This window comes from Ixodes scapularis, unplaced genomic scaffold (assembly GCF_016920785.2).
Source record: "Ixodes scapularis isolate PalLabHiFi unplaced genomic scaffold, ASM1692078v2 PGA_scaffold1__304_contigs__length_218370807, whole genome shotgun sequence".
Lineage (NCBI taxonomy): Eukaryota > Metazoa > Arthropoda > Arachnida > Ixodida > Ixodidae > Ixodes > Ixodes scapularis.
This window is the reverse complement of record NW_024609846.1, coordinates 154,858,075-155,002,253: the sequence shown is the minus strand read 5'-3', so window position 1 is coordinate 155,002,253 and position 144,179 is coordinate 154,858,075. Positions and strand designations below refer to the sequence as shown.

The following is a 144,179-nucleotide window of genomic DNA, read 5'->3' as shown; positions in this document are numbered from 1 at the left end:
AGCATATTTCAACTCTCAGCAACAGAAATTAAAGGTTTTTTTCCGGCTACATTATGTACTTATTTTGAAAATAAGAAGAATCTAGTCGCATTGTGACGGTCAACATAGGTTCATGGCTCTCTGGTATGGTTCAGGAGATCGCGATTCAGGAAAACCGACAGAACAAGCGTTGGGGAAAAGTCCTTTCAGTTTACGGACGCAAATCACTGCCACTGGAGATTGGGTTCATGTAGAAACAGCCGCACTCACCTTGCCGGATTCCGAGCAAGCTACATAGGTACTCAGACAGTATTCAACGCTTTCTGCCGTTATTCATGTAGCCTAAAACCGAGCAATGGTTTCCCGATGACCAAGGGACTGTCGCCATTGATGCCCGTGGCTCGAATTAAGTTTGGGAGTTTAGTACAGAGAAGAAAGCGCAAACGAAGTTAGGGCAATGCAGATGCCTAACACTGGGACGCAGATAGGGTGTTTGACAAGCTCTTTTGGCTAACCAGAAGCCGAAAAGAATCTCCTAGCCTTGGTAGCGAGAAACAGATTTAATAAGTGCGTAAGGGTTAAATGCAGTACCTTTCATGGTTATGGTGCACGCAATGTTTTGATTATGGTTATGCAAGAAGATGTAAGAAACGATTGTGCCACTTGATTTCTGTCTTGCTCAAATAAAGTCGGACTGCTTCCACGGCAGATTCCCGGCGCTCGGATTATGTCAATCGTTCTGTTGGTCGTGCATGATTTTTATATCTTCCATGTCTTTATGTATCTTCCACCATGATGTTGCATGAACGTGATCGAAACATCATGTGCACCATATTTCCAGTCACCGAGAGTTATCCAGACGCACTTATTAAACTTGTCTTTCGCAACCACCACCAGGGTATTATGCCCAGCTTCTGGTTGGCCACATTTGCGTTTCTAAAATGGCTCTGCAACATGCCCAGCCCTTCTTCGGCCAATGGTGCTTCCTCATTTACCTCGTATACATTCCAATGAATGCTTAAACTCTCTCGATCTACGCCTCTGAAGCAGAGGACACATGAGCGATAAAAACGGGTGCTGCACGGCAGTTTCCACAGCAACTTGCGTGGACGCTGTGATGTGGAGGCGTGGCTTTTTTGTCACAGTGTTCACACAAGTATAATAGGCAACTTTTTTGCTGGTTGAACACAATTTTGTTTTGAGGTGTCATGTGCTATCTAAACAGTCCCCGATAAACAACATTGTTTAGGGTTGAATTAACTTGTGTCATGAATTTCACCAATATTTCATGAGTGGCATGCCTGCTTATGTTTAGTAGGCCTATGTAGAGAAAATCTTCAAATATCTGTTTTGTGTGTGCAGCCATTCATATATCAGATAATAATTTATCTACCAACATATTCAGATGAACTTCTGATAATTCGAGCTTTTCATAATTCATGCGAAATTCGTGGTTTCCTGGAGTTTGAATTAATGAGAGTTTACTGTACGTCACATTCAAATTAATAGCTTAGCTTCTTGGTCTAATGTAAACTGGAACCGACTAGTGCAACTAAGTCAAACTAGCATTAAAAAGAAGCTTAAGCACTTTTTAAGAAATCTGAGTTAAGAGCGGACTTCCATTGCATTTTGTCCTAGGAATTCAGTGATCGCACTAAACTTGGGCGAAAGTCAACGTAAACTGCATTTATTTGGAAAAAAAATATGTGCAGTGATTCCAGCAGGGCATGCAGTGAGCCTTTCCTCCACCTGTAATCTGTCCAAAGCGTCGTGACGTCATTGTTGGCATCTCCAAGTCAGCCTATTGGTGAAAAGGGGTTATCGGACCCTGCCAATAACGTCACTTTTGCTAGTTTTTTTTTTTTTTTTCACCGTTCTCGCGCTCTGCTTTGTTCGGTGTGCCGCAACATGCAGGGCTACGCTGAAATTTTGATGAACGATTACTAACAAGATAACAAGAAAACTTAAGACATCATTTTTAAGGTGTCTACATTATAACTTTTTTTTTGTAAATCAAGGACTTTTTAGTTTTTTTTTTAAACATTTTGCGTACTTCATTAACCTGAAATACTATATACCTTTTCACCTCTAGAACCGTAGTAAAACAAGATTTCCCACACTAGTGTTAAATTAGAACAATGAGAGCAAAGTTGTTTCATTAAGAGGTGCTCACCTGGTATGCAGCTGTGGAATTAGGCATCGACTAGCAATGACTTATTCCTTCCAGAACTGAAGAGCTGGCTCTGTCAAACGAAAGTAATGTTCAACTTCATGCACATATTTTGTACAGTTGGAAGAGACAAAAGATAGTTAAAAATGAGCAACCCTTTTGATGTGCAAACTTTACTGTTCAAGGCTGCTAGGAGCAGTTTATGGCACTAGTGCTCAATCAAAACAATTAGAGAAAAGTTGTTTCTTTAAAGTAGAAACATTATCTAAAATTGGAAGTGACTTTTATTTACAAGGTAGTTTTTTGTTTTGTTCATTTTATTCTAAACTGAATGTGTGTATAGGCCACATGACGTCAGATCACGCGACATCAATTTTTCTGCCAAATTTAGTGGGGAAGCTGAAATGGTGAATTTGTCACGTGACATATATTGTTCTGCTAAATTTAGTGGGAATCTCACTTTGTCTGTAGGTTACATGACGTCAGATCACGCAATATAAATTTTTCTGCCAAATTTGGTGGGGAAACTGAATTGGTGTATAGGTCTCGTGACATCAATTTTTCCGCTAAATCTAGCGGAGAACCTGAATTTGTCTGTAGGTCACATGACGTCAGATCATGTGAAATCGATTTTCCCTTCAAATTTAGCAGGTGAACTGAATTGGTGCATAGGTCAGATGACATTAATTTTTCTGCTAAATTTAGAGGGAAACTGAATTGCTGCATAGGTCACGTGACGTCTATATTTTTCCGCTACATTTATCAGAGAGCTTGAAATTGTCTGTAGGTCCAGTTACATCAATTTTCCTGCTAAATTTAGAGGGGAAACTGCACTTGTGTAGAGCTCACGCAACAACGATGCCCCCACTAAATTTAGTGGCAAAGTACACTGACCGACAACATCTTCAGATTGAAGGGTAAAGTTAAAAAGCACCTCATGTTTTTTAAAGAAAAAAAAAGCTGCTCACCTGATGTGCATCTCTGGAAACAGGCTTTGACTAGCAATGAATTATTGCCCCAGGACTGAAGTGCTGCTTCAGTAATGCTTCTGCACAAACAATTCAAGTGTAAGAACACAAGCCCCAACATTTTCTTGCCATCCTCCTCCCCCTACTTTTCTGTGCATTTAATTTATTTCATCCCTTGGCAAATCCTAAAGATATCGAAGTGCTTATCCTACGTCTTTCTGTTAGAGCCCAGTTCATGATGCAGACACTTGGTTGAGTGGGTAACCTGGAGCATTCACCGTTCATCGAGACACTTTTTATTTCACCCCATCCTGTTCTTGAAAGGAGAACCTCCTCTCCCCTGACCACAGTCATTAAGGACCTTTTACAGATCATACACTGGACGTTGGCATTTCCAACACAAACTCATGTCTTTACTCTGAGCATGGAATAAACATATGTTTGCAATCCGCAATGTTTGTTCTACAGAAAGTTTCTGTTATACCAAAGCTCGTACTATTCCGTTGTCAAAGGAGCAGGCATTGTTTATAAAAACTTAATTTCATTACATTGTTTCAGAGAACAATTGTTCGTTTTTAATTAGGATCAATTGATCATATTAGAATAATTGTCAAATAATGGCAGATTGACGCGATGGATTGAATCGCAATTTTCATCCGTGGATTGTTTGTCACGTTATCATCATGTCGGCTATTCCTCCGGTTTGCACCTCGTCAGCGGACGCCCAGACTGTAAGGGCAAAGTGCCCTTTCATGCCCAGATTTTTAGCGGGTGAGTAACAGTAAAAGCGTTTACGGTAGAGTACCAACAGCACAGCAGTATCTTTGTTTTCGAATGAGCCAAACAAAGATAGTGCACCACTGTATTTTGTCCATTCGCTGTTCCATTTTGTCGAACCATTGTTATTTTCCACTCGTGAAAGAAACTGCAGGAACTTTGCCCAGCTGACAAGCCGCAGGTTCTGGTGCTCCTCCGGGTCGGTGTCAAGAAGCTTGTCAAAACTTGCCTAGCAAGCTGCAAGCTTCCCTGCACGTCCACCCAGTTTTCCACCCAGCCAAGACCTTTTTTACGGCTGTAGTGTGCTGAAGAGTGGTGCACAAGAGGCAGTGCGTGAAGGCATTTCCAAATGCCCCTCCGCAACCCCAGGACTTCATCACTTAGACGCTGAAGCCTCCTGGAGCAGGACGATACTTGTGTCATGTGGTTCGTAAAGCTAGTGGCGCTTCACGCTAAGCCTGTCGTGATGCTTTGTCTCGCTCGGTATGTAACAGTAGCACACAACGATACTTTTTCATAATAGCACAGTAATCGTAGTCGCAAACATCACTTCTAACCTTGGAGAACGGTGCCACAGTGCGATGTTGGCATTTTGCGGAATTGCAGGGCCGCGAATAGGTTCAGTTTGTCCTCGCTGTCATCTGCTTGTCTCCCCCGTATGGATGTGCTTGGGGGACTGATGTTCCGTGGACGTCTTGTCACTTGATCAATTTATCTGCGGATAAGCTCATCGTGTGAATCGGCCATAAGTGTACTGCGGAGACTGCACTGACTTAAAGGGACAATGAAGACCATTTTATTTAATTTTTTTAAATTGTGTTTTTATGCTTCTTGGGAACATAGCATGCTGCCCAATTTTTTGTAGACATTTGTGACGCGTATTTCTGTGCATACGAAAGAAGTAAAGAAACCGAAACTGAACAATCTCCATTTTCGTTTCTGGGCCTCCGAAAACGAAGGCGACATAGGGAGTGACGTCAAGTGTAAATAGTCGCTATCGGTAGTATATAGGATATCGAGACTCTGGTTACCGCGGTGGGTTATAGCAGCGCGGTGGCGCAGTCGTTCCGTCGAATCTGTCAACATGGACGGCAACGCCGCGCTCGCGAGAGAGTTCGAGCTTCCGTTCAGTGACCCAACACAAACGGAACGGGAGTATGTGTGTGGCGGCCTCCGCCGACGGAGACCGCCCAGCCGGTAACGAGTGGCCCGCATGCCGAAGTGCCCACAGTTGCCCGTTGGTCGTTTCGCGTCCAGCGTAGCAATGAAAAAAGCAATTACGCTGCTTTATTTACGGTTTAGTAATCATTTCCTGTTCGATATATACTTTTCATGGTTATTCAAGCGGAAATTAGAACAGTATTCCTAAAAATCGCGAACAAAAACGTGACCGAGGGCACGTCTCTCGTTTCGACCAATCGCTGACGCGTCTCTTGTGACGTCGCGCTTCTTGGCCCCACATCGGTCACGTGAGCTCCGCTTCCCCGCAACTCTCGGAGCGTTGCCCCAGTCGATCCCGGTACGATTATTACCGCGACTGTCTAATTGATTTGCACGGCACACAAGCACCGGTATAGGGTGAAATTTGGGCAACCTGGCCTGAGACGTGCCTGGAACTCAGTTCAATCGCCAAAAAGATGTCCTAAAATTACCTTCATTGTCCCTTTAAAGGGGTTATGACATGAAAATTAAACAGATATATTATTCTTGAAATGGAATGCTCACAAACAACTTAGTATATAAACCAAGTTACGCAATTTTAGAGCTTTGGTAATTGCACTATTCAATTTACGAATGGTTATCATTTTCATCTGGCGACCAGGCAGCACTGCTCAAGTTAGTCACACCATGATGCTCATAAAGCACGTGACCATCAACGCTCTCTCATTCTAGGCGCACCCATGATCGCCCAAGGTCTCCTCGCCGCGGTACGAACAAAACCGCTCACGCAACTCGGTAACCCGAACGCTTTTCTCGCTCTCGCCCCGGGCCCGTTGACCTTCCACCCTGCATCCGCCTGCGAGATATCCTCGGGCGACAGTGACCACAACGACTTCGTCCGTAACTCGCCGTCACTGGAGCTCGTCGCCAGCGGGTCACAGTCAAAATGAACAGCTTCCAACACCTCTTGATAGCAATCACTCTCATCGATGGTGCAATCAATGTCAAAAACTTTGACAAGGCGAGCGATGTCGTAGACGTAATCATCACGAACCGCATGCTCGAAACGTGGAAGGTAAACGAGAGAGCTGAAGCTGGAAACGCCAAGATAGCAAAGTCTGTGAGTGCGTGCAAGGAGACATTGCGCTGGAGGCTGGCTACGTAGCCAGCTTCCAGCTCTGCCTGGATCCACCCCTCCGATGCATCCACATATAAGTGGATTTATCCACGAAACTATCGTGCCATTTTCAAAACAAATTTAGCAGGATTCCAGGAACATACAATGGGTCCTAGCAGTATAGTTTTCTCATATTGTATTTTTGGCGTGTCAATTCACGCCAAACATTTCTGTGGACGTTGCCTGCACGTCATAAAAGTGTGTCTCGTATCCAATTAGACATTCTTGAAGGAACGAAGAAACTGCATAATAATGTCGCACACTGTTTACCTTAACCCCTTAACCGTTTTTTTTCTTCTTCAGTTTTTGATCCCAAGTTTTTCTCTATTTTTATTGCACGTACGGCCCAGGCCGCACTTGTCTCCAGAATCTGTCGCCATCCTTAAAAACGTGCACAATAAAAAAATGCGTGCTGCCATCTCTGAGCAGCACCGCAAACTATGCTCGGAACAAGCCTGGGATGTCCAAAAACAGCTAAGGGGCGAGGTATGGTGCGTGTATGATCTACACTTATCCTAAACGGTTTAGGAACGGCCCTTGGTGGACGAGCTAGGCTCGTCCAAAATGGCTAAGGGGTTAAGATGCACCAGCACCTTCCACGTCGTTGAATCTTATGTAGTAGTATATGATTCTAAATTACCAAACTAGGTTACAGAAAGTAAAGAGTAAGAGGAAGACGGAACGTCATATCTTTTCATATTCTAATTATTCGTCAGTTTTATATTAAAAGGTTTTCATAGTAGAAAGCACGGTTGCATTTTATGAACCCCTCTCTTTCTCACAATCTCCTCCCTACCAACTTAACCAGCAAAGTAAACCCCTCCACCCCCCCCCCCCCCCCCACACACACACACAACCCACAATAGAAATTTTTGGATTCAAGATGCCATGAATGTACTGTGCCTGTGAGCCAAGCTGAAGACAAATTTGTGGTCTGAGGGAATAAAGAGTTACAAAGGTGACAAACATGACAGAAGCAGACTTTTCTCTTTTGCGCATGTACAAGAACCGCTAATTTTTATTAGAAAAGCCCAAGGCTATCAGGTTGCTCACCGACAGCAACTATCAGGAAGAGAAAGGGGGGGGGGGGGTCATAAATGCGAGGGCATCTAATGCTTGTGCTTTCCTGAAAGTTGCAAGTAAGTCTTTTAAAGAAAAAAGAAAAAAAACCCAAACTATTGCAACAAAATATTCTTTCATTTCATTTCTCATGCTGAAAAGGTTGGTATGAAAAACTTTGCCCAACTGACACGACGCAGATTCTGGTACTCATCTGCGTCGAAAGGCTTCTGTAAAAAAAGACGCGTCTACCACGCCGCAATCACTTTGAATCTCCAATCAACCTTTCACCCAGCAAGACCTTTCATGTGGCTGTGGTGTACTGAATGCGCGAGCGCAAAGTGAGTGAAGCTATCTCCAAATGCCCCTTTGCGAGCCCAGGACTTCGCCGCCTCCACACCAAAGCCTCCTCGTGCGGGACCATGCTTGTGTCTCTGCCATAACTTGGTTTAGTAAAGCTAGTGGCCCTTCGCCCTAAGCCTATCATGGTGTAATGTCTCACTCCGCACGTAACAGTGGCGCACAGTTCTTGTTCAAAGCAGCAAATGTCGATTTAGATCTTGGACAACAGTGCCACAGTGTGATCGAGCAATGTTAGAGTTTCGCGGCACAATTGGGTCGCAAACATGTTCGGCTCGTCCTGGCTGTCATTTGCGCGTCTGCTCCTTTGTGTGGATGCGCTTAGGAGACGGACGAACCGCGGACATGATCAATCCGCTGTGGATCAGTTCGTCGTGTGAACCAGCCATCAATGAAGAGTGCTGTTCATTTTGAACTTGATATAAATAGCCCTTTTGCGAAATCCCCCAAGCGCCCCGGCCCGCGCGCGAGGAATTTTGGGAGAGATTGTCTCTCGACTGGCCTCTCTGCCTTGAGATCGCATTGCCTTGTCGCTTGCCTCCTCTTAATCCTCTGTGTTTCCATTCCATTATCTAATTTTATCTATTCCAGTGTATTTTTTAGTGCTTCCAAGTGTTTCTATTCACTTCTGCGCGTAATATTTTTTTGTATATATATATATATAGTATTTGTGTCTTTATTTTGCCCTTGCTGACTCTCAGACTGCTGGGAAAACTTTGGGTTCCAGTGAAATACGACCACGTGATTTCTCACTTTGCTTATGAACTGAGGAGGAAAGCTGAGGAGGAAGTTGTTTAAAACACAATTTTTCTGTTTCTTTTGTCACTAGTGAATGCACGTTTTTGTTTTTTCTCCTAAACTTTACAATGAAGTACTGCCAGTGGTTTAGTAAATAAGTGCCACATATACAGAATTTTTTTATAAGAAGTCAGTGCCCCAATCGAGAAAGAACTCGTTTATACTCTTCGCAAGCGACATCATCAATTCAGGCCCTACTTCTAAAGGCGCATGTCACGCAATGTTTCGAGTAGTTTTCGAGGACGAAAATCGAACTTGAATCCAACCTTCCACAGTGGAAGCGAATACAAGCGCCAGCACGCTAACGGGTACCTTTATCAGTCATGGGTTCCGCAAAACACACCGCCTAGCTATGTGGTACCAGCCGCCACCCGATTTGCAGAAATCAAGCCCTGTCCACTGATCTACTATAAAGCTCCCTGATACACTCACCAAGTGCCTCGCTTGGCCCCCCTTGCCTTCGGTGGGACCTTTGCCTCTGGTTGCGTTCCCGCAATCTGAGTGCTCGTGCAGTGACAGGTCGGTTCCGTGACTTCCTTGCCAAAAGCTCGAGAGTCATCCAATGCGGAAAGCACATGTGCGAAAAGGAACCGCACACGTTCGCTTTCACGCTGACTGCACACACAAGAACACGTCATAAACGCTCCAAACAGAAAGGACTGAAAAAGTAAAACGAGTGAGCGGGCCCTCACCAATTACTCATATCCACAGCTGGTTCCATGGGCACGCCGGCACCCCTAGGACACTTCCTTTTTCCGAAAACGTTCTTCGATGTTTGTTCTTAAAGTCTGACAGCGCCCGAAAGTTTTGAAACTCGCTTCGTTGTTGATAGTTTTTCTGTTTTGTTACAGTGACGATGACGACGCGGCGAAGCTCGTTGGTTCCGAGTTCTGACCAAGTTTATTTGACGCAACGTGAATTTGCTTGTTTAGTCGACTTAAATTAAAACTTTCAGATACAAAAAATTGTTTCAATATTTATACAATTATTTGTAATAAAGCATGTTGAAGCGCATTGTGTACTAAACTGAAGCTTGGCTTCGTTTCATTTTAACATGGCGGCGACCACCATTGTGCCGTGTACCGTGCTCAACCCATTTGCTGTGCATTGGTTGTCCTATTATCCACCTCCTGCGATCCGCATCAGCCACAAGTATGCTGTCTGAGTATTGTGTGCTCGCCGGAAAGAATATCCAGTGTTCTTGAAAGCGTTGCTCGAATGTCGTCGGCACCCACGAACCGACTCAGCAAGCCGCACGTCGTTGCTTGGTTCCTCCGCGTTTCTGGCGATGGATCTCCCAGCCCTGGCCTCAGCCCTACATGACATAGCCGGTGAAAAACAATCTACGACAGCGGTGTCTTTGGAATGCGATTGCTACGATCAGTGGCTCTCAAAACCTCAGTAGCCCCCCTTCAATGGTGAACTGTTCGATGTGAACGCCCTTACCTTCAGTGTCCGGAGACTGCTGCAAACTTCCGACGAGAGCGGACGTCTTCTCGGGGCTCAGCAAACCTCAGAGAACTGTACGTGATCCTGGTATAAACATCGCCTCGCTCCGTCGGCCCGCCGCAGCACGTCCGCCGAGAGATCGGTTCGCTCGAGTCTCGTTCTGTGAGCGGCACGCCCGTTTCTGCTTCGAATATGGCTACAGCCGACATCACCGCTTCGCAGCTCACCAATATCTCTGCGTCCATCCTGAGCCAAGACATGAAAATCCCCCTAGAGTGAGACGACCAAGGTGGGAAATGAATTACCCCTGGAAAGCCCCGCAAATCTCGTCTTCCGGCCGACCCTAACCTCAAATTTCACGTAGTTATAGTGCATCTCACAGTTCTTCCTGCTGGCGCAGCTGTGCAGCCTCTTGACATTTTACCGGCGTTTTTGCAAGCCGCACAGCTCCCTGCTCATACATGTGCCAACGTGTCGCTTCACCTGCGTCAAAATAACTCTCGCCGTCCTCCGCACCCATCAGGAAGCGATCGTCAACCGGCTACTTTGCACCACCAGCATCACCTTACAAAAAACTTCCCCTCTCGCCCACTCCTACCTAGCCGCTCCAAACAACTCCTGCCGAGGTGTTATACGCGCAATTGCCTCGGGGGCCACCCCCGACGAGACCATCAATGATATGTAGTCTTATCAAGCTGACATCCTTCACGTAAGGCGAATGGGCTCAACAGGTTCAGCCATCATCCCCTTCATCGGAACCCATGTCCGTTACACAGCGTACTACCACCGCCTTCAATTTCGCTGCCGTCCCTACAAACCTCGAGCCCATCATTGCAACAGCTTTGTCAAGTACGGGCATCGTACGCTGGCCTGCCCGGGCAACCAGAGCCGCTGCCCCAAGTGTTCCACCACCCTGGCCCGCCCACACGAATCTCATCTCTGCACTCCCTTGTTTGCGTTGCTTCAACTCGCAGTGTGGTTCTCAAACAGGGCACTTGGTCCTGAACAAGCTGCTGCACCTTCACTCACTCCACGAGACGCAACCCTTAACAGTTCTAGTGCTATGTAAAGCGTGGATGCAGGATTCGGTCTATGACAGTCACCTTGTCAATTGCTACAGCGGAGCACACTGCTTACAGAAAAGATCGTGCTAAGAACTGTAGAGGCGTACTGGTCGCTTTTCCATTGCCCTTTTGGCGATGCCATGACCTTGAGCTGGAACCTCCCACAAGAATGGCAAGGGGCTGCTATGTTGTGCGTGCTACCTGGCTTCCGTGAAAGCTGAGCTCTATGACCTGCCCAGCGAGCCACTGGTGCTCATTAACACGAATTAATTAAATGTGTGCATACTAGAAGTCTTCAAGTTGAGTCGCTCAGAGTGCAGTGTATACAATGGAACCATTTCCAGTGGCCCAAACGCTCGACAGTTCGACTGTACAGTGTGCTCTCTCCAATTATTCTCAACATGTTTATTAATCGTGATAATGCCTCCCTGGAATCAACTCCACTGCTGTTACGGACGACCTGATACTGGTGCCGCTTATCAGGTGACCCCAGAAACCACCAGGGCTTGCAGAACAACATCGACAAGGTCTACTATAAAGAGCCATGGAGCTAAGCTTCTTCACACAGTATGACGACAGTTTTGTTCAAAACGCGCAGAACACTGGGTTTTGTACTTAGCGTGTCCAGCAGAACAGGCCATAACACACTTAGGTGCCTTTCACAGCACTGGTCCTATCACACCTAGAGTATCGCAGCTCCATATGAGACTCCTATGAGGTTGATCTTCTAAGACCAGTTGAAAGTGTACATCGAAGGGCAACTTACACTATTCTTCGGCAGTCAAGCTCACTCCGGATCACTCACTGCTTTGACATTGGCTAGAATTCTGCCCCTTCACTGGACGACCAGAGTTGATCTCAAGTGTGGCCTTCCAGCGGGTTGTCTTATTATGCCTCCTAAAGAACGCTGTGGAACTGCAAGTTCACGAAACAGCACTGAAGGGAGTTGTTTGCAAGAATTGTGCCGGTGCCTTTCAACCGTTTCCTACTGTAGAGCAACAGCCTTCCTTTTTGGTGTGGGCTTCACTGTTCTGGCCATCTCTTTATGTGCACTCACGCAGAACCCCCCTAACAATTATAACAAACTCGAAAACATCTGTAGACAGGAAACTCGCCACCTTCACTCCCAGTGAGGTAGAGCAGTGCCTATGTGCTTTAACGTGAATTGCAAACGTTTGCTTAATTTTTATTTTGTGTCTCCACCCACCTTTTTTATTAGTTCCTTTTTCAGGGTACTGCAGGTTTCTTGGTACAGTCTTTGGCCTCTTTACTATAAGGAATTGCTCTTAGCAGGATTGAACGATAAAAGCACCTCTAACGCTTTTATCCTCTACTATGGTACTCTTTGGCACACAACTGTACTATTTTATTCAACCTAACAAAAAACGGGTTTTATATCCGTTAACTAAGAAACGGACACACAGTCCGTCGAAATTACGACAGAGTGTTTGTAAAATTACGGAACTTTTTACAGAGTACCAATAAGCGCTGCTAGTGGCGGAAGCTGGTAGTACGAACGGCCATCCATGGCCTCCGAGACCCGGAGATTTCGGATGCCATGGGCCATACTTTCATAAATTCATCCCGGTTACTTTTGGGTCCCCTTATATGTCCACTGCTTTATGATTAGACCATTATTTTGTCGGGAGAAAAACTGAGCAATTGAAAGGACCGTGATGCCATTTTTCACTCTTACAGGCTTGCGTGGCAAGTGAACTCCTGAAGATTCTCGAAATTCAGTGTTAGGGGTAGCCACCGCTACGGAACACAGGGCCGCAGGACAGATGGTATCTGCAGCCTGGGAAAATGTTCGTTAAAAAGAAAATGGAAATTTGTATTAGTGCCAGAGCCTACTCAAAAAAAGATTTGTGTGTCGTTTGGGCAACTTATAAAATATATTTTTAATGAACTTGCGGATAGATGTGATAGCTGGTTACGCATCAATATGTGTTGCCATCTGTTCAACACAGTTAGAACGCGCTCCGCTAAATCTAAACGGGTTTTACGTAGAGGATTTCCCAAATGTGACGGATGCTCACAAAAAGTTGAGGTACCGATACAGTATATTATTTCGTTGATATGCCGTGTTGCCATCCAGCATAGCAGGTCTTGATTAGCTGAGAATGAGGGGTTCCGCCCACACAGTGAGATCAAGTGAGGCGCCAAAGTAAGGATCGAGTATTTTGGTCCTTCACGCAGTTTCATTAAATAAAATATTTATATGTTTGTTTGACTGGCTGATTGTTTTTTTATTGATTGACTGCTTGGCTGTTATTTTTTTCTTCTTGTTTTAAGAAAAGAAGATATCGATATTTTATATATTTAATTCGCCTTTATTCGGCTATTGTAATGCATAACAGTGGCTAAATGTTTTAAACGTTTATCAGACGTTTATCACTTGCAGCTTGAACGAGTGGCTGGTGCCAACCTCGTGTTGGCACCACGGTGCAATAAGCGTTGCTGTCTTTCTCTGGAGAACCACGGAACGCATTCTGAGCATGCGCATTAGCACTCTTCTGCGGAACATTTGATGCCGTGCATCCGTTCATGTGACTCGGAATTTTTAGACTGGGCGATAATAAATAACAACGTGTATACAAAGCTAAAGAGGTGTTGTACCGCGTAAAAATGCAAAAACACGTCACGAATGATTGTTACGCCCAGGATAATAGCCTACGTAATTCTAACGTAAATTAATTTTTTGTAGCTTTCTTATTATATCTATATATATATATATATATATATATATATATATATATATATATATATATATATATATATATATATATATATTTATGTACATAAACTATTCAGTTTATATAAGTTGTAATTATTTAATTTAATTTGGATTTATTTAACTTGTATGGAGTAACGTTGATTCACACCTAATACTTTTTACTCTATTTACAAATATTTATTTAATATACAAGTGTTGCCTGCGTGCCTGTGTAGGTGAGTGTGTAAATTATTGCACCCACACACGGGTGCAATAATTTACACATTCACCTACACAGGCACGCAGAGAAGGAAAGAGAAAGAGAGAGAGAGAGATCTGGAAATTGTTGATGTTAGGTCATCGTAGTCCAATGTCATACGGCGTTGCTCGTGCAGAGCTAAAGAAAAGAAACTGCTGGAGTTCATGGGTCATACCTGCTCTAAGAGGAGGGGAAAGCTGCTCCTCAAGGATCACAACCGCCCCTGAAGGAGAAACCGAGTCGGTCCTAGAAAGTTGCCTCCCCCCGCCCTCCACCCCCCTCCCCCCTTTCACCCCACGCACACAGACACCCACATTTAGGGGTTCGTTGGCACCCAAGCAGCACAGTTTTCCTGGTCCAAACGTTCTTCGTCTGACTGTGCGAGGGCCTGGATGCCCCTAAAAAAACAAGGTATAACAAAGCTTTATATTTTTTTGCCCAGAGTCTGGATATTTTATAGCTAAATTGCCAAAACAATGCCAGAGTTAGGCTTACCTGAACGAGTGTTTTGTTATTCCCTGGCTTCTTTGGGCCCCGCTCAGTTCCCGAAGAAATGCCAAAATTAGGATTCACTTCTGCCTGTTTGATTTTCACTTGGTAACTTAGAGCCTAAATTGCCAAACAAGTGTCAGAACTAGGCTTCTCTGCCAATTACCAAATCCTACCTTTAAAAAAATTATTTTATTTTAAAAGATTAACAATATCTTCGTCGCACATACTTTTTAATTTGAACCTCTCGACAATATCAATGAGAACGAAAATTTGCTCGAATCGTGTAATCTCCTCGCCCCCGTACTGTTTTTTCCTAGACTATTTTTTTCGGTCTATCTAAAATTATTTTTCTTTTTATTTCTGTTTATGGCAACCACCTGCAATCAGGACCTTTCTAGAAGACGTCACGCCGGTTCTCGCTACGCCCCGAAGTTCTGAGAACTTTACACCCATAGCACCCGAAAGCTAACATAACTTTAACACAATGGGCGGTAAACATTTCATAGGGGGAACGGGGGGGGGGGGGGGGGGGGGGGGGAGGGGGGGAGGAAGCACGACAAACCTTCTGTAAAAACAAGCGCTCCACTCTTGTTTTCAGCCTAAGTTCCGGTCTGGCCAGATCACTTTTCATTCATGCATTCATTTATTTACCATTAAAAGTCCTCTTTCGGGGACATTACATAAAGGGGGGGGGGATCAATTACATAACAGTCAACAAAAGATACAACAAAACAGCACCCTTCTCTTCTACGTTCTTTTAGTATACGTCTAATCTGACGAGGATATTTCTGTCTCTTATCGAAATGAACATGCCAAGGTCACATATATGCTCGATTTCGTGCGGATGACGGCTATCGGTACAACCACAAGCCGTTCAATTAGCGTAGAGAGCAGAAACACTGACGGGAAGTTCACCAACTTTATCTTGTGCCACAAAAAATAAACTGTCTAAGGACCCATTCTCCCTCTGTACCCGTAATCGAATTGCTTATAATTGGCACGACGGAGTCAAACGCTCTTGATGATATCCGTTTAGAAGAAAACGTCGCCTGCCAGCGAAGATAACCACCCTCCCAACTCCCTCTCCACGTGGGATGGCTATAAAAATCCACAGAGCATTTATTTTCAAGTCACTCAACCTCTGTCTTCTGCGAAGTTCTAGTTAACACTATTTATTTGTGTTGTGAACACTTGGTTCATTTGGTCGTCACGATGAGGATCGCTTACGTTTTGATAGGACTCGCGGTCCTGGTCGCCCTTGCCGAATCATCACCTCTCAAACGTCGATCATTGTCACAAGAGGACCAGTTTCGTAATGCAATGGGTGAGTTTCTTCGAGTTTTACATGCCCCGCAACCTTCTGCGAGCTTGAACTGACACATACCCGAATTGCCTAGGGTTCATGATCGAGGCTCGAGTCTAGCCGGTCATTAGCTTTCGTTGTTAATCCTTCCTGGTTCTGGAAAGCACTATATTTCGTTTCACCTTGCAATGAACCGCAGCGGACGTTACGTGCCATTATAGAGCCAACCCAATGCCGCATGAGTTTCACGTGACATTCGAATGGAGAGCATCATTGCGCAGGGCGCGCAGTCACGTGATGTCTTCATAGCGTTGGATTGGCTGGAATGGCTCGTAGCGTCCGCGTTCCATGAAGGTTTAGCAACGTTCTCCCTATTGAATGTCACGAAACTCTGAGTACAATTGGAATCCTCAAGTCCATGTTTAGAGTATGACATCAAAAAGGTAGTCCTATATCATAAAAAATGACGCGCTATAAAGGCTGAGTTGAAGGCGGATTAGGCTTACTAAGAAATAAAATATAAATGTGAACAGAAAGGAAACGGTGATGAGCTTGAAAGCAATTGTTAGGGTTCGCGTACACTTGAACTGGACACTTAATGCGACATCAATGTTTCAATATCAGCATGTGTTTATTTGCACCCTTGTTAACTCAAACTTTTGAAATTCTGGAAGTAAATTATTTGTCTCAAAAGAAGCGGACGTACCTTTGTCAGATAAGGGCCTTGATTGTAGTATTCCAAGAGAAGTCAAACCGCCCTAAAATTTCTCAAGCGAAAAAAAAAAAAAAATTACCCAAACGTTTGGGTGATCATTTCGGCCGGTTCGGGAAGATGAATTTAACAATATTTTCATTGATTTTGACCTTTTAAGTTTTGGGGTTACATTCTTTCTAGAGATATGTGCTCAGGCTTCGTATAGTATTCTAGAGTTTATCATTATCATTCATAAATTAGCATCCTTCTTGAAGGCGTATTTTTTCATTTCAGGAATATCTATTTTTAGTCTTTTGAATTAGGGTAAACATACCTGGTTCTATTTTAGGTGAATGCATGACTCAGAAGTTTCACTCTGGAAAACAATTAGCTTTACATGATTTCCTAGGAGAATGTGAGTCTTTGTACTCACTGATGTGTGTTTCTGTATGTGTTATTGTTGGGGTCTCTATGCTTTCACAGAACAAACCTGCATTCAGGGCCTCAACCTTTCGGCCGAAGAAACTGCCACGGTATTGTTTTAGTAACTTGTTAAAACATTTTCGATTGAAGAGTTAATTTCTAGCAAAATACAGTAATACGAAATTCAAATTTCAGATGGAAAGGGTTGAGGAACTCCAGAGGAGCAGCGGGAGTCGTATCGTAAGTTAAACTCCCGACTATTAGCTCTGAGTGGAGTATAGCAGTACACATTCTGATCCTTACTTTTTTCATATCTGTAGATTTTTTACATGAATTGTTGTACTTTCCAATAGAAAGAAAAAATGCTGTTCAAGACACGGAAAACCGTGGCTCTTGAATACAATTAACTGGTCCGGAATATTTTAATGTTGTAAATACAAAGTAAGGAAGAAATTGTAATCAAAACTAAAGTTTCGAATAAGTTAACCTAAAATCAAACAGTATATATATATATAGATTACATAAAAGAATTGTAAGTTTTCTTCGGTGTGATCGAGCATTGTCCATGAATACTCCCAAAATACAACGCTCGGCATACATAGAGCCTGATTGCTCTATATATGTTGGAAAATTCAGTACCCGGATACTTCGTTCGCGCTAATGACTTGTCTAAACCTATGAATTCTCGAGAAAAAAGAAGCATAAGGAAAGTGAACTACACAGAACAGCATGGGCGTCTTGAAGTTAAGATGCTTACTTTTTATCTTCTTATTTCAGCAAAGCCAAGAGGACGTTAACCGACTTATCGTAAGTCGCGCATATTTTTCATTTTTCATATATCCTCATTAGGTCTCGAAAGCTTCATTTTGAAATTCTAATTAACGCAGCACGCGTTCCCGTAGAATTCGGAGTAGTAAATTTATGGCTCTGAAATTAATGTAGAACTTCTCAAAATATGAGAGCGACAATTAGAAAGATTGTTTACACTATGCGCAATGGATCTATGGCACTTGCCTGTTACAAAACTAAAGGAACCGCTTTTTGCTATAGACTCGCTGTAAACAGTAAAGTGTGCCGTGGCAAAAAGATAAAATTCGAATGCAATTCGTGAGTAAGTGATGCTCAGGGTAGACTTTAATTCCTACTTCTTTTTTTTTTTTTTTTTTGCAACATAGTCTCGATAAAAAGGCGGCAAAAATGACAAGACGCTTTAACCAACTTGAGAGAACCACTCAATAACTTTTCTTTTTAAGTTGGTTGTTGTTTTAATATTTTTTCGGTGACTCTATGAGTTCATGTATGTGCAATGCCCGAATATGCGAAAGACAAACATCAGAGAGTCGCATTTTTTTATTATTTTAACCGAGGGAGATTTAGTACCTAAATCAATCACCACCGCAGACGTTATCTCAAAGAAATCGTCATAGTTGGCTCAAGTTCTTGTATCAACTAATTAATAAGCATTAAAAGTATACACCTCTGAAATATTTGCCTTTTCTTCAAGATATACGTCACTATGTTATAGAAGCATGAACTAACACTAACTCCTTTTCGCTCGCGCAATAACAGTTTTGAAGTATCCTTTTCTTCCAAAAACATTAAGAGACTGCAATACAATACAATACAATACAATACAATATTTATTTTGCGTGCTTACCAACAGCCGGCTGGCCTTTGCGGTGAAGCACAATAGCTTTACTAATCGTGTCGTTTTGTAACCATCATTGTCATTATTCCCATTCTATCTTGATTAATTGATCACTTTTGGTAGAGATTTTTGTATTGTTTTATTCTACAACTTATTGGAAAATTGTTTTTTTATTATTTTGTTTGTAACTGTAACTGTAACCCGCTCTTGTTAAAATCGCACCTAGGAACTGCAGTATTAAATAAATAATTAATTTATAGTTAATTAATTTATCATAAAAGGCACGTTATTCATTCTTTTTTCTAAGATCGTGTCGTCTTTTATTTGTGAACGTGCAGGATCAGGAAGCGCCCAGCCGAGCCGTCGCCAACTCCCTCAAGCCGAAAGTTGCCGCCTTGGCTGTAAGTTACGCATACCCTTGCACAGCCTTGTAGGCGTTACAGGAAAAAAGTTACCAAATACGTTACATGTTACATAAAGATAAATGGAACGCGCTACCAACCTACGATACTTCAAAATAAAGGGAACGCGTCACCGACAAAAAGTAACGCACGTTGGTTTTCCGTTACATTTTCTATGAATAAATTAAAACATCTTACTGTCTTGATATTACAAGTAGGCATAAGCGCCATATTTCAAGAAACATTGTTGTGTTTCTTAAAAGAGAGGCAAATGTTCAAGGTATGTTGGGATGAGTGCAAGAACTCGTACAACTTGGCGCTATAAAAACACGAAAAAGGTTAGTGTCATTTATTGAAGTATATTGGGAAGAAGATGCAAGGAGTAAGGTAAGTACATCACCCGTTACACAAAATAAGTAACGTAAGTACGTAATTTGTTACTAGTGAAAAAAATGCAACGCGTTACGGGTAACGCTGTTACTTGTAACGCGTTCCAACCAAAACTGCTCTTGTACGTGCTTTGATTTCCCATGATCGCTGTTTGTTGCAACATCAGATTTCTTAAACATCGCATGCCGCTTTTCACTGAAAAAATCAATTGAAACTCTATGTCCCAAAATCGTAGACCAAACAATCTTTCTCCCGCTATCCGCTTTCAGGTTTCCAAATACTTGACACAGTAAGTTAATGTGTACAGCGCGAACAAGGCTATATATACGTACATACACGTTTTTTTCCTGTTCTCTTACGTTGACTCCAACCTGATGTCTGTGGGACCGACTGGCACATGCATCGTTGGTGTTTTAAACCACGCGCTTGATATTAGTTCGCGTTTAAACTTCCCTAAATTAACAACAATGTTTGTGGTTTCCCGCTCAAAAAGCGGTGAGAGCAGCCATATTGCAAGGTGACAACGACAACGGAAAGAAAGCACAAACGCAAAAGAACATGAACATTATTCGCTCTGTTGCATTAAAGGGCTTAATTATATTTTTAAGTATGAAATAACTACTAAAACTAAGAAAATTATGAGACATTGGATCTCATATACTAAAAGTTCAAGGATTATTATAAACGCCATTTATTAAAAAGTGTAAGATGTGTCTCCTATATATACGTTTTTACCTTTTCAGGAGTGCATAGCAAATGAATTTAAGAAGATGCTTGGACTGCGCCGCCGTCGTTAACGATCATCACCATCCTGCAACGAGCCGACGACGGCCTTATCACTTCGCAGTTTCACTTGAAATAAACCTATTGGTTTGGCTTACTCGCGCCATTTTGACCTCTTCTTTAATCGTGTGCAAAATATTAAAGCGCTTTTGAAAGCACGCTATAAAAAAAAGTACAAACAACATCAGAAATATTTTTTTGCTCATATGCATTCAAGGAGACATTTATCAATAATAAAAAAAAGAGAAGTTCGCGAAATTGCACGCGCTTTTTTTTTTCTATATAGGACCCTTTCATTACTATAGTCGGTTACGAGTCAAGAAGATAGCGGCAAATGCCCCTCAAAGGGAATCTTTCATTTCTCCGCCACCGATCGCGTCCCGTTGTTTATGTGACGTCACGACCTGCACGAACCAATCTTGTTCTGAGGAATGAATATTTTCAACATGGCTGCCGGGCAGATTTACGACTCCAGTATCTTGCAGATATTATTCTGAATTTTAATACGGTTTTTCACTTACCCGAGCATACGTCGCTAAGTCGTAACCGCGTCCAGATTTTATTCGCAATAGGTTCTGCGCGACAGAGTCAGAATCCAGCGATAGCATTGCCATCGAAAAGTTCGATGCGGGAGTTAGGCCTAGCATCATACGCCGAACGCCGTCTGCTTCTCTGCCTCAGGTTGCGTCTCAACATCGTGAAGGCATCGGCTTTTCTCCGCAGTGGTTTCCGTGGAGCGACGTTAAAATGCAGCGCTCACCAAACTCTTCTTTATAAGTGTAGTGGGCTGTGCGGGAGGGGCATAAGTGAACCGCGAACAGAGTAAGTGTCTTCACCCGGTTTTGACCATATCTTTGCTGGCGTTAATAAATAGTCTGTCTACTGAAATGACGCCTTCGAAGCAGTGCGTATTGATCTGTAAAACGTGGCGTCCTTCTCAAGTTTCCGCGTCGCAATAAGCTGCACGGTAATCTATGACTGCGATTGTACCCGCAGGTGCACCATCGCTCGCAATAATCAGTTGTTACATACACGTGGCATACAAATTGTAAAGCCAGTGATGCGTATGTTACGAACCTTTAATTAGCATTGTTTTGGACGTTAAAAAGCTGATGTCTTCTTTTGGAAAAATATCAGAGAATTTCAGGGAAGCAGATTTGGTTCTCTCAAATGCTTCCGAACATTCTGCTTGCTCTCAGAGGCCCTGTCAGTCGTAAGTTTATGCTTCTTAACCCGGGTACGGTGACGCGTGTACCACCACTCGCGTCGCTTCGCGGCCTAAGGTATTACCGGTAAAGACGCACCAACTTTTCCAACTTAATTTAAAAAGAAAATGTGTCCACAATATTAGATCGCAGCATTGGTTTAATAATTTGTAAAATATGAAAAGTATGTCAATAAAAAAGGATTGCAAGGGCAGCTTTCCACTTCATGAATTGTGGCTTTCTTATACGCAAAATATTTATTTAAATCAAAAATTTAAAACATACCGAATACTCGGATGTCCTGACCTTGGTCCGAATGCAAATGGCAGAATAATTTGTCTTGATAACAATAAAATCAACAATGTTTGAATCAAGCAACAGCTCAAACCGCCTAATTACATTTCTGCAGTATGTTTATTTATTTATTTATTTGGTGATACTGCCAGCATTTTGTAGAACGCCCAGGCAGGAGGTGTACAAAAACAATATTCAAAAACAAGCGGAAGCAGTGGAAACAAACAGACAGAGCCACTACTCAACGAAGTGCGAGAGTAGTGCTTCCCTAAAAGTATCTAACGATCTGAAATTCACAACACACTCATATCTAGATACCCATCTCTGCATTACACCAGGCCGTAGCCGCGAACGAGCTCTTCAGAGTCTGCCATCATCTTTCTGGTCTACCTTGGCAAAGACAGACTCATGTAAAAAACATATTGAGCTTCTTGGAGGCAACCTTGCAGTCCTCATTATCAGAGCCTCCATGGAACCAACGGAAAGAAGGGTTCCTGTCGTTTCATCGACACGTTTCATCAACTTTTTACGATTCTCGTTTCATCGACACTGATTGTTTCATCGATACTGCCACACCGTGCTATGAAATTTCATCGACACACAAATTGCACGCTGTAGGAACCTTTTGTTGGGCGTTTATCACTGGGGCACATGTTAAACTATCCGACCAACCCACCCAGTTCATGACGCTTTGCGGCGACAGTCTCCAGCAGTTCATTACAAAAATGCAAAACCACCCAGCCCACCCGCACATGCCGCTTCGCAGCAGCATGTAAGGGTGGTCCTGCCCCCGTGCATGTACCCGTACCCTTGCTTGCCAAATAACCAGCGCACCCCTAACCAAACAAAAATTTTGTCGACGAAACATATCAAGATATGTCAATGATCGAGTGTCGATGAAACAATCTGTTGATAAAACGTCGCAGCGTTGATGAAACGAACTGTCGGGGAAATGTAATTTGATGAAATGAGTGGCACCGCACAAAAGGCCAGTTTCCGAGCCGCGTTACTTAAACACTATCGCAGGCATCATTTTTAGATACCCATTGCCAGACAAAATACACTCTAAACAAAAAAAGAAAATGAATTTCACGCCCCTCTGCTGTTTAAGTTCACGACCTGGAATTGGATAAGGACCCATCAGGCAAATTTGAAATGGTTCTGGACTGGACAGGATGGACTGGTTATCGGCGTTATTGGGTAAAATTATCACGAGTACAGCGGTCTCGGGCCTAAGAGCTAAGGGTTAACGTGGGGCTCCCCAAGCCGAGGGGTATGGTGATTGCACACCAACAGTGGGAAGTGACCACCTACCTATCTGATCTCGTTGCAAGCCTTAGACCTCAGCCTTCAAAAGGCTCTGCATGATTCGTCGTATGGGATAACTTCTTAGCAGCCCATTAGACTGATCCTACAATTCCGCACCAACAGTACATCCCCAGTCCTTCCAGGAGGCGACCCACTTGACCTGGGTGCGAGAAGGGACCCCAAATCGTGACGTGCACTGCATATTTGACCTCTAGGCCAGCTGATGGGGGCACTACAGCAGCACCAACGGAAAAGGGGATTACGCCTGTTACAGACTATAGCATCACAAAACCAATAAATACCTCCATTCATTCTAAACCAGCTTTAGAAGCCACCCAAGCACTCAAAAACGACCTTTCGGTACTTCACAACTCTGTCCTCGGCAACAAGTCTGGCTGCAATCTGTGCATTGCGGTTCTTATCGACTTTAAAAACGTTTCATTTAATCCTCTACATTGCACTAGTCCGGGAGGCTCGAAACTGGGGTCTCTATGGAAGACCTCTTCACTTCATCACAGCGTTTCTGCAAGCTTGAGTCGAACTGAACTAGGCCCAGTTACTGGCATTAGCATTCCCCAGATCTCCGTCGTCTCACTAATCCTTCATCAATGTTGTAGCCTACTTTTCCTCACGTCAAGCAATCGATGCTGTTTTTACGATATATTTCAAGCGAGCGCAATAGCGGCCCTTAAATTCAGGAAATCTATGCCACACCCCTTCAGACTGTACTCCGGCGCACAGGGCAGCCTGCTCCTCATCCACCACGAGGTGTTAGCCAACTCGCCGAAGTGCGAACCAAGAGTCATAATGGCCATCGACTTCAAGGGAACTTTCGGCGTCTCTATTGTGCTTCGAAACGGAGCACTAGCACTGTCATTTTTCTCTCCACTGTGCTAAAACATGGTATTGTTATTCCCAGGGTGGCCTCAGTCGTGTGAATGGCCCACAGACGTCACGCTTGTTTCGTAACAGATCATTAGCGGTTAGAGTTAGCTGCCCGCAGTGCTGACACAGGTTATTGTTATTTTCAGAGTGGCCTCGGTCGTGTGAATGGCCACCGACGTCCAGTTAATGTTTCGAAACAGATCATTGGCAGTTAGAGTTAGCTGCCCGCAGTGCTGACGCACGTTATTGTTATACCGTCTGCTTCCTTCTCCGGGAGAGGAGGAAGCAGACGGACTGCTAGAGAGGAGAGGGGAAGCTTCCTCCTCTTATCTCCAGCATTTCGTCTACTTCCTCCCCCCCGTCTTCCTTTCCTTCGCCTTACCTTCTTGAGTTGTAACTTACTATAATGAAACAGTATACCGGACATGTTGCTTTTTGAAACAACCACAACTTATGAAAGATTGATAAGACCCTGCTGGTATGTCTGTTTTTAATCTTTAGTGGAAAGACCGATCTTCCCTAGCGTTCGGTGCATGTGTGAGTGTGAAGCCGCCATAACTTTAGTTCACAAGAGGCAGGCGGCAGTGCTTAAGACACCTCGTGCCGTCTCGTGCTTTGCACGCGCAGAGCTGCAGCGATGTCGGGGCACATGCAGAAAGACGCAAGTTTCCTCCATTCATTGCGGCAGCGGTGGCTTAGCCGAACTGGCCCGTGAAATCGGTCTACTACAACTAAAGAAATGGAAATTATTTGTGTAAGTTCGATAATTCCTTGCTCAATATCTGCTAAATATAATTGCTACGTGTACATCCTTTAAAGAAATGCTAAAGCAAATTTTAGAGCGCAACTGTTAGGGGCCTGTTCCCGGCTTGAGCGGCGTCGCCGTCGGCGTCACCAAGGTCACCCCAAGGTCACGTGACCCCCAAGGTCATTCCAAGGTCATGTGACCCCCAAGGTCACCGCACGGGCACGTGACCACCAAGGTCATCACAAGGTCGCGTGACCCCCAAGGTCACCCCAAGGTCACGTGACCCCCAGAAGTCATGTGACCCCCAAGATCACGTGACATCCAAGGTCACGTGACTCCACAAGTCACGTGACTCCCCCGAGGTGACGTGACCCCCCGAGGTCACGTGACCACTCCGAGGTCGCGTGACCCCCTCAGGGTCACGTGAACCCCTCTCACGAGGTCACGTGACCCCCCTCTCCCGAGGTCACGTGACCCCCGATGACATCATCGTCATCCGCATCGTCATCGTCATAATTGCTGATGGCGTTATCAGTGACGTCACTTATGACGTCCCGGCATCCGCATCGTCATCGTCATCATCACTGATGACGTCATCGGTATTCGCATCGTTATCGTCACTGATGACGTCATCGGAATCGTCACGTGACCCCCCAAGGTCACGTGACCTACCCCCCCCCCCCAGTACCCTTCCCTCCTCCTCCTCAAAAGCTGCTCTCGAATTCGGCGTTAAAGGGACTGTAAACGGCCTTCACTTTTTGATTTCAGAAAAGAACGCAGAAGCGCTAGGCGGGGCGCTACAAACCCGAAAGCATCACCCATAAAGCGATATCTCCAACGCATGGTCGTACAATTGGGAAAGAAGAGCGCGCTTGAACAATGGCGAAAAACGCCCATAACGTCGCGATTCTCGTTTCCTCCTCTTCTCGTTTTGACTCCGCGACGACGCGAAAAGGGAGGGGAGCAAGGCAACACCACAGCAAGGCCGTTTCCCCCCTCCTCAACTCTTCTGCAGGAGACACGACGTCGCGATTCTCACTCAATCGCATCCTTATTTTACAAAAATACGGCCATCCATTTTAGATATCGCTTTATGAGTGGTGTTTTGGGGTTTTTGGCACCCCATTAAATACTCCGGCTAACTTATTTTGTGAAATTCAAATTTCGGTTCAGCATCCATTCGAGGCCAGTTCACACATACACTATACCTCTGCTGCAGGGTTCGGAATCTAGTTGAAGCCTTTAAAGTGATCGCATAAGTCGGTTTGGAGATGCATCACGCTACGATTTACGACGGAGGTGCCCGAAGTTAGTAGAATCACTGCATCAAAGGTTCAAAGAACAAACTTACCCGAGTAAAAGGTAAAAATATGATAACTATTTTTTTCTACATACGGCGCCCGTCTGCTAACTGTGCACCGTCTGACCGGCTGAATAACCGACAGATGGCGACGTGTGCCCCTCCGGCTTGTCGCTGCTCAGCAGCCGCCCAGTCGCACCGAAACCAGACAACCTTTCTGTGTCATAAACGGTGCACACTTTTTTATTTTATTTTCACTCCCAACAAAACATTAAATGGACACAAAAATAATCAAACCGATGTTCGTCGAATAATTTCAGCTACATGTGGTGAGCTTTTGGCGTGACCGTGGAGGATATTCGTCGAATAATTTCCGCTACATGCGATGAGCTTTTGGTGTGATCGTGGAGCTACTGAGCTACCATAAGGCGTCGGTGCCGTTGCCGCCATCTGTTGGTTGTTGTGCCAGTCCGAGGGTGCGTATATAGCACACGAGTGCCATTAGTAGAAAAAACCTGTTTTTTTTTTATTTTTTACTCGCATTAGGTTCATTTCTTGAAATTTTTTCTGCGATGCTTTCACCACCTTCAGGCACTTCTGTGGTAAATCGTAGCACGATACATTGTGAAGCCAATTTATCTGGTGATTGGAAATCGTAAGGTCCCAGATTCGGGACCTTACGATAGAGTAGTACTATTAGTAAGTTCCGGGAATAGTGCTGATTTTGTTCTTTGGTAATGATCCGAGACTGATACACTGCTGCAGAAATGGGCAAAATACATGTAAATATGTATCGATATACAATTACAAAATACTTCGTCAAAAATGTATTTAATTACAATTCTAATTACATTTTCAAAAAAAGCATTTAAGTACAAGATACAAATACAACCAAATATATTTGGTCTCATCCAAATACTTTTCCAAATACATTCCTCAAAATTTGCGCCAGCGACTTCAGGGCACCTGCAACGGGATTCTGAGTATCCCATTTTAATTTTGCATCACACACTCGGGAGTTAGTGTGCGAGGCTCTAGTAACGTAATGGAAATATAATCACAAAAAAATGTAATCAGCTTGGACGTAATAGGTGAAAAAAGTACAGAGCTTCAAGCAGATTTTTTTGTCGATTACATTTTGGTATAGACCGACAAAGAACCGAGACGACCAAGACGCGCAGAACTAGCTAGAGAATTTTTTATTGTTGCAAATCGCACCAGTTACGAAAATCTGGGCGACCCGCTCATTTAGAATGTTCCAGGCAAAAAGAGGGATAAAAATCAGGCTGGAAAGCATCACAAGTTGTCACAAGCACCTATTTAGCCAGTCTGCCTATGAACGTCTTTTTCGTCATTATTCTTGCCCTGGACTAGCACCGTAATCACAAAGTCACTAAACGCTTGTGCTTGATTGAGAGACACTGCATTCGGTGCAGAACGTAGTTTTCTTCCTGCTCTGGACAGTGACAGTAAATTTGAGGGATGTATTTTCGCCCACAAACTTGTATTTAATTACAATTGTATGGAAACACCCACGTTTCAGTATTTAAATACGCAAGTCAAATACATTACCCAATTTTTAATTAGATACAAATGCAAAACACACAAAGTATTTGAAATACGTATTCCAAATACTTGTATTTGAAATACTGCCCATCCCTGCACTGCTGTATCAGTGCTAAGGTAAGTTCAAGTCAGCACTGTTTTACTGTTGATTTAGCTCGGTGCCGCATATCTGAACTATCCTTTATAGACATTATTCAAAAAGTTGATGACTCTTGCATGTTTACAGTGCACACGATTATGATAATGGTAAGACTTTTGCTTCGTCCGCCAAGTGATTGTGCGAGAGTGAAGAAAATTATTGTTCGAGTAAATTGCTGGAAATGCATATTAATTTCAATTTCTTAAGCTTACATTTAGCAGTACAGGGATCCTACAGTTTTTGCCATGGGTCGTTTTGTTTGGTCTGACTTTTCAAAAGCATGCAACACGCTGCCAATTTTCAGGCTTTGTACTTTTTTGCGTGCTTGATGACATTTTTGCAGGACTGTCGCTCACTCCTAAAGTTACTGAGGCCATGAAGCGATAAAAAATGAGACTAGCGCAAAAGGGTAGATAGTTATAAACATGTTTGATATGCACTGTTACATGCCTTACATATGCCTTACAAAAAACTTCCCCTCTCGCCCACTCCTACCTAGCCGCTCCAAACAACTCCTGCCGAGGTGTTATACGCGGAGTACCCTCGGGGGCCACCCCCGACGAGACCATCAATGATATGTAGTCTTATCAAGCTGACATCCTTCACGTAAGGCGAATGGGCTCAACAGGTTCAGCCATCATCCCCTTCATCGGAACCCATGGCCGTTACACAGCGTACTACCACCGCCTTCAATTTCGCTGCCGTCCCTACAACCCTCGAGCCCATCATTGCAACAGCTCTGTCAAGTACGGGCATCGTACGCTGGCCTGCCCGGGCAACCAGAGCCGCTGCCCCAAGTGTTCCACCACCCTGGCCCGCCCACACTAATCTCATCTCTGCACTCCCTTGTTAGCGTTGCTTCAACTCGCAGTGTGGTTCTCAAACAGGGCACTTGGTCCTGAATAAGCTCCTGCACCTTCACTCACTCCACGAGACGCAACCCTTAACAGTTCTAGTGCTATGTAAAGCGTGGATGCAGAATTCGGTCTATGACAGTCACTTTGTCAATTGCTACAGCGGAGCACACTGCTTACAGAAAAGATCGTGCTAAGAACTGTAGAGGCGTACTGGTCGCTTTTCTATTGCCCTTTTGGCGATGCCATGACCTGGAGCTGGAACTTCCCACAAGCATGGCAAGGGGCTGCTATGTTGTGCGTGCTACCTGGCTTCCGTGAAAGCTGAGTTCTATGACCTGCCCAGCGAGCCACTGGTGCTCATTAACACGAATTAATTAAATGTGTGCATACTAGAAGTCTTGAAGTTGAGTCGCTCAGAGTGCAGTGTATACAATGGAACCATTTCCAGTGGCCCAAACGCTCGACAGTTCGACTGTACAGTGTGCTCTCTCCAATTATTCTCAACATGTTTATTAATCGTGATAATGCCTCCCTGGAATCAACTCCACTGCTGTTACGGACGACCTGATACTGGTGCCGCTTATCACGTGACCCCAGAAACCACCAGGGCTTGCAGAACAACATCGACAAGGTCTACTATAAAGAGCCATGGAGCTACGCTTCTTCACACAGTATGACGACAGTTTTGTTCAAAACGCGCAGAACACTGGGTTTTGTACTTAGCGTGTCCAGCAGAACAGGCCATAACACACTTAGGTGCCTTTCACAGCCCTGGTCCTGCCACACCTTGAGTATCGCAGCTCCATATGAGACTCCTATGAGGTTGAACTTGTAAGACCAGTTGAAAGTGTTCATCGAAGGGCAACTTACACTATTCTTCGGCACTCAAGCTCACTCCGGATCACTCACTGTTTTGACATTGGCTAGAATTCTGCCCCTTCACTGGACGACCAGAGTTGATCTCAAGTGTGGCCCTCCAGCGGGTTGTCTTATTATGCCTCCTAAAGAAGGCTCTGGAACTGCACGTTCACGAAACAGCACTGAAGGGAGTTGTTTGCAAGAATTGTGCCGGTGCCTTTCAACCGTTTCCTACTGTAGAGCAACAGCCTTCGTTTTTGGTGTGGTCTTCACTGTTCTGGCCATCTCTTTATGTGCACTCACGCAGAACCCCCCTAACAATCATAACAAACTCGAAAACATCTGTAGACAGGAAACTCGCCACCTTCACTCCCAGTGAGGTAGAGCAGTGCCTATGTGCTTTAACGTGAATTGCAAACGTTTGCTTAATTTTAATTTTGTGTCTCCACCCACCTTTTTTATTAGTTCCTTTTTCAAGGTACTGCAGGTTTCTTGGTATAGTCTTTGGCCTCTTTACTATAAGGAATTGCTCTTAGCAGGATTGAACGATAAAAGCACCTCTAACGCTTTTATCCTCTACTATGGTACTCTTTGGCACACAACTGTACTATTTTATTCAACCTAACAAAAAACGGGTTTTATATCCGTTAACTAAGAAACGGACACACAGTCCGTCGAAATTACGACAGAGTGTTTGTAAAATTACGGAACTTTTTACAGAGTACCAATAAGCGCTGCTAGTGGCGGAAGCTGGTAGTACGAACGGCCATCCATGGCCTCCGAGACCCGGAGATTTCGGATGCCATGGGCCATACTTTCATAAATTCATCCCGGTTACTTTTGGGTCCCCTTATATGTCCACTGCTTTATGATTAGACCATTATTTTGTCGGGAGAAAAACTGAGCAATTGAAAGGACCGTGATGCCATTTTTCACTCTTACAGGCTTGCGTGGCAAGTGGACTCCTGAAGATTCTCGGACTTCAGCGTTAGGGGTGGCCACCGCTACGGAACACAGGGCCGCTGGACGGATGGCATCTGCAGCCTGGGAAAATGTTCGTTAAAACGAAAATGGAAATTTGTATTAGTGCCAGATCCTACTCAAAAAAAGATTTGTGTGTCGTTTGGGCAACTTATAAAAGATATTTTGAACGAACTTGCGGATAGATGTGATAGCTGGTTACGCATCAATATGTGTTGCCATCTGTTCAACACAGTTAGAACGCGCTCCGCTAAATCTAAACGGGTTTTACGTAGTGGATTTCCCAAATGTGACGGATGCTCACAAAAAGTTGAGGTACCTATACAGTATATTATTTCGTTGATATGCCGTGTTGCCATCCAGCATAGCAGGTCTTGGTTAGCTGAAAATGAGGGGTTCCGCCCACACAGTGAGATCAAGTGAGGCGCCAAAGTAAGGGTCGAGTATTTTGGTCCTTCAAGCAGTTTCATTAAATAAAATATTTATATGTTTGTTTGACTGGCTGATTGTTTTTTATTGATTGACTGTTGGCTGTTATTTTTTTTTCTTCTTGTTTTAAGAAAAGAAGATATGGATATTTTATATATTTAATTCGCCTTTATACGGCTATTGTAATGCATAACAGTGGCTAAATGTTTTAAACGTTTATCAGACGTTTATCACTTGCAGCTTGAACGAGTGGCTCGTGCCAACCTCGTATTGGCACCACGGTGCAATGAGCGCTGCTGTCTTTCTCTGGAGAACCACGGAACGCATTCTGAGCATGCGCATTAGCACTCTTCTGCGGAACATTTGATGCCGTGCATCCGTCCATGGGACTCGGAATTTTTAGACTGGGCGATAATAAATAACAACGTGTATACAAAGCTAAAAAGGTGTTGTACCGCGTAAAAATGCAAAAACACGTCACGAATGCTTGTTACGCCCAGGATAATAGCCTACGTAATTCTAACGTAAATTAATTTTTTGTAGCTTTCTTATTTTATATATATATATATATATATATATATATATATATATATATATATATATATATATATATATATGAGCTATTTAGTTTATATAAGTTGTAATTATTTAATTTAAGTTGGATTTATTTAACTTGTATGGAGTAACGTTGATTCACACCTAATACGTTTTACTCTATTTACAAATATTTATTTAATATACAAGTGTTGCTTGTGTGAGTGTGTGGGTGCAATAATTTACTCACTCACCTACACAGGTACGCAGAGAAGGAAAGAGAAATAGAGAGAGAGAGATGTGGAAATTGTTGATGTTAGGTCATCGTAGTCCAATGTCATACGGCGTTGCTCGTGCAGAGCTAAAGAAAAGAAACTGCTGGAGTTCATGGGTCATACCTGCTCTAAGAGGAGGGGAAAGCTGCTCCTCAAGGATCACAGCCGCCCCTGAAGGAGAAACCGAGTCGGTCCTAGAAAGTTGCCTCCCCCCGCCCTCCACCCCCCTCCCCCCTTTCACCCCACGCACACAGACACACACATTTAGGGGTTCGTTGGCACCCAAGCAGCACAGTTTTCCTGGTCCAAACGTTCTTCGTCTGACTGTGCGAGGGCCTGGATGCCCCTAAAAAAACAAGGTATAACATAGCTTTATATTTTTTTGCCCAGAGTCTGGATATTTTATAGCTAAATTGCCAAAACAATGCCAGAGTTAGGCTTACCTGAACGAGTGTTTTGTTATTCCCTGGCTTCTTTGGGCCCTGCTCAGTTCCCGAAGAAATGCCAAAATTAGGATTCACCTCTGCCTGTTTGATTTTCACTTGGTAACTTAGAGCCTAAATTGCCAAACAAGTGTCAGAACTAGGCTTCTCTGCCAATTACCAACTCCTACCTTTAAAAAAATTATGTTATTTTAAAAGATTAACAATATCTTCGTCGCACATACTTTTTAATTTGAACCTCTCGACAATATCAATGAGAACGAAAATTTGCTCGAATCGTGTAATCTCCTCGCCCCCGTACTGTTTTTTCCTAGACTATTTTTTTCGGTCTATCTAAAATTATTTTTCTTTTTATTTCTGTTTATGGCAACCTCCTGCAATCAGGACCTTTCTAGAAGACGTCACGCCGGTTCTCGCTACGCCCTGAAGTTCTGAGAACTTTACACCCATAGCACCCGAAAGCTAACATAACTTTAACACAATGGGCGGTAAACATTTCATAGGGGGAACGGGGGGGGAGGGGGGGAGGAAGCACGACAAACCTTCAGTAAAAACTAGCGCTCCACTCTTGTTTTCAGCCTAACTTCCGGTCTGGCCAGATCACTTTTCATTCATGCATTCATTTATTTACCATTAAAAGTCCTCTTTCGGGGACATTACACAAAGGGGGGGGGGGGGATCAATTACATATCAGTCAACAAAAGATACAACAAAACAGCACCCTTCTTTTCTACGTTCTTTTAGTATACGTCTAATCTGACGAGGATATTTCTGTCTCTTATCGAAATGAACATGCCAAGGTCACATATATGCTCGATTTCGTGCGGATGACGGCTATCGGTACAACCACAAGCCGTTCAATTAGCGTAGAGAGCAGAAACACTGACGGGAAGTTCACCAACTTTATCTTGTGCCACAAAAAATAAACTGTCTAAGGACCCATTCTCCCTCTGTACCCGTAATCGAATTGCTTATAATTGGCACGACGGAGTCAAACGCTCTTGATGATATCCGTTTAGAAGAAAACGTCGCCTGCCAGCGAAGATAACCACCCTCCCAACTCCCTCTCCACGTGGGATGGCTATAAAAATCCACAGAGCATTTATTTTCAAGTCACTCAACCTCTGTCTTCTGCGAAGTTCTAGTTAACACTATTTATTTGTGTTGTGAAGACTTGGTTCATTTGGTCGTCACGATGAGGATCGCTTACGTTTTGATAGGACTCGCGGTCCTGGTCGCCCTTGCCGAATCATCACCTCTCAAACGTCGATCATTGTCACAAGAGGACCAGTTTCGTAATGCAATGGGTGAGTTTCTTCGAGTTTTACATGCCCCGCAACCTTCTGCGAGCATGAACTGACACATATCCGAATGGCCCAGGGTTCAAGATCGAGGCTCGAGTCTAGCCGGTCATTAGCTTTCGTTGTTAATCCTTCCTGGTTCTGGAAAGCACTATATTTCGTTTCACCTTGCAATGAACCACAGCGGACGTTACGAGCCATTATAGAGCCAACCCAATGCCGCATGAGTTTCACGTGACATTCGAATGGAGAGCATCATTGCGCAGGGCGCGCAGTCACGTGATGTCTTCATAGCGTTGGATTGGCTGGAATGGCTCGTAGCGTCCGCGTTCCATGAAGGTTTAGCAACGTGCTCCCTATTGACTGTCACAAAACTCTGAGTACAATTGGAATCCTCAAGTCCATGTTTAGAGTATGACATCAAAAAAGTAGTTCTATATCATAAAAAATGACGCGCTATAAAGGCTGAGTTGAAGGCTGATTAGGCTTACTAAAAATGAAATATAAATGTGAACAGAAAGGAAACGGTGATGAGCTTGAAAGCAATTGTTAGCGTTCGCGTGCACTTGATCTGGACGCTTAATGCGACATCAATGTTTCAATATCAGTATGTGTTTGTTTGCACCCTTGTTAACTCAAACTTTTGAAATTCAGGAAGAAAATTATTTGTCTCAAAAGAAGCGGACGTACCTTTGTCAGATAAGGGCCTTGATTGTAGTATTCCAAGAGAAGTCAAACCGCTCTAAAATTTTTTAAGCGAAAAAAAAAAAAAACAAATTACCCAAACGTTTGGGTGATCATTTCGGCCGGTTCGGGAAGATGAACTTAACAATATTTTCATTGATTTTGACCTTTTAAGTTTTGGGGTTACATTCTTTCTAGAGATATGTGCTCAGGCTTCGTATAGTATTCTAGAGTTTATCATTATCATTCATAAATTAGCATGCTTCTTGAAGGCGTATTTTTTCATTTCAGGAATATGTATTTTTAGTCTTTTGAATTAGGGTAAACATACGTGGTTCTATTTTAGGTGAATGCATGACTCAGAAGTTTCACTCTGGAAAACAATTAGCTTTACATGATTTCCTAGGAGAATGTGAGTCGTTGTACTCATTGATGTATGTTTCTGTATATGTTATTGTTGGGGTCTCTATGCTTTCACAGAACACACCTGCATTCAGGGCCTCAACCTATCGGCCGAAGAAACTGCCACGGTATTGTTTTAGTAACTTGTTAAAACAATTTCGATTGAAGAGTTTATTTCTAGGAAAATACAGTAATACGAAATTCAAATTTCAGATGGAAAGAGTTGAGGAACTGCAGAGGAGCAGCGGGAGTCGTATCGTAAGTTAAACTCCCGACTATTAGCTCTGAGTTGAGTATAGCAGTATACATTCTGATCCCAACTTATTTCATATCTGTAGATTTTCGACATGAATTGTTGTACTCTCCAATAGATAGAAAAAATGCTCTTCAAGACACGGAAAACCGTGGCTCTTGAATACAATTAACTGGTCCGGAATATTTTAATGGTGTAAATACAAAGTACGGAAGAAATTGTAATCAAAACTAAAGTTTCGAATAAGTTAACCTAAAATCAAACAGTATATATATATATAGATTACATAAAAGAATTGTAAGTTTTCTTCGGTGTGATCGAGCATTGTCTACGAATACTCCCAAAATACAACGCTCAGCATACATAGAGCCTGATCGCTCTATATATGTTGGAAAATTCAGTACCCGGATACTTCGTTCGCGCTAATGACTTGTCTAAACCTATGAATTCTCGAGAAAAAAGAAGCATAAGGACAGTGAACTACACAGAACAGCATGGGTGTCTTGAAGTTAAGATGCTTACTTTTTATCTTCTTATTTCAGCAAAGCCAAGAGGACGTTAACCGACTTATCGTAAGTCGCGCATTTTTTTCATTTTTCATATATCCTCATTAGATCTCGAAAGCTTCATTTTGAAATTCTAATTAACGCAGCACGCGTTCCCGTAGAATTCGAAGTAGTAAATTTATGGCTCTGAAATTAATGTAGAACTTCTCAAAATATGAGAGAGACAATTAGAAAGATTGTTTACACTATCCGCAATGGATCTATCGCACTTGCCTGTTACAAAACTAAAGGAACCGCTTCTTGCTATAGCCTCGCTGTAAACAGTAAAGTGTGCCGTGGCAAAAAGATAAAATTCGGATGCAATTCGTGAGTAAGTGATGCTCAGGGTAGACTTTAATTCCTACCTCTTTTTTTTGCAACACAGTTTCGATAAAAAGGCGGCAAAAATGACAAGACGCTTTCACCAATTTGAGAAAACCACTCAATAACTTTTCTTTTTAAGTTGGTTGTTGTTTTAATATTTTTTCGGTGACTCTATGAGTTCATGTATGTGCAATGCCGGAATATGCGAAAGGCAAGCATCAAAGAGTCGCATTTTTTTATTATTTTAACCGAGGGAGATTTAGTACCTAAATAAATCACCACCGCAGACGTTATCTCAAAGAAATCGTCATAGTTGGCTCAAGTTCTTGTATCAACTAATTAATAAGCATTAAAAGTATACACCTCTAAAATATTTGCCATTTCTTCAAGATATACGTCACTATATTATAGAAGCATGAACTAATACTAACTCCTTTTCGCTCGCGCAATAACAGTTTTGAAGTATCCTTTTCTTCCAAAAACATTAAGAGACTGCAATACAATACAAAACAATACAATACAATATTTATTTTGCGTGCGTACCAACAGCCGGCTGGCCTTTGCGGTAAAGCACAATAGCCTTACTAATCGTGTCGTTTTGTAACCATCATTGTCATTATTCCCATTCTATCTTGATTAATTGATCACTTTTGGTAGAGATTTTTGTATTGTTTTATTCTACAACTTATTGGAAAATTGTTTTTTTATTATTTTGTTTGTAACTGTAACTGTAACCCGCTCTTGTTAAAATCGCACCTAGGAACTGCAGTATTAAATAAATAATTAATTTATAGTTAATTAATTTATCATAAAAGGCACGTTATTCATTCTTTTTTCTAAGATCGTGTCGTCTTTTATTTGTGAACGTGCAGGATCAGGAAGCGCCCAGCCGAGCCGTCGCCAACTCCCTCAAGCCGAAAGTTGCGGCCTTGGTTGTAAGTTACGCATACCCTTGCACAGCCTTGTAGGCGTTACAGCAAAAAGTTACCAAATACGTTACATGTTACATAAAGATAAATGGAACGCGCTACCAACCTACGATACTTCAAAATAAAGGGAACGCGTCACCGACAAAAAGTAACGCACGTTGGTTTTCCGTTACCTTTTCTATGAATAAATTAAAACATCTTACTGTCTTGATATTACAAGTATGCATAAGCGCCATATTTCAAGAAACATTGTTGTGTTTCTTAAAAGAGAGGCAAATGTTCAAGGTATGTTGGGATGAGTGCAAGAACTCGTACAACTTGGTGCTATAAAAACACGAAAAAGGTTAGTGTCATTTATTGAAGTATATTGGGAAGAAGATGCAAGGAGTAAGGTAAGTACATCACCCGTTACACAAAATAAGTAACGTAAGTACGTAATTTGTTACTAGTGCAAAAAATGCAACGCGTTACCGGTAACGCTGTTACTTGTAACGCGTTCCAACCAAAACTGCTCTTGTACGTGCTTTTATTTCCCATGATCGCTGTTTGTTGCAACATCAGAGTTCTTAAACATCGCATGCCGCTTTTCACTGAAAAAATCAATTGAAACTCTATGTCCCAAAATCGTAGACCAAATAATCTTTCTCCCGCTATCCGCTTTCAGGTTTCCAAATACTTGACACAGTAAGTTAATGTGTACAGCGCGAACAAGGCTATACATACGTACATACACGTTTTTTCCTGTTCTCTTACGTTGACTCCAACCTGATGTCTGTGGGACCGACTGGCACATGCATCGTTGGTGTTTTAAACCACGCGCTTGATATTAGTTCACGTCTAAACCTCCCTAAATTACCAACAATGTTTGTGGTTTCCCTCTCAAAAAGCGGTGAGAGCAGCCATATTGCAAGGTGACCCCGAAAACCGAAAGAAAGCGCAAGCGCAAAACAACATGAACATTATTCGCTCTGTTGCATTAAAGGGCTTAATTATATTTTTAAGTATGAAATAATTACTAAAACTAAGGGAATTATGAGACATTGGATCTCATATACTAAAACTTCAAGGATTATTATAAACTCCATTTATTAAAAAGTGTAAGATGTGTCTCCTATATATACGTTTTTACCTTTTCAGGAGTGCATAGCAAATGAATTTAAGAAGTTGCTTGGACTGCGCCGCCGTCGTTAACGATCATCACCATCCTGCAACGAGCCGACGACGGCCTTATCACTTCGCAGTTTCACTAGAAATAAACCTATTGGTTTGGCTTACTCGCGCCATTTTGACCTCTTCTTTAATCGTGTGCAAAATATTAAAGCGCTTTTGAAAGCACGCTATAAAAAAGAAGTACAAACAACATCAGAAATATTTTTTTGCTCATATGCATTCAAGGAGACATTTATCAATAATAAAAAAAAGAGAAGTTCGCGAACATTGCACGTGCTTTTTCTTTTTTTATATAGGACCCTTTCATTACTATAGTCGGTTACAAGTCAAGAAGATAGCGGCAAATGCCCCTCATGGGAAATCTATTATTCCTCTGCCACCGATCGCGTCCCGTTGTTTATGTGACGTCACGACCTGCACGAACCAATCTTGTTCTGGGGAATGAATATTTTTAACATGGCTGCCGGGCAGATTTTCTACGACTCCAGTATCTTGCAGATATTATTCCGTATTTTAATGCGGTTTTTCACTTACCCGACCATTCGTCGCTAAGTCGTAACCGCGTCCACTTTTATTCGCAATAGGTTCTGCGCGACAGCGTCAGAATCCAGCGACAGCATTGCCATCGAAAAGTTCGATGCGGGAGTTAGGCCTAGCATCATACGTCGAACGCCGTCTGCTTCTCTGCCTCAGGTTGCGCCTCAACATCGTGACGGCATCGGCTTTTCTCCGCAGTGGTTTCCGTGGAGCGACGTTAAAATGCAGCGGTCACCAAACTCTTCTTGATAAGTGTAGTGGGCTGTGCGGGAGGGGCATAAGTGAACCGCGAACACAGTAAGTGTCTTCACCCGATTTCGACCGTATCTTTGCTGGCGTTAATAAATAGTCTGTCTACTGAAATGACGCCTTCGAAGCAGTACGTAATGATCTGTAAAACGTGGCGTCCTTCTCAAGTTTCCGCGTCGCAATCAGCTGCACAGTAATCTATGACTGCGATAGTACCCGCGGGTGCACCATCGCTCGCAATAAGCAGTTGTTACATACACGTGGCATACAAATTATAAAGCCAGTGATGCGTATGTTACGAACCTTTAATTAGTATTGTTTTGGACGTTAAGAAGCTGATGTCTTCTTTCGGAAAAATATCAGAGAATTTCAGGGAAGCAGATTTGGTTCTCTCAAATGCTTCCGAAAGTTCTGCTTGCTCTCAGAGGCCCTGTCAGTCGTAAGTTTATGCTTCTTAACCCGGGTACGGTGACGCGTGTACCTCCACTCGCGTCGCTTCGCGGCCTAAGGTATTACCGGTAAAGACGCACCAACTTTTCCAATTTAATTTAAAAAGAATATGTGTCTACAATATTAGATCGCAGCATTGGTTTAATAATTTGTAATATATGAAAAGTATGTCAATAAAAAATGATTGCAAGGGCAGCTTTCCACTTCATGAATTGTGGCTTTTTTATATGCAAAATATTTATTTAAATCAAAATTGAAAACATACCGAATACTCAGATGTCCTGACCTTGGTCCGAATGCAAGTGGCAGAATAATTTGTCTTGATAACAATAAAATCAACAATGTTTGAATCAAGCAACAGCTCAAACCGCCTAATTACATTTCTGATGTTTAGTTATTTATTTGGTGATACTGCCAGTATTTTGTAGAACGCCCAGGCAGGAGGTGTACAAAAACAATATTCTAAAACAAGCGGAAGCGGTGGAAACAAACAAACAGAGCCACTACTGAACGAAGTGCGAGTGTAAAGCTTCACAAAAAGTATCTAACGATCCGAAATTTACAACACACTCATCTCTAGATACCCACCTCTCCATTACATCAGGCCGTAGCCGCGAACGAGCTCTTCAGAGTCTGCCATTATCTTTCTGGTCTACCTTGGCAAAGACAGACTCATGTAAAAAACAAATTGAGCGTCTTGGAGGCAACCTTGCAGTCCTCATTGTCAGAGCCTCCATGGAACCATCGGAAAGAAGGGTTCCTGTCGTTTCATCGACACGTTTCATCAACTTTTTACGATTCTCGTTTCATCGACACTGATTGTTTCATCGATACTGCCACACCGTGCTGTAAAATTTCATCGACACACAAATTGCACTTTGTAGGAACGTTTTGTTGGGCGTTTATCACTGGGGCACATGTTAAACTATCCGACCAACCCACCCAGTTCATGACGCTTTGCGGCGACAGTCTCCAGCAGTTCATTAGAAAAATGTGAACCCACCCAGCCCACCCGTACATGCCTCGTCACAGCAGCATGTAAGGGTGGTCCTGCCCCCGTGCATGTACCCGTACCCTTGCTTACCAAATAAACAGCGCACCCCTAACCAAACAAAAATTTTGTCGACGAAACATAGCAAGATATGTCGATGATCGAGCGTCGATGAAACAATCTGTTGATAAAACGTCGCAGCGTTGATGAAACGAACTGCCGGGGAAATGTCATTTGATGAAATGAGTGGCACCGCACAAAAGGCCTGTTTCCTAGCCGCGTTACTTAAACACTATCGCAGGCATCATTTTTAGATACCCATTGCCAGACAAAATACACTCTAAACAAAAAAAGAAAATGAATTTCACGCCCCTCTGCTGTTAAAGTTCACGACCTGGAATTGGATAAGGACCCATCAGGCAAATTTGAAATGGTTCTGGACTGGACAGGATGGACTCGTTATCGGCGTTATTGGGTAAAATTATCACGAGTACAGCGGTCTCGGGCCTAAGAGCTAAGGGTTAACGTGGGGCTCCCCAAGCTGAGGGGTATGGCGATTGCACACCAACAGTGGGAAGTGACCACCTACCTATCTGATCTTGTTGCAAGCCTTAGACCTCAGCCTTCAAAGGGCTCTGCATGATTCGTCGTATGGGATAACTTCTTAGCAGCCCATTAGACTGATCCTACAATTCCGCACCAACAGTACATCCCCAATCCTTCCAGGAGGCGACCCACTTGACCTGGGTGCGAGAAGGGACCCCAAATAGTGACGTGCACTATATATTTGAGCTCTAGGCCAGCTGATGGGGGCACTACAGCAGCACCAACGGAAAAGGGGATTACGCCTGTTACAGACTATAGCATCACAACACCAATAAATACCTCCATTCATTCTAAACCAGCTTTAGAAGCCACCCAAGCACTCAAAAACGACCTTTCGGTACTTCACAACTCTGTCCTTGGCAACAAGTCTGGCTGCAATCTGTGCATTGTGGTTCTTATCGACTTTAAAAACGTTTGATTTAATCCTCTACATTGCACTAGTCCGGGAGGCTCAAAACTGGGGTCTCTATGGAAGACCGCTTCACTTCATCACAGCGTTTCTGCAAGCTTGAGTCGAACTGAACTAGGCCCAGTTACTGGCATTAGCATTCCCCAGATCTCCGTCGTCTCACTAATCCTTCATCAATGTTGTAGCCTACTTTTCCTCACGTCAAGCAATCGATGCTGTTTTTACGATATATTTCAAGCGAGTACAATGGCGGCCCTTAAATTCAGGAAATCTATGCCACACCCCTTCAGACAGTACTCCGGCGCACAGGGCAGCCTGCTCCTCATCCACCACGAGGTGTTAGCCAACTTGCTGAAGTGCGAACCAAGTGTCATAATGGCCGTCGACTTCAAGGGAACTTTCGACGTCTCTATTGTGCTTCGAAACGGAGCACTAGCACTGTGATTTTGCTCTCCACTGTGCTAACACATGGTATTGTTATTCCCAGGGTGGCCTCAGTCGTGTGAATGGCCCACAGACGTCACGTTTGTTTCGTAACAGATCATTAGCGGTTAGAGTTAGCTGCCCGCGGTGCTGACACACGTTATTGTTATTTTCAGAGTGGCCTCGGTCGTGTGAATGGCCACCGACGTCCAGTTTATGCTTCGAAACAGATCATTGGCAGTTAGAGTTAGCTGCCCGCAGTGTCGACGCACGTTATTGTTATACCGTCTGCTTCCTTCTCCGGGAGAGGAGGAAGCAGACGGACTGCTAGAGAGGAGAGGGGAAACTTCCTCCTCCTATCTCCAACATTTCGTCTGCTTCCTCCTCCCCGGCCTTCCTTTCCCTCACCTTACCTTCTTGAGTTGTAACTTACTATAATGAAACAGTATACAGGACATGTTGCTTTTTGAAACAATCACGACTTATGAAAGATTGATAAGACCCTGTTGGTATGTTTGTTTTTAATCTTTAGTGGAATAGACCGATCTTCCCTAGCGTTCGGTGCATGTGTGAAGGTAAAGCCGCCATAACATTAGTTCACAAGAGGCAGTCGGCAGTGCTTGAGACACCTCGTGCCGTCTCGTGCTTTGCACGCGCAGAGCTGCAGCGATGTCGGGGCACATGCAGAAAGACGCAAGTTTCCTCGATTCATTGCGGCAGCGGTGGCTTAGCCGAACTGGCCCGTGAAATCGGTCTACTACAACTAAAGAAATGTAAATTATTTGTACAAGTTCGATAATTCCTTGCTCAATATCTGCTAAATATAATTGCTACGTGTACATCCTTTAAAGAAATGCTGAAGCGAATTTTAAAACGCAGATGTTAGGGGCCTGTTCCCGGCTTGAGCGGCGTCGGCGTAACCAAGGTCACCCCAAGGTCACATGATCCCCAAGGTCATCCCAAGGTCATGTGACCCCCAAGGTCACCGCACGGCCACGTGACCACCAAAGTCACCCCAAGGTCACGTGACCCCCAGAGGTCATGTGACCCCCAAGATCACGTGACCCCCCTCAGGGTCACGTGAACCCCTCCCCCGAAATCACGTGACCCCCGATGACGTCATCGTCATCCGCATCGTCATCGTCATCATCACTGATTACGATGCGATGACGTCATCGTCACTTATGACGTCATCAATGACGTCACTGATGACGTCACCGGCATCCGCATCGTCATTGTCATCATTACTGATGACGTCATCGGTATCCGCATCGTTATCGTCATTGATGACGTCATCAGTCACGTCACTGATGACGTCGTCGGAATCGTGACATGACCCCCCAAGGTCACGTGACCCACCCCCCCAGTACCCTTCCCTCCTCCTCAAGAGCTGCTCTCAAATTCGGCGTTACAGGGAGTGTAAACGGCTTTCACTTTTTGATTTCAGAAAAGAACGCAGAAGCGCTAGGCGGGACGCTACAAACCCGAAAGCATCACCCATAAAGCGATATCTCCAACGGATGGTCGTACAATTGTGAAAGAAGAGCGCGCTTGAACAATGGCCAAAGACGCCCATAACGTCGCGATTCTCGTTTCCTCCTGTTCTCGTTTTGACTCCGCGACGACGCGAAAAGGGAGGGGAGCAAGGCAACACCACCTAGACAGAAGGCCTCCGCATGGTCTCCTCTCCCTCTATGAAACATCATCAGAGTCGGATCGCGCTAACTCGGCTATTGGGCCCGAGCCCGACCTTCGACGCGCTGGTTGGCCACGAGTCGCAGCAGAACTCTGACGAAGCACTCGAGCCCAATCTCTCGCCTCGATCGATCTGACTATGATGACGCGTGTGGAGGCCTTCTGTCCAGGTGGTGTTGAGCAAGGCCGTTTCCCCCCCTCCTCAACTCTTCTGCAGGAAACACGACGTCGCGATTCTCACTGAATCGCATCCTTATTTTATAAAAATACGGCCATCCATTCGAGATATCGCTTTATGAGTGGTGTTTTAGGGTTTTTGGCGCCCCATTAAATACTCCGGCTAACTTATTTTGTGAAATTCAAATTTCGGTTCAGCATCCATTCGAGGCCTGTTCACACATACACTATACCTCTGCTGCAGGGTTCTGAATCTAGTTGAAGCCTTTAAAGTGATCGCATAAGTCGGTTTGGAGATGCATCACGCTACGATTTACGACGGAGGTGCCCGAATTTAGTAGAATCACTGCATCAAAGGTTCAAAGAACAAACTTACCCGAGTAAAAGGTAAAAATATTATAACTATTTTTTTCTACATACGGCGCCCGTCTGCTAACTGTGCACCGTCTGACCGGCTGAATAACCGACAGATGGCGACGTCTGCCCCTGCGGCTTGTCGCTGCTCAGCAGCCGCCCAGTCGCACCGAAACCAGGCAACCTTTCTGTGTCATAAACGGTGCGCACTTTTTTTTTATTTTATTTTCACTCCCAACAAAACATTAAATGGACACAAAAATAATCAAACCGATGTTCCTCGAATAATTTCAGCTACATGTGGTGAGCTTTTGGCGTGATCGTGGAGCTACTGAGCTGCCATAAGGCGTCGGTGCCGCGGCCGCCATCTGTTGGTTGTTGTGCCAGTCCGAGGGTGCGCATACAGCACACGGGTGCCATTGGTAGAAAAAAAAAACAGTTTTTTTTTTTTATTTTATACTCGCATTCGGTTCATTTCTTGAAATTTTTTCTGCGATGCTTTCACCACCTTCAGGCACTTCTGTGGTAAATCGTAGCACGATACATTGTGAGGCCAATTTATCTGGTGATTGGAAATCGTAAGGTCCCAGATTCGGGACCTTACGAGAGAGTAGTACTATTAGTAGGTGCTGGGAATAGTGATGATTTTGTTCTTTGTTAATGATCCGACACTGATACACTGCTGCAGGAATGGGCAAAATACATGTAAATATGTATCAAAATACAAATAGGAAATACTTCGTGAAAAATGTATTTAATTACAATTCTACTCACATTTTAAAAAAAAGCATTTAAGTACAAGATACAAATACAAGCAAATGTATTTTTCTCCTCCAAATACTTTTCCAAATACATTCCTCAAAATTTGCGTCAGCGACTTCAGGGCACCTGCAACGGGATTCTGAGTATCTCATTTTAATTTTGCATCGCACACTCGGGAGTTAGTGTGCGAGGCTCTAGTAACGTAATGGAAATATAATCACAAAAAAATGTAATTAGCTTGGACGTAATAGGTGAAAAAATTACAGAGCTTCAAGCAGCCTTTTTTCGTCGATTACATTTTAGTATAGACCGACAAAGAACCCGGACGACCAAGACGCGCAGAACTAGCTAGAGAATTTTTTATTGTTGCAAATCGCACCATTTACGAAAATCTAGACGACCCGCTCATTTAGAATGTTCCAGGCAAAAAGAGGGATGGAAATCAGGCTGGAAAGCATCACAAGTTGTCACAAGCACTTATTTAGTCAGTCTGCCTGTGAACGTCTTTTTCGTCACTATTCTTGCCCTGGACTAGCACCTTAATCACAAAGTCACTAAACGCTTGTGCTTGATTGAGAGACACTGCATTCGGTGCAGAACGTAGTTTTCTTCCTGCTCTGGACAGTGACAGTAAATTTGAGGGATGTATTTTCGCCCACAAACTTGTATTTAATTACAATTGTATTTGAAATACTCACGTTTCAGTATTTAAATACACACGTCAAATACATTACCCAATTTCTAATTAAATACAAATGCAAAAAACACAAAGTATTTGAAATTCGTATTTCAAATACTTGTATTTGAAATACTGCCCATCCCTGCACTGCTGTATCACTGCTAAGGTAAGTTCAAGTCAGCACTGTTTTACTGTTGATTTAGCTCGGTGCCGAAAATCTGAACTATCCTTTATAGACATTATTCAAAAAGTTGATGACTCTTGCATGTTTACAGTGTACACGATTATGATAATGGAAAGACTTTTGCTTCGTCCGCCAAATGATTGTGCGAGAGTGAAGAAAATTATTGTTTGTTCGAGTAAATTGCAAGAAATGCATATTAATTTCAATTTCTTAAGCTTACATTTAGCAATACAGCTATCCTACAGTTTTTGCCAGGGGTCGTTTCGTTTGGTATGACTTTTCAAAAGCATGCAACACGCTGTCGATTTTTCAGGCTTTGAACTTTTTTTGCGTGCTTGATGACATTTTTGCGGGACTGTCACTCACTCCTAAAGTTACTGAGACCATGAAGCGATAAAAAATGAGACTAGCGCAAAAGGGCAGATAGTTATAAACATGTTTGATATGAACTGTTGAAAATAAGGGTGTTCTTTGTTCTTTCTTTTTTTAGGGTTACTGCAACAAAATTGTAGCACTAAATTTATTGTCTAAATGTCAACCATGTTCTACCCACACCATAAAGACACCAATTTTCTTGCTCAAAAAGACGCTGAAAACATTATTTAAATAAACCAAATACCGTCACATCACACCACATAAAAGCAGCACTGCTGCACGGAAACATGGCAACAGGCTATGTGTGCCCGAGCCCTGTCTAACTTGGCTGAACCGAGTTTCTTTTTTCTCCCGTGCCTATTCAACTCCCGCGGAGAGCGGGGAGGGACAACTCGAACGGCCAGCTTGTAGTGCATTGACGCCATCAATTGGCGAAGCTTACAGCCACGCCAGCTCCCATATAGCCCTGACTGAAGGAGAACCAGACGTCGCAAACGCGACGCATATCGGGAGATCTACTGCGACATTAGTGTTGAATAATGTTTTCGTGTCTTTTTCAGCAAAAAATTGGTGTCTACATGGTATGGCCAGAACGTGGTTGACATTTAGGCAATAAAATACGCACTAAAATTTCGTTGCGTTGTGTTGCGCGTTGCCTTTTCGTCAGAACTGGAGATTGAAGCTAACGAAAACACGCTGGGATTCCATTTCCCATGTATTTTTTCAATAAAGGCAACGTGGGCGTTATTTTGCTTACATGCCACTATTTGACGCCCGTTACATGGCACGCAAACAGCGTCTCGGTAAGGATCATGGCCCAGGAACGGAGGGGCTCTGCCCGCCCCCCCCCCCCCCCCCCCGGATCTCACTAGGGGGGCACGAGCCCCGATGCCCCCCCCCCCCCCCCCCCCCCCCCGAAGTCTACGCCTATGGCTGGTTGACTGCACTGCACGATGGTAACCGCACGACTTTGCCGAATTTTTGCCGAACCTTTGCCGAACTTTCCCGCAAAATTTCGGCATTTGCCGAACTTTGCCGAATCTGAAGTTCGGCAGATTCGGTCCATCACTAGCCCAAAGACAACGCACAGCGAGCGGCGTGAACGCTCGCCTACCTCGCTGTCTCGTGCAGCGCCTAGGGATCGCGGGGGATTTTGCGTCAAAAGTTGCGAAGTAGAGCGCGCGCAGGGAAGAGGAAACTTTGCGGCGTTTTTTTGGTCACTCCCCCCGCTACACCAGAAAGCAAAGAATGTTTTGTTCCACGAGTTCAGCGACCCAGGTTTGAAACGTAATGAATAAGATTGGAGCAAACCATTTTGGGTGCAATCCTTGCCCGGTGAAACACGAACGTTGGGCGTTGGCACGACCTGTTTTAGACCTCCATGTATGCCCGAGAGTGGAGACTTGCCGGAGTCGCGAATAGCAATTACTCATAAACACATTATGTTGTCGTTCATATCATCTAAATTAAGCTGATATAATGATGCAATAAAACGTAAAACAAATGTTTCAAAACGTTGAAGGAACAGCGCAAGAAAAAGAAAACGGTACATCCCCCTACAAAAATATGTATGGACGTCCTATGTCCATACTGTTGCTGTTCTATTACCTTTTTGTCCATCCTATGGACTCCTGTAGACAGTTCTTAGACCGTCTACGTACCATTGCTTTGCCACAGAATGGACACAAAAACGCTATAGACATCTTCGCGAAAGAAAAAGTTTTCCATTCCTTCCTATTTCCGTTCTATGGTCCCGGTGAGTCTATGGTCATCCTATTGCCTCTCTATGGTGTGAGCTATATATTGGTGCATTAATAAAGTGATGCCGGGTAGACGTTTTCCTTGGGTGTAGTGAGGTGTCCGAGTTAAAGAGTTGTTAATTAAGTTCCGGGTATCTATTGTTACATTGATGTCTAGAGGCATATCCAACTTCAGGGTATACTCATTGTGGAGATGGAAGTGTTTAGTATGTGCCGGAATAATGTTTTTACTTTCTCAGTGGGAGGTAGGTATATGTGGGTCGCTGCGGCCCCCGTAGATATTCGCAACTTTCACAACCCATGGGGGGCGCACTGGTGCCTGTCAAAATTGCGGTCATCTGGTTGATCGTCGTTAAAAAGCGGTATACTAGGCTGGGTCTGCGCGCGACGCGTAAGTAATTGTAGTTTTGCTATATACGCGCAATATCAGAGACTTACTTTATGTTTTTTTTTTCACGTCAGGAATGTGTAGGCAAGCCATTTTATTATGAGGCCAATCATTTAGGAGCTAGGGAGTGCGATTCTCACACCGCGGTACCACCATCGCTTAAAGTGGCTTCTCTATGGACCCCGTAGGGACTCCGTGCAGACCCTGTATCGCTTCTCTGCAGACTCCATAAAGCGCGATCCAAACCAACGCTTCTTTTTGCGCCTGTAGGTCGTGCGGCTGCGGATGTGACGTATTTTCGTGACGTCGCACCGCTTCTTCGCTCCTTCCGGGCGCGCACAAGAAAGTTGGATGATTTCAACTTCTTCTCAACGCGCACAAAAACGCGCGGTGACGTAGAAGGGCGCTCCTCTGTCCCGGCCAATCGGTGGAGGGCAAGCTAGTTCCGGCTCCGCGTTTCTCGCCGTCTGGCTGCCCTCTCCTCCCCCCCCCCCCCCTTTTATTCTCTTCCAACATGACAAGGCGACCTCTCTCTCTCTCTTTCTCTCGCCGCCTGGCCGGCCAGTCTGTCGCAGTTGCGCCTTGCTTGTGCGCTCGTGCCTGCGTGCGCGCGTGCGCGCTCGCCCGAAGTTTCGCCCGTCCAAACCAAAGCGCACGGTTCTGACTCAGAAAGCGCGCCCGGAAACAGCAAAAACGCCACGAAATGCGTCACATCCGCAGCCGCACGACCTACAGGCGCAAAAAGAAGCGTTGGTTTGGATCGCGCTTAAGGAGCCCGTGTAGACCCTGTATGGCTTCCCTGTGGACCCTGTATGGCTTCCCTGTGTACCCCTTACGTACTCCCTATAGACCTTGTATGTCTTCTTTGCAGACCCCTAAGGACCCTACACTCTTTAAAATTACTTTTACAGAGCACGCTTTTGCGTAAAAACAAATGGGGAAAAGCTCTTTTTGTAGAATCCTTTATTGGAGATCAGTACAAAATGACAAGAGCGTGATGTTTTCATACACTTTTAGCTTACAGGGTTTTCCGGCACAATAATTTTTTTTTACAGCCATGCCTCACCGGCGATTTCAGGTAGCGCGTCCCGACTTGGGTGCGTCCTAACTTCGGTGGCAATTCGCGGCGTGTCCGCCTGGCAGACGGGGTTGGCATCCCTGAAACCCCTCTTCTACCGTATATGTTTCGGCGCCAAAGTGGCCGATTAAAGCCAAAGCAGAACAGTCACATGCTGTCAAATATCGATAGTCCCAAACAAACACACGCAGTGGTTCAGTTATCCAAGTGGCCGCTGCGGGTGGAATGGTGGCGTTGCGATCGCAATTAGTTTGGTTTTAGAGTACAGATCGGGTGCCGCTTTTTCAGAGCAAGCTCTTTAGCAGTTTCCCAACTGACTTAATCTAGAAACGTTGGTCGGTGCGGACCCCATAGCAGACCCCCTGCAGATTGAGTGGCTTCTCTGCGGACCCTGCAGGGACTCCCTGTAGACCTTGTATGGCGTTTTTGCAGACCCCATGAGGACCCTGTGTAGACCTTGTATGGCTTCCCTGTGGACTTCCTAAGGACTCCTTGTAGACTTCGTATGGCTTTTCTGCAGGCACCCTATAGACACCGTAAAGACTCTGTGTAGACACCCTTAGAGTCCCTATGGACACTACATGGCGCAATGCCATAGAGAGGGTATAGGATGACCACACATCAGCCATAGAATAGGACGTCCATAGAACGTCCGTTGGCCAATATTCTATAGGGCAGCCATAGGACGACTTCACGGAGACAACAGAGGTTGTGGCTGCCTATAGATGCCTTTTGTTCTCCCTATGGACGCTGGTGTATAGAACGTCCTAGAAGTGTCCATACATATTTTTGTAAGGGTCTAGAACTCAGGTGTTACAACAGGGCGTTTGGACTATTGTCATCAGGTTTAAGGCCTATAGACGTGACGTGAATTTATTAAGTTCGTGGTCATACAGCAAGACACAACACTGCTAACAGAAAAGCGTAAAATATATGGGGAGCATCAACGGAAGTTAAAACCGTCACTCCGGTATGCGGGGTACGAAGCACAGTCCCTGCGTCAACAGATCTGCTAACTGATCCGAAGCTACGCTGAAGCTGGCGCCATCCTCAGGCAAAACGCGAAATGTCTGCAGCAACGTGGTCACGCAAAGGAAAATCTCGGCTGTTGCCAGGGCCCCTCCGGGACACATTCGTTTTCCTGAAAAGAAACATAAAAAAAAAATTAATTGTTAAGCATACTCAAAAGTCAAATTAAAAAAAAAATATGTTGCAGTATTCATGCGGGTTTAGGTGCCTGACCAGCACCATTTAAAATAAAGATTTGACTATCTCGTTTTAGAGCGCAGCTCTTAGGCGCCCGTTTCCGGCTTGAGCTGCGTCGGCTTCGCCGTCGGCGTAATTGCGGGGTGCATTATGGGACGTTCCCCGTAATGACTTCACACGTGACGTCAGGTGTGACGTCACAAGGTTCACTAATGACGTCATAGATGACGCACCGCGCGTTGCATTATGGATACATTTTTTTACGCGAAAATTTCCCCGCTAAAATTAGGGGGAAATTTTCCCTCTAAATTTAGCGGAATATTTTTCCCGCTAAATTGCGAAAAAAATTCCCCGGTAAATTTAGCGGGAAATTTCCTCCCTAAATTTAGCGGGAAAAACTCTTGGTTAAATTTAGCATAAAATTTTCACCGCTAGATTTCGCGGGATAAATTTCCCCTAAATGGGAGGCGAGCGGGAGAGGAGGCGGGGAGGGTGCTGATGAGGAGGAGGGGCACATTTTCCACTCCGTACCTTCCCCTCCTCCTTCTCAAAAGCTGCGCTCTTATTCGACATTATGTGTTTAATTTTTTATTTCCTGAACGCCCCAAGTTACGCAATATTCGCACTTCTACTAGGTGTCTCAATTAGCGGCCAGGCTCTTTAGATCGACCGCAAAAAAACGTTTTCTTAACCTATCGCTCTACAAAGTTGTGTATCGTTGATGCATTTTCTTATGAAATTTGCAAAGAGCGAGCTTGAATGAGGAAAAATTAAATAAAAGAAAAAGGCTTAACTGCTATTCAAACACAGCAAAGCTAAAGGTATTCAAACAATAGGGCGCCGTTTGGCACTGTAGACAAGAGATGGCGCAAGTGGTCACAACGTCAATTGCCATCAACGAAGGAGGACACGGCGCCGAGAGCCGGCGTCATTAGCAGACGATCTTTGTGACCCAAAAGCGCAGATTGAAGAGAACGCTGGAGTTAAATGAAGGAATGGATAACGCGGTGGTGCGAAATCCCTGGCTACAAATCTTTTCCGCTGTGTCGATCATGTTGAAAATTACCCGAGGCTGTGGTGAAGGACGGTAAACGTAGTAGAAAAAAATGGGCACATGAAAAGGAACATCTCGGTATCTCTTTAGTTGTCTCTTTTATGTTCTCAGTGGCTCCTGCCGCTGAGCAGGCCTTACGTTCCACAAACACAGTCGTTGGCATCCGCATTTCTTTTTCAGGAATATTGTTCTTATTTCCCACACGATAGAAACTTCTCGTTTTTAAACATCTTAAAATTTCTCATGGTAAAACGAACCCCTAAAATACGCGGATCATTTGGGAGATTTTCTAACTAAGTTAGCCTGCTTATAAATGGGGTTCAGTGTTTTAATGTTGTTCTTGTCAAGTCCAGGAGTTGTATTTTCTCTTTATTTATCTTAAATTCGCTGTTCTTCGGTGCCAAACAAAATTCGGCGTTTTTTGGCGCTTGTTTAAGGGAAACACGACATGAATGCGGGACACCTTACATAGAGGGACCATATACGTGACCCGATTACTTAAAAAGCAGTATAATAACAATTGGCGCAAATTAGAAAAAGAAAAGCTCTTTCGTAGTTAACTTAGTGCGGGTTGACTTCCTAGTCAAGAAAAAATAAAGCTGCAGATAAAGACTCATTTTCCTGAGTCTGATTTTTTTTTTTTTTAAGAATGAAAGGCATCTTTAATTCTTGGTTTTTCGTGTTTTTATTTAATTCTGATAAAACCGGCTTGGGAGATACTATGCAGGGTTTCAAGGTATACAGTATATACCAACGAGAGGAAAAACAAAGAGTTATAAAGGGCTAACTTGAGTAGTGAAAATGTTCTGATTTAAATCTAGCGACTTGATTGGCAAAACAAAATTTAGAATTCAGAAAAATAAGAGAACAAAAAAACCGAGTTTCACAACCAGAATCGTGTACCCAAACACAACACCCTTCATCTCGTTCACTAGCTCGACGAAGTTTATCGCTCTTCAAATACACTCTAAATTTTCCTTATGTAATAACGAGTGGAATATCCTAAACTGAGCGCTCTTACTATTATTGTGTTCATGAGCTTTCCCGCTAAATTTAGCAGTGACGTATGACGCAGTGCTTTGTGAGCGTCTTAGTGACTCAAACGATGTCTAAGACAAAACGTATATTAAGTCCCATCACAAATAATGAACTTTGTTTTTCAATGTCACGCAAAATATGAACGCAAGCTTGTTTTCAATATTAATTCTTTTCGTTCAACTCGATCATTTTCTTTTCGCATAAAAAAATGTTTTAGTGGATGAGCGGTGTCTAGTGAGGGTTTGATTTTTGTATCTCGAGTAACCACGGCCCTCATAATTGTTAAGCACCGATTCTGCAACCGTTAAGTGAATGTATAGGCCCGAATAATACACGAAGAAACACCCGATCTGAATTCTTGTTACGGCTGCAGTTCCCACAAGCTTTATTATCTATGAAGTGTAAGAGGATAAAAAATAGCTGAGACATAACCCTTTAATTTCAATGCACGTTTTAACCACAGCTTCTTGAAGAACAGGCAGGTAAGCCTAATAAGCATTAAGGGCTGTTTCAGCTCATAGTGTTTGGGGTAGTACGTCTAATTTCAAGGAAGGTATAGAGGCCCGAACGAGCTGGGGCTTAGACAGTGCCATGAAAATATGTTGCAGCACACACCAATTGAAAAGGGAATGAGGTGTTCTGGTCTCGGAAGGAGTGCGGATTCATCCGGGGTCAGAAACCTGGAGGGGTCGAATTCTTCAGGATTTTTCCAGTACTTCGGATCAAAGTGAACGGCCCAGACGTTGGCCACAACGATGGTACCCTTGGGGATCAGGTATCCGTTTAGAAAGACATCCTCGTTGACCCTGAAAGTGTTCAATAATTATCGTGTAACAAGATGAGGACAATGTTTATCTCCAGAACTAACTGAATTATAACAATAAAAGGCTTCTATCTCAGTACCCCTCGTGCGAGAAATACAATTTGATCGACCATTTTTCATTCGGTATGAACTTCGCTGTATCCTCACGCCTTGCCATAAATCACTTTTTTTTCGTTCACTACTACGTTTAGTCGGTATCGTTCTATTTCGCCAAAGGTTGCGAAACCCAGACCTCCGACGCCTGCCGTGAGGATGCACCACGGTCTGCAAGAACGCAAAGGTAAGATCTTTCAACGTTTATTTCATTCCGGGGTGCAATTAAATGCATATTCTTAAATCGAAGCATAAACGTGAGTTTTGAAGCTAAGACACCAGAGTTTATAAACTTAGTTTTTTTCAAGTTGTGGGTGTGGTCGCCTTCAGAAGCGTGAAATCACTGTTCAGTCCATTTTTTAAAGAGATAACCCAAGAAGCTTAAACACATGAAAGAGAGAGAGAAAAAAAAAGTAAGATTAGTTGAACATCAGTAACATTTTCCACGCCTTATATTATTTTTATGGCTAACTTATTCCGAACAAGTTCTAAATAGAACTCTTTGAAACATTGTGACGTCATCTCATTGAAAAATGTCGGTGTCTCATCCGCAAAAAGTAGCGTCTCTACAATCGCGGTTAATAGAGTTGGAACTTTGATTTCTACACATACCCCCGTCCGAAACTGTAGATTGCATTGGATTTGTGCTAGTATATTGTAACCAGTGACACGTAGTTTCTTTTAATACGTTCCTACGTTTAGATATTAACATATCCTTACTGAAAAAAACCCTATAATGTTCATACGGGTTGACCTGTTTGGGTCATACGATGTTATGGACATACGGGGCCCGTATGCAAACAGGTCGTCCTATATGTGAACGGGTCGCAAACAGGGCCACCCGACCAGATACAGGTCGACTTGTTATGCGGGTCAACCCGTTGTGCGGGCCGACCCGTTATGCAGGTCCATTCGTGATGCAGGTCCACCCGTACAATTACTCTTAAGAAAAAAGTGAGCTGCCAACACCCGGTCTGCCTTTCGTATTCCGAGGCTCTCCACTGAAAAAAAAATCCTGACAACCTTCCTCAAAAAAGCATGCAAAGGAACTAAAACAAGGACTCGAAAGCAGGTACAATTGATGAAACAGATATATTACACGCATGACAAAAGCAAATAACACAGCACCATCATCACATCTACAGGAAAACTGAGTTAGTTTCCAGAAGTATCTTAAAACTGAAGCTTCCTGTCGATATCTTGAAGTTCCTCCGCGATATACTTGTTCATGAGGCCCATCCGTTTACTAGGCGACACATCCAGGGGTACTTGCCCGATTTACATGTCGAAGGCATCTGAAAACGAAAAGAATATGTAAATTATCCATATGCACTGCTGTCAAGCCAAACCCGTTTTTATGGAACTCGGAAAAACCCGTCTACCATTTCGATATAGCGAGTGATTCTTTATAAAATACAATTAATGAATTTTACAACGATCAAGCACGCCACATTTAGAAACGTTGACTCTCAAAGGAGCATCTGTAGGTCATGAGGGACGCTCGATGCGGCTATTCGAGACCTTCCTCGCTTTTCAAGGTCTTACTCTCTCCCTCCGCAAAATAGGTTTTTTTTTCTTCTTCCGGGCGGTTAAACGGATGCTCAAAAAAAAAAAAAAAAAGAAAAGTCAGCTCTCTCTGCAAGGTGGTTTTCCCCCAACGATGTGGCCGATTAGGGGGAAAGCCAGCTTGCAGAACAGTTCGATCTACCAGGAGACGCTGCAATTTTCGTTCAATGTAATCACACATTTTTCACTGTGAATTTTTATTGCAGCAACTAGTCTGCTTACAAATAGTTCGATACAAGGGACAGTTCAAATTAACCGGGTTCAATATAATCGGGTTTCACTGCAGCCCTAGAAAAAACACATCCAAATCACATGTTAATTTGTTGTAATATTGTACTTATTAAGGTGCAACTGAGAGCAATTAGCAAGGATCTTATTGTTTATCAATCAAAAATAGGTCAGCCAAAATATTCGCCACCTTAAGTCTGACCACCTTCTAAATAACAACGTTGTTTCGAAATCGGCACAGCTAGCCTGCTCTGGGCTACACAACGTTCACCCTAAACGGAGTGCCTTTCACCGAACCAAAGTCCTGCCTCTGATTGCTTGACTTCACTCTCTGCACGTGAGTCTGCAGGGGGTGAGGGGGTTGGTCCTGTGGTTTAAAACTGACAGTTGACTCGACCAACGAGCATGCAGCTTCTATGGTCCAGTCTGTGTAGAGGTGAACGGAGTAATGGCGACTTGTGAAATCAACGGCACCTCGTGGTTAGGTCACAAAACTGTCATTGTGGGTACAGAAAACTGTCGGGGTGGGTTCGTTCGACAGTTTACATGAGCTAAGCAAATATTCACAGCATCTGGCAGTCTAAACGGAGAGCCGTGAAAGTAGGTTCGAAAACGCCTCATGGAAATTGCCAATAACTGAGGCCCACCTCCAGGTTTACCGCATAATACGGTGACAAAGCTGATATATCCCAAGAACTCAAGAACACTAGTCCTTACTGAATGTAATGAACTAGGGCCCGTAAGTTTTGGGCATATGCCTATAAATGCTTAAATCTATCACTTCAATGTTTTCTCGCTTTATTCAGAATTTTATTTCGAAATTGCCGTTTGACCTGCATCATGCCAATGTATAGCAATTTGGCACTTTTATTTATTTTCCCAGGATTTCCTCAGCTCTTTTTTTACATTTGTGAATACCTACAGGCACTAAAATATTTTTGTTGTAATGCACAAAAAACCAAAAGCGGATATAAATGATGATCGCCTCTGCCGCTTGACATCTGTAAAGTTTAAACATGATCGGAGAAAAGAGGAGTACACTGCCGCATGGTTGGAGCATTGCTCACAGAAAGACGGGAAACAATTGCCTTATGGAGCCTGTCACAGTACTTGGAAGCTGAGCTAGCCGTGAATTAAGCATTACAAAAGTGAGAAATTATAAGTGTCAAAAATGACAAGTCCTTTTATGCTCCTGCAATGAAGGGCCCAAAAGAACGAAGATTTAAACCTTATTTGATGTCTAAGTCACGCCCATTTTCCCTTGTGCCAACATGACGAAGAAAGCCTCAAAAGCGGCTTGGTGCAGGCGATGGGTTTCAGTCTGAAGATCTGTTCTTAACCAGTGGAAGTGTTTTCTTTTACAAGGCATAAAGCGTCAGTTTACCATGCTTCTTTAAGAACTGCTGCTTTTTGACATCAGGTACTATCGCGGCCGGTATGAGCTGAAAGGGCAAGTGTGGCGCTACCAGCGCCGCCTGGCTCATTGCTCATTAAACACTAACACCAACTGATGCAGAGACAAATCTCCTCGTGTGCTCGTGCCCCAGTGCGCTTCCGGCTGTATGGTAGCAAGACGCCGGGTGCGGTATTGAGTGCGAAGGTGACAAGGTAACACTTGTCATTCTTTTAATAAATATGAACCTAAATCTGAGCGTGAGCTATTTATCGCAAACTGATTGTTGCACAACTTGAGGCTCTGCACGAAAGTACAGCAGAGCTTGCTTTTGATTAAAGTTTGCAAACGGTTTAATGGATAACTCTTTGCATTCAAGAGAACCAAGAATCTCTCTGCAAAACCCAGGGCTACGTTTTCCTCTCGCTCCCTCACCTGCCTGCTGTCATATGGGATGAGCACTACCCGGCAGGCCGTGCGTCACTGCTGTGTGATGCCTGTTAAAGCATTCCCCAGCTAAATTTCTCATTTACAATGCAGAGCAGAAATGCCGGTTCTGGGGACGTGTTGTTTAATGCTCCAGAAAGGCCTAATCGTGCAGCTGTCTGCAGAAGAAAGTTAATTTCACTCAAGTAAAAAGCAAGTTGGTAAATAACAATTTAATTTGTCCTTTCACTGGCAAAGATGAAGAGGCAAATTATCTAAAAATGTGGCTTTCACAAGTGTCTATAGACATTGGGTTGCATGATGCACCCATCGTGACGAGGAATGGAACGGCTTAACGTATCACAGAACGTAATGACAAGCCTCTCGTCTGCCGGAATAACTTGCAGCGGTACATCGTGTCCTTCTTCTTGACCAGCGGTCTTACTTTGTCCAGTCCTCGAACATGGGTGTATGTATCCTGATGCTGGTGCGTAGACCTCGACATCTTGAAGCACCACGTCGCGCAACAAGGTTTCACGAGCAAAACCAGCCACAGCAAATTCCCCTTCGCAACACGACCGCCAGGCACCAGCAAGCAAGCCGCGCCGCCCGCGACCACTACGAGCAATCGAGGGACCGAAACTGAGGAGTGGCCGCCAAGGGCTTCTCTGAAGGTCGAGAGGCGGAGCGAGCCACGGAAGGAAAGGGAGGAAGGGTAGAAGGATGGGAAGGGAGGCAACCGAAGGCACAAGCGGGCGAGGAGGATATGTTTGTCTCCGAGAGATGTTCATCGGTGGGACTGCTTGCTGCGCTTCAATTCAAACGACAGACAAGAACTCGTTCGTGGTCGGTCGTTGGTCGCCGCTTCTCGGCGATTCTCGCGGGTATTGGCCGTCGCAGTGGACAGCATGGGCGACACGGAACTTTGTGGTGTCGTCAGACAATAATCGATGTTTGTCGCTCTAGTGGGACGGGGCTATAAAAAATGGTGCCTTTCTTCACTTGCCCAAGCAACCTTTACGCATATACTTCATTCTGTATTTACTGAATAAAAAGACCAAGCACTCAAAGTGGTCAACATGAAGTCATATTGATTGCTGCAAATAAATGGCAGAGTTTGGCGTGTTCAAAGCAAAGAGAAACAACTTACTGTCCATGGCTACCAGCTTGTCGGGAGTCAGTGCCCTCTTCGGAGGTGCTCGCTTCAGCCGCCTGCAGAGCTGCCCCGTCACGCTTCGGCGCTGCAGGTTTACAGCATCGAAAACCGTCTTCGTCACCCCTTTGCAGGAGATTGAACCTTGAGCTGCATTAAAACTAAAGTAGATTTAATGCTACAAATATCTTTTTGGGGCAGTTGGACCATCATTGATGGGCGAGTAAAAATTTCAATAACAAGTCCCCAGCGAAAAAAACGGAATGAATTTTATCACGGTAACATTGAAACTGGATTATCGAACCACGAATCTTATTGTAAAGTATGCATACCATGGAGGCTTGCCAAAATTAAAGATAGTCTCGTTATTAGCCTAGTGATTATTTTCTGGATACAGGATTGTAGATTCTGAGTGACATCAGAAAACTGCACTTTCTTAGCCAGTTGCAGTCATGTGGTGGACACTGTCCAAGAATTTCAAAGGTATTGTGGGCAGGCCTTCATATTGAAATGAGCCCCGATATTGTCACGAATAACAAATGGTGAGGCGGCAAATAACTGAGGAACTAAACGTTTAATGGGGCGAACTTGCGCACAAAACAAAATAGAAGAAGCTTAGCGTCGCAGGCGTCGATGTCGGTGAAACAGCACGATCAAACGCTGGGGCGAGACTAACTCAGGCTCGCCACGCGAAGCCTCTGATGTAGACGCGTGGGCTTCTGAACCAATCGGCGTAGAACATTCTAACGTCAAATAAGCAAGAGTGTTCTCAAATTAACCAGAATGGGGCATTACAGAAACAACAAAAAGGAGTATCAGCGGCCAGGCATCAAACCTCGGTTTTTCGTGTGGGAGGCAAGCACGGTAACCATTAGGACACGGGAGCAGCCAACTAGGCCAGCTGCGTACACTGCAATAGTTCCCAATTTTCAAAACCCGTATCGGTTTTATGGAACTCAGGTTAATCCCAATTTTCTTTTGAAAGCCAGCCTACCTGAAAAAGAATGGTGCGGTAAACACACCAGATGGCTAACCCCGCCTAGCCCCTTCATGCGTTTATGTTAGTTTCGTAAGTGACGTTAAAGTGCCAGCACTCAAGGCCTGTGCAGCACTTGGAAACAAATGGCAGTGTCGCCTTGAAATCAGAGGCACTTGGAAGTGAGTGGCAGCACAGCACTCACTTGTGGCATGCGCACCTCTCGCGTTCACACAATTAAGGCTGAACCACATGCAAGTGGTTTAGCGAGCGACAAGACGAGCGATGGAGATTTATTACTGTCGCTCGTTACCCCCGCTTGGTTTTTGGATTTCTAGAAAACGTTGCTCATCGCCTTAAGCGCTCGCTCCCGTCGCTCTCTTGTGGTTTGCCTCGTTGTGCGGATGACCGAGTGATAACGAGAAGGGTCGCTATCACTTGTCTCGTCGCTCGCTTTATGGTTGTTGGGGCTTGCGAAAATGTGAAGCGTGAATTTTATCAAGGGCTTTGTCCTTGCCGACTCTCAGACTGCTGGGAGAACTTCGCGTTCCAGCGAATTACGACCATATGATTTCTCACTTTTCTTAGGAACTGAGGAGGAAAGCTGAGGAGGAAGTAGTTGGAAAATCAGTTCATGGTCTCATGAAGAAAGTTGTTCGAAACACTTTGCATTCTTTCTAACTACTCGATGGCGTTTTTTCCGCCTACCTTCACAATCAAGTACTGCCAGAGGGCTAACAAATAAGCGCAACGTAAACAGCATTTTGTATAAAACGTCTGTGTCCAAGTCGAAAAAGAATTCTTTATACACTTCACAAGCAACATATCAATACAGACACCGCTTCTAAAGGCGCACGGCACGGAATATCTCGAGTAGTTTTCAAAAACAGAAATCTAACTTGAATGCGAACATCCGCAGTGGAAGCAAACGGGGTGAAAATACTAGTCCTAGCACGTAACGGGCACCTAGCAGTCACAGGTTCCGCAAAACACATCAGCACCCGATTTGTAGAACTCAAGCCTCGTCCACCGATCCATGAGATAAAGCTCCCTGATACACGCATACCCTAAGCGGGAAGGGGGCCCTCCCCCTTCCCGCGCATTCCGTGGGACGTTTGCCTCTGGGTGCGTTCGTGCAATCCGACTGCTCGCCAGGTCAGTTCCGGGACTTCCTTGGCAAAAGCTCGAGGGTCATCCAATGCGCAAAGCACGTTTGCGACAAGGAGCCGTACACGTTGGCTTTCACGCTGCCTGCACACGCAAGAACACGTCATAAACACTCCGAAAAGAAAGGACTGAAAAAGTAAAACGAATGGACGTGCACTCACCAATTAGACTCAAATCCACAGTTGGCTCCATGGGCACGCCGGCACCTGGGACACTTTTTTTTCCAAGAATGGTCTGCGATGAAGTTTGTCACTCGCTTTGCTATTGAGTTTTGTTACGATAGCGATGGCGATGCGGCGATGTTCATTGCTTCGACCATAGTGGTTCCGACGAAACTCATTTGACGCAACGTGAATGTGCCTGTTATAATCGACTTACATTTAAACTGTCAAATTTAAAAATAAACTGTTTTTACATTTATATAATTATTATGTTGGAGTGCATTGTGTACTAAACTGAAGCTTGGCCAGGTTAGCTTCGTTTTATTTAAACATGGCGGCGACCACGGTTGTCCCATGTGCCGTGCTCGACCTATGGACCTTTGCAAAAAGAGCTCTCTGGCCGCCGTTATTTTGCGAATTGAGCGAACATTATCAGCCGGAAATTTTTGCCACCCGCCTGAGCTGTGGAAACCCGGTCAGCGTTAATCCCCAAGTGCATTGTGCATTCAAAGTTCGCCGGCATTTCTTGAAAGTTTTCACTTTATTTGCCTGTTCCTGATGCTTGCGTGTTTTGTGTTATCTTTCACTGTGAGAACCAGGGAATACCAGGACTCGTAGCCTTTTTGGCCTTCGCAGAAAACGAACGAAGAGAGCGAACGTCAAGCAGCCCGCGACGCAGGCAGTTCGACGTTTTTGGAGGATTATTTCCGTTGAGATAAATTCCAAAAAGCCATTCTGGCTAGCGGGACATGAAGGCACCCATCCTGGCTATGTTCCGGGCGTTCGCAAAAAAATAGCTGATAAGGTCGGGTCCGGGGTGTGGGGACGGAATAGACCCGTTTGTTCATTTGCTTTGAAGCTGTGCAAAGAAACCGCTCTCTTCTGCATGTGCCCCAAAACACGCCGCATTCCGTCCGATCGTCGTGAAACAACTATCGTCGACACTGTATGCTGGGTATGCTGTGTTATATGAGACTTTTCTCAAATCCTGTTCGGAAAACGCGGCACCGTACGGTACGTACAATATATATTGGTGCGATCGATGAGACTCAGTGCATTTCATGTTGTGGGCGGGGGATATTTATGCAGTTCGGATATCCTGTGGGGTCAAATATTTTCGACGGTTCGACCTTTGTAGATTGGCACAGCTGAGTGTATGGTAACGTAAAAAGATCAACATAAAAAAAACAAAAAAACATTCAAGTTGCATTTGTTCTGTCGCGCACAGGCTCACCAGAACAGCTTTCATTTCTTTGTTTTTGTTCCCGAAAAATAGTAAAATGCATTCTTAAAAACCCTGAGAAATTCTTATCGCCATAGAGCACAAAATAAGAAACAAAACACAGCAATTTAGCCTCTACCAGCGTCCGGAATTGCGCCGACGCAGGCTGCCACAGCTCACTGAGGAGAAAACCCACAGTTCAGCGCAGTCAGGCAACACTGACGTATCATCTCAAAATTAGGGACGCGCGCTGTAAATCGCTTCGTTCGAAACTGCCGCTGGAAAGGTCTATTTGCTGTGCATTGGTTGTCTTGTTATCCACCTCCTGCGATTCGCATCACCCACAAGCATGCTGTCTTCGCATCACCCACAAGCATGCTGTCTTCCAAGAAGCAAGGTCCCCTAGTGGGGACCTTGTTTCTTGGAAGCAGGGTCCCCACTAGGGCAGTTTGGACCGTATCTCGGACGTCGTCGACACTCACGAACCGCGTCCGCTAGCCTGACGTCGTTTGCTTGGTTCCTTTACGTTTCCGGCGACGATCCCCCAGCCCTGGCCGCATCCCTACAGGACGTGGCTGAGGAAAAACAATCTACGACAGCGCGGCGTCTTTGGAATGCGAATATTACGAGGAGTGGCTCTTAAAGTAGCGACCTTCGACGTGAATGCGTTTTGGTTCTTGTTTCACACTAACTTTCAAAACGCGACTTCTAAGTTGTACCCAAGCGCAGTGGTAACGGCTCTGACTTATACGCCGAGGCCGCGGGTTCGATCTCCATTGGGGCACTGCTTTTTATTCTTTTTTCTGGAATATTTTGTTTTGTATAGGCATTTAGCGATATTTACATTTCCCTTTTTGATTAACACTGAAAAAAAAAACAAAAAAACGTGTGTTTTTGACGAAAGTTTGATCTACTAAATGGTATGGGACACTCTTTCCGGAGGTGCATGGGAGTTCAGTAGGGCTTGGGTTGTAGGCCGGTTTATGCAACGCGTTTTTTTTTCTGTCCTGGTGTATTTCCCGGTATAGACCCAGGCTGTGAAACCGTTTTTTGAAAATCTGTTACTTTTCCTAGTTTATGCAAACCATTTTTCAGATTCCAGATTAGTTTTTCATTTTTGTTTTGTAGTGTTTTCGGTAAAAATCTGTGAATATTCCCTTTTTTTACCTGTGATATATATCCTTTCCCTTTTGTTTTATGCATAAACTACAGTTGCAAACAATTTTATTGCGTGCTGCACTTTATGGGGGTATTTTTATTTTCTTGTTCCTAATTTGCTTCAAATTCGTCAAAATCAGGTGTAATAAACCATTTCCGTTTTTCGCGAGTCAGCGGCCTTATCGTTTTAGTTATTTGTCTTCGCTGGTACGAGGAACTGATAAATTGCCACAGCTTTCCCGCTTATTGGTAGAGTTACCGGGTGACCGCTGGGACTATCTTGTTCACAGGCTTAGCGCACCGGGCGACCGCTTTGGTTTCTTGGAGTTCCGTTGATGCCCTCTACGACCGGAGCCACAGTCCGGTATAGCAGATAGGGCCACCGCTATCAAGCTATCGGAGCTCCAGACTAAGTAAACCGGTCCCGGTGAAACACTCCGGGCCGCCGGTATGGCGTCACCGGGACCCCGGAATACATATACCGGTCGCGGTATAGCTACTCCGGGCCGCCGGTATGATGCTAATGGGCCTCCGGTCTAAATATACCGGACCGGTATGGACCGGTACGATCAGGTATAACTTCATATGGGTTTTTTTCGGTAGGAAATGGCAAATGTTGTGATAACTGGTAGTTGAAATAATACTTAAAAAACAAGCCAGCTGATGATGATTCATGGTAATAAAACCCGAGATGCATATAACTGGTAGATGTCTTTAAATCTAGAAAATAGCATTTGCATGCCAATCACACATACGAGACGCTCCTGAGGTGCACCTTTTTCTAGAGTAAGGAAATGTAAATGCTTAGGGGTAACAAAAACGAGCCATATACGATGGGCCGTTCACATCAATAATATAATTAAGAATGATACAGGTAAACTCAGCGAGCTAAAAGCAATTAAAAATGACAACCCGGAAACTGATGTGTTAGCTTTTAAAATGCTAATAAGATCCGGTTTAGAATATGACAGGGAAGCGTGGGACCCGTATACTAAGAAGTTGGTATTAACGCTTCAGAGAATTCAGAAACTGGTGCGCCTTTTTGTATTTTCAAAGTATAGATGTCAAGGCTCGCCTACGAAACTACATTCGAAAGTAGGACTTCATCTACTGAAAGAAACGTGGAGGAACAAGTGCATGAAACCTCTTTACATGATTTTAAACGGGACACTTCTTATAGACAAAGATAGATCAATGTGACACCATACTTCTAGAATTACGCGAAATTAACATGCAGGAACACTTGTTACGCCATATATTGTCTAAAAAATTAATATTTCCCCCGAAAAATAAGGGAGTCGTTTGCGCTACCAGAAAGGAAATGTAGCAGCCAACACAGTTTATGAATTTATAAGGTATTCGAGAAAGTGATTCCATATGTCCCCGGAACTGTGGCTCACAGTACTTCGTGTCGTAGTGTGTGTTCGTTTTTTGCTTGATATATAAACATTCAGTGTGCAAGAAATGCTTACACCGTGAACCACGATTTTGCATGTTTTATTCATGTTCACTTGCTTTTTTTTTCCTGACTCCCATCATGGTCCCCGTTGTGGGGACTAACAGTGTTGTCAAATAAAAAAAAAATATATGGTCAAGGTATAATTAATTTGCAATTACGCTTTCTTAATCGCGAATGCAGGTATTGCAGGAAACATGTATTTAATTTCTTAAAATCATCTATATGAAAAGAAAAAAGACACTCATGTAACAAAGAAGTGGGTTTGTGAGAAAGAACTCTTGCTCATGAACAATGCCTCTAGAAACTCATGCGGTGTTCCGCCTATAACCCTGTCGAATCAGATGACAAAGTAGGGTATACCTAATCACACGATATTTTAGAATTTACAGTTAGCGTGTACTCCGTCACAATAGGTATAATGTTTTGCAAGGCCAGTGAAGAATCATTCCGCGTAGTCGACTCGCACACTACCCTACAGTTCGTGCATTGAGAATGGTGGGCACACCGATGTAAAAACATTGGACTTTTCTAAAGCAGTCTAGGTGGTATTTGAACGGAAACTATTGTGTACAGTCTTTATCACCTGTAATGTGAGAGCAATAAAAAAAATTGGAACGTGAATCTAGGGACAAAAATAGGTTGAATAAGGGATAAAACACCGTGAATTCGTGGATTTTGCTTGGGGTCGACTGGTGTGAGGGTCAATACATTTTACCTTCTTCGAGATTCACCATAAGGAAAGATATATCAGATCATTCTTGTCGTGTACCGAGTCGGGTCGAGTCAAGAGGACCAAAGACAGGAGCCGCAAGAGAACACCAACTACGCCGGTGGCCTTTATCGAACAACCCAAAACCTCGAGCCCACACGCGCGCATCGCAGCCTTCCACGCGCATCCGTCCCGCGCTACCCGAGTCACGCTCATCTGTCAGCCAACACAGCCAGCCAGCACTTGTGCCATATAACGCAAGATGCGTTCCCACTTATATGACACCTCCCCCTTTTAAGCATTAATGTCCATAACGAGTTGGAGGACGCGAAATTCGGCCACTCCGGGTTACGGTTGCTGAAAGGTCGTTGTCCTGTTGACCGGCTGCTTCCATCTCGGAGCTCGCGGGCTGAAGATGGTGCCGAGTGCGTCGTACTGTCCCTTGGTCCGTTTCCACGAGGTAAGACCTAGGCTGTCCTGCTTGGCCTTGTATCCTTGCGAAGCCGCACCCGCGTGGATCCAGACCGCTGAGTGGGGGGGTAGCACCTGGCAGACTCTCGTCCTATGGCGTCTGTTATAGTCAGACGCCTCTCTCGTCTTACGAAACCGGTACCGTTGTCGATATTTCTTCGAGTGGCGCCAGTGAGGTCTCAGTGTAGTTGGCGCACTCGGAAGTGTTGAACGGAGCTTCCGTCCCATCAGCAGCTCTGCAGGGGAGAAACCTTCAGGCCCTGGGGTAGTCCGGTGTGCCAGAAGAGCTTGCGCCACATCCGATGATTTCGTCAGCAGGTTCTTTGCAGTTTGTACCGCTCTTTCGGCCTCCCCGTTGCTCTGGGGGTAATATGAACTAGAAGTCACCAGTTGGGCTCCCCAATGGTTCACGAATCGCCGGAACTCGCTCGATCCAAACTGGGGACCGTTGTTGGGTGAACATCATCTTCGAGCGAGCCAAATTCAACTCGAGAAAGCAAGAACCGGACGAGCCAGTGGAGGTCTTGATCACGGCCCTACATAAACTGGCGGATACTTGCGAGTATGGCTCTCTGCGGGACGAGCTCATCCAAGATCGCATCGTGGTAGGACTGCTCGACACAAAACTCAGTGACAAACTCCAGCTGGACGCTCAACTTACATTGGAAAAAGCGACCACGACAGCACGTTCGTCGGAGACAGTTAAGCGGCAACAGTCAGAGCTGCGCAGCGCAAAGACTGGAAGCGACGTCCTCGAAGAACTTAAAAGACATCCGCGAGGAAAAAGCGTGAAGAAAGATACCAAACGTCAGAGCACGTCGCAAGACCAAGGACGTCCTAACAGTTTAACGTGGACATGCCGATGGTGTGGCAGCTCGCAAAAGCACGCCCAACTTCAATGCGCTGCGAGAGGCAAGAAGTGTAACGCCTGCAAAAAGCTAGGCCACTTCGAAACCGTCTGTTTTTCGAAGCATGCGATAGAAAATCGAAAATCACGAGCACTTGGGCAGAGACTAAACGAAGTCTTCCTTGGCGAGCTGGTACACTCAAGAAACGGGAGCCCCTGGTTCATCACAGCTAAGCTGAACGACCGGGAAGTAAAGTTCAAGGTGGATACGGGAGCGGACGTCACGGCTGTACCTCCTAGCGCGTGCGACGAGACAACCTTGGCAGCGCTGGAGCCAACAGAGACGCAACTTTTTGGAGCCGGACACTCTCCACTCAGCACACTCGGCAAGTTCAAGGCAGCTATAACCTGGAGTGGGCGAACAACCAGAGAGACGATCTACGTAACCGACCGGCTGAGATACCCTCTGCTTGGACGAGCGGCTATTCAAGCCCTTGAGGTGCTGTCAAGCTTACAGGAGGTCAATGTTGACAGCAACATAGAGTACGATCAACAACTGCACGCTAAGTACCCATCGCTTTTCCAAGGACTGGGGAAAATGAACGTCCAGTACAAGATCACCCTCCACCCGGACGCTAAGCCGTTTGCAATCACCTACCCGCGACGGGTACCCTTTCCGCTGGTACCCAGCGTAGAAAAGGAACTACAACGCATGCAAGGCATGGACGTGATCTAACCAGTCGACCACGCCACAGCCTGGTGCGCACCCATGGTGGTTGCCAAAAAGCAAGATAACTCTATCCGGATCTGCGTGGACTACACTCAGCTCAATCCGCAGCTGGTGCGGGAGCGCATCATCATGCCCACGGTAGAAGAGACCCTGGCAAGGCTTGCAGGAGCTACGGTATTTAACAAACTAGATGCCAATTCCGGCTACTGGCAAGCCCCACTAGCTCCGGAATCAAGAGAACTGACCACTTTCATCACACCAGTGGGACGTTCTCAGTTTAAGAGACTCTCGTTTGGAATCGCGACGGCGCCAGAATTCTTCCAGCGGGAGATGATGAGGATTCTAGAAGGAATCCCGGGGCATGTTTGTCACATGGATGACATTCTAGTTTTCGGCCGCGACAAAACAGAACACGACAATTCTTACAAATTTTCTTGGATGCGAGAAATAAATATCAATAAAAAAATTAATCTTCCCGAGTCAACATTTTAGAATGATTTGCAGAGCGTTGAAAAACTTGCGCACCAAATTTAAATTGACATTTCATGCTGACAGATCGGTAAATGACATTTACTAATGAGAGTATTTTTTGCGTAATTTTCGAAAAACTAATTCAGAGGACCTCGTTACCACGTTCGACAAAATTGTCCCAGTAATCGAAGGAGTAAAAACACCACGGGTTTTCCACCCGCGTAACTTCTCCGAAACGTTTCTTGTTAACCGAGTCTGAAACGATAGCGAAGAACCTCCAGAAAAGCGTAGATGCGAGGCGGCAGGCACGCGTGTGAATTGCGGCGTTTTTGTCTAGGCGAGGCAACAAAAAACTAGCACCGGGACGAGGCGTTTTTGGCACCACTTGGTTGGCTCCATCTGAGCTTGGCGTGGGCTGAGGTCGAGCTGAAACGCAGATATAACGTCTTGACTAACTGTACCTCTCATCCCTCATATTTTGTTTTTATTTACTTGTCATTCGCGAGAATGCAGGCGACAAAAGGAAGCTACCACACTTCAAGATATCTGCCTGCACCGAACAGCGCATTTTGAGGGCTCATGGACTTGGCTTCAAAATATGTAAGCGGTTTTTTTCTATGCGATTTCCCGCGCCTTCATATAAATGGACTTTCGCACTATTTCAGTGACCATTATGGCAGCCGAGCCGTTATTAAGGAGCTTTCCAGACCGTTTACTCTCGTCCGCTAAAACTCTCCGCAACCTGGACATCACTGCTGCGCATGCGCGCGTCACCCTTGCGTGCAGAGTGCAAGATCCGGTGGCGCGGGTTCCGGAGAGCGTTACCCGACGGCGGAAACTGTCTGTCAGAAACTTCCTCATATTAGCAGAAAGATGCAGTGCCGTATTTGTTGTTTTTGAACGTGCCAAATATAAACTGAACAGGCTTACAAGCGGCAACCTACGCAACTGCGACGTAGCTGTGAAGGGCAAAAACGTGCCGTATTGAGCGTCTACAGCCAAATATATATGCGCCAGGAGAGTTCTTTTTATTGTTTAAAATCACAAATCGCTGAAAATTAAAATAAAAAAAACACTAACTCAGTGCGCCCGGCTAAAGTTTGAACACTATTCAACCTATCTAACTCGCTTCACGCTTCAAGGGGTTCAGTGAAGACACTACGAAGATCCAATTCGAATGTTTTCTCGAGCCCCGGCGGTTTAGAATTGTATCCGTTTGTGCTAAGCGCTCGTATTGAAGGCTCGAGTTTACAGTCGTTCAACGCTAGGAACACTATGCACCATTTCGAGCAGAAGTACGCGCAAGCATTGATGCATAAGAGCAGACACAAACAAACATGCAATCTTTAAATATCTAAACGTTTGATATACAAAATACCTTATCGGCATCTACCCGGAAACAGTGGCATTCCCTAGTAAGTTTTCCGCACGTCTTGAGATGCTTCTAAAGTAAAGGAGTTTACGAAAAAAAAGTGGGTATCTCACTCTCTTGGAAGGCTCAGCGTGAGGATGGTTCTCCAGCGACTCATCTCCCATACGACAGCCGTGCTGTATGGCATAAAGCGGTGGTCCTCCCACGTCGGAGTGCGGCCACACCCGACGACCCTGTCAATCTCTTTCTGGATCTTGGCTTGAACTGTGCCAGGATTGTTGGCGCAGTGCAGAAGGATATACAGGATGCTGGTTGCCACGGTGGTCGATCCAGCGATCAATAAATCAATAATGTTGCCATGAAGGCTGCGATCTGTGAGCGACAACAGGAATTACTATAACTTTGGCATACGTCAGGTAAGCCAAGATATCAGACCTGCGTGAATGAAGCAAAGATTACATCTGCTCGCTGGAAGCTCCATAAAAACCGCATGAAAAATCAAGGCATATCCGATTTCGATTAACATTAACTGGATTGGCGTACTATCATAGCGCCAGAAAAAAATATTAATATCTTATGGCCGGTGCCCCGTCTGTCATGTATTATATGGTCAGGATGGCTGGTTGGGCTACTCGGTTTTGCATCATGCCTTAATACGCGAAAAAACACATGGACAAAAACGAGGGAAGATCTGGACAGGACGCAGGGCGTGAATTTGAACTGTTTTTGTTCACTCAACGCCCTTATGGTCGTTGGCTTCATAAAGACAGGCTTGCCCGTATCACCAGTTTTTAATATGAGAGGGACATGTTGCAAATGGCTAGAAATAACTTAGTGATGATTAAGTTATTCCAGTTCGCTCTTCATGTTGTAAGTTCAAATAATCAAGATAATACAATATATAATAACTACATCACATTAACGTAGGCGCTAGTGGAACAAAAATTAGCACAAAACGTTTACAAACATGCAAGTGCCACTGTAGTTACTGGTCACACAATTATTTTAATGTTTAAACTAAAAACAAAAACCGATAGCTGAAACAATATGCGCTGCCAACTAATATTTTGTATGTCCGCTCGCTTGATTACGTGATCACAAAACTGAAACAGCTCTGTTTGACAGTTTTTGGCTGATCAGTACGATATGAGTGTGAGTTGCGCTTTCTCGCAACTACAATGTAGCGATAGATATGCAATCTAAACAGGATATAGTCGAATCAACGAAACATAGAGAAGGCTCACTAAAGATTAAAAGGCTATTGTAAAGTTTTCTAGGAAATATTTCGCTTTCGTGTGCGACCGTCAAGCCACAGAACCACGCTCAAACTGGAAGGACCAGCGTTTAAATAACAATCGACCTATTCACACAAGAAAATAAAGTGTAAATTTTGGCGAGATGTAAAATAAAAAATTGCAAACCACCACACAAAGTGTGCTGCGATTGGCAGTGTTAGCAGCTACGTTGTGGAAAGGCTTGGTGAAGGAGATCTGCCTTCGGTTAGTGTGCTGGACAATGTTTGTGACGGGTTCTGAAAACAGGGCTACTGTGGCAAGGCGATTGCGACGGGTTCTGAAAACAGAACCTGGGCGGCTACTCTGGGAAGGCGAGGAAGCGTGTCGCCCAGTGCACGACCACGTATAGTTCGCAACGGCGGCAGCCAAAGGAGCGCGGGAGGGTACGTTGATGTAGAAGGAATGATTGGGAGGAGGAGAGCGCTCTCACCATAATCACGTGGGTTTTTCCGAACAGCGGCAGCCTACCGGGGAGAAGAAGGGGGGGGGGGGGGGAGGGAGGGTCCGAGAGAGAACCTTGTTGCAGTTGGCATGCATGTGACACGAACGGCGAGGAGGGGGAGAGCAGTGCATCTTCAACAGGGTGGAGTTTTGCGTTGGTGTATAAAGATTTTTTTCCAGGAGGGGCAATGACAGCTATCGCTGTAAAAATGTTTTAACAAGAAGAATGTCGGTGAGTGATTTCACTTCAAATCGCGCATGAAAAAGTAATGTCTCAGGAAGTTTTGAAAAAAAAAATATATATATTCTGGACGAATTCTTTACTAGGAAAAAACTGAAAAGTTTCTACGCAATATTTTGAGATTCTACGTAACATATTGGGATTTTTACTTCTAAATCAGCAAAGACGGTCCCGTATTTGGGACCTTCCCCAAGCTCAGATACCTTTCGTACCACAAATAAACTTTTCACGGGAATTTTTAAGCTAGTATTAAAGCGCAATATATTGATAAAAGTTCGTTGTTATTTTTTCATTAAAAAAAAAAAACGCACCTCACCCCTTTTACAATGATTTACCATGTTTAGATGAAAACTTGTAAGTATTAGTGTTATGATATAAAATATAAATTAAATGAAACCTTAAACGAATACCTTCAAGAAATACGATATTGTCCTAATCAAATAAAGTTACCTTTGCAACAAAGGCTTTTGAATGGAACAGGAAACCCTAAAAGTAAAAATCTCAACATCAAAATTCACGAGAAGACCATATATATATATATATATATATATATATATATATTTGTATAGAGAGCTTTCAGTATCATCTAAAGTTCTAAACCATCCAATTAAAGTCAGATCTACCGTATGGTTTAGATATAATGTCTATACGTTTAAAAAAAACGAAATGTTCCAACTTCTATTTTAAGATGCGAAGATTGGTCATTGTCAATTGTACATCTCTTTATTAACTAATTTTTGTCACAATGGTATTATATTCGTTGGCTTCGATTTAACACATATAGAAGATAAGGCTGATACGTACACAGATGGTATGATTAATATATGGATGTTTTTCTACAGATGTCTTATTTATTCCCTTTAAAACATTTGCAATTAAAATTAAATTCTTGAAATTCTTTCTTTAGAAAAAAGACCTTATAGATATTTTCTCCTTAAAGGGTCCGTGAAACGAATTTTGGAGTGGAATAAATAAATTTATATTGGGATTTTACCAATAGCACATTGTTCAGTGGGCCAAAAGAAAAAAGGTTGAAAGTCAAAAGCCTGACTTTGGGTACAAAAATTTGAAAACACAGCAGACTATATCGTACCTCCTTCCCTTCGTAAGCTCTCTGCCTTTTCACTGTGATACATCCGCGGTCCCCGCAGCGCGTCACCGGCCCAAACGCACGTCACACGGCACCGGACCTTAATCCCTTCACCCCTAAGCTGACATTGTGGTGGAAGCTACGCGCTTGCCGGACCAATCAGCCGCCTCCCTTTCATCACTTGACCTTATTCTCTGCGCGAGGGAGCGTGATCACGTAGGAAAAGTGTGGCTGGCCCAACGAGCACGTAGCTTCCACAGCACTGTCAGCCTCGGGGTGAACGGGGTGGGGAAAGCAACTTTTGTCTGAATTTTGAGCGACGGGCTGGTCTTCTAGGGGGAGAATTGCAGTATCCGGGTGCACAAACGAGAGTCCGAGAAAGAGGGGAAGCCACCCTTTCCGTCCTCTTGCACTGTTTGGTAGAATGCGCGATTTATGAGTTGAGGAGGAAAGCTAAACAAGAAAAAGTTAGAAAACCGTTTCATGACCCCTTTAACGTTGAATGCGGAATGCGGAATGTGGTGACAGAAAATATTTTTGATGTGCTGAGAGCTAGCATGAAATATCAGCTCTTTCCTATTCTCGCTTCTCCACGTACAATAAATAAGCCTCGTAAAAAGGTAGGCTTGTGCAAAAATATGAACATTCGTTTCTTAAAAAAAAAAACGGATCATACTTGCAAAGACTGTGGGAAAAGTAAATACAATTACATGAAATATATATTAAGCGAGATCACGAGAAAGTTTAGTTTGACCGAAAAGCGCCTTTAAAGGGGCAGTGACACCCCAAAAGTCGTATGTTGTGTTCTCTAAAACGATGCAGGTTATAGTCATTCTATAACTTGTGATCAGTCTATAACTTGTCATATGACCGGGCGCGCCTTTTTATTTTTGGCGTTTTTCTCTCTCTCTTCTCACCTCCTCGCTTATTTATATTTGTGACGCAATCGAATATGAAATTTAGAAGCTTTGTAAGCGATGTTTGTATAATATTCAATAGCGTCATTCATAAAACATGTCTTGAACGCAGTTGCGTGCGCAATACACCCCTTTAGAAATATCGAAAATCGGAGTCCGGAAGTGATGTGGCCTCCTGGTTTTTTATCCTTCGTCGGAAAATACGTCGGCGCTCGCCTCCTGTAGCAGTGAAGATGATCGGGGAATATGGGAATCGGACGACGTTCTTCAAGTTTTGCAGAATTCCCTCTAGCCTTGGACGTTCTGCTTCGTCTGATGTGACCTGCTGCGGGAGGAACTTCGGAACGACACCACGTCCTAACCCAGGTACCAATTAAAACCCCACCGCTCTAGAGACGCTTGAGCTGACTCCATAATCCTCGTCTATTAAGTGTCGATAACAAATAAAGGACTTGGATCCAAAACCCTCTCTCGTAGTCCTTCCAGAATTTGGAGCTAGCCAGGCCGTCTTCTCTGACGCATTTTTCGGGAACGTCTGCAGCGCACTTTCGCTTGTGACTCCGTCACGGGGCTGGCTTTTCCTCAGCACCAACGCAAAGCGGTCCCTCACATCACTCATGAAAGTCGACTGCGTGTCCTCTTCGACCTCACGCAGTTTCAAAAAATTTGAGATCGCCGATTGGGCTTTAAAAGAACTTCAATCTCTCAGGTGACGTGCCGTCCGCCCACAGCGATAGGCGGCATGGAGAAGCGCGGTTGATCGCGGAAATCTGGCGAACACGACACTGACGGTTGGCACGGTTCGGTGGCGGGAGAGAAACTCGGGTTGCAGGACGACTCAATCTTTGGTGTTACTGCACTGGCGCGGATCGCGCGGGAACTTCAAATTCGGCTTTTAATTTCTTTTTTTACTTTACAAATACTGCGTTTTTAAGCTTCGATTTTTTAGTGTAATTTCCAGGCTTCGTTTTCAGTCGTTTCGGGTAACAAAACAAAAATATGAGTTTTACTTCTCAGTGCCCCTTCAAAGTGGACTACAGCATTACTTTCAATTCTTTGCTATTCGCTTAAAATAGCACTGAGAAACCCGTTCCTCCTTTTGAGGTTTCGTCCATCAGTGGTATAACCCACTGCTCTTGACAAAGCAAACAGCATTCCGTTCCTTCTTCTTGGCGTCAAGGCAGACTCGTGTATCGAGAGAGTTTGGGCAATCGGAGGAGCGGGCAGAGCCAGGGCGTGCTTCAGTCGCAGATGGAGGGCTTGGCATGCTCTCTTGGCCAACCAAAAGTCGAAAAGAATCCACTAGCTAATCCACTAGTGGCGGTAGCGAAAAACAGTTTTAATAAGAAAGTAAAGGTTAAATGTAATAGCCCTTCACGGCTAAATATATGGTGCACGTCATGTTTCGATTATGATCATGCCTTATGAAACGATTGTGCCGCTCGAACTTTGTTCTGCTCGGACAGAGTGTGACCGCTCAAACGGCAGATTCAAGCCCTTCGGCGCCTGACGTATGGATAATGTCGATCGTCCCGCTAGTCGAGCTCTTCTACCATGATCTTGGACGACCGTGATTGAAACATTACGTCCACCATATATTCAGTCACCGAGAGCTACTCCGAAACACATATCGTTTTTTGCGACCACGGTCAGGGTATTATGTCAAGCGTCTGGTTGGCCACCTTCAAATTTGTGAAGATGCCCTGGAATACCCCAGCCCGCTTGCATTGTTTCCTAGACATCCTGTGATGATGTGACTCAGTGTGCTAATGAAGTAGGGTAGGTCTAACCATGGATCGGCTCGGAGGCAGAATGGAAGACGATAAAAAAAAGAAGAGAGGGAGAGTGCATGCACGGGGAGCATGCGAAGGACTGGCCGGGAGAACGCGCTAGGACTGAAAGACACCATCGGCAAGGGCAATCGGCTGCTCGCTCCTGCTCTCTGACCAGCAGCCTTGTTCCAGCGAGGGCAGCGCATATAAATCTACGCTGCCCGCGTTTGTACTGCGGGAGCACACGGTACGGTGCCTCTTGGACCACCGACGGAAGCCAACAGCTCCCGCTCCTGACTGCCAGCCACGACAAGGGCCCGACAACGACAGCTCCAGACACGAGACCCGCTGATGCGCACGGCTGCTCCAAGACATGGTGATTGTTGCGTTTCCCTTTCTTTCATTTGTTGAACTAAGTTTTCTTTTTTTCTTTCAGTCTAAGTATTTGAACTCTTGATTTCTTTTGTACATACATGTTTTAAGAAAAACGAAGGACACGTGTATATTGTCTGTATTTAACCCTAAAGAACCTTGGGCTTGGATTAACCTTGGATTAACTGGCCTCCTCAACAGTACGAGGTATTGCCTGTTGCCTCGTTTTTCTAAGTAACATTAATTGATCAGGATGGAGGTTAGAGAGCTATGTCTTTGGGCGCTGAGCTGGGACTGGCAGGAGGTGAGTTGAGGACGTGGGTAGACGAGGAGCGAACACGCCAGGGAGAAGAGAGGGCTGTTGAGAGCGAAGCACAGCGCCTCAGGGCAGAAAATGAGCAACGCATTATCGAATCAAATTTCTTCGTGCAGAGGCTAGCGCAATTGAGATAGGACGAACAGATGGCAGTAAATGATCACGTCACGCATCTATATTGCTATTTCCTAGTCCTCACAAGCTTATGCCTCCCTTCGATGACAGAAGGGACGATCTCGACTCGTATTTGAGGAGATTTGAGCGCGTAGCTCGGGGGCAAGATTGGCCGCAAGAAAAGTGGGCAACTGCTCTAAGCATGTGCCTTGTTGGCCCAGCTCTGGAGGTCATAGGTAGGTTGTCGCCTGAATACTCTCTGGATTATGATAGAGCGAAGAGGGCTTTTTTCTAGCGGTTCCTTTAGACGGCCGAGGGGTACCGCGAGAAATTTCCAGAGAGCGAGGCGTTAGACGGAGAGACAGGGAGCCATTTTCCTGCAAGACTAGCGGTTTCTTTAGGCGGCCGAGGGGTACCGCGAGAAATTTCCAAAGAGCGAGGCGTTAGACGGAGAGACAGGGAGCCATTTTCCTGCAGTCCTGCAAGACTAGAAGGGTTCTTCGACCGCTGGGTGAGTATGAACGCATGCTCAAAAACGTATGAGTGGATTTGTGGCTAGATGATCGGGGACCAATTTCTTCGGAATTGTCATCCGAGGCTCGCGGTCTTCTTAAAGAAAAAAAGCTGTAAGACCATCTCAGCGTCTTCTGAAATGGCGGACCGCTTCCTGGAGGTGCAGGGCCAGCCTAATCTGGCCAATTTAAGGAGGTAGGCCAAGGAAACCTTAGATTTCCTTAGGGAATATGCGCATGGAGCAAACCCGCTCTAAAGATAAAATGTTTCTTGTGTGGTACGTTGGGCCACAAGCAGGGATGGGCAAAATACATGCAAATGTGCATCAAAATACAAATACAAAATACTTCGTCAAAAATGTATTTGATTACAAGTCTAATTACATTTCAAAAAACAGCATTTAAGTACAAGATACAAATACAACCAAATGTATTTGGTCCCCTCCAAATACTTTTCTAAATACATTCCTCAAAATTTGCGTCAGCGACTTCAGGGCAGCTGCAACGGGTTTCTGGGTATCTCATCTTAATTTTGCATCGCACACTCGGGAGTTAATGTGCGAGGCTCTAGTAACCTAATAGAAATATAATCACAAAAAAATGTAATCAGCTTGGACGTAATAGGTGTAAAAAGTACAGAGCTTCAAGCAGCTTGTTTTTTCGATTACATTTTGGTATAGACCAACACAGAACCGAGACGACCAAGACGCGCATCACTAGCTAGAGAATTTTTTAGTGTTGCAACTCGCACCAGTTACGAAAATCTGGACGGCCCGCGCATTTAGGATGTTCAAGGCAAAAATATGGATGGAAATCAAGCTGGAAAACATCACAAGTTGTCACAGGCACTTATTTAGCCAGTCTGCCTGTGAACGTCGACTTCGTCACTATTCTTGTCCTGGAGTAGCACCGTAATCACAAAGTCACTAAACGCTTGTGCTTGATTAAGAGACACTGCATTCGGTGCAGAACGCTGTTTTCTTCCTGCTCTGGACAGTGACAATAAATTTGAGGGGTGTATTTTCGCCCACAAAATTGTATTTAATTACAATTGTATTTGAAATACCCACGTTTTAGTATATAAGTACACACGTCAAATAGATTACCCAATTTGTAATTATATACAAATGCAAAATACACAAAGTATTTGAAATACTGCCCATCCCTGGCCACAAGGAAACATATTGCCGATCAAAGCCAACAACACACGTGTTCTGTCAAGTGTGTCAGAGATCAGGCCACGAGTTTAGATCATGTCCGCGAGTATAGGATGAAAAGACAGAAGTTTCATGTTTCGTAAAGCCCGACGATGATCCTGTTGGTAAGACGGTTGCGTTCTCACGGGGAAGAAAGAAAATCTCAACAGACGCCTTCAGAACGTCCCCCATGGATATGACTGAAAACGCAAGACCAATTCTGTGGGAAGGTATGCCAATCACAGATGGGGTATTAAAAGGCAAAGTATATAAACGTGTTGAGGGACACTGGGAGTAACACCGTGATAGTGCGCCGGGAACTGGTTGCATCTCAAGATTTTATTGGCAAAGTCACTCCCAACTTTTTAGTGGACGGGACGTGTCTGACATTGCCAGAGCAGACACTCACCTTCTGTCGCCGTTCCCAACGGTACAGGTAACCGCCAAGTGTATGGACCGTCCTCTGTGTGACGTTATTGTGGGGAACGTTTATGAAGCGAAAGACACTACCGAACAAATTCTGAAGGAGGTGACTGACGCGGAAGCTGAAATCGCCACTGCCGTCGACGGTAGGATGCCGAGTAGGTTAGACCAACTTAGTAACATCGGGGGTGCCTGGGAACGGGGGACCTGCTGCTCTCGCGGTGGAGCGACACGGACGCCAATTGTCACGAGGTTTGCTGGTTCCTGTTAAATTAAGGTGGTAAGATAATCAAAGGCGAGACCAAATCAAATTTCAGCAATTTGTAGTCATAAGAAAAGAAGCTAATCATAAAACCTAAGATAAGATTTAAAAAAAAAGAAGAAATATTTACAACAAAAATGGCAGTGTCCAGTTTGGTTTGTTCCAATGGAGGTGCTGCTGTTTACACCTGAGTCTTCGGGTTTTTTGTGTACCGGAGAGAGAATGGAAATTCGAGGAGGGGCAGCCAGCGACCGACAGCCAGGCCATGCCGCTCAGGTAGACGGCCCGAACAAGGACTGGTTTACAACTCGCTGGCAACCAGGAACCCGCAAGACCTAGTCTCCAAGTCAGCGGACCATAGAAACCTCCGTTCGGGGAAAGCCCGAGAGTCGCTGACATGGCCGCCCGGCAATAGGAGCTCCTTTCGGCCTGAAGTAGTACGAGAAACCCAGGGCACCCGAAGTTGCACTGTGAGCCTCGAAACTTCATTCTCTTTCCGGAACACAAAAACCCGAAGACTCAGGTATAAACAGTAGCACCCCATTGGAACAAACCAAACAAGACACTGCCACTTTTGTTGTAACTATATATATATTTTTTTTAAATCGTACTCTATATTTTTTATTAGATTCTTTTCTCATGATTACAAATTGCTGAAATTCGATTTGGTCTCGCCTTTGATTCTCTTACCATCTTAATTTAACACAAACTAATGAACCTCCTGACAATTGCCAGTAGATGACTGTTGACTAAAAGTCAAGATTCTCGACGATAGAGCGAGAATATTTGGCATTGGTCTGGGTAATAGAGACGTTCCATGTGTATTTGTATGGAACGCATTTTATTGTTCAGACGGACCACCATCCTATACAATGTCTACAAGGCGAAACAACTTAACAGCGAGTGTTACGCTGGAGTCTGATGCTTCGAGAGTACTCGTTTCGCGTGGAGTACATTAAAGGCAGTGAGAATGTGGGTGCGGACTATCTTAGTAGCCTGCAATGAACTTGTGCACATCATCGAGGTTTCGTTCTGTTTTTTTTTGTGTGTAAATTATTTTAATTCTTAAAAAAAACAAAAAACTTAAAGGGGGACTTTTTGTGATGATGTGACTCAGTGTGCAAAAGAAGGGTGGGTCAACCCATCGATCTGCTCGGAGGGAGAAGGGAAGACGAGGAAGAAAAGAAGAGAGGGAGAGTGCATGCACGGAGAGTATGCGAAGGACTGGCCGGGAGAACGCGCTAGAACTGAAAGACACCATCGGCCAGGGCAATCGGTTGCTCGCTCCTGCTGTCTGACCAGCAGCCTTGTTCCAGCGAGGGCAACGGATAGAAATCTACGCTGCCCGGTTTTGTACTGCCAGAGCACACAGTACGGTGACTCTTGGATCATTGACGGAAGCCAACCGCTCCCGCTCCTGACTGCCAGCCACAACAGGGGCCCGACAACGACATCTCCAGATACGAGACCCGCTGTTGCGCACGGTTGTTCCGAGACATAGTGACTGTTGTGTTTCCCTTTCTTTCGTTGCTTTAACTAAGTTTTCTTCTTTTCTTTTAGCATTATTCTTTTAGCACTCTTGATTTCTTTTGTATATACACGTTTTAAGAAAAGCGAAGAACACGTGTATCTTGTCTATATTTAACCCCAAAGAACCTTGCTACACATCCCGACGAATGGCCACACTTTCTGTATATATGAATCTGCGTCGCGGTAGTGAGTGATACGTGCTATGCTGTGACGGCATGCGAGGATTACCAGGTTCGTGTCGCGGCGTGATGAGACCACTCAAGCGTCATGCCTCCTTGCACAACTGCACATTAACAGACTTAAGACAACTGAGCCTGTTGAGGATTTCGGTCAAATAGTCACACTTGAAGCCTGGAATATTTCTTCCGAAAGGTGATGCAGTACATCTGGCGTACTGCTGCGACGCAAAACGAAAGAGAAGGCTCTTAGTACTGCCAACACCATTTGGTACACGGCTTGCGAATGAAACATCGAAATAATGATGGTGCCCAGGTGCCCAGAAACAATTCCAGTTAAATATCCCGTTTCATAATCCAGATAGTTAAATATTATACGCAGTTTTTTGGTAGGGAGAGTCGTAAGAGTGAACATTTAACACACTTTAAAGTTGCTTTGGGGTCGCAATGGACGTTCTTGTAAACTAGAATTATTAGATATTTTACTTGATCGTATGACAGTGCTCTTTAAATTTAGCGCCGCCACTCGATTATCCAAATATTTGTCTATTTTCGGTTTATCAAAGCTAATTTAGCCACCGCAGCAGCTGGAACGTTTTCGCCATGCTCGGTTCTAATCCGAAATCAGAGGGACACCACGTCGTTGGGCCGGTAGGCCCCGGAGTATCACAAAAAGTGCCCAAAACGCACCATGTCACAAGGGCGTTATGTTTGGGGAGCACACTACTTCCTTACGGTCTATGCGAGCTTTCTTTCAAGAAACAAGAAAGGAATGAAAAAGAGTTAAACGAGCGCAGCATGTCATTAGGCTTAGCGCGCGTGGCGAACCGGCAGTTAGAAATAGTCGAAATTTCGCGCTAAGCCTTTTGGCACATTTGTAATAATCTTCTTTATTTTTCGCAGGTTCCTCGTTACATTGCATAGAACTTTAAGAGGACAATATTTATAAGCTGTTGAATTTCCTTTCGTAATAGAACATATCGGAAATGCACAACGCCATCTACTGGGGCACCGGAGCACATGCTCCGTCTCATATGTTGGCTTCGGCGCTGGCAAGGCCAGGGCACGAAAGCGTATTTCTGATGAATCCTTCACTCGCGCAAGCACTTGCGCAGAGAAAGCGCTTCCGAAAACCAGGCACCCGTACGCATGCCCTTGCCTGCGCTCAAAGCCAAATATCGAGTTGAAGCGTACGTCCGCTATGTTGGTGGCGGTGAGAAACCAGGAACCGGTGGGGCGACGAGCACGTACATGCACAAGAAGAGTGTAAAACAACAATAACCCTTAGCTCGCACGTGTGGGTGAGGATCGATGACGGTGAGCAGTAGGCCTCGATTGTTACCGACAACGCCACGAAATTGACAAACATCAGAGAACCTCGACGCAGCAAAAATTACAGCGAACAGAGTGTTGCCAGACGTTCGAGCAATGTTCCATTTGGTATATTTATGGAAATGTTTTTCACTTGCGATTTCTTTAACTTTGTAAAGTAAACATGCGGACGTGTGCCTAAAAACCTTTATATGTATTCATCACGTGCAATTTTTACTTGTTAAATTTTAGCCATTTAATGCTATAAGTAAGTGCCAAAAAAGAACCATCTCGCATGAAGAAATGGCGACGACCTAGATTCGCGTCAAAAAACAGAACTTCATTTTTAAATCTGCGCATTTATAAGTCCAAACCGTATGTCACATGTGATTTTTAGTTGTTGTTTTTAACTCATGGATCTCAAAACCACCGCCCTCGGGACAGATTCGCCCCGTGGAAAATTTTCAACTAGCCCTTGGCCGGCCACGCACCTTTCAAAGAACCCCGTCCCGCGACCCCTTCCAGCAGACCCACACTAAATACGAAAAAACAAAAAAGCAAAAAAAAAAAACAAAAAAAACGAGACGAACTGCATTATATCAAGGTTGTCTCGCCGTGACTGAACGTTGGCATAACCAGTATCACCATCATTTGTGCCCGGCTTTATGTTTGTGTAACTATATTCAAATTCTCTCGCGTTCCTATGCACGTTGTGTCAGCTTAAGTTTTATCGTTCTCATTAGCCTTGACATGGCGCTACTGTGCCCAAGGTGCCATGCGCTTTGATTTCTGCTAGGTCGCTTTTCGTGGTCACAAATGGTCTTGAACATCATAATTAGCTAAATATTCAACTTAAAATAGAAGTATATATATTCATCGAACGTAGGTATTTTTAATCCTTACTCCAACATTCATTTCGGTGTTTAAATTTTTACTTAGGTTTCTTTATTTATAATTACCATTTTCTTCCCGGCCTTCGAGAACGCGACAGGTGACTAATCCAGCCTGTTAGTCAAAAGGTTTGGAGACCCCTGTCTTAGACCATAGCGAGGGCTCTTTATAGAAGACAAATTAAAATTTTAAATATCGGATTTTGGACAAAATATATGTTGAAATTCGTCCTGTTGAAATGTTCTTCTCTATACAATGGTGTTCTTTTTCTTTGCCAGACAACCTGATAGGATTATAATGATAATGTGCTTTTGGAATAGTTATTTGTTTAGGCTTTATATGATATGTCAAATATGTCATAAAATTTATGGTTACAAAACTCATCATCATTCGAACCTAGCAAACTAATCGTCGTCAAGAAGGCTAGGTGCTGGATTTTGTTTGATAAAAATAAATCAACAACAATAAATCTTTATGAATATCTTGCACTTTCAATGTGGTTTTAAACGCGATGTAAAAAGTCTGGTTCTTGTGCGGAAAGTGATGAGCTTGGAGAGGCTCCCAATTACCCGACCCGTGACGATCGCTCGAAGGCCAAAATTGGTCTTTGGGTCCTTAGACGTCCAAAACTCGGAATCTACAATTATGACGCAAAACTCAATTTTAGTTTCGTTCTATTCAAACAATTTCCCACCATGCATATATAACTTTTTTGTTTCGTTTTTGTGACAAGACCCCTTTCTCTTGCATTACTTAAAATGAAATCGCCCATGTGTTATGTATCCATCACTAAAAAAGGGAACCAATATGTTTCGACAAACCTACAGCGCGTTACAAACATAGCACTATATTTGTATCCACTATTTTTTTAATGATTGCCATGTTTATTATTTGAGTAGTAGTGTGATAAAAATGCGCATTCATGTACCCACTGAACGAGTAAAATATGATTTTTTCGATGCCTAGTCTCAGGAACGTTGTAGGAAGCTCGGTTATTGTTTTCGGACTAACTAGGCCATTGGATTGACAAAGTTTTGTGCATCAAAACAATGTTTTATTTCTATTAGCGAATTTTTTTTTATTTATTAGCTATTTATTAGCGAATATCTTGAAACATTATCGTGCCCACTTACGCTGGACTCCGGGTAACTCCCCCTTTTAAAAAAATATTTTTTTTTTACCTTTATTTTTAACTGGGACGCTTGAAAACGAAAACGTTGCGGTTATAACAAGCATACAATGATCAGTACAGGGCGTTCAAAAGCAAACGTTTACAATTCATTAGATAGCTTATCGTCTTTTTCGCCAAAAAATAGAACGTCACTGCTTTTCGTCAGTAGGCTGGATACAATAAGAAACATTTACTGTTATTGGATACCCACTGCGTTCAATTATTTCTTCTTGAAATTTGAACACACAAATATTGATACCTACCGTTGAAGTTTGACTCAGGTTCCGCATGGTGCTGCATTATCCTAGCAAGGTATCCGTCAAGAAAGTGCCGATTGATGTCTGATTTTCCCGTCTCCAGCCGGTCATTGATTTCTTGGCTAATCAAAGAAAAATCATAATTATGAAAGTCTGCGCCCTCAAAAAGCTGAAGAAAATTAAATATATGTGACGTGTTTTTATCCATTTTATTCTTATTCACAACTTGATTAATCGATATCGATAAACTTTTAATGTTCAAGTGTAAAGATGCTGAGTCATGAGTTTGACTATGTTTTAGATTGAGGACCTAAGGATTTTATTACTGTGATTTGTTTCCACAACCGAAATACTTGTTGAACCTATGCATTGAACGACGCAGCTGAATGCATCGCCACATAACTGCGGCTGTGAAACTCCCAGAAGCGATGGTTGATAAGCCTATAAAAAAAAAAATATTTGTAGACTTTATGCGAGAGAATTTCTCTTAATATTTCCCTCGAAAGAGTTTATAAAGGGTACGTAATTGAAAGGCCTGTAAGCAGCCTTTAAGCGGCCTTTAAGCGGCCTTTAAGCGGCGCACGTATAGATGTCTCATAAGAACCCTAGATCTGAACGCAGGAAATGGAAACGTGGCAGTATGTGTGTGTTTGTTGAGGTGTTGGGTAATAATCTGGTCCTCAAGCCGCACAGACAAATGCTGACTTCCGCAAAGCTGTATATCTAAAGTTTTTTTTTTTTTTTTAAGAGCAACTCAGGTCATTATTACATGGGGTATTACGACCGTGTTCCTGAATTACAAGGTATATTTAGTTATTCGATATAGTGTGTAGTTATTTAGATCTCATCTCAAACTTTGTTTTTAGGTGTGTGCGGCGAAACCGAAACTATCTGAGAGGGATGGCAATACCGCTCATCAGACGTCATGTCGATGCTTTGGCACTCAGTATGACCTCCAGTTGCCGGCGCAAGGCACGCAGCATGGCTGCATCCATATTGGCGATTTTTATCATGTGTTTTCGAACCTACTTTTACGGCTTCTTTCAAGACCACCAGGCGCTGTGAATATCTGATTCGCTCGAGAAGGCTGGCGAGTGAAGCGGCAGCCACAGCTATATTTTCTTTTCCTGCTCTGCCGTCAACCTTGCTGGAGTCCCGAAAACTTTTGTTCAAGTTTGTGTGGCAAGAAAGCCGAAGCTAAGGGTGCTCGTGCGCTCGCACACCTTGAGCATCGATGAAAGTTGTGCATGCGCACTCCTTACTTCTTTTGAAATGCCACAGAAGATTGACACCGTGCCTAAATTTGTTTCTTGCTTGCAAAAATGAAAATTCGGACATGTTTTCGGAACTCCGTTGGTTGGGTAGCTTCACCATCGGCGTATGTCGCGCGACTAGGGCACTTGAAGAAAAAAAGTGAGTGAAGCAAACGACACCACCGTACATGAAAATAAGCTGCTGCTCTTTATATGCAAATAGTCGCACCTGATGATAAAACAAATCCGGCTCGAAACGTCGGGCTCTTGACTGTTTAATACTTGGTAGGTGAAGGTCTCTACTTCTCTAACAACTGAAAATCAATATTATACGTAAAAGAGCGAAGTTAATACCATTGCATTATGCGATTGAGCGGCGTGAGTTTTATACGCTGTATGGCAGTTTGCGGGTCGGTTTCGCAGCCATACAACTGTTGGCAGGTGGTAGTTCGCAGAAGAAGCAAACCACTGACGGTATGTCATAGCCCAGTGTTGCTTGACTAACAGCTAAACTGCTGGCCGTCTGCTAAAGTATATTTGGTTGTATCTTTGATATCGGTATTACCAGAGCGGGGGAGTTCATAATGATTAAATATTTCGGCTGTGATCATATTTCGTGAATTTAGAGCGATAGCGGTAATTTACTTTGGTTCTATTCATGACCGGAGTTTCCCTTTAGAATTTTTCATCCAGCGTCTCTGGCTCTTCAATTTTCAGAGATTCAACTGTGTTTACCCAACGAACTTGAAGAGCTTTTGTATCAATTTCAAACCCTTGACACCTCCCAGGCAGTGGACATATCTTGACATCCATTTGAGACACTTAGGCAGAGGGTCCACGGGGGAGACATCCGAGAAGATCCTGACGAAATCCTCCATATATTTATGGAGTTTTTTTAGCCTTGGATCGTTGAAATCATAGCGGCTGCCAAGCACCAGCGCTACGATGTTGTTTGACACGCTGGGAAGAAGCAAGGATCGCATCAAAACTGGTTGACCTTTCGCCTCTGCCACTTTGTCTCGAAGGTACAGGAACTCCTCCTGTAAGAGAAATAGAATGTATGAAATTTACGGAGAAACGACTTTCGCACAAATATTCTGAGCATTGATTATAGCTGTACGCGGGGAATTTATGTTTTGCGGATTGGACTTAATGGAAATGTGTGGAATTTAATGAAGTTCAGTAAAGGCAAGAAATATATCTTAAATTTCAGGAAAACGATGTTGCAGTACTTAATAATGCATTAGATAGCAACTGCTTGTGCCATATGCCACTAAACTCTTAGTAACTGCAGGTAGTAATGGGAATGTTGGTAACAGTTACTACAAAGGAAGTTAGTAACCGCTCTTTTTTTTTTTTGTTGAGCTAGCGCCACCCATCTCGATAATTTTCTTGAATGAAGCTATCACCCAATTCAAAGAAACGAAAAAAAAATTTGCTACACTTGTCATTACACATATATTGCACGCTTCCTCAACTTGTTCAACACATCTCATACAAAAATAACATAAACAAACTGATAACCAGAAAAAAACGGACATGAACGCACGCTACATTGAATACTGAAACCGCCCGCTTATATCCGCCATTTTTAGTCTTTCCACGATGATCACCTCAGAAATAATACATTTGACAATAACTTTCTTTTTTTCTCACTAATGTCATTTACCTGAATTGATTTTAAGCGGTCCAAGTGATAAATGTAGTAGTAAAAGGTAATAGTGTATCATGTAGTTATTTGCGACGGTTGATGTAACTTCTTGCTCATCTGCGCTTGCTAGCGGTTAGCTTTTAACTTTTATGCATAGCTACGCAACAACAGAAGTCATAATTTCTTGCTCGACCGTCTTGTTTAGTTATATTACTTACTGAACTTTCTTGGCTACAAACAACCGAATACACCCTGTGGTGTCAAGGATGTTGTATACATTTATTAGGAAGCATAGTAACGGCCACAGAGGGATATGCTTTCGCTAACGTTTTACAATATTTTTAAGAGTGTGAGTGCAAGACTAATTAAAACATCCGCAAAGTTTTTCTTTTCTCAATTTTTTATACTATACACTTACGCATGCCGGACAATCCAGCGGTTGAGATATAGAAGTTAACAAAATCAGGAAGTGGAAACGTTTTGAGACGCCATTTTGGTTTGTAGTTTCTACTTGAGCTTTATTCATAGATTCAATGCGGGAGGAGTTTACAACTAAAACTTTATTAGAGGAATATTACAGTCTTTAGACCTTAGAGTAATTGAAGTAGCTGGAGTGAACCGGGAGTATAGAAAAGACCAACTGCAACCACTGTTATCGTTAACAAGTTGCACACCAAGTCAGTTAAGAAGATGAATGGGAATTGTCGATGCTGCACTGTGCCCAGAGGAAATGATACGGGCATGGTATACATTCGGCGTTCGGCAGTTAAGACTTTAAGATTAAAAAGGGCGGGGTATAATCGATGATTAGTAACAAATCTGTGTTGAAAGCTTATTGTTGGCATTGCTGGGTCACAGCAAAACCTAAATATAGTGCAGGAGATCCTTGTAGTTATTTTTCTGCGCAGTCTTGCAAATCCTTAAGGCACTGGCATTTCGGTTGGGTATATCATTATATCTTAAATCAGATTTCAAGTGAAGCAGGTTGACGCCAGATTTGTACCCGTTACTGCAAAAACATAATAGATTACAATCAAAAATTAAGAAGCTTCAAATGTAATAGATTACAGCTACAAATTACTTTTGTTGAACACTAATGGATTACTTTACTCGTTACGCTACAAATTGCTTTCACGTTACTTTTCCCGTACACTTACCAAGAAGACAATAGAAACAATTTGGATGTTTTCAAAGAGTGTTCAGCAACACTACTTTCATTTTCTCATACGCCCGCATAATGTCCCTTATTGGAAAAATAAACAATGTATTTAAGAGAAAAAATATAGGTGCACTCCGTTCACTTGTAAGCTGACAAGGCAGCGAAAGCTACAACTACACCTGCCATCTCGGTAGCTTACAGTGACCAGAAATGATCCCTGGAGTGCTACAGACACATCCACTTGTGCGCACGCTCAGTAGCAGCGTCTACCTCCGCTAGGGGATTCGAAGGTAAGGAACCGATCTACGAAAGCTCCCTTTTGAAACGGGTCTTTTTAGCGTGAGCGCAACCTCTCATGGGTTTCAGTCTCGTGCATGTAGCTTTGAGGCATTGTCAGCTTATACATGAACAGAGTCTGGCTGCATGCATTACAGAAACATGCACGGACGAGAGGGCTCGTTTTTTAGCTTTGGTCGAGCGGGTGGTCGCACACTCATATTGCTGCAATTTCTGTATTATGTTCACATTTCTTGAAAAGAACCGAGTAATTAAAGTAATCAAATACCAATATTTTGTAACAAAGTTACATCGCAAATTACTACCGCAATAAAGTAACGTGGCTATTACAATATTACACAAAAGAGTAACGGAGTACAAGTAATCGGTTACTTGTAACGGATTACTTCCCAAGTCTGCTGACGCCTTTCACGAGCGAAAAGGGGCACACGTAAAACAGAAAGAAGGTGAGGTAAAATAAAAGGAGCACTTGGTCTTCGATATTCCCTTGCAGTGTGGAGATTCGTACGCGGCGCAAACTATGCGTTTATTTGACGGCTGGATAGCTGATCATAAAAAGAAACGCTTATGGCTTCAAACTCCCAAAATTCCAAAATAGGAACACGTTTGAGCGTATGGCGAGGTTGTGTCCCATTAGGAATGACATAGAAAATGAGACAAATAAAGTAAAATTGATAAATGAGTTCATAAGAAAACCATTGCAATAATCAATAAACAAAATTGTATTAGCATCGCGCCAAATTTTATTGTCGAAGCAATGAGGAGCTTTAGAAAGTGGCATTATTCCAAGTGTTGCCTTGCTTTTTCTTTATTTAGTTCCGATGGGGTTATGCGGTCGGTTGTTTTCGGTCAAATCGTAAAAGAAAATGATCAAATGTTTTTTTTGTTTTGTTTTTCTGATGCGTAGGAATTTGCACTAACTCCGGTATTTAAACCGAGATTTACGCAGGCAAGAAGTGCGCAATACACAATAAGAGGCGAAGGATGCCATATGTTGCTTCACTGGTGTCTTAGACTGGGAGCAGTGGAGTGCAAATTACGTCACGTTTGTCGGTTGGCTGGTTCCGTGCCTTTCAAGGTACAGATCCAGAAAGCGTGCAAAGGGGGCGGGGGCGCATATCTAATCACTTGAACTGCCAACGCGGCGAGGGAAAAAAGAGGGAAAGGAGGACACCCTAGCAATGGTAGACACCCTAGAAACGGCGCTCACGCCGGAGTGGCTGCTCGACAACGCGCGGGAACTTGGATTTCGGACACGGACGGCGCGTGTATCACTGGGGAGTGTGTTAAGCCAGCCCCCCGCCTGCATTCACGCCGCTTCGCGGCCACAGTCTGTGGCTGCTCATTGCACAACTATTAACCTACTTGGCACCCCCCTTACAAGCCGCTTCGCGGCGTCCAGCCGGCTACCCAAGCCCCACTGTCCTCCATGCACCTCCGAAAAGGAAGTCCCATTCCATTTAATTCGGCGAAGTTCCGCTGACAACATTCGTTTTTTAATGCGAAAGCATTAACTGTCCCACGGAGCGAGCCGACGTCATCAGCTGTGAAGCAGCGCCAGACGCACCTTAACTCCTTTCTCCAAGTGAAGCCGCCATCTGCTGGTTCCCAGCTTTGAATCGGCAGGAAAAGCCAAGCCAAACGGCACCCAGTTTTACCGCTCCCAATTGAGTGCACTGGACCCGAAATCTGATGAATTTCCACTGCGGTCTCATTGGCTGGCAAGCGTCATAGTTTCAAAGAAAGAGGCTCCCATTGGCCGCTGCGCGTCAGTTTCAAGGAGGGCCACCCCATGGCGCTGCGTGCCCGCGCCACCAGCGCGCCGGTACAAGCAATCGCCTGGCGCACTTGGGCAGACCGCCAGCGCGAGAAAAAGTAGTCGGTCGTGCCGCTCTGGAGAGCGGCCGCTTCACGTCAGCACAGCGCGGCCAATTCACGAGGAAGCGCGCGCAAGAACGACACATGCTTTCGCGTTCAGAACTCATAAAAAGTGCTTAGGTGTACCTCAAACCTTCTTCAGTGTTAATAGCAAAAAACAAAAAACAAAAAAAACTAAATATCGTTTAATGGCCTGACAAAATTAGATGTTGGAGAAAAAAAAGTAAGCTCAAACTATGGATTTAACCGGGGTCCGCTTCGTATGAGGCAGACACCTGACCACCAAGCCAGACTACTTTATTTTCCTCTATTACCTGCTTTGACACAAGCACCACAAGCGTCGCAACCACATACAGATATCCACAAAAGGTTAAAACGCGTCAGCCAAGCGCAGCTGCCGCGAGTACGTTAAAAGCGTTTAAGGAAACCAAATCATCAAGTATTCGCAACCATTCATGCGGTTCAGGCGGCACGCGGAATACCTCTCGAATATAGACAAATTTTAATGAAAAAATCACTCGCAGAGCGCACATTTACATCCGCGTTATGTGTAGTGGCCCAATTTTTTAGTAATATCAAGCGAGCGTCGACCGCCGGGACGGCCAGCGCCGTGCCGCGGAGGCGTGCGGCGAAACTAGAGAGATTAAGCGCGTGCGCACAAAGCCCTTTCTGGCGGGAGCGTCGTCTGCTAGGCTATTCCGTTGATGGCACACTGCCCCTGCTCCGTAGCAAAGCAGGGCCGGGCGCTTGCAATGTCGAAGTGCATCACCGATACGCCCCTCCTCTTGGAATGCGTTCACAATCCTATTGACGGTAGCCTGTATAACCTCGACTGTTCGACTGTTGTTGCTATATCCCTTTGCGTCGTGCCTCCCATCGACATTCTCACAACACGTCTCCGTGTTTCTATGGGCACTTGAGGAGGCATGAAAATGCGCGCGCGCCCACTGGTCAGAGAAACGTGCGACTACACGGCTACATGGGCTAGATGAGGACAGCAACAACGCAGTTCATAATACAATACACCAAGCGGAAACCCCGTCTGTACTCAGTTTTACTTTGCGTTGTACCGCCGCGGACGCTACGAGCCATCTTGGCCAGTCCGTCGCTAAAAGTGTGCACCTGGCCTTCCCGTTGGATACAGCTGCACGTGAAAGCACGACGTCACGCGGCAGGGTGAATGCACTGGATTGGTTTGATGGCTCGTAGCATTGCTCGCGGTACATAGTGTAATGCATCGTTGCGTTCAGTTTGTCGGGTCACCGTATTTTTCATTTTTGCTGGTGTTCACAAAAGTATACGCAAACATAAAATACAAAAAAAAAAAAAAAACTAAATTGAACTTGAGATGACGCGCGGTTTATGCCACGCCTGAGCAGTATCGAAAAAAAAAAAGAGAAAATAAAAAGAAACGCTGTTCAAACCTTTGCTTAAAGGCGGTTAGCTGTGCCAGCAGATAATGAGCAGGGCTCAGTGCGGTCAACGGAATAGCCTAGCAGACGACGCTCGCAACGAAAAGAGCTCTGTGCGCACGCACCTAATCTCTCCCGTGACGCCGCATTTCTCCGCTGCACAGCGCTGGCCGTCCCGGCGGTCGACGCTCGCTTGATATTATTAAAATATTGGGCCACTGTTCACCTGTCTCCTCCGCAGGCTGTGGAGGCCGACGAGTATAAACATATCGGACGGGATGCCACCTTTGTTCTCTAGCGGCAAGAAACAAATCCCATCCGCAGTAAGAGGCATGTCTTTCTTCAGCGTGCGCTGAAGAACATGCCACAGGAACACAGCGACCCAACAGTCGATGAACACATGCTCTATAGACTCGGGAACCTTACAGATAAAACAATTTACAGACCATGGTACAAAAATACCTTTCGTTTCGAGCCACGGTTTAACCGGGAGCGCGCCGCGCCGCATCGCAGTTTAAAGAAAAAAAGTTTTCGTCGACGGTGTAACCGGCGTACTCTTTACCCTTTAGGTGCATCCTGCCCTGGAGCCCACCAGTGCAATGACCTGTGAAGAGGGATGGGCAACAAAACGTCTGCTAGACCTTTATGCAGTCGTTTTCGAGGCACAGAACTAAGATATTCCAAAGAAAAGCGTACCGCTAGAAAACGAAAAGAAAGTATACCACTTCACTGAGGAAACCTTGAATACTGGCGCAGTAACCGTCACCGTTCGACTCTCCATACCCAGGTAGCGCATTTCGCAGTCGCACCTGCATAACTGCGCGCAAGAAGGAATCTTGATGGTCACGGAAAAACACAAAACGAGACACTATTTGTCGAATAAACATTTGAAACAATGTCAGACCACCATTGCGAATAGATCGGAAGAAGTTCGTGCGAGCAGAACGCTCCCAGCACTAACTCCAAATAAAACCCGCGAGTACTCTGTGCAGCCTCTGCACGTTAAGGCGCAACATTGACAGCACTTGCAACATATACAAAGTTTTCGTGATAGAAAATAATAAATTACAAACTGTAGCGCGCGCCAAACATAGACCAGTCTCTGCCCTTCCAACCCTCCACTTTGGCCTTCACTGTTTCCGCCTCTTCACTCCAAAGCTGCGTGGAGACCCGGTAGTGCTCGAGCGGCACACCAAGATACTTTGCGGACAAAGCTCCCAGTGAACGTTTAAAAGGAACTTGCGGCTTGGAGTCCCAGTTTCCGTGCCAGAAACCGGCGCATTTCCCCCAGTTAATAACACTGCCCGTCTTTTTGCAAAACGAATAAGCAACACGGACCGCCTTATGCAGGCTGTCTTGATCGGCGCAGAAAACCGCAACGTCGTCACGTAGGACAGAACTTTTATCTCGCAAGACTCCAGCCCAAACCCCCGAATGTTTACATTGGAAATCGGTTTTAAACAGAAAGGCTCTAAGTACATCGCAAACAGCAAGGGGTACAGTGAACAGCCTTGCCTTGCAGCCGAAAGTACAGGTACACTTTCACTAGCTTTCTTATTTACAATAATGGACGTCGTACAATTGGCGTACGCAAATTTCAAACCGTCTTAGATTACAGACCCGTCATTAGCTTCCTTCAAAATACGAAGAAAAAAACCTTATGTGACACTCGATCGAACGCCTTCTCCAGGTCTAAATGCAACATAGCCACACGGCAACCCAGATCATCGCAAGATTCCAGAATGCTTCTTGCTACATGAATATTCGTAAAAATAGCGCGCCCTTTAATACCGCATGTCTGACGCGTTCCCACAATACTAGTTATGGCATTCTGTAAATGCCTGGTTAGGACTTTCTTAAACATTTTACAGTCGACATTTGTCAGACCTATTAGCTTGTAGAAGTCGACTGACAAAAGCCTTGCGTGGTTGTCAACCTTTGGAATGAGGACAGCGTGTCTCCTCAAAAAGGAGGGCGGCAAGACACGCTTACAATACGCCTCTGTCATCACCTGATAGAAAGCGTTAGCGGCCTCTCATTTAAACACCTTATCAAATTCCGCACCGAGGCCGTCCGGGTGGTGGCGTTGTGCCAACAGCTAGCACTTCAATGGCCGTCTCGATTTCGCAAATTATAAACGGCGCTTCCAATTTTTCGCCAACGTCATCTTGCAAATATGGCATCAAGGGCAAAAAGTTATCATTAAAGCTGTTGTCAGCAGTAGCGCTACGCGCAAAGAGACCACGGAAATGCTCAACAAATTCCCTCTGAATTATGCCTTTATCGCTAGTCATCGTGTTATTCTATCGTATATCTTTAATCTCGTTTCGCTGCGCTTGCCGTTTGTCATCACTAAGCGCCCGTTTCCTCGGCTTTTCGCCTAACCATAACCTTTCAGATCGCGCCCGCACACCAGCCCCGCAGTACCTTTCGCAGTCGATGACCTACAGTTGACTTTTAATGTTTCTTATTTCGTCCACAAACTCGCCTAGCTTCGGGCTTTCTTATAGATCAGGAGGATGTTCAGCTGGCGCTGCAGCTCCTTCTCTTTCTGCTTCGTTTGTTTACTGAGAAAATTACTCCTTTCAATAGCAGTCATTTTAACTCCATCTTCAAAATATTCTTACCACACCCCCGTCAATGTCTGCTTTACCTCGTGCAGTTCCCTAATTAGAAAATCTACTTTCGACCTAAACACTTCATTTTTTACGAGGCTACTGTTCAACTACGACAATGACCAGCTCCACCCAGGCGTTTTGACGTTCCTCCTAAGAGTAAGCATAGCGTGATCACTGAAGGACAAAAGATGAACGAAGTAATGGGAGCACAGAGGAACTAAATCCAGGGGACATGTATGCTCTCTCAAGACGGGCGTGGCTCTTGCCTTGAAAATGGGTGGAAGGAACGCTGCTTTTTGATGAAACAGATGCGACGCCCTCTAATAAATTTTCCGCTACAATGTCGTTAAAAAAATAGCGCTGTGGTCGCGGACGCGGGCTTGATTTGAGCGAACCTCAGGCGCGCAAACACAATTAAAATCGCTGAGAAAAATAACAGCACTTTCACAGTTAATGTACTCGTTAATAGTTTGGAAGAAAGCTTTGCGCTCGCGCTTGCGAGTCGGCGCGTAAACACAAATGACACGTTATTCGACGATAGAAAATGAAAAATCGCAGACAACAAAGCGGCCGAAAGCACACGCAAACATAGCCGTCTCAACCGCACCTAATGACCGGCGAATAAACACGCAACAGTCGCCTGAACTTCCATTGGCGTGCGACACACATACGTTGAAAAAAAAGTGAAAGCCGTTTACAACTCCCTGTAACAACGAATTAGAGCGCAGCTCTTGAGGAGGAGGGAAGGGTACTGGGGGGGGGGGGGTGAAGTGACCTGAGGGAGGGGTCACGTGACCCTGGGGGAGGTGTCACATGACCTTGGGGTCACGTGATCTTGGGGCGACCTTGGGGGTCACGTGACGATGCCGATGATGTCATCAGTGATCATCAGTGACGATGACGATGCGGACTCCGATGACGTCATCAGCGTTGATGACGATGACGATGCGGATGTCAGTGACGTCATCAGTGACGTCACTGATGACGTCATCCGTGATGATGACGATGACGATGCGGATGCCGGTGACGGCATCAGTGACGTCATTGATGACATCATCAGTGATGATGACGATGACGATGCGGGTGCCGGTGAGGTCATCAGTGACGTCACTGATGACGTCATCAGTGATGATGACGATGACGATGCGGATGCCGTTGACGTCATCAGTGAGAATGACGTCATCGGGGAGGTCACGTGACCTCGGCGGGGGTCACGTGACCCTGGGGGGTGGTCACGTGACCTCGGGGGGTCACGTGACTTCGGGGGGGGGGGGCGTCACGTGACCTCGGGGGGGGGGGTCACGTGACCCTAGGGGAGGGGTCACGTGACCTTGGGATGACCTTGGGGGTCGCGTGACCTTGGGGTGACCTTGGTTACGCCGACGCCGCTCAATCCGGGAACGGGCCCCTAAGAGCTGCGCTCTAAAAGTTTGAAAAGTCTGCACCATGCGATCCGTCCGCTCTTGGCTCTCGACCTTTGTCTCCTGAACAGCGATGATATCAAGCTCGTTCTCAGAAAATAGTCGGCTCACCTGGTGTTGCCGGCGCCGGACTGCAAGCCCGTGGACATTAATCGTTGCCCCTCTTAGTGGCGCTTCTAATATCACCGCCGGTCAGGAGGAGGAGGGACGGAACGCACGATGCTTACCTCGGCTGGGAATGGCTGTCTGATCCGTCTCGACAATGGTCAGGACGATTGTGCAATAGCCTTGGAGACTTCAACGCCCCATTCGACCTCCAGCGCGCACACTCACGGGGGAAGCTTAGCCCCCCTCGTGTCGTCCGCAGGGATGTTGGGCTTGACGGCGCGACGCCTCCAGATGGGCGCCAAATCAGGAAGCGGCTCCTCTTGCTTCACCGCCGTATAAGTCCGTGGCGTCGTCCTCCCGTATACTTAGGGAGGAGGTGGCCGAGTGGGCTAACGTGCCTCAGCTCGGAGCGTGGAGCCAAAAGCTTGCGCTGGGAACCTCCTGGTTTCGATCCCCGTCACCCTCCGCCCCTTTCAATCTGGATGAGTTTCGTACCGGCACGCGTTCGTGCAAACAGTACTGCGTGATGCACGTTAAATACCCCAGGTTAGAGGTTGTAATGCACTGGTTAAATTTCCATCTACAGCTAAGAGACCGATTACCCGCTGAGGCGTATATATCCATCAAGGCTGTATAAATATACAGACCAAGCAATTTTTTTCCCGCGTCCTTTTCGCGGCCACGCCGCCCGGAGAGGCGTCAGGCCTGGTTCACACTTGCGAATCGGCGGGCGAATCTGCCAGAATTCGGCCGCCGGGCGCAGCGTCCACTGTGCATTGCCGCGGCCGACTCCGCTTTGGCGGCAGCGGATTAGCTCTAAGTGTGAACCAGGCCTCAGGGTGGGCCATGGTGACAGCGGCGGCTGGATTCTCGTTGAACACGTTGGTGGCCACTACTGCCTCACCGAGCGGTAGAAACGTTTCCGCCGCAGGCACATTCTACTGCCCTGCCTGCCCTGCCTCGATCGTATGCGGCGTCGTGCCGCTTGTTTTTCCACGGGACTCAACTCGAGACTCGCCTTGCCAGTTGAACCCGCATTAGTCTTTTCGGCTTCAACCTCGTCCATGTGGAGCTCAAAGTTCTCCAAGCACCCCCGCGCAGCGGCCGCTTGTGCATACACAAGCTGCGCGGGGGGGGGGGGGGGGGGGAGGGGAGGGGGGGGCTCTTTCGTGCAGCGGCAGCTGCGTAAGTCCGGACGCACTGCGAGCCCTTGTGGCCGAAGTGACGGCAGATGTCACATCTGGGGTTGCGGCACCCCTTGCGGAAGTGCCCCGTCCGCTGGCAACGGAGACAGAGCGGGGCCCTGCCTGGCACGACGATGAGGTCCAGCTCGCCGCCCACCAGCAGCTGATGCGCGATGTCGTGGAGCGTGACGCTCGCCTTGAGCCGGAGCACCGCCATGCGTGTCATAGTGCCCACGGCGTGGCAGCCGTCGACAGGCCACTTTTCCCTGGCCACCTCGATGACCTTGGCTTACGGCGCCAGGACCACTTTCACGTCGTCGTCAGCGACGTTGAAGGGGAGCCAATGAAGCTTCACTCGCACGTCCTGGTGGCACGGGTCGACGACCAGGCATCGGCGGCCCTTGAAGGTCAGCTCCGGCGTGGCGAGCATCTTCTTTTTGCCCTCGTTGGTCTTGAACGTCGCCGCTAACACGTGGCTCATGCGGTACATTCTGAGGACGGCGACCTCGGGGAGCAAACCAAGAGGAACCAACGCGTCGCGGTATCGTCGACGCGGTACGCCGCCCCTTGATGTCAGCGTGTAAAAATACGGTGTTTAAAGCAATGGGTCCTGCAGGCAGAGCAGTCAATATCACTTAATAATATCCGTTATCGTTAGCCCTGATGGGCCGCTGACACTGCTCCCTCGGAGCCAGACATCGCACGTCCGCACGCTTCGGCGGCCGGAAGTGGAATCATAGAGTAATATGCACAAGGTAATAAGAAAACACTGCCATAGGCCCCAGCGGCCCAGAAAGACCAGTGAGAGCTGGCGCTCCTAGCGGACGCTATTAAGCATAATTTGGTTCCGGTTCCGGCCAGGTTGTTTTCGGTTTCGGTTGGGGCGTTTCTGCTCCGGTTGTTTTAACGCAGTTTTATTTTAATTCTTACGATAATATGTGCAAAATCTGTCAAACAATATTCCGGCTTACTTCACGAAACAAAGGTGTATTTCTTGCGTTTTTTCTTACTGTGAAACGTTGAAGTTACACAATCCTTACAGTAACTCCTGGCTGGGTGAGCATTTTGGGGTCAGCAACAGTAAGTGATTTGAAAACATTTTATTGGACCACGTTTATATATACATTATTTACTTCTGACGTCCGGTATGTTTTATCAGAAACAGATCCTCACAAAAATAAGTATGAAGGTGTTCGGCATATCACACTGTTCGCAATAGATTTTTAGCGGAAACAAGTTAAGAAAAACTTTCTACATGGAACATGCTGAATTATCCATTGGCCTTCACGCCGACTGGGGCACGGGAAGTAATTTCAGGAAGAAATAAGACATCCCTATTATTACCAGTCATAAGGGTCTAAAGAGAAGGCGAAGCACACACCGGAGAGTACAAATTTACAATTTCCGGCTAATATAAAACACTGCTTGGCATAGCTTGAAAGTTACTGCAGGGATCCATTACCAAACAATGACGACTCTATTCGAAATCTGACAAGGTTGAACATGCCTACACATTTCACGAAATAAATTTGATCAGAAAGGAAGTATGGCTTAAAAAAACACGGCTAAAAACCTTTAGACAGTGGATAAAGTAGTGGATATATTTTCTTTCGTGATAAAATAGAAAGCGCGCAAAAAAGAAGGACGACAAAAGAAAGGGTACGTGTCCTCCCTTTTTTCGTCCTTGTTTTTTCACACTTTCTATTTTATCGTGAACTGCTACCAACTAGCCCAACTTTCAACCCTCCTGCAATATTTTCTTTCGAATATCTATAGCCTCCATACACTATTTTTATAGAAATTTTGATTGAAGTGAATAAATACTTTTGCAAGGAGGCCGCGATACACATTTGCTGGAAATAAAGGAAACAGATGTTTGGAATGCAAGCTGCAGCGCTACACTAATAAGCACTTTCTGTTTTCGATTTGGCAACCACCTCCGTTGATACGCTATTAACAGTTAAACTTGTGTAGTTGCCTACCAGCAACTGAAGAGTACAACCGAACATCGTCCAAGTTCCGGTTAAAAAACTGAGCATGCCAACACAAGTGTATTCTGCAAAACATTCTCAAAAACCATTGGCGGCATCTGAGCAAAGGCTAAACTACCCAGACCTGAAAGTATGGGATACAAGGCAGCACACAGTCCTCAAACATGCGGCACACAAGAAAGTGATTTTCGAGCTGCTGATTGAAATCAAAGGCAGCATGTCATGGTACTGCAAGGTTCCCGAAGAGTTTTTCAGGCACCTGCTAAGCTTTAAGCCGAGAAAGTACTGGTGAGGCCAGATCAAATTGTCAGACTCATCCCTCAGCAACTGTGGGATATCTGTTCATGGAAAAGCTTGATCAAATTGCCCCTAACGTAATAAGTGTACGAGTCATCAATTATTTTGACCTAACTTCTGATGTCAGCTCAGAAATATTGTCTGGTGGCGGGAGGTTATCAATTGGAAGACATCCCCTAGTGAAAAAAGTCATTCGTATGAGAAATGTCTGGTGTCCAATAAACACATATGAATTATACAAGACGCATAAGAACATATAAGAACCATATAAGAACTATATAAGAACTATATAAGATATATAACAACCACATAAGAAACATAAGAAACTTCTCAGAAGTTTCATATATGATGCCTGGATGTTCTTATGTATCTTATGTTGTTCTTAGATGGTTCTCATATGGTTCTTATATGTCTTATATATCTTGATGATTAATATGTGTTTATTGGACACAAGAAATTTCTCATACAAATAAGAATTTTCAATAAGGTTCTACATTGTCTGCAATTGAACTTTCATGGTGCAAAAATGTAGGCAACTCATTGAGAAGATCAGCCTTGTTATCCTCTACGTTTCCATTGTTTGACAGTTTGAACAGTTTCTTTATCCCTGTGTGTTTTAGTCCTGAGGTGAACTGATACACATTTGGGGTTGTATTGCAGCCCAGCATTTGTCCCATAGCTCCAAAAATTTACCGAAGTGGGTCTTGTTGCAGGCTTCGTGTAAGTACGAAGTTAAGGTGATGGCTGTTCGAAACCTCATCCCAGAGCATGAGGACACTCTTTGTAGTAATTTGCCACCCTATGATTGTTTGTGGCTGCCTCCTCCTTTGGAACTTCCGTGCTGAAATTCATCTGAGTTGCTGGTGAGGAAATCGAGTATCTCAGATTCTCCTTTCAGAATGGCATGACGCAACTTCTGCCCTGACTTCTTGAATTGTGAGCTAATTAGACAATCAGAAAGCCTATCCATCGTATCACAGAAATAGGATATAGTCATGGCTGCTTAAGGAAGTTCCTTGGCATAAACAAAGGATACGATTGCAAGACAGATTGAGGCACTCAGTACCAGGGTTGTAAAAGTTACTTCAAAAATGTACCTAAGGTACAGTTACAGTTACTCATACGAAAATCTACCTAGGTGCGTATCTAGCTACTAGCTTAAAAATGTACCTAGGTACAGGTACAGTTACTTCAAAGGTATTTTTTATTTTCACGTCAAGTATTTTTCTCAAATTTGTCACATTATTGCTGGAAGCAAATCCTTTGTATACCGGGATGTACAGAAAAACAAGTTTGAAAAACAAGTTTGAAAAACGTGCTTTTTTGGTGTCAATGCGAGAAATAAGGCAAAACGCTCTCACCAGAGCATTCGAAGACTTTGTCTTTTTCACTTGAGTGCTCGATTTGACCTCAGAATCAGGACTTCTTTGAAATGTTCATCCGACATCTTCGATCGCAGTTTGGTAGCAATTGTTCCTCCTAAGCTAAAAACGCGCTCCACCGCCGCACTGCTTGGAAGCCCTGTGTTGAATTTTAAGAACACGCTTTTCAGCAGCGGCATGTGCTTGAGACAGTCCAGACTTCTTGTCGGAGCAAGTTCGGTGTACTGTACAAACTCCTGCTTCCATGAAGCAGATAAGGACGATGTTTCGAAGAAGTGCTCACAGTCTTCTTCATCCTCACCACTTTGTTCGCCTGACGACGCTTTTTCTATAGTTGATGTGCGCATAAGTTCGTTCTTTAGATAATCCCAGGCCCGCTTCCTTTCCACTTCGTTGTCTATCCATGCAACCTTAAATTTTAGATGGCATACGGCAGATATTATAAAATGTTTTTCTTCCTCCATACCTGCAAACCTCTTATTGATCGCCGCGATTAAGCTCTCGTCCACCGGGCGGCAGTACCTCAAGTTCTCCGTCAGCAACGCGGACATTTTTTTTAAGCCACTGTAGGCAGGAGATATGCCACGAACATGCTGTTTTCGCGCTGAAAAAGAGTTATAGCTTGTGCGAGAGGTGCAAACACTTGAACATACTCATCAATAAAGTCAATGTCTGACCTCGTGAATCGCGGAATTTAAAAATTCTCACAAACTTCCTTCAACTTTCCCTCACCGTGAACAAGCATTCCGTGAAGCGATTTGAGGCAATCGTATGTAGAGTTCCACCGCGTGAGGACAGGCGTGGGCAAATATCCTTCACAGGTTGAAGAGATGGCGTCAGCAACCACATTAGACCTCGCGTGCTTCTTTCATAATGCCGAGCTTTGCTGAAAGTCTGCCTTATTTGCTTCTTCAGCTGCGGCGACGATTCCTCAGCGTTCTGTCCTGCAGAATTATAAGTAACATCAACCGATTGCCGCTGTAAGAGTTTGCCTATTTACCTTCGTTGCGATCAGATTCAGCATATGGCACACACAGCGCTGGTGGTGAGGAAGTGAGTAGACCCCATCAGATTGGTCACGAGCTTCGAGGAGGTTATAGATTGCAACAGGTGCACAAATTTCCTTTTCTATCTCACTCTCCGATGATGTGTCTGTGTAGTCTTCATACTGCCGCCCAAAATGGCTGTATAAAATAAAAAATAAACATCTATTTCGGCGAAATCGTTCGATTTTTCTAGTAAGAAATATCAAAGATTTCATTTTCACCTGAAAGCCTTTATGAAATTGAAGCCGCTGTCCGTTGTGGTACAGGTTATTTTGTCGAGGATATCCTACTCTGTGTATATCACTTCCCTCGTCTCAGCCGCATCCTTACTGATTTCGCTCATCAACTTGGGTAGACTCATCACGTGACGGCAAGGGAAGCCGTACTGCATCAGATACCTGAAACTCCTCTGTTCCGCGAAGGAGAACGGCAGGTTGGCATTTACAATCAGTTCCTGAACCATTTTGTCTAATGCATTTGAAAACCAAATATCAGCTCATTCAATAAATGCGGGGCTGCTCTTCGGTAGCAGTACGAATCTATCTTAGAACGTATTGTAGACAACTTTCCGTCTGTCAACACTCAATTCTGTTAAAGAACTCTGGCACGTAGCAAGGATCTTGTTGCGGGCGGGAGGGCGGGCGGGGGGGGGGGGGGGGGGGGGCGACTATGACAAGATGCTATAGGTGCGGAAGGGAGAAAGGAGGTCCCAGCAAAACAAATGTGAAGGGGGGGGGGGGGGGAGGTAACCCCCTGGCTACGCCTGAAGAAACTCCCTCCTGGTTTATAAAACACCCCCTCCAAATACTACTTCCAGAGTCACAGTTATAATTACGCGCGGAAAATACTATTGGGAGACCTTAGATACGTAAATGTTCATTTCACATAATTAAGCACAACAAAACTGGCACGCTTCGTTGTCAAAACTTGATGCAGCAGTAGAAGGATACAAACATCAAGGGCAGATAATCTAAGTACTCGTACTCTGGCCGAACGGGGACTTCGAGCTCCTGACGCAGTCTGCCACTGATGGCTGGACTGCTGCTATTCTATGTTGTGGAGGCCCTGTGCTACATTCGGGTCTTTCCTTGGGTACCGCGGCTTTCCGTTTTCCCCCGGCGACATTCTTCTTGCTCTTGTTGACACTCTTTAGTGCTTCCTTGTGAGACCACTGGAATAAGCAAAGCATAACTAGTTAATACTTATTGCACCGTATCAGAACAGCTCAGCAGCGCAGGACACTAGTCCAACTAGGTTTCAGCATTAGCACTTGAGACGAAAACGATATTTCTGCCAGACGCCAAAGGTGTTCAACAGCGGCGGAAAATTCCGGACGTGCGGGCATTAAAAAGGAAAAAAGTGGTTGCTTTCAGTAAAACTAAAATGAAGACGATATCTAACTGACCAATTACAAGGCAGCTTACTAATAATTGTTGTGGGTCGGGCTACAGGCTACAAACAACCTATTCGCAGAAGCGTCATTCGCGAAAACGTCCATTCGCTCAAGTGATTCCTATTCGCTAAAGTGTCATTCGCTAAAACGTCATTCGCTCATATAATATGGGCCACTTACCATCAAATGCTTTCTGAGATTAGACGTGCAAGTGACGGACGCCGAGATGATCTTGATTTTCAGGGCGCCCCTCAGGCACCTAACATCAATGTTCCTATTCTCTTTCGTTTTCACGAGTTTAAAATGATCCCTATAAAAGGGCCATGGTGCATCTGATTCGCCTTCTTTTACGCTACTGACGATGTCCGTCTCATTAATGATCGAAGACATGACGATGAAGGCAAGTTGTGTCGGCAAGTCAATCAGGCAACCAAAGACAATGGGGCTGACTCAACCGACTCAACACTTGACCAGAGAAGGCAGCACGTAACGTAGCCACGTGGTCACGTAGCCTTCGTTGTTGTTGTTTCCGAGAGACCTGTTTTTTTTTTTTCCTTCTGCTCTTCTTCGCCACAGCGGCTCGCTTAGCATAGAGCCCGAGTTGCCCGGGTGCCCGGGCCCGGATAGTGGCGGCGCCCGAGAGTCCCAACAGGCCGGAGCCAGTCGGCGAGAAACAGCCACCGGAGGAGCCTCCAACTTGATAGAAGTTGGCAAATGGCAAAACAGAAGGGCCCGGGGAGCCAGTAAGGTCACTGGAGCGAGGCACGTGACGGCACTGCACAGATGTCCACATCGCAGTTGAATCCTCACGTGCCTTAGTCTCACGCTCCAATTGGCTCACCGAGGACACAGCGTCCACTGTTTACGACGTCCCGCTAAAACTAGCTTGTTGACGTGGCTTGCCCTTCAGCGCCAGCGCTGGCACCGAAGCCATCGGCGGGCCCAGAAGACGTCGGCCGCATGCAGAATCGAAGAGTCAAGTGCACACGCACCTAACCGTCGCAACGCAACGACGAGCGAAAGTCTTCAAGCTTTCACGTTTTTAGAGCGCAGCTCTTAGGGGCCCGTTTCTGGCGTGAGCGGCGTCGACGTCGGCGTCGGCGTCGGCGTAACCGCGCAATGCATTGTGGGTAAATTTCCCCGCTAAATCTAGCGGAAAAATTTTCCCGCTAGATTTAGCGGAAAAAATTCTCAGCTAAATCTAGCGGAAAAATTTCCCCGCTAAATCTAGCGGAAAATATTTCCCGCTAAATGTAGCGGAAACATTTTCCCGCTAAATCTAGTGGGAAAAATTGCCCGCTAAACCTAGCGGTAAAATTTCCCCGCTAAATCCAGCGGAAAAATTTCCCCGCTAGATATAGGGGAAAAAATTCCCCGCTAAATCTAGCGGAAAAATTTTTCTGGGGGGTCACGTGACCCTCAAGGTCACATGACCCCGCCCCCCGAGGTCACGCGACACGCCCCCCCCCCCTCCCCCAAGGCGGGCCATGGCAGGCGCCATTCATTACATGTTTTTTTTTTTTTTTTACGTATTAGACTAAAACTACTCACTCGTTTTAAGTACTTTAAATAATTCTGAAGCATAACAATTTAAAAAATAAGTACTTCTCATAGAAAGAGTTCTAATTAATTTTAACCAAATTAAAGAAAAGTGCCACGTGGCGGAGGGCATTAAACGCACTATATGCGCCGCGAATAGGCTTCTGTGTCCTCTCTTTACGTTTACTATATTGCTCTATGCTACCGCTTCGGAAACTCCTTGCCATCGCTGCCGTTGACGGCGGCAGCGTCTACCTTTACAAGCCGGCCAATCCGGCGTGAGCGCCGTTCCTAGGGCAGTCTGTTGTCTCTATGGTGTCCTTCTCTCCCTCTTTCTTTCCCTCGCCTTGCTGGGAGTCCAGGCAATCGGATAGACGCAACCGGGCGCGGGAGGTGGGGGGGGGGGGGGGGGTCCTTTTTGTATGTTGGCTGTTGCGATGACGACGGACTTCATGCGTTTGAAAGCCGGTTAGGCTCCTTATAGACAGGCAAACTGGAATAAACGCCGCCGCTGTTATTGAGACCTGCGTGTGTGTTGTCTCCTTTTTATTACTAACTTTAGGGTTTTCAAGATGTTGGACATCTTTACCTTGCACTCTGGCCTAGGTTACTTACCTGCACATAAAATACTTAAGTATTACATACCTGATCAGGTGCACATTTATCGAGGCGGCAAACATTTCACTTAAAACTTCCTGCGGGGCTCAATGAACTGATGGTTCTTTTAACAGATATGTTTAATTATCATTCGAAGTATATTCGCTATCCCGTAACTTATTCAGTGGTAGTGCCATTCGTGACTAGCAACTAAATCAGTGTAGCACAGTGACGCCAATTCACTTGGAGAACTTATCCGGAAAAGTACTGACCCTAACATGTTCCAGCGCGGTCTTTTTTCCGGAGCTAAGTTCTCGTAGTGCCTTCGCGCAGTAGCGGCGGTTTTCTTGCCACGCTTTACCATTGAGGGAGACGATTCCTGGAAAATAAATGGTAACAGTGACACAATAATACCCCTAATGAACAAAGAAATTGAGGCATGCTGAAATTGAAAGGAAGCCTGCGAAACCGATGTAAGTGATATATCTCTAGCAGCTAAGTTATTGTGTCATGTTTCATAAATATATATTGTAAACATGACAACCTTGAGTACGATGCTGTTTTTTTTTATTTCTTTAAGTTTAATTATTAACAAAAATAATGAAGTGTTTCGTAATAAATACAATAATATGCTAAAACTGTATCACAAAATAACCCGATAATCGTGTCTGAGTCTGTCATAGTACAAGGCATTACCAAAATGCAAACGCATTTTAGTTATAAAAAATTAAATACTGCGCAAGTCTGCTGTGATACAAATGTTATTCGGCCCTCGACCGAAGTAAGTTGTGCTCGCGGACACAGAGACCTGCTAGAAATGTCAAGTGACCTCAGCACACTCAAAATTCAAAGGGGCAGCGCTCAGCAATCTGGTATGGGGTGCAGACCCAAGCAGCACAGAGCTGGCCAAGCATTGGCCAATGGGTGGCAATGGTCCTTTGGCCAGTGGCCAGACAGTGGCTAGAGATTGGCTGATGACTGGCCTTTCCCTGGCCATTGGCCAGTGTCCACTGGTTATCAGCCATTGGCCAAGCATTGGCCAATGAATGGCCACTCTTTGGCCACTGGCCACAAGACCATCCCCTGCCATTGGCCATTGCCTGGCCAAATTCCGTGCTGCTTGGGGAGGGCGCAAAGACCGTGGATGTTCCTCACACAAAAAAGGAAGGAGTAAGAAGGCGCCTGTATAAGGCGCAGAGTGAAGTTTGACAGATGACCCTTGATCTGGTCGGTCTCACACTTGAATTACGACGTACTCAATATCAGAAGTTGAACGGCTTGCAGACAAGAACAGCGTTGTCCCTACCAATAAAATGGCTTGAAGGACTGAAGATCAGTCATGGCACGGTGTAAAATATATTTTGCGTCAATCTGCAGTATCCTAAACTGTCAGTCAGGTGGGTATACCAAGACAGCTTATTCTATATTTTAAGAAGCGCCGCGTGGATGTATGGAAGAAGCTGTTTCGACGCTATGAAGCTGAGGGAGATGGTTTCCTTCAGTGCACTGTCACTGGTAACGAATGTCGAATCCGCTACACCAAGCGCGTAAGCAGAGAGCGGAGGCACACTTCGTCACCAAGACCAAAGTAGTCCCAGGCAGTTCCGACACAGGGCAAGGTCGTGCTTTCTTCGAGAATAAAGGGCCAACAGTCGAGCATTGCATGCCCAGGAGACTCAGTGTCAAGAGCACATTGTGATGTGACCTGCTCGAAAACAACGCGAAGTCTGATCATGCGAATGGGCCGTGCATGCTTTGCTGACGTTACTTTGACGTGTAGCTGCAGCACGACAATGCGCTCCCCCACACGGCACGTACGACGGGGGGAAAGATTCCAAAGCCGACGTGTACAGTACATTCTGCATCCGCCCAACAAAATAAAAAAAAAAAAAAAAAACTTGTTACCGAGCGATTTCTTTTATTCGGATCAAATAACGCAGTTCTTCGTGGAAGGGAGTTCCGCACATGGAATGAGATGACTGCAGAAAAGCATCTCTAGATTCGGAGACAGCAACAAGATGTTTTCTTCCGCGTCATCCACGCGGTGGTAAAGCGTTTGCGCACATGTTTTGAACGCGAGGGGTCTATGTTAAAATGCTGCAAATTTATTTTAGTCCGGTTTTTATTATTACGCAGACAAAAAAAAAAGTGCATTTGAATTAATTTTTGACTCCGCGTTGTATAAATATCGGGGTAGCACGATATCACCAGTATAGGAAGTAGAGACCTTATGCAGTAATTGGTGTGCCATAACACGTTAAATATGCAATGTAGCTATCTCCTCCCCGATGCGAATAGTGTGTTCTTGGGCATGATATATGAAGTGAGCTCAGGTTAGATATACCCTTCAGCCTTGCTAAAACCTACAGAAATACGGCAACAAATGAGTTACGCACCCTCGGCGTCCTTGAATACCCAGCTCCGTGGACGGAAGAGGCACTCCTTTTTGCAGAGAATTTCTTTTATAAAATCAAAGTCATTCACAATGACCATGTTTTTCACGCCCAGTTTCACACTGAAATAGCATAAGGGAAATGAATTATCGGCACAGAAATTGGAGTCAATATTTCGGAAACATTTTGGGTACGTTGAAATAAGCAGATAGCGTGGATGTAAAAAAAATAATTCAAGCAACGCGAAACGTCTGCAAACAGCTGAACATGTTTTTATACACCAACCCTAGTAAAAAAAATCATTTGTATGAGAACTTTCTTGTGTCCAATAAACACATATGAATCATACAAGATATATAAGAACATATAAGAGCATATAAGAACCATATAAGAATTATATGAGAACTATATAAGAATTATATAAGATATATAAGAACCCCGTAAGAAACTTATAAGAAACTTCCCACTAGTTTCTTTTATGGTGCTTGTATGTTCTCATATATCTTATATAGTTCTTATATAGTTCTTATATGGTTCTTTTACGGTTCTTATATGTTCTTATATATCTTGTATGATTCATATGTGTTTATTGGACACAGAAATTTCTCATTCAAATGAGAATTTTCAATAGGGAAATGTTTCACCAAAAACAAAAAAAATATTTTAATATTGAGTTTGAGAATTAAGAAAAAACTATTTTCGGGAACACACTGAGAGCCACGAGAGTTGTCAGAAATTGCACAAAAACATACCAATCAACTGAAATTTGACTAATTGCTTCCTGAGGCATATATATATATATGATTTCATATATATAATATTTATATATCATATATATATATATATAATATAAGACTTGCTGAGGCATTATAAAAATCCTCTTAATCAGCCAATTTTAGGAGGTATTAAATGGACGCTGAAATAGTATTGATGCTCGCAGGGTTTTTATTTGAATATGCTCAATAAGAGCCCAGCCACCCAGAACGCAATTTGAGGCTCGAAATTTGTTTTCTCTCTGCGCGCAAATAACCGGTCGACAATTTGCCAGTTTACGTCTCGCTCACTCTCTTTTCCGTGGTCATGTGGTGTTCAAACCATGCGTACCATATTTATTCAAAGTTGTGGGTCATCTATGTCGTCGTTCAATATTAAAAATACAAAATAATATAAAACCCCGATTTTGTGGCCCCTAAAAACTGACACTATGTTGATTGAAAAACAAACCCATACAAAAATGATCTATGGAAGTCTATGGAAAATCCTATGGTGAGCAGTAACCTTCGATGGCCCTCTACCGTCAGCCATAATAAACCATAAAACACGCTATAGCCACCTATAGAAAAATGTATGTCTTCAAAGCTATAGAATAACGACCATTCGGATTTTTATAGCTGGTTATAGAGTAATTAATGTCTATGCAGCTATAGACTCGCGACTATTCAATATTCATTATCGAGCTATCGAAATATGTATTTCCTTAATGGCTATAGATTCGCGACTACTGAATCTGCTTTAGCCGGCTACGAAATTGTGTATGTCCCTGAATCTATAGACTCGCAACCATTGAATTTTCTTTAGCCGACTTTATAGTATTTTATGTCACCAAGTCTATAGGCCTCCGACCTATAGAGGGATGTATAGAGGGACCTATAGAGGGATGTATGTCTCACGAGCTATAGACTCGCGATCATCCAATTTTTTTAGCTGCCTAATTGGTGTTTTATATTGCTTATGCTATAGGCCCGCGACCCTTTTTTTTACTGCAGATGTGGGAAAGTGGAAGGAGAGTCATTCATGCGCTCGATTTTCGTTTAGCCATGTTAACCATTTTTGTTTAGCCAGGTACGTCGCCGGGGCTATACGCCCGCGATCACAAAAGCGTCCTTAGCTGCCTATAGGACTATTGCAGTTTTGCCGGCTGCTTTCCCTGCGCATAGCCTTATTTCGGCGTTGACGTCATCTAAATCTTCCAGTTTTTGGCTCGAATTATCTGTCTTTTTCGGTGTATTTTGTAAGTATATGTATTTCGTAGCGCAACTTTTGCTTTGTCAGTGTCCCTGCCATGTTTGTATTTCTTCCTGCCCGCTGGATTAAATATATTTAATGTTTTTTGTGCATATTTCGTCCTGCTAGACGCGGCGTCAACGAACATAAAGCCGCTGCTTACGCCACTACAGAGGTAAGCTCTACGCTTCTCACGACGGTCTATCGGTCGTCTATTGGACTCAAAGTCTTGAGAGGGTTGTTTCGAATGCCGGCGCATTTGTCAATATTGTAGGTAGAGCAACGACGTAGCAATCGCGACGCGAGCGCCGACTGCGCCTCGATCTGGCCTGCCGCGCTCGTTTTGTGGAAATGTAAGCTTGGGACTCTCGAGCAGCGTTAGCTTACTGAAGATGCAAGACGCTACTTTGCCGTCGCGAATGCTTTTCCCTTCGAATGTCTGCCAAGCCGTTCCAGCGCCCGGCGTACCCTACGCAGCGTCCTCGAACAACCGTTCGCACAGCATCGGAACCTTCCGTCTGCGAGCGCCGGCGGATCGTCGTCGCGGGCATCATGTTCGCGGGAGTTCATGTTCGCGGGGGTTCATAAAATGCTCCCATTCAAGTCGCGACGATAAATCGTCGGCGCTCGCAGATTGCCAATAGGCTCCAGAAAGGTAGCGATGCTTCGCGGGCGGTCGCTGACAGGCGCTGCGGCCTTGGGTACGCCGAGTACTGGAACGTTTTTGCCGGCGTTCGCAGGGCGAAGATTCTCAACGACAAAGCAGCCTCCTGCATCAACAGCGAGCTAACGCTGCTCGAGAGTCCCACGCTCACATTTTATCAGAGTGAACGCGGACAGCCAGATCGAGGAGCATTCGTCTCTCGCTTCGCGATTGCTGCGTCGTTGTTCTGACTAAACAATTGACACAGTTCTCTCGCGACTTCAGGAGCGTTAAGTAGACACGTCTATGGCGCGATAGATTGTCGTGACAACAGAAAAGCTTACCCCGGCAGGGGTGTAAGCAGCGGTGCAATGTCCGTCGACGCCCGTGCCGGGAACGGTGAAATACCCTATTGAAAATTGCTATGAGAAGGCGTTCAAAATTTTTTAAAGGGTGTGAAGGAGACTTCAGGAATTCCTGAGATGTTTGAAGAGGGCGCCGATATTTTCTGCTGGGTTCGTTGGCCCCGTTAGAGGCTCTCCTGAAAATTGCTATGAATTGCCCTTTACAATGCCTTGAACTGTCTGAAAGCCAGTCAAGAACTTTTCTAATGGGGTCGGGGAAACCTTCAGGCTACTTGAGATATCTGCGGGGCCGCGACTTAGGTGGAGAAAACACATTTCACCGAATCAGAACATAGCTACTTATCGTTGGCGACGGGAAAAAGAGAAGTATTTTGAGAATGCATGCCGATCGTATGCGTGTACTGGCAGACTTTTGTTGGTGCTCTTCTATCAAACACGGGAGGTCCACTGCGCAACATGTTTGATAGAAGAGGAGTAATAAAAATCTGACCGTACAAATATTCACTCTCATAGCTCTAGCTGTTCATCAGCTGATGCCGCGCGTGTGCCCATCGGTCCTCTGATTTCACCAAGTTGAGAAAGCTACAGGAGCTTGTGGGGAATCATTTTCGTTCCTATTCTATCATATGTTCGTTGTGCATGCCATAAGCTCGACGCACCGGAAACTCGGCGCCGCGCATACGCTGCCCATGGCCATTTCTCTGACGATGCTTGCGTTAATACGTTCGAATCGAACTCGACGTCCGACGCGTGCAAGCGCCTCTAGCTTTGCATGCGACGAGGTGACCAGAGCACGGGCCACTGGCGTCAGTCCACCGGTCGTCTGATCACAAGAACTCGCGTCGCAATTGCTGAGCATGGCAAATGCAGCAAAAGCAACCCGCGGGCTCGTATGACCATAAATATGCCTGGATATGCTTACACATGAGTTATGTGTCGTTTGCTGGAGCCATATGCTAACCCGACGATAATTGAGAACCCAGGTGCGCGGCAGACGCCTGCTTGCAGTCAAGATGGGAATCCCCATCTTATCTTTAGCTAGTGCTATTTACCACAAATCCCCCGGCTAATTCTGCTTGCGGCACTTCAGTACTTTGTCTGGCCACATTTGATACAAAGCATTTGTAAGGACGTAATTCACTGCAACATTCTTACGCTTACTTTACACTGATTCAAGGGGGTCCAGGAAGAGACTGATGCAGATACAGCACCTTGTCTGTGTGTATACTCTTCTACTGGTCCGTCGTTTTGACTGCGCTGTTTTCTTATTCTGATATCATCCTTCGCTGACTGAGACTATATTGCGTGAACTCGCACAGACCACGAAGAAATGCAGAAATGGTGCTGAACGCACGAGCAGAGCGAACAGTTTTATTAAATCAGTCATGAAATGCAGAGCCCAGAGCACTGAATGGCATTCAATAAAACACAAGAGAATACTCGATAACGCTCCCCATCACATAGGCACAACTATTGTTACACTGGAAGTCTTGTAAACCGCGGAAGGGGTCAATAATTGGAGCTTTATACAAGCTTAAGACAGCGTGCTAAAAATTAAACATGTTTACTGCACAAGCCGAGTCTATTCTTGCTCTAAACATTAAATATAATCGACTATGATCATTCACACCGACCAAGCAATCGAGCCTCGGACCTGTCGACATTGAGGGCACCATTGAGACGCAATGTCTACACCAGGAACAACACAGCCACACTAAGCCCCTTCATTTGGGGTTGTACAGGCCTGAAATGGCTGAGCAAACAGCAACCGAGTCTCTTCGAGAGGAAAGACTCATATCACTCGAGGAGTGGTCCCGACTCCACGAAGAACACCCCATCCCTCGATTCACTGACCTATCCTACATACTACATCGGGAAGACGGGGACCCACGATCACATTTAATTTCCCATAACACCAATTTTTACCCCTAGACGTTGAAGTCCCTCTCTTAGGCCACCCACCAAAACAGGCAAAGCGACCATTTTGTAAACACTATATATCAACTACAACAACTAAACAAGTGAGAAGCTAAACTGACAACAAATATGGCGAATCGCATCACTCGCGCATTGCACATTTAGTACGAACATGACACTGCCGCTTTTTTCACATTTTACTCAACAGGGTTTTGATGAACACCAAAATGACTTTAAAAACTGCTCCACAAAAGGTCATTTTACACAGCAGTTGTTCCGATGACAGTTTCAGTTTTCAGAGAAAAAGAGGACAGCCTGGCAATCAGATGTTTGTGCTGATCATTGATTTGTGTGCACTGCACTTCGCCTCGCCCAACAATGGACTGAAGGCAAAGCTAAGAACCGCCGGTTAAATCACGAGTCACTTATATAAACAATGTATTGGTCTGACGTGCGTATCAATTAGAGATGGGCAGATAATTTTTCGAATTAAACAGCTCGGCGTCTTTCCTATTTTTTTAACACTGCGAAGAAGGTCAGTGCAGCATGTTGTGGCTTTATTTGCACCGCCAAACGCACAAATGACACAATGCTATTCAATTCGAACCCTGTTTGCCCATCCCTGTCAGTGATCCTCGAAGCCAAATACTACATGGCTTTTATGTGGACCATGACTGGACGTGGTCGCCCGTACCTTTGGCCTTCACTTCACCATAGGCTGTGGTGAAGTGTAGACGGGTAAGGGGGGGGGGGGGGGGGGGGCTGGCAACAAGAATTGAAAAAGCAATGTCCTGGAAGGCTTAGAGTGGTGCCCGATGTTTTGGTAACAGGCTTAGCCTCTGAAAAGGTCAAGTCTTGGCAAAATGCCTGGTGCCACTTCGGGGCTCCTTTAAAGCAGCAAGCATTTATAAATCCACCACTTCCCAAATTGCTGCTTCAAGGGTTCCTTGATAAGAACAACAGAAAAACTAGCTTGCTTAGCTGGAGTGCTAGGATTCAATAGGGGCATCCTTCTGGGTGAAGTGCTCTTGCTAGCTGGTGCCTTGCTCATGCATTCTTCATACCAAAAAATCCTTGAACCAGTAACTTCGAATGTAGTGGATTTACTCTCCCTATATTTACTCTTTCTCGTAGAAGTTATGCATATCACACAAATAAGGTCCATGTTCACGGTCAGTGAAGACCCAGATACCTTCAAGCTCGTTAGACGAGAACCAAACTAAACTCTCCTCATTGGGAGGCACAATACACTTGTGCAAGTACTTGGTACTACAAGTTCCAAAGTCTTCAATAATGAGGCTTTTACAAGCAAAAAGTATTTCACTGCTTGATGTGTTTCTGTAAATAGTCTGAAATTCGCAGTACGTGCCATCTCGCATCTTTGTAAACTGTGTGCACGTCTTCTTGGGGCGCGTGTACTGGCAGCTGTGGACTTCAAGACCCTGTACCCTTCCTCTCAAATGCCTTTCAAGAGTGGGTAACTGGCCAAAGTGACAGTCAAGAAGGCATGCACAGCGGCTGTCATTGAGACTGCCGGCGAAACACCCCAAACACCGTTCTCAGGTATATCCCGAATCTTCATAAACGTCCGAAACATTTGGTCAAAGGCTCAAAGCTAGCTGGGAGGTAAGTCACATCAACGAGTCTTGTCATGGTCTGCTTCATGACCCACCCCTTGGCAACCTGCAGAGGGACACCTTTCGGAGCGGTGACAAGGTACAGCAGCACACTATTTGCACTCTCAAACGGGAACATTGATGTAGCCCACAAGGGACCAAGCTGCATCACATATTTTGGCAAATGCATAAGCAGATGCACGTTTGATGTTTCTGCAGCTTCACCATAAAGGGCAGATACATGTTGAAGAAAACGTGACAAAGTGCTTCAGCAGTCCTGATGTCGTCCCTGCTAACAGTCTTCTGCACGAGTAGAAATGTTGCCTGACACAAGAGTGTGAGGTGCACGAATTACTCGCGCGGAAGTATATGCTATGAAGGCAGGGCGTAGTATAATAGACCAGCCAGTTCCTCCATTCTTTAGCCTTCCACAGAGCTCGTTCTTGGATTGACCGTGTTGAGAGCGCAATAAGATTCGGGGGACATATCCTTGCGAGCCTACAATCTACGGCGGTCATCTGGTTTCCGATGTAGAACGCAGCACCGGTACTCGAGAACCACGCCTCTGTCAGCTGTTCAGTGACACCTTCAAGTAGACAATGCACGTAGTCCGGCACTACGCTCCAAACCAAGTCAAATCCTTGGAGTCGATAATGGGGATTGGCCCATACATCCCATGCTTTGTGGTACCGGTCATCATTGCTGCTTTCATGTCCTGTAGCACTCCTTCGTGTGTCCTCTCAGTCAGAGTGCAGCTGGGGGGGGGGGTACTTCAGAGTGCCTGGGAAAGAAGAAAGATTGAACTGTTATATCATGAATGCTCCCTCTCTTACAACGAGTCAGAGTAAGCTCAGGATACTGAAGGGGCAATTTTGTTATTGCATAGTTCCCTTGTCATATTTGTAGTGATGGGCGACACTGATGTTGCGGGTTAATCTCTGTTTGGTACAAACCAGTAAAGATTTGTTGCAGAGCTGAGAACACAGTTTTATTGCAAAGTGATTCTTGGACTCAATTGAATTTGCTGTTTTATTTGACACAAACAACTGTTGTTTTATTTGTCTCAACAATATGTTGTTTTATTTGACACAAAGCTCTAAATAGACACCATCTGGGCTACCAATCATGTGGTATGCACAGTTAACTGTTTGCAAATCCCTTTATTCGGACATGAAATTTTTAAAAGCATTTACATGTATTAATCTAGACCAGCAATCTTCGGCAGTCATATTTGTGACACCTAGTTTAGCCTGTGCTGGTTGTGCGTAGAGCAAACAGCTTAAATTTCTACGTCAGTGGTCAAGAACCTAAGGCCCGCGAGGCAGTTTGATCCGGCTCCCTGCCTCAACTTTCTGAAATCCGGCTCGCAGCCACCCGGCCCGCTGCTTCAAACTGTTGCCGAACCCTGGTCTACTCAGGCGGGAAAGTTAACCATAAACGATCGGAGGTGAATCCTGGATTTTATGAACTGAGACAAAGACAGTGCGTGCCTTAGTCCTTCCAGCAGCGAACTAGTTAACCAAACTAAATCAATGAAATGCACAGTGTGACAACATAGGTCAGTTAATCTCACTTTGAAGACGTGCCAAACGTGAACATTCACCACTTCGGTGATTTCGCAGCTGCAACATGGCTACACGCATAGAATTGCCTTACGGCTTCCCTTCGTTTGTGTCTAGCACTGACGATAAATTCCTCCCTTCGGGGCAACAATCTTATAATGGTCAGCGTTTTTCAAGTTTAATCATTACAACTGCTCGAACTGAAGGAATGTCCCTTCGATCGCAACTAATGCATTCGAAAGTAGCGCAGCAAGGAGCAAGGTTACCAGTGGCTACCAACAAGGCAGTTAAGTCCCCGCATAATGCAGATGAAAACCATGCGCAGTTTTGGATAGCAAGAAGGTTCAATCACGGCCAGACACAATGGATCCAGCTCGGCAATGTTGATTTTATGGTCAGCTACATCTACTGTAAACAACTAGGAGTGCACTCTGATGTCACTGGTCGACAGAGTATTGATTCGAACCTCGGACCAACCGTTAGGGTGGCATGAGAGAAACACATGTTTTCCTTCAAAACAATCATATCACGAGTGGTAAGAAGCAATTTCTGAGCCCAACAACACTACACTACTTCACAACAGGCTTAATTTGAGTTATGGCATCTGAAAATGAAGGTTTATGGTTTTTAAGTGAAAGGCCAATTGCTGAAAATAATACACACCTTCAACCAGTGTTCTCTTGTGGTAGCACCACGGGCAGCCGTAGTAGCCGTTGAATTGCTTCCGATTTAGCACTGCTGCTCTAGCAGGAGCATCTGCAATGGAATACACTGCACACACCTTAGATGAAAGAGCCTGTCCATTTTTGTGGCATCTCCACTCGAGTGAGCCGATTGTTTGAAACTGCTCGACGAACCCGGTGAGGAAGAGTGACATATCTGGCTTCTTTTTGCCGAACCAGATTCCGTCAAGCAAAAGGTTCTGCCACCGAAGAATGGGGAGCAGTTCATTCACCATCATGTAAATGGGCCACATATAATTTTTGCTAGATTTCAAAGCTGGTGATCCATCGGTACTGAAGCTCGCCGTCAGATTGTGCATTGTGCAGCCCAACTTCTCTCGTGCTTTACTCACAAGGTCTCTGTCGGCCAGGTCGGTGAAGGTGTCATGTGACCTCTTGTGCAATCTTCTCCATGTTCTCCCATAGAGCCTCTTTGCAGTTTTTCACCAGGTGTTGTAGTTGCTTTTGTAGGTTGAAAATAATAAAAAATGTCCCTTCAAGCACCATTCCCTCCGCTCCATACTGAGTGCTGCACTGCGAGCACTTCATGTTCTTGCCTCGGAGGGGAGTTTTACAGACACCGAGTGCCCTAAAGCATCGATCACAAAAAACAAAAACAAAAAATTACCATGCCTTGCTCGTTTCGCGTCCAAACTTTCCGGAAAAGAAACTTCGATTTTAGTGCTACCAAAATGCCAAAAAGAGTGCTGACTAGTTTAAAACAAAAACTTGAGTGTGTGTCCACGAGAGGCCGGCGGGCACAACATATGCCAAGATCAACAACAAAACTTGGCCTTGGGTCAAATCCTGGCCAGGAATAGTGGGCCCACTGCACATTTCTGCAAAGCTTTTAAAGTGGGACTGGTCATCATCGTCGCTGGCGGCAGAATTGAATTCTTCTCTCTCGAAATCGTAACCGCAACTTGATGCCGTTTCACTTCCACTCAGCCTATCTTGACTCGCTTCATCATCGTAACCGCAACTTGATGCCGTTTCACTTCCACTCAGCCCATCTTGGCTCGCTTCATCATCGTAACCGCAACTTGATGCCGTTTCACTTCCACTCAGCCCATCTTGGCTCGCTTCATCATCGTAACCGCAACTTGATGCCGTTTCACTTCCACTCAGCCCATCTTGGCTCGCTTCATCATCGTAACCGCAACTTGATGCCGTTTCACTTCCACTCAGCCCATCTTGGCTCGCTTCATCATCGTAACCGTAACTTGATGCCGTTTCACTTCCACTCAGCCCATCATGGCTCGCTTCATCATCGTAACCGCAACTTGATGCCGTTTCACTTCCACTCAGCCCATCTTGGCTCGCTTCATCATCGTAACCGCAACTTGATGCCGTTTCACTTCCACTCAGCCCATCTTGGCTCGCTTCATCATCGTAACCGCAACTTGATGCCGTTTCACTTCCACTCAGCCCATCTTCGCTCGCTTCATCATCGTAACCGCAACTTGATGCCGTTTCACTTCCACTCAGCCCATCTTGGCTCGCTTCATCATCGTAACCGCAACTTGATGCCGTTTCACTTCCACTCAGCCCATCTTGGCTCGCTTCATCATCGTAACCGCAACTTGATGCCGTTTCACTTCCACTCAGCCCATCTTGGCTCGCTTCATCATCGTAACCGCAACTTGATGCCGTTTCACTTCCACTCAGCCCATCTTGGCTCGCTTCATCATCGTAACCGCAACTTGATGCCGTTTCACTTCCACTCAGCCCATCTTGGCTCGCTTCATCATCGTAACCGCAACTTGATGCCGTTTCACTTCCACTCAGCCCATCTTGGCTCGCTTCATCATCGTAACCGCAACTTGATGCCGTTTCACTTCCACTCAGCCCATCTTGGCTCGCTTCATCATCGTAACCGCAACTTGATGCCGTTTCATTTCCACTCAGCCCATCTTGGCTCGCTTCATCATCGTAACCGCAACTTGATGCCGTTTCACTTCCACTCAGCCCATCTTGGCTCGCTTCATCATCGTAACCGCAACTTGATACCGTTTCACTTCCGCTCAGCTCATCTTGGCTCGCGTCAGCGGATGTCGCTTCCTCTTTGCTTGTGCCATCGAAACCATAGCTTTGGTCGGACGTAGCTTCGTCTTCGCTTGTGGCGCTAAGGCTCATTTCAACTTGGTAGGAGTCGTCGAGTTTGTAGCACCGGCGCGGACCCTGATCTCCATCCCTGATCCGTGACCGTTCCTGCCGTCCGGATGGTCCAGATCGCCCGCTGAGCGATCGCAAATGGATGCTGAACCGAAATCTGGATCCCCAGAAACAAGCGGCAAAAGCGTGCAACGGGATGCTACAAACACCAAAACATCACTCATACAGCGATATCTCCGAACGGATGACCGTATTTTTCAAAAAAAGAGGCGCATTTGGCAGGAATGTTGACGTCATGTTTCTCCGAGAAGGAAAGGGAACGGCCACGCGTCTTCTCCGCCTCGCGGCCTTGAGGGAGCGAAGCGAAGAGAGGAGGAAACTCGGTATCTTGACGCCACGCGCCTCGTCGGCCTGGTTCAATCTCGACTTCTTTTTCCAAAATTACGGCCATCCATTTGAGATATCACCTTACGAGTAGTGTTGTAGCGATTGTAGCGTCCCGCCTACATCTCCAGCTTTGTTTTTCTGAAATTCAAATTTCGGTTCACCATCCCTTTAAGTAACTCGAGCTTGTACCAGGTGGTGGCTCCGACACGCTAGTTTTTTCTGAAACCCTCGCCGCTCGGTTGGATTTCGTTTGTTTTGGGATCGCATAGTTTGAACCTGGCTCCATGTACTGCTTCCTTTTTTTCTAATCGTTTGATGTCATTGCACTTGTTTGTAACTACAGTTGTCACACAAAACGAATACTTGTTGCTCACCAACGGGCACTAACCTCCTAGGCTTTCAGGCAGTGACAAAAGGCCAGAAAACATATTTCTACACATGCTAAGGACGCTGAGGAACTGAGCGCGAATCACTAGGCGAATACTAGGCTGAGTAGGCGGCTAGGCTAGGCTGCTGAGGAGACTCGCAGGAGGAAAGGAGAATTTGAAATAAAACGCTGGGACTGGAGAAAATTTGCCATTGTTACTAATTTTATATTAAACTATAATTTTATCGTGGTATAAAGGTAGCCATTCGATATATTATCTCTATTTGTTTAAATTTGTACCAGCCACTACGGCCCCCTGAGGCAAAAGAAAAAACGTACGAAGATTGGCCCTTCCGAACCCTGAAAGGGAGCGGCGGAAAACAGGAAGCGAGTGGTGACGTAAGAACAATTGTCTCGCAGGCTTAAAATTTCTTTGTGAAATTTTAAAAATCAAAAGCATTCAGTGGGTTCACTGCGGAATATTCAACAGAGTAAAGCTATAAGTACTACGTCGTGCAATGCGACCGGAAATGGCTCAACGCACGACGCGAAACTTGTTGGGTCTCGTATAAAACAAATGGTGAAAACCAGCTCCTGAAGCTGTAGTGTAGCGTAGTGGAAAGGTGTCTGCTTTATACGCAGCGGACCCGGGTTCGATCCGCAGTGTGGGCAACGAGCTTGAGTAAACTTAGAGCGGGAAACCAGTGGGTAAAAATGGCACCCCCTGGTTGTCGCCATCTGCCTGTTTTCCAGATTAGGGATCGCGTGACGTTAAGATATCTAGGCCCGGAGGTGCGCCAGATCACGGTCAGCAGATGGGAACTCTGAGGTTGCGTTCCAATCTTACTCGAATGGATCCGAGTCATTCCGGGAGATCAAGTTCCGGGACAAGACAGATACCGCAATGCTGGACGCGGGTAGGTTTTTTGAACGCAACGGGTACGAGACCTTCACCCAGGAGTGAGATAGGAGGTTGATTTACTTGCACCTCTTGTACCGGTGCAGAAAAGTGTAGGGCAGTGTAATTCTGGTCGTATCTAATTACAGATACCGGAAGTAGACCGCCCTACACTTTTTGGCACCGGTGCTGGAGGTGGAAGTAAATAAAACGCAGATAGAGTAAATTTTGGAACACAGCCACACGGCCTGGGGGGACCCTGCCAACACCACCTATACTATGTAGGCGGTGTTCGCCAGCTGCGCTCGGCCAGCTCGCACCCAGTCGCTGGGCTCGGCGGCTCGGCTCCCATCCAGATCGTGTTGCTGTGTTCCAAAATTTACTCCAGCTCACTCCTGGGTGAAGATCTCGTACCCGTTGCATTCCAAAGCCTACCCGCGTCCAGCATAGCTGTATTTATTTTGTCACGTGACCTGATTTGCAGGAATAACTGGGATCCCTTCAGCACACCCAGAGTGCCCATCTGCTAACCGTGATTTGGCCAATCTGATCTGGCCCACCTGCGGGCACAGCCATATCAACGCCACGTGATCAGTAATGTGGCAAACAGGCCAGATGGCGGAAACCAGGTGGGTAAATTCCGTTTCACTCCTTTCTTAGTAAATGTCTCATCTTCCTGAGAGGTATCATGACAGAGAAAAGTAATGTACAGTGCACCCCAAACTTAACGCCGCCACTGGGTTCACGAACATAGAGCTCGTGTCGGCTACTTACTGTTAAATTTGTCACCAAAACTTTCGGGATGGCTTCTCAGGGTGGGATAGAAATCGGGAACCCAAACATTCTTCACATTGTTCAATCGGCCGCCGCAGGGACTGTCAGAAACGGCGAATGCCGTGGCAGCGTTAAGTTTGAGGCGCACTGTACAATTGTGATAGAAATACCTGAGTCTCTCTTTTGATTGAATGATCTTACGAGACCCGCCAATTTCAGAAACTGAAGAAGAGATTCAGGATATAGTAAGACGAACCAGGAAACGGCCCATTTCTGGCGCCATGGCAGCCAGGTACTTGTAGGCGCACAAACCGGTATTTGTCAGATTCTGCTTGGGTCTCAAAATTTATTTATACCCTTATTTATTTTTTAAAAAAAACCTCCCTAATACTGTCGCATTTTCTGGTATCTGTTTTCGGGCGCAGAAGAGAAAAGAGACATAGCAACATTCAAAGCCTCAACGAGACATGGAGCCCCTGGAAAAAAAATCCAGTGTGACAGTGAAGGAATGTGCCACAGAAGAAGTACGCAGAAGTATTGCGAAAGCTGCACAAGAAAACTGAAGCTTTGTAGCAGTGCCAGCTGCACATTGAGCAGCTTTGGAACAGGCGGTGGGCGGTATGATTGTGCGGATTTGGCGGTACGCCCTGTCTCTGTTGAACGAGACTAAGCGCGTGCATGGCGATAGCAAAGTTGGAAGCTTTCAATAAAGTTTAGTTGCCAGTTAGCGTTTGTCCTGTGTGCTTCTTCGTCTCTTTGTCCCGTCTCTTTTGCGCTATTTTTAATATGAATGCACTTTGTGCAAATATAGAAAAAGCAGGAAAATGTGTTTATTAGCTTTTATACTGATTACTTACTACATGGCACATTAAAGCGATTTTTATTGAGAACCTCAAGTACTGACTTTCGTGCTGATTACAAGGGGTCTCCGGTAAGTAGAGCTAGAAAAATCTGTACCTGATCATACATACCACACATTTAGGTCAAGGGTATATTTTAGTGGTGCATGTTCTCGTGACGAACTTCAATGCGTGGTTCCGTCTCCGCAAGGAGTAAGAACACGATTTCTGCAATGCTTATTTCCTTGTCAAAAATGTGATCTAAGATGGCAACACGACCCCTTCTTAGCGGAACTTTCCGCTGAAAAAAAAAAAAAAACAGTGCATAATCCGGCCGTGGCGAAATTGAAGTGACAAAAAATGCCCATCATCCAATCCCAAGTCACCCCTCTGATAGCAGACAAAGCCACATTGTCTGCTATCGAAGAGCTACCTTTGCGATTGGCTGAGTTCTAACAACCGGCGGACTCTTCGTATACCTCCCATTGGGACTCCAATTGCAGACGGCAGCGCCAAATCTCCCCTAACGGGCGTTGGGTTTCTCCAAAAGAAATAACAAATAGACAAAACAATACGCGCACCGCCGTCATGGCAACCGCTTGGTTATGGGAGAGGGTGAGAGAAGTGTGTTCCCTCCTCTCCCTCTCTCTCACCCTCGGCGACAAAAAGATGCGAGTTCGTTCGGAGTTCGGAGCAGCCTCCGAACTCCGAACGAATTTGCATCTTATTGTCGCTGATGTTGAGAGAAGAGGGAACTGCTCCCATTGCCGCCGTCTCGTTCTTCTACAATACAATGTAATCTTTCTTAGAACAAAAAAAGTGTGTTTACGTTTTTTTGCGAATGTCCGACGCTTCCGAAACAATTGCACTTGACTTTGCCTCGCTCGAATGAGATCGGCTTAGCAACAGTGCATGTTCAGTGACAGCCAGTTCTCATAAAATTGTCAATGAATGAATGCAAAGCACGCCGAGCCGCTGCTGTTTAGCGGCTTAAGATGGGCGCACATCGCCAGTCTGAGCACAAGTCCAAACTTCTTTTGCAAGTTCTCTTTTTATTAGGCACGCTCGTTATACAAAAAAAAAAAAAAAAAAAACGTTCTCTGCACAGCACAACAAAGTAACAAAATCTACACGAAACTACTATTCAAGTATTCACAGACCTGCAATCACACATTTAACTTTGCGGTAGTTAGCGACAATGATTCGATCGCCGGGGTTTCTCGCAGGTTCCTTCTGCAGCGAGCTGCTCCACGCACGAGCTACCGAGCTGCGGTGCTCTAACACCGATACCGCCCACACCGCTCATTTTAAGATACATGCGCTGTCCCTTGTGACCCTTTACAATAACTCTTCCATAAAGAAACATGCACCAGCAAGTTTTCGGCAATCCGAAACTGTATAACCAAAAGTATAGCAGCCCGTCTTTACCTTTCGTCACTCGATCGGGAACCCAAAGAACTTGGCAGAGCTGTTGCCACTGGAATTAGAGCACCACTGAGTCGAGCAATGAACAAGGTTTCGTTTGCTCTGTGTACTGATAGCAGAAATAGACCGATAACGAATAGGTCAACGCCACTGCCCGCTGCCGCAAACGAAAACCACCACCGTACCGCTGGCACAGGCGCCGCCGAGCAGCCGACGCATCCGCGAGCGCGGCAGCCGACGCGCAACTGTTCTCAACGGTCAAAATACAAAAAACAACCGGCCAATGAGAGCAAAGTATTAGGGCGAAACTTTAGCTAACCAAGATATTTGTTTCATCTTACCAGGATAATTTTTGAAATTTGTAAGTAGCAACAATAATATGTATCTCATCCTATTAAATAAACTTCCCGGCGTAAACCGGAAAGACTTAATAGAATACCAACGGATAAGAGATGGCGCTGAAATAGCTAACCGGAAGGCGCTCGAAGTGTCCGCCGGTTGGTTCTAATACCTAGTTCAGATAACAGTAAAACAGAAAAGGAAAATACTTTTTGGTTCGAACCTTGCTTTACTCTCGGCAAGCCTGTGCTTTTTTTCTGAGTTATAGTCGTTCCTTCTCTCAAGCAATGCTGAAACTACTGCCTGCGTGAATGTTTAGTGGCGTTTCTACGCATTAATGTTTAAGAAGCAGAATGGAGAGATATTTTCAGCCAAAATAATAAAACTATTTGCAATCTGGCAGAAGCTAATAAAATTAAGCATGCTCCTTGTTGCATTCAAGAATTGACAGCACCCACATCTTCAGCCAAAACAGTTGACATACATTTGCAGGCATGCTTCATCTGTCCGAGGAAAGTGAAGTGTGTGGCGCATCTTTAGAGGTGCAGCTAAAGACAAACTCTCCAGTTAAGGGGTTGCTGTGTGGTACATGCACTAAACATTTTTAAAATGTTACACAAAATGCTTTAATCACAAATATTTATACCCTGAAATGCCTTCTCTTCATTTGCATTTGCACAGCAGTGCCGGCAGCCAATAGAAACTTTTCGTTACTGAGCTCACTGAGTATCATTTGAAGTTTTTTTCACTCTATTCTTGCTACTTCCATTCTCTTATGCTGTGATAATAACATTGTCTTTTAGTTTGTTTACCGGTGCCAGAAGGACACAACAGGAGACACTGCTCCCCTTTATTATTTGGAATACGAGGAGGCAGCAGAAGTTAGTGAAGACGGGTTGGACCCAGACTAGTCGGCTCTAAACTCGCTGGTCGCCGAGCCACCAGTGAGAGCAAAACCGCCAGCCATGACTACAGCTGTGATGCCGGCTACTGCTGAGACTTCGGTGACTGTATTTACCGGGACATCAGCCACAACCACAATCAGGGTGTCAGCTGTGACCCCCCCAAAAGGGTACATTTTGAGAGTTATTAAATTACAAATCAATGTAGGGAATTTGGCGTACCCAATCAAAGGTCTGAAGATTAATGACATGCAACCCAAATTTGGGCTACAAGGCACCGCGCCTTCCTTGATCATATCGTGGTACCATGGCTGGGAATTGAACACGAAGAATGGGCGTTTGTAGGCTCGCACTTCACCTCAGAGTCACTGAGGTGAAGTGCGATTCATTGCATGCCTGTACCCCTGACTGAGATACAGGCATGCAATGAATTCTGGTGCCTAAAAACACTTTATGTTCCAAATCCTCAGGTGATGGCATCACAGGGTGAAGCTTCTCGAGGCCAAAAAGTCGCGACTCCACCTGCGCTTCCGAAGGGGCAGGCCGAGCCTGACACAGTGATGGTAAAACGCAGTCTACATTTTCTGCTAATGTGGCGGTACAAGTAACTGGAAGATTGATTGAGCAGAAAATAGGATTGGTATACTAATAATGTATGTATTGCAGCGATGCAGTGAAATATGAACGACATAGCGTAGTTGATTATTACACAGCAAATATTATTGTTCATGGATGCATCAGTTTCCAGCAGTTTTCCTATGTGATTTTTTGTTCGAAGAACACAGCTACATTACGCGGAGTACACCCACGTTACACGGAGCACACCCACAATGAGGTTATTAAGTTATCACTGTGCTGATATTGGGAGTGAGGAATTAAATGTGAAGCAGTTCGTTCCATCAGTGAAAAACCCGGAGAACTTAATTCAGAGGTGTGACGGTGCCGTGCATTACCGTCTTTAGGGTTCACACAGGGCGGAGGAATTCACAACACTGATCGCAGCGTTAACTTTTTATGCATATCTTCGAATTATTAAAACACTAATCAGGCTTTGATGATGCAGGACTCACATGTCCTGTAATGCATCTCTTGGGGCCTTGCGGTGCTCGCAGGGGTTCCGCAGCAGGCCCGGCTCCTAGGCGATGTCCTTCTTCAGTCTCTGACTCGATCTCTTGCGTTGTCTCGCCTCTCGCAAGGTCCCCTCCCCAGCGGCCTAGCGTCCTGGGAGTCCTTCTACAAAAACTCCGCACTTTCCCGGCGTCCCGCGTGTCGGCGTCCTTCCACCGTGCCGCGAGCTGCTTTTTCTCGGGTTTCCCTCGACGCGACCCCGCCAGCCACTGTCCCTTCCTTCCGCAGTTCATCCTCCCCCTCTCCCGAATTCCACGAAGTCGACGTCACCACCATCCAGAAACCCCCGGTTTGCCAATGGGTCCGTCCCGTCTGCCAGAGTGTCTGGACCCACACCTGCAAGCCGTTACGGGACCGAGGAAAAGCTGGACATCCGACACCTAACTCGGGCGGCGCTCCGGCGGTGGTAGTGCGACTTGTCGCTCGGCGGGGCGGGGAGGGGGGGGGGGGGGGAGGGGAGGAGGCAAGCAGGAATGCCATGGTCGAAGCCTCCAGAATAGAGCCAGCACCAGAGTTCAGCTTGTTAGTGAGTCTGGAACTGCATCTGCAGGCCGTTATCGGCCGCGAGAAGCAACGGGACGTTCGATACCCCTCGGGCAGCACTCGGTCGCTGGTGGTGTGACCCCTCCCCAACTCGACGAGGTGGGCGCGGCCAGCTGGAATGCCGTGTTCGGAAATCCCCAAAATGAAGTCAGGACGAGACACAGAACATCACAGAGGGGTCATCAGACCCATGTGAAGGCCCTGGTGAAAGAGCTTGCGTGCATGGATCAAGCAAACGAGCTGTACAGAGTGAATAAGAAAAAAAAGTGTTTATTGGCAAAAGCAGTCCGAAGCAAAAAAAAATCTTATATAATCAATATTACATGTTGCAAATGGCCAACTCGGATGCCTCGCTTTCAGCAACAAGAAATATGCCTATTTTATCTCACGGTTATTACATTTTAGCCAATGCTGAAAATAGTTTTGATAATTCGCTCTTCCTCGACTAGCAATGCCAAGTGTATTATTTATGGAGAGAACTAGCAGAGCCATAATGTCCGAGCATGGCGATCGCAGAAAAATATGGATAGGTTCAGGGCTGCCCTTTAGCTATGATAATCCCCCCCTTTTCCCCCCCCCCCCAAAAAAAAAAACACAAAAAACACGCAAAAAAACACGTTGTGGCGTGTTTTTTTGGGGCGCCCACAAGCAGCGTACCATCAAACCCTGCGGCGTGCTTAGTTGCGCCACGGGAGCCGAGCGAGTGACTTCCACTGTAACACTGGTGTAGCATCGAAGCTTGGAACTTGCCAAGCAAAAGTTAAACACATCTGAGCCGGACACACACCCACAGCACATTTTTGGGAGTTCCCAAGTGACCTCCAGGCGCTGTAGCATGTACCAAAAGCCATGCGATTTGTTGTTTATATTTCAGTATATCGTGAGAGTACCGTGGTGTCTCAGTACTCAAATGGGAGTCGGGAGCTGTGAGGAGACAGCCCTCCGAATTTTGAAAAAGGCAATGTCTTGTGCTGTATTTGAAGATGTCGTTGTGTGCATCTGTTCGATAGGACCACATAGCCTGTGGCCTGTGGATGCTTTCTGAGATCCCTAAGACTGTCATACTGTGGTACCTTGGCTGGGATTTGAATTCGCCAACCAGGCCTGTGTAGCCACCGAGGTAGCTAGCGAGCATCAAATGAATTGCCATGCCAAAAAAGACCTCCTGTTTTATATTCTCGGGTGATTGCCTCGGAGGATGAAGTTCCTCAATCTGGTGGGACACGACCAGCAACTCCTCCAGTCGTGGTCCCCAGGGCACAAGCTGCGCCTAATGGAGTGATGGTGAGATACCGACCCCATTTTCTGCTAATGGTCCAGTGCAAATACAGTAGAAATTTCATAATAACGAATCTGGTGGGATCAAAGAAAAAAAAATTATAATCTGAAATTAGTAAAATTCAGGTACGAACCCATATTACCATATCTTCTGGACTTTTAAGCCGCACCCTACAGAAAAAACAAATTTGGCGCCTCTATGAAAATAAACGGGTTCATGCCGTTAACAGCTTAGCCATACCGGCCACCAGCTTGTCCAAAGGGACCCCCGTATGAGCCATAACGGTCACCTATTTAGGCAAACAGGTCACTTCTTTGGCAAACGGGTCAGTTGTTTGGGTAGATGAGTCACTCGCTTGGGCAAAGTTGTCGCACGTTTGGTCAAACCAGTGGCCATGTTCCACAGACGGGTGACCGGTGACCGGCAAGCTCTACCGGTTTAATCAAACGGCTCTCCGGAGCCCGTTTAATACTGAATGTACAGACCTTGAGGGAGCTCTGCTTTTCAACTCCTCTGTTTTCTTTCTCTTCCTAAACTCAAAGCATTGTAGAAGGTGCGCACTCGGCGGACCAATAAATCGTAGACTTTTGATCGATTGACTCTGCTGTCTGTGTGCATGTAACAGAAGGAGCGTGATCACAGGGTTTGACGGATGACGTATTAACCGTTGCCAATCCCGGAATGCCCGCTTGCGGACCTAGTTTCGCGTGTTGTGTGGCCTTCTGGGCTGCTGGGGATTTCGCTTCAATGGTAAATGTCATCTCGATCGAAAAGCCCTATTCGTATGTGGGGAACAAGCGATTTCTTCAAAGAAACCTAAGACATTCTTGTGATGCGTTCAGAGTTCGGTTCGGCAAATGACAGCTTGTGCTACATCATGGTGAATCTTCACGGATCCCTTCCATCTCGGTTTTGTGTTTGAATGGTTGTTCTGGAGTGCCCGTGTCGACATATATCTCGGATTGCATCTTTGAAGTCCGGTATTTTCAAGGTAAGTACTCTGCAACCTATTCGGCGACAATTGACCGTTCAGTTGTGTCTATCTCCTGGCAGTGCCTATCTTGTGACATCGGGGATAATAATTTCCCCATAATTCTACCGCAGTCGTCTGCCATTAGCTGTCTGAAGTCATGTGAAAATAGCAGTTAGAATACTGACTTTCTTATTCTCCCTGCGTTTTGTAAAAACACGTTTCATGGTCAAATTTTCGTGGATCCACGCTTCCTGGACACACGTTTAGTTGACACTTGTTACGCTAATTGCACGCTGCAGGGACATTTCGTCGCGCCTGTATTTCTGAGGCGCGTGCTCACCGATCCAGCCCATCCGTTCACGCCCCTTCTTGGCGAGTCTGCAGCGACTCATTACAATATATATATATATATATATATATATATATATATTGAGTTGTTTAGAAACATCACGTGTTGATGAAACGATCTATCGATAAAATTTCGTTTGGTGAACTGATGGCAGTGCCAGTGAGTGGCGACTGGCACTGGAATTTCAAGGGGGGGGGGGGGGAACTCGGCTAGCTGCCGGGAGACTAGACACTACCCAGGAATCGCCTTTGGTTCTTGTTTGCTTTTCAATATTCTCAGTTGGATAACAACTCAGCAGTACCTCTTCGCATATTACAGATTGCTTAGTTTGTGCTCCTCTACAGAATGGGCTGAGTGTGATTAACTTCTTTGAGATTTGAAAACAATTCCTTGTGTCTGAATACCTGCGCTTTTGCAAACACCTGTGTGAGTGAATTTTTTGTTGTTGAAATTTTAGCTATAGGCGGCTTAGGGAACCATTGGAAATGCTATAGGCAGCTGTAGCCCAATGGTATAGAGAACCATAGGACTAACTATAAAATGAGCTATCGCGGACCATACAAGGAGCAATAGGCGGCTAAAGAAACCACACGAAAAGCCATAGGCAGCTATAGCGCGGTGTCTAAAAATATGTATAGAGTAAGCCATAGAGGTATCTATAGCAGACCATACGAGATGCTATAGGCGGCTAAAAGAACAATAGAAAATGCTATAGGTAGCTTTCGCACGATGGGTATAGAGAACCATAGGACGAACTATAGTATGAGCTATGGCGGACCATACAAGGAACAATAGGCGGCTAAAGAAGCCAAAGGAAAAGCCATAGGCAGCTATAGCGCGGTGTTTAAAAATGTCTATAGAGTAAGCCATAGAGGTATTTATAGCAGACCATACGAGATGCTATAGGTGGCTAAAAGAACAATAGAAAATGCTATAGGCAGCTGTAGCACAATGGTATAGAGAACCATAGGACTAACTATAAAATGAGCTATAGCGGACCATTCAAGGAACAATAGGCGGCTAAAGAAGCTAAAGGAAAAGCCATAGGCAGCTGTAGCGCGGTGTCTAAAAATATCTGTAGAGTAAGCCATAGAGGTATCTATAGCAGACCATACGAGATGCTATAGGCGGATAAAAGAACAATAGAAAATGCTATAGGCAGCTGTAGCACGATGGGTATAGAGAACCATAGGGCGAACTATAGTATGAGCTATGGCGGACCATACAAGGAACAATAGGCGGCTAAAGAAGCCAAAGGAAAAGCCGTACGCAGCTATAGCACGGTGTCGAAAAAGATCCATAACGTAAGGCATAGAGATCTCTATAGCTGACCTTACAAGAAACTCTAGACGGCCAAAGGAACCAAAAGAAAAGCCCATAAACGGCTATAGCCCCCTTCCTAAAGATACCCATAGATTAAACCATAGGAAATAATTCGATAGCGAAATTTCCATTGAAAAAAGCTATAAACAACTATGGGGGAGACCATAAGAAAAGCTATAGACAGTCATAGAAACGGTTATAGCTAATTGGGCCAATTTTCGATAGCTGGCCATACAAAGGATTTTCTATAGCCGACCATAACCATTTTTCTATTGGAACGTTCCACAGACTACAGGAAGTACATGTACACGTACTTCCTGTAGTCGCATCCCACGCACAAGCCTCATCGGCTTATGTGGGTGTTGAGCGAAATTTAATTTGAGAAAAATAAAATTGTAATGTATTGTATTGCATTGTACGGCATTCTCAATATGGCGACGTATTGCGTGCTGGTCGACGCGATGGCGGCGCACGAAGGACCGAAGTTGCGACGGACGTGGGATCGCTACTTCGGATTTATCGTTCCTTGTTTCGGCCAATATTGCAATCTTCAAGCGCAGAATATTAAGCGGAAGGAATATAAGTGTGGAACAATCGCGCGACAAACGGTGCAGGCTACTTCATATTCATCTTCGTCTCCTTCACACGGCAAAAAAACGGCAAAAAAAAAAAAAAAAAAAAAAAAAAAGGCCATGAGCGTCCCCGTACTTGTGTTTTGGTTTCGGTTTCGAACAGTTGACTGTTTTGCTTTATTAAAATATGCTTAACTCTGCAGCACAATATTGATTGGGTAGTCCCCTGACACCATATCAAATCGCCTGGCAAAACAAGTTTTTCTTTCTGGTGGGTGTTTTTTTTTTCTAACCATTCGTGATGCGTGTTGCCGATAAAGCTTTCACTCCTGCATCAGGCTCAAGTCTGGTGATGCGAAATTGCGGATCATATTATCATTCGTGGTTTAACGTCACCAGCATTCGGTTGACTGCGCCACTAGGTTCAAGGTTTTCAATTCGATGTCCCAAACAGGACGTGATAACTATTCAAGTCATTCGAACTTATTTAGATCACTTTTAAGATTGCAAATCATAATCGCTTGGCAATTCCATCGCTCGACGTCTACAGCAAAAGCCTTATCAAAGGTCATGTTGTAATATTTCAAAGTCCGGGGCTGAGACTAGGCGGCATTGATGATGCCGATAGCAGGCTAGTTTTGGTGCTAAATGGTAAGGCTTCCAAGCCCTACACTTGATTTATGCCACCACCCTTTCAGTAAGCCAACTTTCCTAGTGACCCACGTAAACAAATTGTGTACTGAAATCAAGCAAAATCAGAGACGTTCAGTACCGTTCATATCTTGACCGGCGTGAAGTAAAAATATAATAAGAACGTCCTCTTGTTTATTTCGTAGGATGCACATTACTGTTTTCTGGACGCAAATGCAGAATTATGGCGAACAGCAGTGCTGTCGAGGTTTACTTTAATTATACCAGGTAAAACTGAGAGCATAATTTAGATAAATGTTTTTTAGCTATGCCTGGAAAACAAATTTACAGCAATTAGTATGTCCCTGACGATCATGCACGCAAAATAAATTGCCTCAAAGCGTGCAATAACAATGCAATTAAGCTCTTTCAAAGTGACACCTCGCTGGAATTTGTTTACTGCTTGCAATTGCGCTGATCGCTTCTAATAATGGCTTTTAAAATCGTTGCTTTTGTAGAAATCAGGCCTCACTAGGTTTAGACGACGGGAGGACAAACGTCCCAACTTTCTTAGCACAATTCTTTTAGAAATTTAAACTTTCAGGGAAGCTTCATCAAAAGTTTATTTTTTGAACATATAATAAAATCAATGATAGAAGTTAGAAAATGCCCATGAAATCTTGATATGTTTAATTTCTCGGAAACTTAAGAGGGCTAGACTCGAGCGCTCCAAAAACAAAGATATAATTAGGAAGAACTTACACGGTGCTTTTTGGACAAGAGTGCATACTGTATCATCGTCCTATACGTTGACTAATATTCAATCTTTGCTTATACGTTAACGTGCTTTGACTATCTTCATATATTTTAACGCATATTATTCCTCATTCCAGACGGGGCCTTACGAACATTCCCGCCCTAATGTGAGAACTTGCAAGCGTTCACACTGTCTAAAAACTATAATACTATTTCCGGAAAACAAAGAAAATAGTCGGAATATAATAATATTCCGCAAGATATTGTAACAAGACACGCTTCAAGCAATTTTACTTCCGGCTTTCATTTGTGTTTACCGATCATGTTGCAGAAGCCGCTGTTTATTTGCATTCATATCTCTCAATTTAGAAGAAAAGGATAACAGATTTAAAGCGGATACGATGTCGCCATACATGCGAAAACATTGTAGCCGCGTCTTGGAGGAGGTCGGAACACTTGCCTTTCTGCACATCAACCCAGTGCAAGTATACTGATACATTTTTTTCGCGTCCTTAAACAACACTTTTTTTCTTAGTATGTGCGGTTCATGACAGTGGTCAAATTCCTTGGTGGGACCGCTTGCGGCGATTCAAGTCCAAGGACAGACAAGCACTTGTTCGTCGTGGATCGTTTGTCGGCGTTTGTCGGAGGTGTGGGTTGTTATAACAGCGTCCCACTAAACCGACAGACAGGAACAAACGACAACGAGACACGACAACGAGCGAAAGACAACAACGACAGAGAGTCTGTTTGGCAAAGCCCTCCGACCCACGTGGCTGACACGACGCAGAACACGGGGACTAGGAAACACACTGCTAGTGGGAGTGGAGTTGTCAACAAAACATGTTGAAATACACAGACAAGCAGTGTGGCGATGCGGCTTTCGTGTTTCGCTCTTTGGGCATAAAACGCGCCGACGAACACGGTGAAAGTAGAGACGATTATTTTATATCTTGATTAAAGCTTCCGCTAGTGTTCATTTCCCGTTGGCGACTTTCCGCAAACAGTCTCCGCAAACAATCAACATCAACTTTTTCCGAACTAGAAATCCCAGACCGTTCCGTTTTTGGCTCGTTGGAGACATTCTAGGTAAGTGCCACGAAATTTCACGCCGATTTTGAGGATGTTTATAACTTCATACCCAAATGAACTAGGGCAGGCGTTTTTTTGGGGATATTACACCATCCCGATTATCACGGAACGCGATAACAAGACTTTCGTCTGCCGGAATGGCTTGCGGGAACGTCATGTCCTACTTGGTGGCGAGCGGTTTTACTTTCGTCAGTCTTTGAACGTCGATGTATCCACCCTGATGCAGGTGCGTAGACCGTGGCGTCTCGAAGCACCACTACGAGCGCCAGTGTTTCGCGAACAAAAACAGTCAGATCAAATTTTCTTTCGCAACACGACCGCCAGCAAAAAAGCCACGACCACTACGAGGAATCGAGGGACGGGAACTGCGGGAACGATGAGTGGCCGCGAAGGCCTTCTCTGAAGGTCGAGCGGCGGAGCAAGCCACGGGAGAAACGGGAGGAACGGTGGAGGGTAGGAAGAGAGGGAACGGAGGTTACAAGAGGGCGAGAAGGATAAGTTTGTCGCCGAGAGAACTCGCGGCGCTTTAAGTTCAAGGGCAAACAAGAACCTGCCCGTCGCCGATCGTTTGTCGGCGCTTGTCGTCGTTTGTCATCGGTGTAGGTCGTTACAGTGGGACAGCATCAATGACACGCATCTTCGTAATGTCGCCGGACAAAAAACAAATACAGTGTTTGTCGCTCTAGTTGGAGGAGGCTATAAGCCAGTGGTATCAAACTCATTTGGGTGTGGGGGCAAGGTAGCCCACAACGGAATGGTCGTGGGCTAAGGATAGACCGGGGGGGGGGGGGGGGGGGGTGGAGGTGTAAATTATCTTAAAGAGAACAGACCTCGTGCTCTATGCTGTTCGTAAAATACAGTGTTGCCAGTGACATCTTCAGATTTGATTTGTTTGTATGGCTTGCTTATATTGCCCTGGCATGATGTGAACTGATAACAGTTAAAATAAATTAATAAAACAAGAGAGCAAGTACACTGTCGTTCCAGTTGCTCAATTCAGTCAGGAATGAACCAAGCTTAACATGTCGCTAAAATAATGCAAGCAAAGCAGAAGACATGGTTAGTGTTCGGCGCGTACGCAGTGGCGACGACAGTATTCTTTTCGGACGCAATGCCCCTTTTGCACACACCCATAACATTATCACACCCATAATCGCGTAAAAAGGTGCAACGTAGGAAAAACACCCTTTTTACACTTTATTTACACGATTTCTGAATATCGGTGGGTGTAAAAAGGGTGTGCTGACGTTTTTCATACCTTCCACACCCTTTTTACGACCCCGCTTATAGCGATGGCGTCTGAAATTGTATAAAGACGGTGTATGGCCGAATTATACGACATTTATTCACATGGTGTGAGAGGGGCGTTATGGTGATGCTGTCTAATACACCCATGATTTCATATCCGTTAACGTTTATTGCTTTGCTGAACCTGTTGCTGATGTACGGCGGTACAAACATCCAGTATAATTAATCGCCACGCGAACTCGCGTATGATAAGGAAGTGATACAGTATAGGTTTTTGCAACTCTGATTGAACTCACCGCCCGACACAAGCCGAAAATTACGTGTCGCGCTTGCGTCAGTTTTATCTGTTCAACTTCGATTTAAAAACAAAACATCTCCACTCGCAAAAGATGAACGAAGATGTGTCAATATACAACCCAAACAGCACACAGCATTGCGCCGATATAGGATAAAATCTGAAAGATTGTCGCGTTACCATTTTGGTCCAGCCAATGTCTGTGAAAAAAAAAAAGGATAGGTCGCGCCGATGCCATCCTGACATACCGTACGCGGCGCCGTTTTTGGTTGAGTGTCAAGAGTCCTGCGTGAATGGCCTATGCCGGCGAGGTATTTCTATTTCTTAACCGCCTAAAATCCGACGTTAAAAAAAAGAAAAGAAAAACAAGACTAAGCAAAACAGAATCTGCTTACTTTTAAGGAGAGAAAGACATCCCGTGCTGAAGCACTGAACAAACTATGGGCCGTGGCGCCCTCATTTCGGGTATTACAAACTCACCTGACTGGGTCTTGCACTACTTATAGCACCTTCACTGAGATTTTATTTTTGTGTGCAGTTCTGGAGAAACAATGCGGCAAGACAATCGAAAGTGCCGAATTTATGACAGCCCCGCTAGGGTACGTGATTCTAATCTCTGCGTGGTAACACCAAAATATCTAGCCTCCCGACGCTTTTTTTTTTCGTTTTTTTTTTCTTTTTCCGTACGCGTGAAATTACACCTCTTGTTTCATGCGTTCAAATCTGTTTTGTGTTATTTATCTCATGATTTCGCGGTCGCCATCAGAGCACGCACGCTACTGCGTGGAGCAAGTCCTGACGCGTCCCATTTCGCAACCCTCCCTGGGCGGCCCAGGTGGCCCTTACAAAGCAGCAGAGGGAGATTTGCTGCTTTGTCCACCCCTCCTTGACCTCGTCTTCTGATAATCCTCCACACCTTCTTTTGTGTCTTCGTGTGGCTGTAAGCGAGTGCGAAGTCCGCTTCTAGCAGATCAGAGGGGTGGTGCGTAACACGTGACCGCTCTACGCAGAAAAAGGACGCTTGGACGAAAATGTGTCACGTGACCCGCTCTAACACGCTGATTTGCTAACACTGGGGCCGAAGCCTTTGCCGTATTCCAAATTATGGTGAGTGTAGGGGCCACGTAGGTATGGTTTCTAAAAAGCGCCCGTCAGGCGTCAGTGTTCTCCTGTTTTTCGTGCGTTGCAGACGCAGCCGTGAGTTTTCGTCTTGAACGGCCGGAATACGTTCATACTAACTTTTTGGTAATGGTCGTGAATTTCATCGGAGTCCACGGAATTATTGTGTTGTGTTTGTTGGACGCGTTTCGACAAAGAACTGCTTGTCGGCGGTCGCGAGACTTCCGCTGATTGTGATCGACCGCCTGAAACCTAGACATTGTGTTTGCGTAGTTTTGTGCTGCCCGAATCGCATTGTGCATCTATCACGACAGAGAGCTGCTCATCGGCGACCGCGAGAGTTCCGTTGAATGTGAGCGACCGCCTTCATCCTGGACGTTCTATTTGTGAATTTTTCTGTGGTGCCCGAACCGGATTATGCAACTATCACGGATTACAGGAGATCGGTGTTTTATTTGTAAGTACTCTGCAAGCATGCTTTTAGTAGTAGTCCTGCTTCCGTCTCAATAGACCATTTTACTGTTTACAAACATGAACTGCCGCTTACGCCCCAAGCAACTCCCGGTCGTCCTCTCAGCCTGTCAGCCTGCCAGCCAGTCGAGTTTTGCTTACGTCCCCAGAGCTAAAAAGCATTAAAGCAGGTTTATGCAATGGAAAGCCTTGTTAAAAATTTGAGTGCATTTATTTTAAGATTATAAGACTATTTTAGCTTTGTCACGAAACCCTAACATTAGGCCACAAATGCTCGCATTTGAGGTTTGACATTGGTTTGTCGCGAATTCGCGAACGAAGAGGATGAGGTCAACGCACGTTTCTCTGGATTGAAAAATAAAGTGTTCCACATGTTTCAATTTCTAAGCAATTATTTCTCCGTACATACTATTTGATGAAGTGCTGTGTTACACATAAAGTATATCTTCTTGTAGCTGAATGAAGTGAGAGTTACTGCGCAGGCGAGCTGGTGAAGGATCATTATGAAAAGAACCCAAGACTAGGTACAAAAAATCGGGACAACACAACACGTCTCAAAACATTTTGAGACAGTATTGTGTTTTCCCAATTTTTTGTCACTAGTCTCGGGGGTTTTTCACCATGCTCTTCTAGCTGCAGCACACCTTTTTAGAAGGGTGTGCTGCTGCCATCACACCCTAATAAAATGGTGTAGAGCAGAATCACACCTTTCTGTGTAGGGTGTAAGGAATTACACCGGTTTTTGAGGGTGTGAGAAGTAACCTTTTTTCTAGGGCGCTTTTGTACACCAATAAGGAGGTGAGTTGTGACCCATGCCATTTACACCAATAAGGGTGTGAAAATGTTTAGTGTGTATGCTGTTCTAAGGCTGCCTAAGCCTAACCTAACTAGAGTATTAGTATATGCAAACAAGAGCAATTTGTTACGCGGGTGAACAATTCGTATGCTGAACAGTTCGCACATTGAAGAATTCGTACGTTGAACAATCGGTCAGTTTAGAAACTGATGCAGCAGCGTACGGTTAGCCTTTCCCTGGATCTATTCAAGTATAAAAATTGTCGAACCTTTATTTGCCCTCCGGTATTAACCAAAAGCAATAACAGGAGACACGATAGAAATCACAGTTATATGCTAATGTTTCACGCATTGTTTGATTATTTTGGTCACGGCAAACCACACAAAATATTTTCGAACGTCTCGGTCGTAAATTTGTACTAAATAAATAAATTAGTTTCTACATTATGGTAACCTTCCATGTACGTATACATTCGCACTTTTGGATTCTGTTTCAACAGATTCATTGATGACCTCGGATTAAGCCACACCCGCTTTGCAAAGAAAACGTATGGCAACCCGGAGGTTCAGCCAAATGTAAAAATATAAAAAATTAGTTTTTATACTCGTTTTAACATTGTTTAAAATTTGTTGTCCGTAACGCGAGCACGATTAGTCTAGCAGACGCAGGCGGAGACTGAAAACGAAATACAGGAGCTTCACTAAGGCACCGCGATAGCGGTGCCGGATATAGCAGAGCAACCACTTGCCCGTTCGCGCTTATGTTGTTCATCACTATACGCGCGTTATGTATATCAGTGCTTGCTCATATGGGGGTAGGTATTTGTATGCGTGTGTTTGTATATTTCTTTAAAAAAGCGTCACTAAGGCAATGATAGTACATTTTGCAAGATGCCCCATCGATAATACCGTTAAAGAGAGAAAACGTTCTCCAGATAAAGCTTAACTGCCGTTCACTGTTAGAGTTTAAAAACGGTTGCTGAGGAACCAGGAATACGAAGGCAATTACGCTAGACAAATCGGTCGGTGCGACCTTTTCCTGTATTGTTCGTTTTTGAAACTGATAAAAATCTACAAAAAAGCATGAGCTCCCGCCGCTTCTCTTTTTTTTTTTTATCGTCTGGTTGCAACATCCTCCCGAGCCTGAAGTTGACTTCGACAAATTTCGAGCAAATAAAGTCTCTGCCCGCGTTCTTTATGAACGTACCGTTTTGCTGTTTCACGAGACAGGCACGAACAATTCTGTCAGTTCCGGGGTACCTGTCTACGATTCTCCCCAGTTCCCAGAACAGCTTGGATGCTCGGTTATATTTAACGATGACTACTCCGTCCACTTTCAGGAAGCAAGTATTGGTGACGGGATATCGATGAGCTGACCGCAACTCCAGAAGGTACTCAGACCTCCAGCGTTTCCAAAAATGTTCCATGATCATTTTTAGATACTGGAACTTGCGAGGCTGTTTCCTTCTGTGTCACGCATCCTGGGCGGTCGTTAGACAGGCTTGTTCCTGGTAGAACTGTCAAGCTTTGCCATATTAAGAAATGTGCTGGCGTGATATCTGATGGCTCTCCTACTCCCGAGTAGTAATATGTCAGTGGTCTTTTGGTCTTTATTTTACCATTGCTTCCACCTCTGCAAGGACAGTCGCCAGTGCTTCAAAGTATAGGCTGCCTCTGCCCGACAATTTCCTAAGTGCTGTCTTGACAGATCGGACGAGCCTCTTCTTGCTATAAAACGCCGGAATGCAAGCAAGAAAGCTTCTGCAGTGCGGCCCGTTGAGAGCTTGAGGTGAACTGCTCGAGTGGAGGCGCATGTGAAAAATACCATGTACGCTCTGCTGCAGCTACCGTCGTCTCTTTTTGCGTACAGCAGCCCCGCGAAGTCAACTCCGGTTACCTCGAACGGCTTTGCTTTCTGGATTCGATCTGTCGGCAGCGGAGCTTGCTCAACAGCAGTTGGCCTCGCATTCAACCGTACCCATACGAGGCAACTTTTTATTACCTTATTGGTCAGATGCCTAGCACGTATTATCCAGTACCTCTCTCGTAGGCAACACACTGTGATCAAATCAGCGGGGACTTCTTCATCCCAGCTGATCCCCAATGTCCATAGCTTCTGAAATAGCAGCTGAGGTGTTAAGACAAAGGGCGCGAGCAATCTAAGAGGATTACATACTGTTGAGGCTGCTTTGAGGATGAACCGTTTAGTGTCCCCATTTGCTGAGACGAATTCAAGCAAAGCTTCAACTTTGTAAATAAAGCAATCACCTTCGTGATCTTACTTCATTCCAAGTACCTTGGAGATTGATGAAGGTGAGCGGCTTCTTTCTTCGGTCATAATTTTTGGCTCCTCCTTGTTGAACTGCTCCTGCAGTTGCTCATTGTTCGCAGTCCATTTCCGGAGTGTCATTTCTGCCTGCTTCATGACATTCTTGGAAGTGTGGTAGAGCCTCACAGCATCCTCAATATCGTCGGCTCCAAGCAGTAGATAATCAACGTAGAAAGATGTTCTGAGTTTCTCTGCTAATTCTGGTCTTCTTCGCAGACAAACTTCAAGTGATGTTGTATTGTAGCTGTGAGCATGAATGGACTGGACGTGGATCCGAAAGGAACCTGAGTCATCCTCCACTCTTAAATTTCTTTCTTGTTGAAAGGGAAACTTGGCTTCCCAGTGGTCTGCTCACGCCAAGAAACTGCTACATTCTGTTGCAGCTGCACGATTGAAATTCCCTGCGGCGTCTTGCTTGGGCCCTTCTATTGCAGAAAACTCCCGGGGTGTCGGCACCATATGTTGAGGAACCAAGGAATACAAAGCCAATTACGCTAGGCAAATCGGTCGGTGTGACCCTTTCCTTTACTGTTCAATTTTCAGACTGATAAAAAATACAAAAAAGCATGACCTCCCGCCGCTTCTCTTCATCGTCCGGTTACAACAACGGTTTCAATAAACTGTTGCACGAAGAAACTCATTCTTGTGCTAGTTGGCAAGGTTACATTGCAAAATGTTGATCCCGCAGCTATCACGTTAAATTGAAGGCAAGTCATAGCCCGGTAATGACTTTATACTTTTAGGCTTTTTACACTAAAAAAGTTTAGGGCTGGTTCACACAACTGCGTCTGCTTACCGTCGAGTGAACCTGTGCTCACTTGGCAGTAAGCAGTCACTTACGACAGAGATCACTCATAAGTTTTGAGAGCTCATAAGTGAACCGGTGTTCATAGACGCATTATCTACATCTTGCTCTTTTTTTTACTTCTCTCTTAAGAGGGGGCCCCATAGAGAATACATGAGGTTTTTCACAAAATTAAAAACATTCTCACATAATAACGGCTGTGTGGACCTTCTTGAAAATTTCGGCTTTAAAGATATTGAGTCATTATCGAGACACTAAGTGCAACAAATTTTTCATCATAAATTTAATTATATTCTTTAAAAAATCATGAAAATCGTCAAAATCGGCTAATTCGGCACTCTAGCGTTCGGAGCGAATTTACAAAATTATCTAAATTGAAACATAAGAAGTATTGCGCTTAATGTCTTCTAAATTCATTACGGAATCGAATAATATTCAAATTATTCATGTAAGTCGATTTGTTCCCTAACTACAGCAAATATAAAGAACCAAGCTATCGGTGCTTGTTTTCGTCGTTTTTAAGGTACCTCTCTCTCCCGTGCGGTGGCGCTCGCTGTCCACGAAATGCGAAATCGTCCGTTCGGAGATCGGCCGGATCGGCACTGTGCGAGGTGTTCTTCCGCGGCCGTATTCCGCGCCCGTATCCTGTTTCATTCTGCACGCCGAGGCGTCAGTGTGCGTGTCTTTCTTTCCTGGTTCTCGCTGGGTAGGTCTCCATGTTTTCGCAAGTGGCAAATTCACCTTGGAGCTATGGGTCGAAGACAACTGTCCTGTGGCAAGCGGACCGCGAGGTGTTCCACAAACTCGCGGTCCGTCAACGCGTTGTGCTTGTTTCTACTTTTTTTTTTTCTTTTAAAAACGGGCTTTTTTTTGACGCAAAGTTTTATTTTATTGTTATACTTCACACAAACGTCCTTCGGCCTTGGGGTCGTGGAAATCGGGGATGAAGCGTGCACAGAGTAGATCGTTGTTTTCCTCCTTTTTATTTTTCACGGACGTCCTGTGACCTCCGTACAGTTCGTGGTCACCGCAATCTAACGCGGGGAAAAACGGGTCGCCTGCTCTGTAGTCAGGGTATTCCTAGGGCAGGGTGATAACTCGCTGTTCTTCTGGAAATTCACATATCACCCAAAAAGGTGACATGGGTAATGATTACGGTATGTTTTTTCCGGTGTTTATTTTTGAGCGAAAATCGGTGCATGTTTTTCGGTGCTATTTTTTGATCACCAGTGTATTATGGGTTGAACGTCTTGTGATGACGCTAAAAAGCGTTGATAACCAAAGAAAAATGCGATTGGACAAGAACATTTCAAATTTCCAATTCTATTCACATATCCATTACGCTCTTCTCGTGGGAGCATCTATCCTGACGAAAAATGCCTAAGTCATTGAGCTGTGAACGCATACTCGGTGTACAATCTTTCGGAGTAGAGAGGTATTGCGCACGCTCGAACGCGCTTCACAGCCCAGTAGACGAAGTTGGTGGCACCCAGAAGGCGAGTTTTTGAATGGTCTGTAGTAGGCAAAAGAAACAAATAACAGTCAACGCATATCGGCTCTTCAAGCGAAGAGGCGCGTTTCTAAGGTCAATGGTTCCGGACGGCACTAATGTTGTTGGCGTTGTCGTAAAATGACGTCAGTTCATACGAACTGACGTCATCTTACGTGATCACGTGACACAAACACGTCATCTTAAATGATCTCGTTACACGAAATGACGTCATCTTACGTGATCACGCTGCACGAAATGACGCCATCTTACGTGACCACGTAACACGTCATCTTGAAGGTCAACCTCTCCCCACAGCAGCTTTCCGGGCCCGTGCAGTGCTGTAGTCGAAAGCAAGCTCCCTATGGCAAGCGAAAGCTTCTGAAGTCTCACATTGAGAATACTCGCAAGCGACCGTCTGTGGAAGCTTCGCACGTTGAGGTTTTCGTTGAGATCGAGCCATCGTGTTCCATTAACTATAGTTGAAGTTATCGTTCAATAAAGCCCTAAAAAATATGAATGTAGTTGGTGTAGACATCAAAATCTAATCAAAAATGCGGTTTGACGTCGTTTAATTAACGTGTATATACAAGTGTAGAAAAAAATGAGTTATTTGTGCATAGATGTTTAAAAAAGTGTTTATTATTCGACATAGGACTTTGGGAGAAGGATGTGTTCAGATTTTTCTTCATGAGCGCAAATATACCTGACGCAATAAATAGTGACGATTTCATCGTCCCAGTGGTGAGCAGGTGATTTCTTGCTCGAAACAATGATGCCATTTCATAAACCTAGTTCTGTGACATATGCTTTTCCAATGTCTGGTCACTATTTTGTAAACCTTTCAGTCCAAACGAGTATACTTCTGTTTGTTTTTGTTAGCTAAGGAGGGGGTCACAGAGCCTATCTTTTTTGTCTTCCTCTAGGACAGACGTACAGAGTTATACCGCAACACGCATCTGTGGAGCACACAGAGCTATCGCTCTCCTGTTGGTGGTACAGTAGCAGACGTCACAACGCAGCTCCGTAGTCTATCGAAGGCACGGCTAGCCGCGGCCCCTAGCGCGACCGTTCAGACTAGGGAAATGGTTTTGAAGAACCGAGAAATGGTATCTTGTGTACAATAATCACATGTCGTTAGTATACTAGTATTCTACTTGCTAAGCCAAATAAATATTTGCAGCTTGTGAGAATATGTTTGCGTGACGATTTACCGTTCACACTCCTGACGTATGTTAGCGAATCCTTCATGTTCGTGGCTCGCAGTTATCGGTACCCCCTCGGAGTGACTTCACCATATATATTTTTTTCTTGCTTGCAGGACATCATAAAAATCACAAACACGCGAAAAAAAAATCTTATGAGTACGGGTGATTTTGAGCTTCGCAGCTCTAAAGATGCCCGGTAAATGTCGTCCAGCTTGGGAAGAAACTAATCCTTTTTGTTGGAGTTTGACTATCGTATGCTGGCAGCTCGTTCCCGGTCTGTTTTGTCTATGCGGAGGGCAAGTTCGTCTGCTTCTTGCGCAGGGGGTAGCGGTGACGTCAGAACGCCGAGCCCTGATTGGCTGATCGCGACCCCCTATCTGAGCGTCGTCTGCTTCTTTGCAATGTCGTCTGCTCGCAACGTCGTCTGCGTCTGTCTTGCCTTTCCTGCGACTTTCGGAAAAGCAGAGGCCAGATTTACGAAACGATCTTACGCCAAAAATGTGCGTAATACAAGACTTAAGAACAAATTCGTATTCACGAAACGAAATTTTCGTAAGTTTTGTGCAGGTTACGACGAAATCCTACGACAGCTCCGAAGCTGTCTTAGCACTTCTTACGATCAAATCAGCATGGCCGACAGCGTCGCGGTCGCGACGACCCACGGACGTTTATTTTTCTACGGGCGCTTCTCACGCGTCCCGACTTCAAGCAGCAAGAAAAAAGTAAAAAGCACTTGAAACAGATTACGACGAACAAGAACGCAGGATCCACAAACACCCGGGAAAAGCTCCAACGGCCACGATTACACCGAACACGACCAAGCGAGTACAGCAGTTAGGCCTAGCAGGCACTCCGCGTCTCGGCGACCGTCTGCCCACAACCGGCTGGCGTGCTGAATGGAATATGCCCGCGCGACCTTTGTGAACCCTTCCCGTATTATACTTCGATCGCTGACCACAATTTTAGATTAAGAGGCCACTTTCTTCCTCTTGTTATCTCCTTGTTTCCCGAGGCAACGGTGACTCTCGCCGGTGAAAAAGCGGTGAATCTCCAACAGGCGCGGGAAAGGTAAAGCAGCCATCGCTTTGACTAGCAGACGTAAAGCAGACGATGTTAACTGCGCCAACCCGCCGACGCCGTTAAAGAATGAGGGGTCTCGCCGCACACGAAAGGAGGGAAAAAGTATTTGGGAGGGAACTTGCGGGGCACAAACACGCTCACTCTCGGTTCTTCGCAAACAAACCTCAGCGCCTCGGGACACCTCGCCAGTGAGTCGTTTGACTTCCCTCCTTGATGCGCGTCTGCTAGTTGTTAGACAAAAACAACGTACCGCTCGAGTTATTTCGTCTGCCCCCTCTGAAAGGCGAAGTCGAGCTCGCTGGTAAAGACCTGCACTTCCGAAAGTCGCAGGAAGGGTAAGGCAGACGCAGACGACGTTGCGAGCAGACGACGTTGCAAAGGAGCAGACGACGCTGAGATAGGGGGTCGCGATCAGCCAATCAGGGCTCGGCGTTCTGACGTCACCGCTACTTCCTTTCTCATGCGCAGAAGACGAAAATGAGCCCACTTGCGAGGCGTATACTCCGTTTCACCGTAATTTGGCAACCCTCAGTCAGAGCTGCTGTGAGGGAATCACAGTCGCGGAGCAAAGCACGTGACAGCTACTTTTAGGAGCAGTACTATGGCGCCTGCAGCGCGTCTCCGACTGGTGTTTTTAGCGTCTTATGCTGGCCATCCATCAAAAGTGGTCCCGAAGTACAACAAATGACTTCACAGAAGACGGAGTGTCACGCTGCTGCATCAAGCGATCCTGGCAATTCATCGTAGAAATGCTGGCGAAAACCACGAGGGAACACGAGTGTCGCTGTCGTCATGGCGTCCCAACGAAAAGCAATTATACAATTTCGACGTTTTTGTAATTCGGTAATTTAAATTACTGTATACAATTTTTAAGAAAATAAAGACATCATAACCAAATAGGAACTTCCGTGCTAAAACATGCAGTGCGAAGTGAAGACAACTACTATCTTTTTTTTTTTTTTTTTCTCGATGTCCACAAAAAAAAAAGGCTATGCAGCATCGATCCTACCGTTTTTTTGTTGTTGTTTTTTTCCGCACATTATGTGATGTCCTCTAACACGAAAGTACCGACGTAAAAGTGCTGCAGAGACGATATAAAAACAAAAATTTATGTGAATCGAGCTTCGTAGTGGATCGGAAAAAAATAAATAATTAACGACTTTTTACAGTAAACACTTCACCTCTAAGTAGAACTTCAAAAAAGTGACGGTTACGCGCTTTCACGCCCATCTCAACAAAGTTGGGAGTACGATGTATTGCATCTTGTGAATAGACATGTGGAGCAGCATGTTTATATTAGAGGCATTGTGTGTAATCGCTACGCAGTACCTGCCAAAAGAAGATATTATTTGGGCACAGTCTCAACCGTTTCCGTCTGTGTGTGCTACGAATACAGCAACTCTTTTCGTAGAAGAAGTGATGAGGAAATGGCGTGCCCTTGATGATACGATTGTGATTATGAAATAAAATTTTTAATCAGTCAATAATTGCGACCTATCCGGTCGCCTGGAACCTCGACAACAACTATCGTTCTCTGGAAAGTTCATTATAATATTTACACGTTTTGTGGAGT

The 144,179-nt window shown here is 45.0% G+C and overlaps 3 protein-coding genes and 1 pseudogene across 3 annotated transcripts; 2 read left to right on the top strand and 2 right to left on the bottom strand.

Moving 5' to 3' along the window:
- Positions 1–15,562: 15,562 nt before the first annotated feature.
- Positions 15,563–20,168, top strand: LOC115330161. Its single transcript, XM_040214850.3, has 6 exons — positions 15,563–15,753; positions 16,910–16,959; positions 17,045–17,089; positions 17,627–17,656; positions 18,836–18,898; positions 20,032–20,168. The coding sequence occupies exons 1-6, from the start codon at positions 15,642–15,644 to the stop codon at positions 20,083–20,085; spliced, it is 354 nt and encodes a 117-aa protein (XP_040070784.1). The 5' UTR covers positions 15,563–15,641; the 3' UTR covers positions 20,086–20,168.
- Positions 20,169–33,009: 12,841 nt separating this feature from the next.
- LOC115330164 lies at positions 33,010–37,605 on the top strand. Its single transcript, XM_040214854.3, has 6 exons — positions 33,010–33,200; positions 34,359–34,408; positions 34,494–34,538; positions 35,076–35,105; positions 36,275–36,337; positions 37,469–37,605. The coding sequence occupies exons 1-6, from the start codon at positions 33,089–33,091 to the stop codon at positions 37,520–37,522; spliced, it is 354 nt and encodes a 117-aa protein (XP_040070788.1). The 5' UTR covers positions 33,010–33,088; the 3' UTR covers positions 37,523–37,605.
- An 11,886-nt stretch (positions 37,606–49,491) lies between these two features.
- Positions 49,492–109,956, bottom strand: LOC8030196 (cytochrome P450 2J2). Its single transcript, XM_042290384.1, has 8 exons — positions 109,919–109,956; positions 106,251–106,369; positions 104,127–104,233; positions 84,617–84,921; positions 82,635–82,750; positions 68,455–68,713; positions 52,532–52,722; positions 49,492–49,759 (listed from the first exon to the last, which is right to left on the bottom strand). The coding sequence occupies exons 1-8, from the start codon at positions 109,954–109,956 to the stop codon at positions 49,581–49,583; spliced, it is 1,314 nt and encodes a 437-aa protein (XP_042146318.1). The 3' UTR covers positions 49,492–49,580.
- A 2,338-nt stretch (positions 109,957–112,294) lies between these two features.
- On the bottom strand, positions 112,295–113,504 carry LOC121835855 (annotated as a pseudogene).
- Between the last annotated feature and the right edge of the window lie 30,675 nt (positions 113,505–144,179).

What these genes read in the sequence shown, in the direction of transcription:
- LOC115330161 (XM_040214850.3), top strand. Translation starts at nt 15,642, where the DNA reads ATGAGGATCGCTTACGTTTTGATAGGACTCGCGGTCCTGGTCGCCCTT. An exon ending in CCAGTTTCGTAATGCAATGG is followed by an intron (nt 15,754 to 16,909) that starts GTGAGTTTCTTC and finishes ATGCTTTCACAG; the next exon opens with AACAAACCTGCATTCAGGGC. An exon ending in GGAGCAGCGGGAGTCGTATC is followed by an intron (nt 17,090 to 17,626) that starts GTAAGTTAAACT and finishes TTCTTATTTCAG; the next exon opens with CAAAGCCAAGAGGACGTTAA.
- LOC115330164 (XM_040214854.3), top strand. Translation starts at nt 33,089, where the DNA reads ATGAGGATCGCTTACGTTTTGATAGGACTCGCGGTCCTGGTCGCCCTT. An exon ending in GGAGCAGCGGGAGTCGTATC is followed by an intron (nt 34,539 to 35,075) that starts GTAAGTTAAACT and finishes TTCTTATTTCAG; the next exon opens with CAAAGCCAAGAGGACGTTAA. An exon ending in CGAAAGTTGCGGCCTTGGTT is followed by an intron (nt 36,338 to 37,468) that starts GTAAGTTACGCA and finishes TTACCTTTTCAG; the next exon opens with GAGTGCATAGCAAATGAATT.
- LOC8030196 (XM_042290384.1), bottom strand. Translation starts at nt 109,956, where the DNA reads ATGGCCATGGGCAGCGTATGCGCGGCGCCGAGTTTCCG. An exon ending in CCGCGCTGGAACATGTTAGG is followed by an intron (nt 84,922 to 104,126) that starts GTCAGTACTTTT and finishes TTTCTCTTACAG; the next exon opens with GAGGAGTTCCTGTACCTTCG. An exon ending in CCTCATTCCCTTTTCAATTG is followed by an intron (nt 49,760 to 52,531) that starts GTGTGTGCTGCA and finishes GTTTCTTTTCAG; the next exon opens with GAAAACGAATGTGTCCCGGA.